Here is a 144179-nt window from a genome sequence, read left to right on the forward strand (position 1 = left end):
TGGGCTATTGATGAATGATGTTTTGACTCTGGTCCATCTGCAACTGAGACTAAAAATGTTTCAGGAGTTAGATCACTTTAGCAGTGACATCACAGCAACACTGTCACCTAGGTAATGGATCTAATTGCCATAGCAACAAGGCTTTATCATTTAGCAGCACTAAAAAAATTGACAGATGGGAGAGACTGATTGAAAATTTGAAGCAGGACATAAAGTTAAACACATCTCATTGGTCAAAGTCATATTAATAGTCCATAAATAACCATCTTTCATACAGCGTAAATCATATAAAAATAAGTGGTATCTTGTAAGGTTCTGTTCACTTCAAATTAAATTCTGTTTTCTACAGTCAAAATTTTTCCTTTAAAAGGAAATAAAAGAGGCATCTAATTAAACCAGTAAATTCGTTAACCTAATTCTTTAAACAGTATTGTATGGCACATAGTAACTCCTGTCTTAGGCACAGTAAATAAATTAAGTACTTGTAAAACCTTAGATGTGCAGGAAGTAGCTACAGAGTTAATAATTTATTTGCCTTCGAAGTTTTAATGATTGACATTGGTCATCTAAGAGCTCTGGGCCAAATCCTTCTGTGCTGGAACTCCACTGAGTCAATTGACTTATAGCAGACATCTTTCCCTGTCTTTGTCAAGATATTTAATCACACATATTATATGTAGTGCAGTCAGTAATCCACACAGTGACTATTTAATCAGGCCAAAATTTATTAAGACCCTGGATGAAATCATGGTCCTATTGACAGGGCCACCCAGAGGATTCAGGGGGTCTGGGGCACAGCAATGTCGGGGGCCCCTTCCATAAAAAAATTGTAATACTATAGAATACTATATTCCTGTGGGGCCCAGGGCCTGGGGCAAATTTCCCCACTTGCCCTCCCCTCTCTGGGTGGCCCTGCCTATTGATGAAGATAGGAGTATTGCCATTCACTTCAGTGGAGTCAGGATTTCACACTCTATTTATAACACTAGGCCACCCAAGTGAGGTTCAGTTAGTCCAGGAGTTGGTGAGTCAGAGAGAACTACAAGGTCTTTCCTGGGCCTAGTGGTCCCAATAAAATTAAACTTCAATTTATATTCATTAAAACTTGTCTCTACAGTAGGGCCTATTTCAATATTTGGATTTCTTCTCATCCTCCTCTTATCTACCTACTCAATCTTATTTCTCACAGGCCCGTCCCCATGGTATCTTGTGAATTTATCTGATAAAAACTTTAGACCATAGCTCTCCTGTTAATGACCCTGTATTATAACAACATGCATGGTATTAGAATAAATGAGATAGTTAATACATCATAACAGAATGTAGTATTTAAGCACAAGGTACATGCTATGATTTCGCCTTACTGAAAGAACAAAACTAGTGTTTCTCAACCAAGTACTTTATAGATTAAGGAAAGCAACAGAGAACAGAAATGCCTCAGAAAGAAAACTAAGTGACTCAGTGTATGTCTTTTCATTGAAATGGCAAAGTTAAAATGGCAGCTGCCTCACAGCTGCCCGTGCAATAGATGAGGACTCCTCTACATTCTAAATGCAGTGTCCAGAGGACAGAATGATAGTCCTTCCAGTTACGTAGTTGCACACCCCACAATATACTGGATATATGCTATATGAATTCTTTACTACATCTGGAAGAAGAACTAGTTAACACAACTATTTCAGAACAAATTGCCAGACTTTCTTCCCTTAGCACTTACGCTAATTGGTATATCAGTAGTTCATGTTGGCCTTTATTATTAGACTTTTTTAACTGACAGTGTGTTTGGGCAATTTCGCTGGAAGGTCAATATAATCTTAGCAATTACTTCTCATTCTAATTGACGTTATAGGTCTCATATAAAAGATATTCAGTGTTATGAATTTCTCTAAGACAACTTGTAAGGGTTTCCTCCCCCCAGGCATACATAGTAAAAGCCAATTTGCAATTTATGGTCTGTAACCACAATGGCTTTTGGGTCTTGAAAGTCACTTTTAAAAGATCAGAAAAATCACTGCTAAACAGCTGCTTGGTTTAATGAAATATAAATGGTGTGGTTAAAAATGCACAGATGGCTTCTTGGTGATGCATTTCATAAAATGTGCTTAGATGTTGTTCAAAATATGAATTTGAATACATCTATGATTGAGTAATAATTCTTTAGCCAATAGCAGCAGCCCATGGTGGAACAGGCTGCATAGTACGACATTGCTCTCTATTTTTCCAAACTTACACATAGCTTTCTCCATTTTATATATATATTCAGCTTCAGAAATGCTTTTGTAATATTTGGGAGGGGAGGGAGTAGTTTAGGTTGGTGGATAGATTCTCACAGGAAATGAAGTCCAAGCATATTATAATAGGAAACTGACACATTCTCCCTCTCTTTGTCTTACAACACTCTAGTGGATTCATGTGAATGCGGGTGGGGAGTGAAATTCCAAACGTTATTGTGCCCTTCACAACTTATGTGGAATAATTTGATACATTGATATATGAGCACAAATATTTATTACAGCACAATATGCTTAGATAATGATCACTCTAAGAAAAAAAACCCTTAATTTTAATACTGATATGGATTTCTGCTGTAATTTAGTAACTGACTGGAAGAAATTGATGTTCATGCTGTTTGAACTTTACCAAACCTTTAAAAGAAAAACAAATTAGTTTTTTTCTTCAGAAACTCATAATTCATTAAATAACTATCCATAGCCTTCTAATAAGATCAATCCAAAATAAGCCATTTTTAAATTTCAGTTCACCTGACTGCTCTACTAAAATTTAAATAACACATCAATGTGAGTATTAGTATTACAGACACAGTACTTTGTTAAAAGCTAATGAATTTGGCAGCCAGGAACTGGAAACAAAGTCAGCACTTACAATTCAGAAACATGTGATTTTAATATTGCACATAAGCGACTAAATAAAAGGAGGCATTATGCAATCTATGGTACACGTAATGGTTTTTGGATAACAGTATGCATTCAATTGAAAAATGATGGATGTGTCAAAATGAAGTACCCCTTAGTCAAAAATACAAGCCTGTAAAATAGATGATGCTAGGTTCAAGACCTGATTTTAGGGTTTTTCAGAACCAAGTAAAAATTATTGGTTCCTTTAAAAAATGTTGATCAGCAATCACATTTTATATAATTAATATGTAGAGTTACAGTGAACTGATCACAGGAATTTCCAACACATGCCTGAGGTTTGTGAATGAACTGACAGGGTTAGAGCAATGTAAGGTATGCATTACAGCTGGGAAGTGCTCCCAAGGAAACATGTTGGCTATTTTTTTAAAGCCCTCTAATTTGGGATACCTCATTTATAGTATCTAACTTCTCATCTAGGGCCTGATTTTCAGAGGTGTTGAACATCAGTTCTAATTAAAGTCAGGGTGCTCGGCACCTCTGCTAATTCTGGCTTGGGTGTGTGGCATTAGGCACCCAAAAATCAGTGGATGAAATGTTAGCCATGGGATCCAATTCTGCAGTTCTTACTTAAGCAAAACTTCACTGGAATTTTAACTTTTGTAAATCCTTCCCTGTGTTACACAAATTTGCTAGTCAAAGAAAGTGAAAGGAGAATCTCATGCATCTGCATAGTAACAGGAACAGGATACTTTCCTTTTCCTCCTTGAGTTCTGGAAGTGGATTTGGTTGACACCCCCTTGGGTTTTTTATCGAGGCCTGAAGTCCGCTAGAATGATGCTGTGACCCACACTGTATGTTAGAATTTGCCATAACCACACAATATGCTGATGTTGGGAGGGTGAGGGCATGCACTGTTTCAGGAGAACGCTTACCAGAGCATCCCCCTTGCCAGCCTGGATGTGCTATCCTACCTACACCAGCTATAAAACTCATAAATCTATTGCATGGCCACCACCCCTGCTACCTTCCATAGTCAAAATCAGGTAGAGTAGAATTTTGCCCTTGGTAAAGCCTGCAGGAGTGGGCCTTGGAGATGAAGAGCTCAATGAAATCTGTCTGCTGACAGGTCAAACACTTCAAAAGCACTAAATCCAGTAGTTAATAGAACTGCTGCTAATAAGGCCTCATCTAAGTCTTATATTTTTTTATTTAGGATGTGGCAACACAAGGCTAACAAGAGAGGCAGAGAGGTTAAGCAAAGCTGGTCATACAGGATCCCGAGACTCCATGGAACTTACAAGGCTGGTCAATGGAAGGAGGGCCAGCTTAGAAGGCTCTGTCCATATTTTGTACTGGTGCAATGGGATTCACTGTGATATTTGCAGGGGATTTTCCATTACTTTAGGCCAATCCAGAAACGAAGAGAAACAAGGGAACGCTGAGATTCAGATAAGTGAGGCATTTTTATGGTTCAGAATAAACCAATATTTACTAGCAATGGGGAAGATTAACATCTGTCCACCAGTGGTATGGGTAATGCCAATTGAGCCCTGAGCCTAGAAGCTTTAGCTGTAGTGGCTCCAAAGGACATGTTAGTCCACTTTAAACAAGAACTTTATCCTTTACTCATGCCTGCATGTGAAGGTGTCACAATAACTTCCACTGGATTGCATGGCATCCTCTGTTATAGGACAATATTAGCTGCAATGAAAAGACCCAGAGAGTATGAGTCATAGATGGGAGTATGATACTAATATAAAAGAATAACCTGTAAATCCTACATGTTTCGGAAAAAGAAATGTCAATATCTTCAAACTCTATTAGAGTTTACAAGGTAGGTATTATACAGTTGCAGGGTCTTGTAGCAAGGCACCTTGTTCATCTCACCAGGCTTAGCAGTTCCACCCTGGCAATGGCAGGCCTGGGGTAAATCAGCCATACCCTTGGCAGTGTCTACCTTCCCCCTTGTGTTCTCCTTTGGCTGTGTTTTCAGGGTAGGCCCCAGGGTCAGCCTAAAGCAGTGATGGGCAACCTGCAGCCCATCAGGGTAATTTGCTGGTGGGCCGCGAGACAGTTTGTTTACATTTGCACGGCTTCCCGCAGCTCCCAGTGGCTGGGAGGACCTGGGCATGTGGGTGGTTTTGACCTCCATCCCACCCTTCCTTCCCAACACCACCCTTCTTCCCTTCCTCTCCACTCTGGGGATCAGCCCTCTCCCACTATGCTGTAAGGACCCCTCCCTCCATCATGTACTGTCCTTCCACTGGCAGGTCCAGATCCAACTGCCGCCTGTAGCGCATGGATGACGGTAATTAGAGGGGCCCTTTCTGGTGCCCCACCAGGAGCCCTGTTACAGGCTATTTTATTCTTAGGGGAGGCCAGGTATTATCCCCGCTGAGCAACAGGGCATGTCTGGAGAGCCCTCGGGAGGCGGTTTTCATGTTACCCTCTACTGGCCCTTTAGGGGCTGCTGTTTTCCCTCTGCCGCCTCCTCCTGTGCTAGAGACTGAGATGGGCTGTACATCATCGACAGAACGGGTGCTACATGGAGGGTCTGCTCCCTGCCTGCCCATCTCAATAGGCCATGGGGCTGTTGTGGGAGGATGCCCAGGGCTCTGTGACCCCAGCCTTTGATGTGCTGCGAGACGAGCTGCATACCTTTTTCCTGGTCACTTATGATTCCCAGAATAAGATGCAGCTCACTCTCCAGCACTGGGGGGATTTCCACTATGTTCTCCAGGCCTTAAGAGCCATTTTGGTGGAAGGTAAAGGCTCGTTGCTTCTGTGATTCCCTGATGGTTTTCAGGGTAAGTCACAGATTGCTGCAAGGTCCAATGGGGGATGTTAACTGCCCTGCCCGTAAGGATTCTCCCCAGCCCTCTCTGTGGCACTGATCATCTTCACCACACTGAACACCCAAGGCTGTAAGGTGGGTCTCCACAGGTGTCAGGTGCTCTCCTTCCTTCGGGACAGGGGATACTCTGTGGTTTTCCTACAGGAGACCCATACGGATTCAGCTGCCAAGGCTGGAGTGGCCACTCTGTTCTCTCATGATCTGCAGCCTGAGGTGCTGGGTGTTGACGAGGTTTTGTCAGGTTGCCTGCTGCACCTCCGGGCTCGTGTGGCAGGGCTGATGTTAAACATTGTCAATGTTTATGCCCCAACCTTGGGCCTGGAGTGAGTGTGTTTTTTCAGCAGGCGTCTGCCTTCCTTGACTCCTTGGATCCTTGCAAGTGCCTGGTCCTGGGTGCAGACTTCAACACCACCTTCAAAGAGCAGGACCACTCACGAACCGAGCTGTGCCCGGCCACCGCGGCCATCTTCTATGAGATCATAGACAATCACTTCCTTCTACATTGCCCTTTTCTCCTCAGATCCAACTGACACTGATACCTGTGGAGTGCTCTGGGATGAACTCCCAGTGGTCACTGCAGATGACCAGGACTGGCTGGAGCCTCTCATTCTAGCTGAGTTCTCGGAAGCCCCCCATCTCATGCCCATTAATAAATCTCCAGTCATGGACGGGCTGACCGTGGAGTTCTACTGCATATTCTGGGACATCATCAGCCTGGGCCATGACACTGTCTGGGCTGAGTCCTTGGGGAACGGTGTCCTCCCTATGTCATGCAAGTGGGCTCTGCTTCCAAACAAGGGGGTCCTCCACGACCTTCGGAATTTATGTCTCATCTTGCTCCTCAGCACGGACTACAAGGTCATAGCAAAGGCCATCTCATTGCGGCTGGGGTCTGTGCTGGCAGACGTGGTCCACCCCAACCACTGTCTACACTGTTCTGGGCCATACCGACTATACTGTCCCAGGCCGTACCATCTCTGACAATTTGTCATTGGTCCAGAACCTCTTAGAGATTGGTGTGACCGGTTCAGTCACAGAACCCCCCTTAAGACTCACTAGATGTGCTGGGATACCACTGACAACTATAAGTGCCAACTTCCCCGACGCTGGTCCCTGGCCCCGCCCCGCCCCCACCCTTTCCCCATTCCCATTCCAACCCCTTCCCCAAAGACCCTGTCCCAACTCCACCCCCTCCCTGCTCCTATTGGACCCCTTCCCCAAATCCCTGCTCCAGTCCTGCCTGTTCCCCGAGTGTGCCGTGTTCCCCCTCTTCCTCACTCCCAGCACTTGCCATGTGAATCAGCTGTTTTGCAGCACAAGCGCTGGGAGCCAGGGGGAAAAAGAAGGCATGTGGTGCACCCAGGGGAGGAGGCAGAGGCAGAACAGAGGTGGAGGTAAGCTTGGGCGGGGGGAGGGGCAGAGCGGGAAGCTGCCTGTGGGTGCTAAGCACCCACCCATTTTTCCCTGTGGGTGCTCCAGCCCCGGAACACCCATGGAGTCGGTGCCTATGCTGAGAACAACCCCCCTGCCAGAGAAGGCTTCCCTCCACTCCTGTTTTGCTTAGTAAGGCCATGGCTACACTGGCGCTTTACAGCGCTGCAACTTTCACGCTCAGGGGTGTGAAAAAAACACCCGCCTGAGCGCTGCAAGATACAGCGCTGTAAAGCCTCAGTGTAATCAGTGCCGCAGCGCTGGTGCTCCGACCACATTCACACTTCAAAGAGCTGCCGCGGCAGCGCTCCCGCAGTGCTGCCGCAGCAGCGCTTTGAAATGTCAAGTGTAGCCATACCCTAAGACACTCCAGTCAACTACAGCACAGACCAAGAGTTTAGGCGATGCCCCCCTGCAGTTCACTGAAACTGAGATCCACTCAACTCAGGGGCTTCTCAGTTAACAGAGACTTTCCCAGCATCCAGTATTCAGTCTTTCTGTGAGCCTAAACCCCAGATAAATCCGTTTTACTCTGTATAAAGTTTATATAGGGCAAACTCATAAATTGTCCACCCTCTATAACACTTATAGAGAGATTTGTGCAGCTGTTTGCTCCCCCAGGTATTACTTACATACTCTAGGTTCAATAATAAACAAAAGTGATTTTATTAAGTATAAAAAGTAGGATTTAAGTGGTTCCAAGTAATAACAAACAGAACAAAGTAAGTTACCAAGCAAAATAAAACAAAACATGCAAGTCTAAGCCTAATACATTAAGAAACTGATTACAGATGAAATCTCTCCCCCAGAGATGTTCCAATAAGCTTCTTTCACAGACTGGACTCCTTCCTAGTCTGGATCCAGCAATCACTCACACCCTTTGTTACTGTCCTTTGTTTCAGTTTCTTTCAGGCATCTCTTGTGGGTGGAGAGGCCATCTCTTGAGCCAGTTGAAGACAAAATGGAGGGGTTTCCAGTGCCTTTTATATTCTCTCTCTTGTGGGCAGAAACTCCTTTGTTCTGCTGTGCAAAAATCACAGGAACAAGATGGCATTTGTAGCCACCTGGGCAAGTCACATGTCCACGAATGATTCAGCTTTTTGCAGGCCGATACCATTGTTTACATGTTAGTTTGAACATTCCCAGGAAAGCTCAGATGTGGATTGGCATCTCCCAAAGTCCATTGTCAGTTAAGTGTTTCTTGATTGGGCACTTACTGAGAATAGTCCTTTCTCAAGAAGCAGACCAAATGCATAACTGAGGCTACTTAGAATCAAACACATTGGGATACAAGTACATAGCCAATATTCATAAATTCAAATACAAAAATGATACACACATGCAGACAGTATAATCATAAGCAGCAAACTACAACCTTTTCATAGACACCCCACTTGACCTCCTCTGTACAAGACCTGGTGCAACCATAGGACACTGGTTGCAACAATGATCTATACGGTCACAGTTCATGACAATAATGTTATAATCAGGTGTAGGGACAGTCTATCATTTTCCCTCCTGTCCCTGGACCAGGAGAAGGCATTTGTTAGGGTGGACCAAGGGTATTTCCTGGGTATTGTGAGAGCATTTGGCTTTGGCCCAATTTTGAGGTTTTTCTCCAGGTGCTGTATGTCTTCACCGAGTGTTTGGTCAAGCTCAACTTAATCCTGACTGAACTGATCAATTTTGGGTGAAAGATACATCAGGAGTGTCTGCTCTCAGGTCAGCTGCACACACTCTAGTCATCGAGCCCTTCCTCCATCTCCTCCGTAGGAGGCTGGTGCTCCGTGAGCCAGAGTTGTGGCTGGTCCTTTCAGAGTACACCAGTGACATGCTCCTCGTGGTCCAGGATCCAGGTGACCTAGTGTGGGTGGAGGCCTGCCAGGCCATCTACTTGGCTGCCGCCTCCACCCAGGTCAACTGGGTCAAGAGCTCTGGCCTGGTGGTTGGGGATGGGTGGCAGGCAAGCTCCCTCCCACCTGCGCTTCAGGTCAGACAGTGGAACATGGGTCCGCTGCTCTATCTTGGCATTTTCCTTTCAGCCACGCATCTTCCTCTGCCAGAGAACTGGCAAGGTTTGGAGGGCAGAGTGGCTGAGCACCTGCATAGGTGGACAGGACTGCTCCGGTGCCTTTTCCTGGGTGGGGAAGGCACTGGTGCTGAATCAGCTAGTCCTGTCCATGCTCTGGGACCAGCTCAACATCCTAAGCCTGGCCCCGGGTTTCCTGGGCCATCTCCAGACACTAGTTCTAGAGTTCTTTTGGCCAGGATTGCACTGACAGGAGGAGTGAGGACAGGGCCTGATCTGCCTTCACACTCAGGTCCTGCAGAGGCTTCTTTATAGTGCAGGTATCTGACATGGAGCATGTTGGTGCATGCCTTCCTGCACCAATTCAGAGAGCTCCGATACAACCAGCAGCTCTTTTATCTACATCTGAGATGTCTCTGTGAGACCTCTCTGAGTGGCTCATCTCCTACAAGGACCTCCTCCAGACTTGGAAGCTGGTTTCGGCAATCAGGTCCATGGGAGCCACTGAGGGGGTAGATCTCACAGAGCCCCTGCTACACAATCCCCAACTCAGTGTGCAGGTGGAAGAGTCCCCCTCAGGTGCCAGAGGTTAGTCCTTGCTGGAGTCACCAGGATCCGAGACCTCCTGAACTACAACCAGGGAGTCTGGGTGTACCCCGATGTTCACTAAGTGCATGGGGGCACTCCACCCTTTGTACTCCCCACTGTGTACTTCAGGAGGTGAGGGCATGCCTGATATAGTGGCTATCTATAACTCCAGGGAGAGGATGTTGGCTGAGGGGGTTCTCTGCGACTGTGGGGCCTATTTCCATTCCTCTCTCCGCCCACCTTTCCGGGCAGAGTTCCTTTGGTGGCATCCACTGGCTCCCTTGACATCTTTGAGAAGCAGTGGGTGCTGTCTGGGTTACTCTGCTCAGTATCCCCTTCAGATTTCCTACTTTTGACCCTTTGACCCTCACACCTGTCAGTATTATTTTTTATGTTGCCCACCGTAACTGTTTGAGTCCCGGGCTCAGTGGATCCTCCCCATAGCCTAGGGGAGGGTCCTTTAGCCATGGACAGGTGCAAGAACCCAATAGAAGGATCCCCTTGCAGTTGTCCAGTCTGACTTTGTCACAGTCTGTTCTAATGTGCTTCTGTAGCTAAAATTTGCACCTTTTCCATTTTTTCTAATATCCAAAACTATTGTCAACTGCACAATTCACAGGCAAGAATCCTACATGAAAGTTATGTCTAGTATTAACTGACAGAGCTGGAAAGGAGGGCTTAGTATCTCACTTGCATCTAAGACTCACTGTCATAAACAGATAGCTAAGGGTTAATGTCTCTTTCACCTGTAAAGGGTTAACAAACAGTGACCTGCAACACCTGACCAGAGGACCAATCAGGAGACAAGATACTTTCAAATCTTGTGTGGAGGGAAGCCTTTGTGTGTGTTTTTGGGTTTGGCTTTGTTCTCTCTGGGTCCTGGATGGGACTAGAGGTGCAACCAGGTTTCTGCCAATCTCCCTACTGCAGTCTCTTATCTATTCAGAATAATAAGTAAGTACAAAGGCAGTCATAGTCTTTTAACTTGTTTTTTTTTATTTGCAGGTGTGTACTTGCTGGAAGTAGCTTAAATTGTGTTTCTGCTGGAGAAAGCTTTTTTCTATTGTCTATAAGCTAAAAAACCCTGTATATTTACCATCTTGATTACAGAGACAGTTTTTATGTTTTTTCCTTCTTTATTAAAGTTTTCCTCTTTTTTTGGAATCTAATTGATTTTTTTGGTTATCTTTTGTAAGACTCCAGGGAAGGGAGTCTGCACTCACCAGGGAACTGGTGGGAGAAAGGAAAGGGAGGAGGGAAGAAAAACCTGCTCTCTGCGTTTATCTCTGTCTCTGTCTCTGGGAGAGAGGGAAGGGAAGAGAGAAGGGTGGAATCCCTTTGTTTAGATTCACGAAGCTGGAATCTGTCTATCTCTCCTAGAGTACCCAGGGTGGGGAGAATCTGGGAGGAGGAAAGGAGGGAGAAGGGAAATGGTTTTTTCCCCTCTGTTGTGAGACTCAAGGAATCTGGGTCTTGGGGGTCCCCAGGGAAGCTTTTGGGGGGACCAGAGGGTATCAGGCCCTGGAATTCCTGATTGGTGGCAGCGCTACAGAATCTAAGCTGGTAATTAAGCTTAGAGGACTTTATGTTAGTACCCATATCCTGGATGCTAAGGTCCAGATTTGGAAATTATACTATGACACTCACATTGTCTCTTTATTGCAGAGCATATGATCTTTGGTCAACAAATCTAATCGGAAATGTTATGAAATCCCATAGGAGCTGCATCAATACCTAACTAAAATGGCATGAAGTTCTAATCTGAACACTAATATTACTAGTAATTACCTCTATGGACTCTTAATGTGATTTTAACATAACTGATAAATTCCATCCTTGCACTGTTTGCCCATCAGCTCTCAGAAACGGAGACAGGTTAAGCTGAGTCAGCAATTGGACAGAAGAGCTCTAAGTGATAAGTAGGTGCTGGAGATGAGTCAGCAAGTGGCACTCTTCCTACTGAGTCAGTACTGAACCAGTGCCCCAAGATGGTTTCAGGAGGTGGTGTGCTCTGGAATTGCTGTCTCTTACACATGAGACATAAAACCAGGGCCCTGACCATTTGTGTCCATTGAAGATATGCTAAAATTTGTAGGAGCAGAGGTGTTAAAACTGGCACCTCCGACAAGCCTGTGTGCCTGAATAGCCACTAGTCTCAGTGGTATAGTATGGTGTTAAAAAGTGGGTGCATTTCATGGTGATATGATCTAGCTCCATAATTGGTATATCAGTTTGTAAAGTATTACATGAACCCTTTGGAATGAGAGGTGCTACATAAACCCCTATACAATTATATATTAATGTATACCGTAGCACTGGTCCAACACACAGGAGTAACACTAGTAAAGGTTGTATCATTGCTATAGAAGACTTGCATAGATTTCTTCAAGGAATGTAATCTGATTACAGTACTTGTAGAAAACATATGTGCTAAATAATTCAGCATTTCTGAATATGACGGAACAGAGATGGCTGTCATGTTAGCAGCCTGGAAAACTAAAAATAAACCACACAGTGTTCTCTGAGAAACAGAAAATAAAAAAGGCCACAAGTGTAATTTCTGATGTTAGTTTTCCAAATTTTACTGTTAGAAACTATGGATTAAATTCTTCTCACACTTTACACTTGGGTATATCTAGAGCAACTGCATTAAAATCAGAAGGAAGTTGTGGAGTTTTTCAAGACCTACTAGAGGAGGAAATCCCTTATGGAGGAAGAGGAACAAGGAGATGCCAGATATTAGATTATATCTCTGATAGCAGTGCAGCTCCATCTCTGATTCCTGTGGGCTACTCTAGTGCCAATCACTTGGTCTGGTTTGCCTGAAGTTGAGCATTTGTCCAAGAATAAAAAGACCACTGAAAGGACAATTTCCAGCACCAAATTCAGCCTATTCAGCAGTAATTAATAACTATGTTATCACCAGGCTCTCTCACCTCTTATGGAAACCAGCATAGCAAGTACCCTTCAAGACTAGTTTTGGTACACAGTTTGGTGGTTTGTTTTTGTTATGTTCATGGCATAAACACAGAGAAGTAGATAAAAACAAATACTTTTGCTGGGAGGTTGCAACATAGCATTGTTTTATTCCTTGAAATTTAGAAATAATATGCAAGAACCCCAAAACAGGGAGACACAGAAGGCTGCTCCCTAAAACTGAGGCACAGCTCACCCCACCTTACTATACACCAGTGTTTCTCAAACTAGGGTTGCAACTTGTGTAGGGAAAGCCCCTGGCGAGCCAGGCCGATTTGTTTACCTGCCCCGTCCGCAGGTCCGGCCGATCACAGCTCCCACTGGCCGCAGTTCGCTGCTCCAGGCCAATGCGAGCTGCTGGAAGTGGCGTGGGCTGAAGGACTTTGTCGTGGTACAATTCCCCACTCTGAACCTTAGCGTCCAAAAGATGGGGTACCAGCATGAATTCCTCTAAGCTCAATCACCAGCCTAGAACCCGTAGCGCTGCCACCAACCAGGAATTCCAGTGCCTGGTACACTCTGGTCCCCCCAAAACCTGGCCCAGGGACCCCCCAAGACCCAGACCCTCTGGATCTTAACATAAGGAAAGTAAACCCTTTCCCTCACCGTTGCCTTTCCCAGGCTTCCCCTCCCTGGGTTACCCTGGAAGATCACTGTGATTCAAAGTCCTTGAATCCTAAACAGAGGAAAATTTACCTTCCCCCCTCCTTCTCTCTTCCCCTCCCAGATTCTCCCTGAGAGAGACAGTAATCCTAACACAGAGAGAATTTAGCCTCTCTCTCCCCCTTCCCTCCTTTCTCCCCACCAATTCCCTGGTGAATCCAGACCCAGTCCCCTGGGGTCTCACCAGAATAAAAAAACAATCAGGTTCTTAAAGAAGAAACTTTTAATTAAAGAGAGAAAAACAGTAAAAATGATCTTGTAAATTTATGATGGAATAGGTACAGGGTCTTTCAGCTATAGACACTGGGAACACCCTCCCAGCCTAAGTATACAAGTACAAATTAAAATCTTTTCAGCAAAATACCAATTTGAACTCCTTTCAGCCAAATACACATTTGAACTTCTTCCAACCAAATACACATTTGCAAATAAAGAAAACAAACATAAGCCTAACTTGCTTTATCTACCTAGTACTCACTATTCTGGATCTATATGAAACTGTATCAGGGAGATTGGAGAGAAACCTGGTTGCATATCTGATCCCTCTGAGCCCCCAAAGTGAACAACAACCAAAACTAACAGCACAGCACAAAAACTTCCCTCCCTCAAGATTTGAAAGTATCCTGTCCTCTGATTGGTCCTCTGGTCAGGTGACAGCCAGGCTTACTGAACTTGTTAACCCTTTACAGTCAAAGAGATATAAAGTACTTCTGTGCTATTAACTTTTCTTATCTGTTTATGACAGACTTACTTCCAGCAGCCCCCACTGGCCTGCAGCGACGAACCACAGCCAGTGGGAGCTGCGATCGGCCGGACCTGCAAACGGGGCAGGTAAACAAACCGGCTTGGCCTGCCAGAGGCTTTCCCTACACAAGCAGCGACCACAATTTGAGACACACTGCTATACGCTGTCTGTTTGCTGATTGACTCTGATCGTCGCAGCGCAGGCTTCACTGCAGAGCCTCCTAGCCTACAAGCACAAACAGGAATAACCCTGATTTTAAAGTGATAGATCACAATTTTAACACAGTTTTCAATGCACCACAGTTTTCACTAAGCTTTTAGGAAGGATTCAGAACTATCCTAAGTCAATAAAACGCTTTTGTGTAAAACATGCAGGCAAAGCTTTTCTGATTAAAATAAGTGCATATAGCAAACATTGTTTTCTTGGCTGTACAGAGACTGCTGCCATATGCTCATAGCCAGAAATTCATAATGGCCCTTTATTCATCAAAATTTCCAAGTTTCAGGGTTCTAGTCATGAAGGCTCAGCAGGTTTCCACAGCTCAGCTGCCACCAAACCTAATTCTGATTCTTTTAATTTTTTTCTTGCATTTAAGTGCTTTATCAAATCTCAAAGTTGTGCTTGGTAAATTACAGCTAGTGCAATACAAAATCAGTATAATAAATAATTATAACGGCAGCAAACAAAAAACAGGAAAATTAATGAAAGTTCAAAAACAATAAAAAAATCCACAAAGATTACTTATAATCATACAGTGCTGGGATAGTTAATCACTAAGTCATGAGATCCTGGGATATTATGCAATGCCAGCAATACAACAAAAGACTATGGAAGAAATGCCATGATGAAAGAGATTGTTGTAATCATGCACACTGAGGGCTAGCTTTCAGTCAGGGGGCAGGGCAAGTCTATGGAAGTATCTGGAGCACCCTGTTCAGCTCTGTCCCCACTATGAACTGTGACCTCCCTTCATCTCTGGATAGCCCTGTGGAGATAAGATTGCAATTCTGGCTGAGTGCCCAAAAGTTTGTGGGGAGAGTGTTTCAGCTCCTTGGATGCAAAGAGGGGCAACCTGGAATCCTGAGTCAGTGTGGGCAGGGCTTCTGAGCCACTGAGGCTACACAAGTCCTAAGTCTAGCATTGCGTCCACTGGACAAAAACTCTGAACTGAAAGTACATCAGGAAAAGTAACAAACCATTCTTTGGCACGCTGACCATCCCTGTCATCAAGATCTTTACTAGAGAAGTGATGCACAGAGCAGAGCACCTGCCCAACAAATGTGCCAAGTCTAAGCTTTTAACTAATCTATTGGTATCCTTCCATGAAAATGACTGCTTAGCATGTGCTTATTTCAGTAGGGAGAGTACTGCATCCACCTGTGCTCACTATGGTTCTTCATCATTACTAGCTTCATTATTATCTCTGTGCTTGAAATGTAGAAAAGCATGCATTCCTGGTACAACTGCTTGAGTTGTTTACAACAACATCTCTCAAATGTAGCCCTTTTTTTCTCTTTGCAAATACACAACTGTTACCTATTTATTTGCTTTTCTCATTTGTTCAGTAAACAATTCATGCAAACAAACTTCTGTCTATGGATTCCTCAAGATCTGTTTGTGGCAAATATCTGCTTGGTGCTTTGGATTTGCTTGAGTTGGGACCTGACTTGATTAAGCAGGGCCCTGCAGTAGAGCCTGCCTCTGTTTGGTGGCATTTCCTGCACAGGAGAGACACGCCCTACCTCCCTCAGTGTAGGATATATAGGTGGGGAAGGAACAGGAGCCCTCTCCAAAGATAATGGTGTCCTCTATCTATTGGTGGAAGGACAGGAGGAGCATCCCCTCTAGAGAAGATGAAGGCAGGTCAGCTGGCAAACCAGAAGGCAATGGTGAGGGACTAAAAGGCAGTAGGCCCTGCTCAGAAGGCCGATAGGTGGAAGTCCTTGGGAGAACTGAGACCAGCAATGGGAGGCAGTGGCAGAAAGGGTAGGGGAAGGAGGTGGTTCAAGGAGTCAGCATGGAGCAGGAGCACTGGGGAGACTGGGGAGCTGGAGTAGTCTGAGTACCAGGGGACTGAGACAGCAGAAGAGTCACAACTGGAAATTCACAAAGTAAGCCCTGCCTGGGCTCTTGATCAGCTCTCCTCTGCCTCCTCTCTAAGGGAGCATGGACACACTGTGCAAAGACAGTGTTGGGAGGCGTAGCCATTCCTCTCCCCCCATCCTCTCACCACTTCCCCTTAAAGAAGCAGTATCATTTCCCTTTTGCCTCAGGCTCCCCCTCTGGCTGTGTGTGAGGTCACAGCTGTTACAGGGAGAATGATGCCAAAAGGAAATGCATGTTGCCTGCCAAACATTTTGTCAGATCTTCTGTCTGGTATTTAAAAAGCAGCTGTATAATTAGTATGTTTGAGCATGCCATTCCTGTCTGGCTAACTGATTTTACCTTGTAACTAAGTGTAGGGGATACATTCTTGCTTTTAACAAGAAATTGATAAATTAAGCTTTAGGCCAGGCCTGCACAACTCGTAAAGCGGCGAGGGCCACATTACTCCAAAGAAAACAGCTGAGGGCCAAAAACCCCCAGCCCTGCGGAAACACCCTCCTCCCCAGAGCCTCCTGGCCCACGGAAACACCCCACCCAGCACCGCCCAGCCCTGCAGAAACAAACCCTCCTTCCCTAGCGCTGCCCCTACCAAAACAGCTGTGGGCCAAAAAGGAAGAGGTGGCTACGAGCTGTCAGGGGCAAATTAAAGGGTCTGGGGCTCTGGCGGCTGCGGGAAACCGGAGCTTTGCGGGGCTGGGGCAAGGATTTAAATGGCCCAGAGCTCCTGCCACTGAGGGGAGCCCGACACCTTTAAATCTCAGCCCCAGCCCATCTGCTGGAGCCGCTGCTGTGATTCAAAGGGCTCTGGGCTGCCTGCAGCCGCCGGGGAGCTCTGAGCCCTTTAAATCTCAGACGCGGCTGGGAATCTCTGCGGGCAGCCCAGAGTCCTTTGATTCCTGGTCGCGGCTGGGATTTAAAGGGCTCTGGGCTCGCCGCTGCGGGCTTCTCAGAGCCCTATGAATCCTGGCCGCGGCTGAGATTTAAAGGGCTCAGGGCTCCTCTTGGTTGCGTGCAGCTCAGAGCCCTATGAATCCCGGCCGCGGCTGAGATTTAAAGGGCTCTGGTTTCCCCGCCGCTGCGGGCAGCCCAGAGCCCTATGAATCCCGGCTGCGACTGAGATTTAAAGAGCTCTGGTCTCCCCGCTGCTGCGGGCAGCTCAGAGCCCTTTGGATCCTGGCCACGGCTGCGGGCAGCCCAAAGCCCTTTGATTCCCCGTCGCGGGCCGCACAGTGAGCCTCCGAGGGCCGTATGTTGTGCAGGCCTGCTTTAGGCCATTGCAAACACTTAAACTATCAGTGTGGCAACAGCCTTAGAATTTGTGTGTGGGCCTGCAAAACATTATTTTGCCAGCCCCTTCACCAAAATGACTGATTCCTGTCCCCTAATTACACTTCAGTGCTAGTCTGAGGTCTTTGGAGCAAGTCAGTGGGAAAATTCTTTGGACCCCCTATAGTTACTTGACTCACTTCACAACAAAAAGCTTGGAGGGGGGGGTTCTTTAGGTACACTTAACCTGGACACTGCCCTGTCCTGCAGAAGTCAAGCCAAGCTGTGTGTTCCTCTCAAGCCTAGTGAGTGGATAACATTGGTTTCTGTTTTCAAGGCTATCTGAGCAACCAGCAGGGACCAGGAACCTTTTTTTTTCAGTGAAAACCGATATTTTCCTTTACATTTATGTCTCCCAAATTGGGCAAGGCATCATTGCAGGACCCAGTAGGCAGATCCATGCTATATCCTGAGTCAGAGCAGAGGTTGTAGGGTGATACAGTCTGGTACCCTGTTCCAGCAAGGTATTTATAGATGGTATGGTGTAGTAGGAAGAGGAGCAGCAGAAGGTGGGGCTGCTGAGCAGCCCCACACTGGCAGTTCCCCCAGCTTGTACCACCCTCAGACCTTGCACGCAGGGTCTCCTCCACCTGTAGAGCAGCCAGCCCTGCCAGAGGACAGGGCTCGGGGTGGTACAGCCATGCTGGAGGAGCTGCGGGCATGGGGCCACCTGGTGGCCCCATGTTCTACTCTTTTTCCGCTGCAGTTCCCAGGAGAGCACTGTGGTTCAGGGTCTGCCCTTTCATGGAGCTGTATCTCCTCCGGCTCCCAGCAGAAGCCCTGCCAGAGGACAGGGTTGGGGGTGATACAGCCACTGGAGGAGCTGTCGGTGTTCTACTCCTTTCCTTGCTGTGGTTCCAGGGCTCTCCCAGGAACTGAAGCGGCGAAAAGAGCAGAACATGGGGCCACTGGGCAGCCCCACGCCAGCAGCTCCGCCTACACAACTGCTGTACTGCTCCCAGCCCACCCCCCAGCCCTGTGCTCCAGTGGGGCTGGCTGCTGTGCAGATGGAGGAGACCCTGCGTGGAAGGGCGGGGGAGGGGGTAGATCCATGCCGGAGGAGCTGTGGGGGTCGGGCCGCCCCGCAGCCCCATGTTCTGCTTCTGTCGCTTCTGTGGTTCCAAAGGTGCAGCGGGAGAAGGACAGAGCCCACCCTCCCCAGGTAAGATGGGGTGGATCAAAAGAAGGGGACAGGGAGAGCATGGGGGCCCCGAGCTAGGGGTGGGGTGGGGAGGAGTCAAGTGCCCCTTGTGCCCCCCCCCCACTGGTAAAAAATTAATTCCACTTGCACCACTGATTTCCAGTAGCAGTGCAGAGGGGAGACAGCATCTACAGAGCCATTGCATCCCCTCCCATGCAGGTGGGTGGGCAGGGAAGGGAGTGGGCAGAGCTTTGTGTCTACCACTCACCCCAACACACTGGCTACTATAGCTGCACCAGGTTTGGTGAAGATTACTCACTTGGGAGCAAGAGAGTAACTGGGAATCAGATTGTTATTCCTCTGAGTCTCTGTTTTTGTTCTTGGTTGTGATGCTATGGGGGTTCACCCAGACAGTAAGGTGCTCTGTCACCTCCTGCCTTGTAACCCTGTGCTGCATAACTTTGGCTCAGACCCCTAACACCAGTAGCCAGCTCACAGCACAGTGGGCTTACCCTGGCATCCCCCAGCCTGGTCCCTCCTTGCAGGGAGACACCAACAGCTGTTCCAGTGCTGAGACGCCCAGGACTGGTGCTAGGAGTTTTAGCGCCCTAGGCGCACGGCATTTTTCCACCCCGTGCCCTGGTCCCGTGGCTCCGGTGGAGCTGCCACAGTCGTGCCTGCGGAGGGTCCGCTGATCTGTGGCTCCAGTGGAGCTGCCGCAGTGGTGCCTGTGGGAGGTCCACCGGAGCCGCGGGAGCAGCCGACCATCCGCAGGCACGACTGTGGCAGATCCACCAGAGTCACCTGCCGCCCCCTCCAGCAAAATGCCGCCCACCAATAATCCTGGCGCCCTAGGCGATTGCCTAGACCGCCTAAATGGAAGCGCCGGCCCTGGAGACGCCCCAAAACTGTCTCCTCAGCAGTGTCTGGTCCCTCTGACTGGATACTCCCAGAAGTTTTTAAGTTTGTTGCCTACAAAGAGACAGAGCACAAGCCAGCCTGTTAGTTTAGCGGCAGACTTCACCCTTCAGTTTAATACACAACACCGACATGGTTTGGAAATAAAACAAGAATACATTTACTAACAAAGAATATATATTTAAGGGATAATATGTAAGAATCAGAGACAGAAGTATGGTTACAGGGGAAACAAAACTAACCACACTTTCCAGTGACTAAAATAACTTCAGCAAGTTATGATCTTTGCCTAAGCAGGATTCTCCCCATGTCAGTTCCAGCTATTCTTGGTTTTCAGGCCAAGAGGATCCACGTTGCATGAACTCAAATGGTGCTGCTCTCTCTTTGTCCCTTACATGATATATGCCAAAATGGCTCTCTCTTTCTGCTTATATGTCCCCAAAATTTATTGGCTCTGTTTCAAGAGTATGGAAGGCTTCCTGAAGGTGCAGGATTGTTAAATGTTCTTCCCCACTCCCACTTGTTTAGCATGATGGCTTTGTTTACCTTATAGGCAGATGTACTTTTCATTGTCCTTTGAGGTATTTCCGGGCTCTGTTTACACTGGAGACACAGTAAAACAAGTGAAATAACAATCCTTTGTCTAGGACAGATTGGGCTTGTCCACTGATTGCAAAACATCTTTTAAGAACATATTTCCAGCTCCCATCTATAGTTCTTTAAACACCACCTGTACATACATCACACAATAATATTAATGACCAGGGTGTTGCCAGTTTGCATATGATATCTTGCATGACACCTTTTAGATACAGATTATAAGAACAGTATGTCCAGGCAATGAGTGTGTCAGGCCAGATGTGAGTTATGGTATGATGTGCTCTCTGCCACTTGATGTTGAGGGGGCTCCCTGGGTCACAATGGTCCATTTCTAGAGCAACACCACTCTGAATTGCCCCTTGTTCAGGGTTTGTGGCAAGCCCTAACTCTTTAAAGCTGAAACACTGCATTCCCTTTAGGAGAAACTTTAACACAGCTGAGCTCAACCTGAGGTGGCACTTCACTGCGATACAATCATAGCAGACAACCGTGACTTCATCATTTTTTGTCTGCAATGAAGAACGAGCTTTGAGGATGATAAATCACAAATCTCTGGTTTCATAAATTCATCACTGTGAGCATGTGAAAATCCTACAGTGATAGAAGCAACACAGCTAAATTTGACAGTGTTTAGGATTACTTGAAAGTCATTGTTCCAGCAGCAGTGCAATTCTCATTCCCACTTAGAAACCTAGTAGAGACACTTGCATGAAGATTGCTTTTGAAAACGTTTAGGCAAAATAGTACGGGATATCAGCGCATTGTTTTATTGCCCCAGTGAAAACCAAGGGTCAAACCTCATTGATTTCAAGGGCACATAATATTTAGCATATATACAGTGCTTTTATCTATATATCTCAAAGCACTTGACAAAGGAAAGTATCATTAGCTCCTATTTCATAGCTAGTAAAACGGAGATGTATCATTATAAAGCTTTAATTTACAAGAGTCAATTAATATGAGGTGCCCAATTTGAGCTGCCTAAATATTGGGAAATCCATGTTGTCCCTAATCCTTGTACGGAGGCTGTAAGAAATGTTCCCATCCTGCTTGTGTTCCTTTGTTATGATCGGATTCCTTGGAACTCAAGGGAATGCAAAAGTTGCACCCACTTAATACTCCTTGTGGTGCAAACCACCCCAAAGGGAAAAAGGAGAAGGTAGAAACATGGCCAAGCAGTTCCCCACCTTGCACCATCCCACAGAGATTGCACGCACCATTCCAAGGCAGGGGCAGCTCCAGGCACCAGCATGCCAAGCGCATGCCTGGGGTGGCACTCCACGGGGGGCGCTCTGCCGGTCTCCACAAGGGTGGCAGGCAGGCTGCCTTCAGCGACATACCTGCGGAGGGTCCTCTGGTCCCACGGCTTTGGTAGACCTCCCGCAGGCGTGCCGCCGAATCTGCGGGACCAGGGACCTCCCGCAGGCAAGCCGGTGAAGGCAGCCTGCCTGCAGTGCTTGAGGTGGCAAAATACCTAGAGCCGCCCCTGTTCCAAGGCAGTGTGGTATGCACCCCCTATGTATGCCTAGGGATGCCAGTGTATGTATCCTTAAAGCATAATCCCTGGGGCTATGATACATCCCCATTCCTCCACCTCCACCCCAATTGTTTCCCTGTGTGTAAATCACACACTATGGTCCTGTTTTTAGGGCTTAATGCTTCATCCTTGCACCCAACATTTCCACTGATACCCTAGTGAGGATTTTAAATTTTTCCAGGCATATGAGTATTCTTTCATGGGTAAGCATTTCCATGGCTACAGGTTCTTTGCATGCAGTGGAGGGATTTATACAGTGTTTAACAGAGATTGAAAATCTCAATACAGAAAAGATTAAGAGAGTACTCATAGGATGGGGAAATGACCAGATGAAATTATGGTTTGGGTGCCTGATATTGATTTCAGCTTCACAACCTGGGGTTCTTTTGGGGTCTCCAGATGCTTTTGGGTGTCCAGGGATTAGTGGTTGCCTACAGGTGCTTTCTAAGTTTGTTTTTCACATGAAGGTTGCATCCTTTCCTCTTTGATCTTGTAGGTTCCTGTGTTAGACTGCACCTTAAAACCATTCTGAAACAGCAGCTGGTGGTTTTAAGGATGCTTTCATTCACACAGTCTCACTTGTCCTTGGCTTTGTGGCTCTCTGTTTTCCTGGGCAGCAGTACAGCATGGATGCCCCTACTGGTAGTAACTCCTCCCCTCCCTTCCCTCCCCACCCCGAGTAGCTTGTTCAACTCCTTATCATTACAAACAGCTAGCTGCAAGTGCTTGGGGATAATCTATGTTTTCTTATTACCCTGAGCAATGGCACCAGTCAACTCTAGTATTTCAGCTGTCAGACATTCTATCACTGCAACCGAATAAACTGGGGCTCCAGCTCCTACTTGCTGTACATAGTTCTCTTTGTGTAGCATTGGGTGCACACAGCCCAAGAGGAACAGCAAACCAGCATGAGAAGAATGAGACTTGGCCTGCGCTGACCTTCCCTGCTTTCCACAGTCAGATATCACACTGATCTTCTAAAGCATTGCTTTCTCTTATAACAACAACAACAACAACAAAATAATCCCTTACGAAAAACAGCAGCGGGAGCAGAATGTTACTGGTTGCCTTCTCACATGTAGCTAATTACACATATGAACCTTGATTAGCACTGGCTATCTGCGGATGGCTGGGTGATGTTGAAGTGCTGGTATTGACCTGTAAAGCTATAAAAGGTTTGGTAGCAAGATATTCTCTCTCCATATGTCACACTGCAGGCATTGTGATTATCTGAGGTGCTCAAGTTTATAGCACCCTGCTGAGAATGGGAGAGGTATGTTGGCAAGAGGTTGTTGGTAAGTGATCTTTGTTTCTAGAACATAGCCCTTTTAGTCCACTAAATCCTGAATTGGGTGCTCTTCAAGACTTACTCTGTTTTATCAAAGATTTTCCCAGGGAAATGTTGTTATAGAAAGTCCCCAGAAAAGCCAACTAAAATGTAGATTGCTGACGATAGGCTTTAAGAGACCAATTAATATAAAGGCTGTGACTTAAAAATATTATTTTAATAAAAGACTTCAAATGTATACTGCAAGTGTACTCTGAATTTTTTAAAAGTATTATGCCAAATTCTTGTTCTTTTTAGTTTATCTTTGATCCATTACACAGACACATGGAGTATGTGAGTAGGAGAAGACAGCCAGCCTTTCTGATCATCCTTAAAATGTTGTCAAATATATTTTAAATATCCACTATAATTCATTTTATCTTTTAATTTTTAGATGTATTCTGTTTCTAATTACAGTTTTCATGCTGCCATTATAATGAACTATGGATGAATTTCCTTTTGAGTTTAATGATGGACTGCAGCTATATCCGAGTGGTATCTGCAAGAACAGAAACGGCCATGCGGTCAGCCTCCAAGGAGATATGGACAAACATGGCTAAGGATGGCCAGAGCAAGAGAAGACTGGAAGACTTGTTGTGATCGGCTCAGTCTCAACAGATGAAGGTCCGACAGTCTACACAACTGGTATGTAAGATTTTAAGGACCTAAACCAACACTCATGGTTTGCAAAGTCCTGTTTGTAGCTTTAAGTTAAATTGGGTTGTTTTTGTTTTTTAAATAAAAAGAACAATGCCACTAAAACTCTGTTTGAATCTCTCATTCAAAGTTGCAACACTGACAGACCCTTGTGCCAGACAAAGGCAGCTAGTGTGATGTGGCTTTGGTATTTAGCATGTACCCCTTTGGGTACTTCCATGTTTTTATGAAGTTTAATATCTTTTTAAATAAGGATCAAAGAATGTGGCCCTGACTGAGTCAACCAGAACTGGGAGAACTGGGAGAGATTCTGGATCCCTTTTTGGTAATAAATAGCAGGAGAGGAACAAAAATGTTAAAAGACAGTGTATCTCTGAAGCAAAGGCAGGGTTGGAATGCATAAAAGAAGCAATGTCAGAAACACTGAGCCTTGAGGTGGCTCTGAGTAATCAAACTATCACAGTATTAAACACTGGGATAAATGCTAGTGAGTAATCCCATAACAATGAATAATGTGTATGATTTTGGGAGGAAATTTAAAGCAAGCTAAAAACGGTAATTGAAAGCAAATCTCATGTCAAAGGTCTCACGGTAATGCTGCCTCTCAGCTGTTACTTGTAAATAATCTTAAATCTTGGCACAGCAGAAAAAATATTACAAACCCAATCTGTTGTACAAGAAAGGGAACTGAGGTACACCACCTCATGAATTTCATAAATGAACAGTGGGAGAATTCACCTTTCATTTAAGGGTAGAAACCTGGCCTGTTTATAGAACAAAACAAGGAAAGTATGGAGGTAATTCTTCTGTTTTTCCTGCAGTCAGCAAGGAGATTTGTAAAAGGAAGGGGTATTTTTAAGCAATAATCTGTTCCCACCAAGGGGCGGGGAAATGTTTATTTTGTTTTCCAGACACTCTATAGTGAAGCTGGCGCCAGTGGAAGAACAACCCAGAACACTATGAATCTACTGGTGCGACAAGGATTGTGTTGTGTGTTTTGTGTTGTTTGTCTTGTTATCACTGTTATTTTGGTGGATATTGTACAAGGAGGGTTAACACATATAGCAGGAAAGGTCAATGTATGGTATGGCCTCCTTGGAGAGCACAGCCTACCCAAGGGCGGGGAAATCAAATGATGTACTGCATTCCAGAAGAACACCATCTATTCCCATTCCCAGTTCCTAAATGGAGGGGCCCTTACTTTCTCTTTAAACGATTCGGGCCCAGCCTGCTGCTATTGGAATCGAAGAATAAAGGGTGGAAATGGGTTCACTGCATGCAAATAAAAGGGCACAGAATGGGGATTAAGGAGAAGGACGGATAAATTATGTTGCATGCATCTTACAGGTGAACCCACAAGGGGAAAACAAGGACCCCTTTGGCCCAGAAGAAAACAATCATTGCTGCTAATCACAATTCTTGCTACTGTAAGCCCTACCCAAATACAGTGATGTGAGATGGCAAAAGGAGGAAACACGTGGACTGCTACACCCCCAAGTTGTGGTAATAACGCAGATGAGGACTTTAAGGATCTACCTGTAGAAAATTGTACCTCTGATCCCCCCATGGGAATTTGGCAGTGTTGGTATGTGGTATGCTGATTGGAAGGGGGGATCCTAACCTGGTGGAGAATATCAAATTTATCAGTAAACATTTCATGGTATTCCCTAGGATATGCCATAATGAATGACAGTAGGAAACAGTCATCCAGACAGTGGTTTATCATGGAGGGCCCCAAAATATAACCCTCTGGCCTTCTGGAGTGTTTGAGTTAGGGGGTCCCACAATTGGGTAATCATAATGGTACCTCCATAGAAGACAATCTCTGGGCATGCACACACCACACTGGGCATAAAGTCTCCCCTGAGATGTTGATTATATCACAATTTAACCACTTTGCAGAATGTAACCCTACAGGTAATATGGATGCCAAACTGGGAAAATTCTGATTTAAGCTGGGTGCAGCCTGGAGCCAGAAATACTTCCTGATGGGTGAACATGTGGGAGCTACAGTGGGAGCGGGTGCAACCAATGCTTTTCAATATGTCTTTCCAGTCCATTACATGGGTAGTACACCTCAATTGCAGCACATACATAGAAGAGCTGAAACAACAATTTAATTGGTGGGTAAGGGGACACACATGGAATTATCGCAGGAAAAGGGATTTATCGGCAGCAGGAAACATAGGGCTGGGTGTATGGAATCTGGGGGACAGTTGGGTAAACAAACAGTTGATAAGCTGAAATGTGAAATTGTAGCAGCAAATCAATGAACTACTTGCAAGCAAACATCTGCAATTGCAATGGGATGGAAAAGGACCACAGAGGTAAACCTGAGCCTAGCTCAATGGACAGGAAACCGCATGACATGGCTGGGGGATGGCTTCAAAAGGCTAACTTGGGGGGGGGAGGTGTGTGTGGGAATGTAAGATGCTCAACTAGGGGGCTAGCACCTGTGTAATAGTTATGTGGTACCTTGGAATGGGACGGCAATTAAGGTGGCCCCCATGAGCCCTGTGGGAGTAATGAGAAAGGGAGGAACTTACTGGTACTCACTGGGGGATAGATGGGGAGGATGAAATGGTGTAAATCAGTTAAGTAATTGTCCAGAGAAAATATTTGGATGTGCCCCTCCCTGATGGCCATGGAGGAGCAGACCCAATGGCCTGTTGCCAGGGGTGGATGATTGGGTATAATGTATATGGGATATGGAATGATCTGCTGGGAGAGTACATAATTCTGTAATATAACACTTGGGAGTACAAGCGCACCAGCATCAGGCACAGTTACACAAATTTACACACTGCCATCTGGACTTTGATGCACAAATGAACCTGTGGAACTCATTGCTGTGAATAATGGAACCAGTGCATACTACCCAATTCCATACCAAGTGGTCAAGCTGGTTTGGACAATACCCCATCATTCTGTAAATATCCAGTGGCTTAGGATATGGACAAGTGTACATGAACACTGCAGAAGCAGCTCACTGCAACTGCCAACAACTGGACACATTTAAAATATACACTCCAGAATGGTGTTACAGGTCTTTAACCCTGTTAAAAGAGGAGAAGCAGTGTTTTTGGTAATGGCCCAAATGTTGGACTATATTACAATCAAAAGTCAGGGCTCCCGATGTTACTGTGGATTATTATGGCTGTTATGGCTATTAACCTATTACTAAATATACTAATCCTGTAGTGTACACTGCGGTGGCTAACATATGAGTAATGTAATAGGCCTTCCACCAAAGTGTAACAGATACCCAGACCCAACCTTTTCAGGCCTGTCACAGGGAGTTTGACACACTAACTGGAATATATGTGCAGTATGTCCTTATGAGGGAAGGTGCAGGGCACTATACTGCGTAGGGGGCAGTGAGGCAAATGGGATACCGACACATTCCATATTGATAGCTGACCCTATCAGGAAATGTGCCACCATATGTCTGATGCTTTTCCCGGGATACCTGGCCAGGCGGATCCCAGAAGAAAAGAAAAGTGAGGTGGAGTGTTAGCATATAGGCTTGTTTGTCAGTGTGAGATAGGATTTTGAGGTTGACTTATTGATACCCTTATATCTTATACTAATATGCGTGAAGAAAGAACAAAAGACACTGTGTGTTGCTTCTCCCTAGCCAGGTGGTTTTGTTAATACAATGGGAAGAGATAAGGGATAGAGCAGTTAAAGTGTTACAGGGTATACACTAGAAGGCTGCCTGGCTCTTCTCTCAAGTCAAGGTCAAGCAACCATTTAGGAGAGGCAAGGGCAGATGGAGGGATGCATAAGAAATACTAAAAGCCAAAGCAAAGCCTGCCCTTGGCCAGAGCACAACCTCACTCCTTACTATGAGATACAAAAAAGGTGGGAAGACCCTAGACTCATACCCTTCAGAATGGAACATGACCATAAGTTGTAAGGGGTGTGACTAGGGGCATGCACTGCAGGTATATTTGGGCCTGCTAAGGAGAAGGAGATGGGAATTGGGAAATGGGGTACATGGACAAGGCTCTGTGGTGTCAGAGCTGGGAAGGGACATATGGGATAACGGCTCTGTGCTGTCAGAGATGGGAACCAAACACTGGGAAACACACTCTGCTGGCGTGTAGAGCTATGGATATGTTTGCTTGGAACAAACCCCAACATCACATTGGCTGCACTTTGGACTTCTGTTCTTCTGCTTTCTGTCTGCATGACAAGAACGAGGGAGAGGGTAAAGGGAAAGCCCTCTAACAGTCAGAATCAGGAAGCCTGCCAAACAGTCAGTGGGGCCACTAGGTGATCAAGGTGCTAAAGGAGCACTCAAGGAAGTCGAGGCCATTGCAGAGAAGCTAAATGAATTCTTGATGTTGGGCTTCTCTACAGAGCATCTGAGGGAGATTCCCACATCTGAGGCATTCTTTTTTAGGTGACAGATCCGAAGAACTGTCCCAGATTGAGGTAGAGGAGTTCTGGAACAACTTGATAAATTAAACAGCAATGTCATCAGGACCAGAGGGTATTCACCCAAGAGTTTTGAAGGAACTCAAATATGAAATTGTAGAACTACTACCATCAGATCAGCCTCTGTGCCAGCTGAATGGAGGGTAGCTAATGTAATGCCTCTTTTTTAAAAAGGCTATCAAGGCAATCATGGCAATTATAAGATGGCAAACCTAACTTCGGTGCCAGGCAAATTGGTTGAAACTATAATAAAGAACAGAATTATCAGACATGTAGTTGAACACGATATGTTGGGGAAGAGTCAACATGGCTTTTGTAAAGGGAAATCATGCCTCACCAGTCTAGTGATATTCTTTGAGGGAGTCAACAAGCATGTGGATAAGGATGATCTAGTGGATATAGCATACCTGGACTTTCAGAAAGGCTTTTAAGCAAAGTAGGCAGTTTGGGGATAAAAAGGAGGGTCCTCCCATAGATCAGTAACCGGTTAAAAAATAAGAAACAAAGGGTAGGGATAAATGGTCAGTTTTCACAGTGGGAAGAGGTAAATACTGGGGTCCTCTAGGGATCTTTACTGGGACTGTAGAATCATAGACTATCAGGGTTGGAAGGGACCTCAGGAGATCATCTAATCCAACCCCCTGCTCAAAGCAGGACTAATCCCCAGACAGATTTTTACCCCAGATTCCTAAATGGCCCCCTTAAGGATTGAATTCACAACCCTGGGTTAATCAACCCAATGAGCTATCCCTCTCCCCCAGCACTGTTCAACATATTTATAAATGATCTTGAAAAGGGGATAAACAGTGAGGTGGCAAAGTCTGCAGGTGATACAAAATAACTCGTGATAGTTAAGTCCAAAGCTGACTAAAAGGAGTTACAAATAGATCTCATACGCTTGGGTTCTTGCTCTCTTTTGTGGCCAAATGACTCTGCAGGGATTTTGTTTCAATATGGTCCATTTTATCCTCTGCCTAACTTCTGGACTTTTACTTTTCTGGATAAAATGTACAAGGAAGATGTTTGACACAGCTCCAATAACACATTGAGTAGTCTTGTCTAATTTGCCAGGGAGGTGTTAAAAAACAGGAATATGTGTGAAGCAATTAACCAAAATGGATGATTACTTGCCCTCATATAGACCTTGAGTTGAAATACTGAACATTGTTTCACTTGAATATGTTTCACTGTTTAATTGTTAAGCATTTTATGAGGAAAATTTGATCCATTGCACTCTGTGTTGATGAGTTATGAAAATAGAAGTTTCATTGCTGTCCTGGTCCCAAAAGACAGTTTCTTTATTGCTTTTTAGCTCAGATTCTGGGCATAATATTATGTTCAAAATTTAGATCAAGCACAAAAGTAATGTTTTAAGTAAAGGGTGCTACTTTCAATAATTTAAGAAGCTAAATTGCCTTTCTTCATATGTGGACTCAAAGCTCATTAGAAAAATTGGTTTTATGCCCTATTCATTACACCCTTACTGCACCTTGTTATTCTTAGGCCTCGTCTACACTATGCTGTTAAACTGATTTGAACAGCGTTAAATCAATTTAACGCTGCACCCATCCACCCTACACTGCTCTTTATATCAATTTAAAGGGGTCTTTAAATCAATTTCTGTACTCCTACAAAACGAGAGGAGTGACGCTAAAATCGATATTACTATATCGGATTAGGGTTAGTGTGGATGCAAATCGACGTTATTGGCCTCATTATTTTACAGTAGCTACCCACAGTGCACCGCTCCAGGAATCGACGCTAGCCTCGGACCATGGACGCACACCACCGAATTAATGTGCCTAGTGTGGACGCGCACAATCGACTTTATAATATCTGTTCTATAAAATCGGTTTAAGCTAATTCGAATTTATCCTGTAGTGTAGACGTAGCCTTAACTACAAGGTTCACATTAATGTTACCTATATGTTTTCTAAACCACCTGCACTGGAGTAGTTATGCTAACAGACATAGCACATAGATTTTTATACCCTTGCCACAGAAAGGATCCACCGGGAAAAAAAAAAACATTAGCTAAGATGGACAAGAGTATGATGAATTCTTTCTTCCTTGAAATCACTCAGTAACTTCACAGTGGGGCCATTTAAAATAGCTTTGGATTTATACACTAAATCCATCTGTAACGTATGGAGGCACTGGTGAACACAGATCCAAACCTCTTGGATCTTAAAACAAGGAGAAATTAACCATCTCCCCTCCTTTCTCCCACCAACTCCTGGTGGATCCAGATCCACCCCTTTGGATCTAAAAAACAAGGAAAAATCAATCAGGTATTAAGAAAAAGGCTTTTAATTGAAGAAAAGAAAGGTAAAAGAAAACTCTGGGAGAGATTAGCATACCAGCTACTCTCACAGACAACAGATTCAAAACACAGAGGAGGTTCCCCTGGGCACAAATTTATACACAAAAAATACCCAAATACCCAATTTTGATAATTCCCTTAATGGTGTCAAGACAAGTTACAAAGAAAATAAACATAAACCTATTTATCCCTTTCTAAAACTTACTACTCTGATAAGAGGCTAGTTCCTTGATCTTTTTCACTCCAGCTGAAACCGAAACTCTAAACAAAGGAAAACTTCCCTCCTTTCTTTTGAAACATCTTGTTCCCCCATTGATTCCTCAGGTCAGGTGTCAGCTAGGCTAGGTGAACTTCTTAACCCTTTACAGATAAAAGAGGCCTTAACCCTTAACTATCTGTTTATGACACTGATCAATAAACTTGCCTGTCTCTATGGATTTTTGACAAAGAGCACTATAAAGTCTCATTTACCTCTCCTGTACTGCTTTCAAAAACACACCAGGGAAGCTGCTACTGTTGATGTAAACACATAGTGTAAACAATGCTCATGTGACTAACACAAGCATTGGCTGGAACATATATCAAGGAGGATAGTCAAATTAGCTAAAAATAGTCACAGGAAAAAATTTGTGTTTTTTGCTGAGGGAAAGTGTGGAGAAACTAGTCCTGGAACAGAAGACTGCAGATAGGGAAGTTCAGGTCTTACTCTTCTCATTTTTGAAAGACATTTTTCTCATTCAAAATGGCTTTGGTTTAGCTTTAGGGGAAATATCAAGGGTTATAATTGGATGACTTTTCTAGGTTTTCCTAGCTGGATTTCAGAAATACAGTATGTACTTAACAAAATCACATGTGCAAAAAAAAGGACAGAAGCATCTTCGAAAAAAGGTTTTCGTTCCAAGGTATGCCATATAGATTATGCTACAGCTGCACATCTTCACTGACTGGGAGGGCTATGAAGCAGAGGGTAAAAGGTACAGTGAAAAAGAAAAAAATAAACCAAAAAGGGAAAGCACATTGACATGGCTGGACTGTGCCTACTCCTGAATTTTACTCTTAAGACAATAGTCTTGAAAATATTTGTCATCATTTCCAGATAATGGGATACTACAGAGAGAGAGAGAGAGAACCTGCACTAGAGGAGTTCTTGTGTCCCACTGTTTGTGGAGCATACTTTATTGCGCAGATGCAGATAGACATCAGAGCCTCTGAAATAGCTGGCTTCAAGGACTCCAGTGATCTGCTTAACAGCTCTGGGGCCTGATCCTGTTTTCACTGAAGTCACTAGGGGACAAAGTCCTGGTCTAATTGAAGTTAATGGGAATTTTGCCATTAACTTCAATGGGAAAGAGATTTCATCCCTGGGAGTTTTGATTTTGACTTTGTTGGGGGCATAATCAAACACTTACTATATTTTTCCTAAGCAAAAAGCTTGTTCTCCTCTTACCTTCTCTTGGTAGAATCTTGTACTGTGGATATAGTGTCAAGTATCAGAGGGTAGCCGTGTTAGTCTGGATCTGTAAAAGCAGCAAAGAATCCTGTGGCACCTTATAGACTAACAGACGTTTTGGAGCATGAGCTTTCGTGGGTGAATACCCACTTCCTCAGATGCAAGATGTGGATATAGTGTTAAATACAATATTGTGCATATGCATGTGAACTCATATGTATTCAATTTTATTATGCAGTCTCTAGTTATGGCAGCATTCAAGTAATGAATAAACCTCTTTGTTCCGTATGAATAATGAAGTCTATCCTCTCTAAACCTACAGCTCTTGTTTTTGGCACAGTATAAATTTTCAGGTCAATTAATTTGAGTTACAGTCATAACACAACCTCTTTATGTTTGTTTTTTTTTGGGGGGGTGTTTTTTGCTTGTTTGTTGTTGTTGTTGTTTTTGCTGAATCTAACCTCTTTTTAGAACCCTCTACCAAGTAAATTCCTGATATATAAAATTTCTAATAAATAACCTAGAAACTTTGAAAAATTTCCTTCGTCTGATATTTGTAATGTTGAGAGATGAGGTGGGGTTGTTATTTCTTCCAAGGTCTTGGGGCAGGTTGCTCCATTTTATGATCAAAACAGGAATGGCTACCAATTTCCCAGTGACAGTTGCAAGGAACGAGTATCTCCTTGTAATTTAGCCCATGCTATCTTCTAGAATACAGCTTAGTTTCTCCATCCTCATAGCTTACAATTGTGAAGTTGTGATTCAGAGCACAGTAAATCCCCAGCCAAATGCTGCCAGATGGAAAATATTGCAATAATCACTGACAGAATTGGAACCTGACTATTGGATGATTGTATCAGAAGTTTCTGTGGGTGTGTGATGCTCTCCAAAACCTGCTGTAACACATGTCCCTCGGGATCAGGTGGCTGGCAAATACTGGGTAGCACAAACACCAGTTTTTGTACTGCTTTGGATTTTCTGAATTAAAATATTTCTTCCTGATTTTGTTCTCCAAGTTTCCAATGGAGTTTATATAAGACTATGGTCACTTGCTCCCAGGCTCATCCTCAGCATCTTAGAAATGCCTGAAGAACAGAAGATGATTGATGGATGCTCTGTAACTAATTTATAAGAGTGGTAATTGCTTTTGGTATGTGTTGTCTATAACCAAGGAAGTGGTTCATTAGGAAGTAACCCACCATGTCACCATCCATCCAGATTTTGCCACAGAGGATTCCATGTTATTAAATATTTTCAGATTTCTTTATAACAGCACATTTTACAAATGGTTGTAAAAAAAAACAAAATATCAACCACAAAATTGAATCCCTCTCACCATACTACAGTTACAGTAAATGCTGCTGAGTGTTATTTCTCCACTCCCCTACCCACAAATTTCTGGATTCTCATCAACTCAGTCCTTACATGGGTGGATTTTTCTAACAGTCAAGTGACATAACAGCTTTCTTTTTTCCAAGCAATAGCCTCATTAATACTCTACCAGGTGAGCCAGGTATTTCCAGGAAATAGAACTCACTTCTTTGGTGTAACCTCAACATATTTGAATAGATGCTTCATTTAAAACTATGGTAAAAATTGCTGATGCATATGTCCTATCAATCCAGCAGCAACACTAGCGGCATTCATTGGTGCACCTAAAATTGTCCTACATGGGAGGCTCTGTGGGAATTGTCTGGACAACTAATTCTTTGTTATGCTGAAAGTAGTGTCTACTCCCCCACCATAGTTCTGTGCTGTCTTTTCGTTTAGAGTCCCAGACTTGTCTCTACCTACTCTCCTCTGTGTTGCATTAGAATGTATCAGACTTCCAAAGAATTTCATTAATTCACAACTTGCATATTTGGTATAAGTGGCAGATCCCAGTTCATATTTGCTCTCTATGTAACATTCACCCTCAGCAGCACATGGTTAAACAGTTGCTAAGGGCTAGTTCTGCTGTCCTTGCTTAGACTGAGTAGTGCCTGACTCTACAGTGAGTCCCATTGAAATCAATGAGACTACATGCAGAGTAAGTCACTGCTTAATGTATGTAGAGCAGAGTCTGGACCTATTCTCTGTGGCTGTTCAGTGATTGTAAATGACCCTTTGATAAAGCCATGGAGTCTGCTTCTCATTTATAATAAGGACCCTTTACATGGCTCTGGCAGTGTTAAGAGGCCTTAAAGTTACTTTAAGTCCCCTTTATATTGTCACGTTGATCCTTATTGAGGTTGCAGGAACAAACCAACCCGATGTGTAGAAAGAATTGTAAATATGGCAGGCAACCAGCTTGGCTTAACAGTGAAATCCTTGCTGATCTTAAACACAAAAAAGAAGCTTACAAGAAGTGGAAGATTGAACAAATGACCAGGTAGGAGTACAAAAATATTGCTCGGGCATTCAGGAGTGAAATCAGGAAGGCCAAATCTCACTTGGAGTTGCAGCTAGCAAGAGACGTTAAGAGTAACAAGAAGAGTTTCTTCAGGTATGTTAGCAACTGTGGGCCCCTTACTGAATGAGGGAGGCAACCTAGTGACAGAGGATGTGGAAAAAACTAAAGTACTCAGTGGTTTTTTTGCCTCTGTCTTCACGAACAAGGTCAGCTCTCAGACAACAGCATTGGGCAGCACAGCATGGGGAGGAGGTGACCAGCCCTCTGTGGAGAAAGAAGTGGTTCAGAACTATTTAGAAAAGCTGGACAGGCACATGGCCATGGGGCTAGTTGCGCTGCATCTGAGGATGCTAAAGGAAATAGCGGATGTGATTGCAGAGCCATTGGCCATTATATTTGAAAACTCATGGTGATCAGGGAAGGTCCCAGATGACTGGAAAAGGTTAATGTAGTGCCCATCTTTAATAAAGGGAAGAAGAAGGATCCAGGGAACTACAGACCAGTCAGCCTCACCTCAGTTCCTGGAAAAATCATGGAGCAGGTCCTCAAGGAATCAATTCTGATGCACTTACAGGAGAGGAAAGTGATCAGGAACAGTCAGCATGAATTCACCAAGGGCAAATCATACCTGACTATCCTGACTGGTTCTATGATGAAATAATTGGCTCTGTGGATGAGGGGAAAGCTGTGGATGTATTATTCCTTGACTTTAGCAAAACTTTTGATACAGTTTCCCACAGTATGCTTGCCGGCAAGTTAAAGAAGTATGGGCTGGATGAATGGACTATAAGGCAGATAGAACGCTGGCTAGATCGTCGGGCTCAGCGGGTAGTGATCAATGGCTCCATGTCTAGTTGGCAGCAGGTATCAAGTGGAGTGCCCCAAGGGTCGGTACTGGGGCTGGTTTTGTTCAATATCTTCATTAATGGAGGATGGCGTGGACTGCACTCTCAGCAAGTTTGCACATGACACTAAACTGGGAGGATTGGTAGATACACTGGAGGGTAGGGATAGGCTACAGAGGGATCTAAACAAATTAGAGGATTGGGCCAAAAGAAATCTGATGAGGTTCAACAAGTACAAGTGTAGAGTTCTGCACTTAGGACAGAAGAATCCCATGCACTGCTACAGACTAGGGACCGAGTGGCTAGCCAATAGTTCTGCAGAAAAGGACCTAGGGGTTACCGTGGATGAGAAGCTGTATATGAGTCAACAGTGTGCCCTTGCTGCCAAGAAGGCTAATAGCATTTTGGGCTGTATAAGTAGGAGCATTGCCAGCAGATCGAGGGACGTGATCATTCCCCTCTATTCGGCACTGGTGAGGCCTCATCTGTAATACTGTATCCAGTTTTGGGCCCCACACTGCAAGAAGGATGTGGAAAAATTGGAAAGAGTCCAACAGAGGGGAACAGAAATGATTAGGGTGCTGGAGCACATGACTTATGAGGAGAGGCTGAGGGAACTGAGATTGTTTAGTCTGCAGAAGAGAAGACTGAGGAGGGATTTGATAGCTGCTTTCAATTACCTGTAAGAGGGTTCCAAAGAGGACGACTCTAGACTGTTCTCAGTGGTACCAGATGACAGAACAAGGAGCAATGGTCTCAAGTTGCAGTGGGAGAGGTCTAGGTTGGATATTAGGAAACACTATTTCACTAGGAGGGTGGTAAAGCACAGGAATGGATTACCTAGGGAGTTGGTGGAATCTCTAATTTTAGAGGTTTTTAAGGCCTGGCTTGACAAAGCCCTGGCTAGGATGATTTAGCTGGGGTTGGTCCTGCTTTGAACAGGTGGTTGGACTAGATGACCTCCTGGTGTATCCTCCAACCCTAATATTCTATGATTCTATAATTCTATGACTGTTTATGTTAAAAGTCATGACCCCCTACTGTTTCCCTTTTGAATTGAGCAGACTCAGTGCATAATACAGAGATACAAGCACACTAGGAATGGGTACTTAGCCAGATGAGTCACTCTAAGGGGCCAGTTTCTACTTTCCTAAGCAAAACTTGTAAAAGGAACCAATATATTTAGGTAAACAGCACATTGTACCTAACTGGTACCATTCCTGGTACCAATTGCACTTAATTGGTACCAATTTCAGGCTACTATTTTTTTTGGCTGAGCTTATCGAAAACAAAAATAATGCCAACGATGAAGTAGATTTTTTAAAGAAATGGCCTATCCCTTTCTAATAGTTACTTGTCTTGGCATTAGAATATATTTTATTGCAACTGTGTTTACAAAACATTTGATTGTAGGATCTCTCTTTTTTGCCCACAGCCTGTCATTGCTAATGAGCAAAGAACGTATGAAAGAAGTTACAGTTATTTTCTTTCTCATCATTCTTCAAGGTGAACTGTGTTTTTTTTTTTACAAGAGCTTCGCTTGCAGAAAAGTAAAGGTTTTGTGAAAGGCACAGAGGTAAAAATATTAATTGCTTTTCCCACTTTACTGACATTTCCAATAGAAGCAAATGTTATCACAAAGGGGGGGAAAATTTAACTGCAAAATGAAATCAGTCCTGAAACAGACTCAATCATTGTTGTCCACTCCACTTCCTCCCCTACCAATAATGCCCTGAGAGAAACAATATACATCTTCTCTTACAGGGCTATGAAAGAAAAAAGGTCAAGATTCCTAGCTAGATTAAATGAAGCCATGAATGTGATTCCTGCAGAAATGGAATGCTTAGGAATCTGAAAGATGGAACAATGGGAAGATCAGGAGGGACCCTTAAATTTCTTTCATAATACATCAACTTTCCTCCCACACTTTTGATTTCAAGAGCTTTTATGAACTGTTTGTTTCATGCCTGAGAAATAATGGAGGAAGAAAAACCAGCTAACATCTGCAGTCTATAATAAAACCTTAATGTTTATATCCAGACTTCTACTTGAATGAGATCCTCCAAACAAACCCTGAGTGAAGGCAGACTTAGCGGCAGATATAGGTCACCACAATCCTGTGTAGCAATTTTCCTTGTAAAAAGTTATGATATGAAAGTGACTTTTCTTTTCCTTAATTACATCAATTTTTATACCCCTTCCTGCCCCCCACAGTGTCCCCATGCATAGACAATTAATAACACAGACCTGGGCTAAGGCATCCACCATCATGGCCTGAACTTTCAGGCATACGAAGGTCCCTTTTAGAATCATAGAATTTCAGGGTTGGAAGGGACCTCAGGAGGTCATCTAGTCCAACCCCCTGCTCAAAGCAGGACCAATCCTCAACTAAATCATCCCAGGCAGGGCTTCGCAAGCCTGACCTTAAAAACTTCTAATGAAGGCGATTCCACTACCTCCCTAGATAACCCATTCCAGTGCTTCATCACCCTCCTAGTAAAGTTAGAACATGTAAGTCATGTGCCCCAGTCCCCTAATCATTTGTGTTGTCCGCCCCTGGACTCTTTCCAGTTTGTCCACATCCCTTCTGTAGTAGGGGGACCAAAACTGGAAACATTACTCCAGGTGTGGCCTCACCAGTGCCAGTGCCTTTTACTAGATACTGAGCTCCTTTTGAAGTTGGAAAGTCGGAAGCTCCCTTTTCTCAGGATTTTGAGTATCTGTGTAGTTGTATCACTCTCACATCCATCTGATTCATTGTATTAGTTCCTGGGTACAGGCAATTCTGTAGGTACCTACTTGTGTGAATGGCTGTCAATATGCCTGATACTCTGCTTTGTTGTATTTTATTATTCACTATTATTTCTATTATGGTAGTACATAGAAGTCCCAAATAACATCAGAGCTATTATTCTAGGTGCTGTAGATACATGCAATAAGAGTTCACGCTTTCCCCCAAACACTTACAATACATAAGAAAGACAAATGCTGTATAATTACTTCCATATTACAGACAGATCTGGGGCAGTAACAAGTTAAGTGACTTTTCTATAGTCACACAGGAAGTCAGTAGCAGAGCCAGTAATTGAATCCATATTTTGCAACCCATCTCAGTGCCCTGACTATGTGATCATCTTGTTGAGTCTTCAACCTTTTACTGTGTTGCCCATTACTTTGAAATGATTGACTATGCATTGCCTGTTGCTTCACTTGCTAATATCAGATAAGTAGTTTGCAAAGGCTGGTAATATCTCTCTTACAGTTAAAGCAGCAAAGAATGCTGTGGCACCTTATAGACTAACAGATGTTTTGGAGCATGAGCTTCCGTGGGTGAATACCCACTTCGTCAGATGCATGTAGTGGAAATTTCCAGGGGCAGGTATATATATGCAGGCAAGCTAGAGATAATGAGGTAGTTCAATCAGGGAGGATGAGGCCCTGTTCTAACAGTTGAGGTGTGAAAACCAAGGGAGGAGAAACTGGTTTTGTAATTGACAAGCCATTCACAGCCTTTATTTAATCCTGAGCTGATGGTGTCAAATTTGCAGATAAACTGAAGCTCAGCAATTTCACTTTGAAGTCTGGTCCTGAAGTTTTTTTGCTGCAGGATGGCCACCTTAAGGTCTGCTATAGCGTGGCCAGGGAGGTTGAGGTGTTCTCCTACAGATTTTTGTATATTGCCATTCCTAATATCTGATTTGTGTCCGTTTATCCTTTTCCGTAGCGACTGTCCAGTTTGGCCAATGTACATGGCATAGGGGCATTGCTGGCATATGATGGCGTATATTATGTTGGTGGATGTGGAGGTGAATGAACCGGTGATGGTGTGGCTGATCTGGTTAGGTCCTGTGATGGTGTCGCTGGTGTAGATGTGGGCAGCGATATGTCTACACCAGCGACACCATCATTATCTCTAGCTTGCCTGCATATATATACCTGCCCCTGGAAATTTCCACTACATGCATCTGACGAAGTGGGTATTCACCCACGGAAGCTCATGCTCCAAAACATCTGTTCGTCTATAAGGTGCCACATGATTCTTTGCTGCTTTTACAGATCCAGACTAACACGGCTACCCCTCTGATACTATCTCTTACAGTTGAACTTTGAGTGCAAACAAATGGCTGGAAATATATTGTCCAACAAATACAGTTTTATCCTGGTAAATCTAGCAAAATGGCTAAAATGTAGCCTAAAAACTTTACCCCTGCCCTCTCTCCCATGTCTTAAGTGGTCCTTGAAAAGGGCTTTAAAGGGAACATTTGAAATATTTTGCCATGTAAAGGAAAAGCTGCAAACTGCAGCAGTTGCTGGCTTCCAAACTGACCACCAGAGAGCAGCAAGCTGAGCTGATCAAACAATGGAAGGGACAGGTGCGAAGCCTCCTCTAGAAGGAAATAAATTGGGAGTTGTAGACGGGTTCTGCCGGAGCTCGACCCTCCCTGAGGGGGAGGGGAGCCACACTGCCTCACTGTCGTCCCCGGGGCTGCTCCTTGGGACCGCGGTCCTCCCTGGGGAGGTCTGTCCCTGCAGTTACAATCAGCTCTGGCCCTTTGGGGCGGGGCAGGGCAGAGCAGTGGCAAAGTCAAAAGGGGCCCTGCCCTTGGTTCGGGCGGGGCACCAAACACAGTTACAAGCAGCTCTGGCCCTTTGGGGCAGGGCAGAGCAGTGGCAAAGTCAAAAGGGGCCCAGCCCTTGGTTCAGGTGGAGCACCAAACACAGTTACAATCAGCTCTGGCCCTTTGGGGCAGGGCAGAGCAGTGGCAAAGTCAAAAGGGGCCCTGCCCTTGGTTCAGGCGGGGCACCAAACACAGTTACAAGCAGCTCTGGCCCTTTGGGGCAGGGCAGAGCAGTGGCAAAGTCAAAAGGGGCCCAGCCCTTGGTTCAGGTGGAGCACCAAACACAGTTACAATCAGCTCTGGCCCTTTGGGGCAGGGCAGAGCAGTGGCAAAGTCAAAAGGGGCCCAGCCCTTGGTTCAGGTGGAGCACCAAACACAGTTACAATCAGCTCTGGCCCTTTGGGGCAGGGCAGAGCAGTGGCAAAGTCAAAAGGGGCCCAGCCCTTGGTTCGGGCAGGGCACCGAACACAGTTACAATCAGCTCTTGACCTTAGGCCAGGGAGAGGGGGAGTCTGCCACCTGGATACGGGTGGCAGTGGGAACGCAGGCCCACCCACTCCTCTGTGTTCCAGCCCGGGGCCCTGGTAGCGGCTGTCACCGCTACTGGTGGTCAGTGGGCGTCCTGACTGAAATACACTGACATTGGCAAAGTTAGCTCTGCAGCCTGACTCGAGTCAGGTGCCCCCGGGCTACTTCCTAGCTCCCCCTCTACTCCTACCTGGTCCGGGGCCTCCGTTCCGGGGACGTCCAGAACCATCGGTTCCTCCCAGTCCGGGCTGGGCAGCAGGTCTGGTAATATTTCTGGGAATGCGGGCCAAGCCTGGTCTGGGGGCTCCTCGGAGCCGTAGCAGGGGTGAGGCAGCTCTGGCAGCTCCTCGTCATCGCGGCCTCGAGAACGCTCCGGCGGCTCCTTGTCGTATCGACCGCTGGGACGCTCTGGCAGCTCCTGGTCTCGGCCTCTGGCTTGGGGAGTCTCTCAGTTACTGGCGTCAGTGGACACGTCTGCTCCTGCCGGTGGCAGACCTGCAACTGAAGGCTGGGGCCCGTCTTTTATTCTTCCGGGTCGCTGCCTGACCCTCTGAGGGGCGGGACTTCCACCCAGCGGCCCCGCCCCCGTGGATGACTGACGGGGCTCGACCCTCCCTGAGGGGGAGGGGAGCCACACCGCCTCGCTGCAGGACCTGAGAATGATTGTATTCCTCAGTGCTAGGAAAAACAGATATGATTAACAACTGGTTTCTTGGGGAAAGTAGGAGTGAATAAGCTAGCAGCCACAGGAGCATTAGAAGCCTGTCTGTTGATGCTGCTTGCTTACATTTGGTACCAACTAGGAGCCCAGGTCGCAGACTAGGCTTTCATTTTGCTAGGCATTGTACAAATACATGTTAAAGACAGCCCTGATCCCATAGAGCTTACAGTGTAAGGGAGATTCATATGCACTATTTTCATCCCAAAAGATGTAAAATGATCACTTCATTTAGAAAAACGAGGTGTTATAGTTTTGTTTAACTCTCCTAGAAACAAGTGTGTGTTTCTAGAAGTTCTTCAGTCTTCAGAATGTTTTGTAATGACACAGAGGCCTTGAGGAACACAAATATTATTTAACTTCTTCTATTCTCAGTGAAAAAGCAACTGTACCTAGGAAGTTTTATATGTGGGATGGTGACATTCTGCAGTAAAGTATGAATAAAGGGAATGAATTTTCTGTGGTTAAGTATATTGTCTATATTATTTGCTATTATAGTCAACTATACCAAATATCTGCCTCAGTACATAGGTCTCCAGTCAGTTAAGGGGAGCATGGGTGGTTTTGTGGCTGAAGCAAAGGTCTGGGAGTTGGTATGTCTGGATTTTATTTCCAACTCCAGTACAAATTTAGGCCCTGATCCTGCAAGTGACTTCAGTGAGGCTATTCCCATGAGTATAGTTAGAACATGTGTAAGTGTTTGAAGGACAGGAGTCTTTTAGCTTGACTCTATTGAATAGTACCGTACCTTGGGTTCTTATAGAGTAAGGTATTAGTTGGTATGACTGAAAGAGGAAGAATCAGTTCCTTTATCTCTTAGGACTCAACCCTGCAAAGTGCTGAGCATTTTCAATGGGAACTAAAGTCTCTTAATCTCCCTGGGCTTCAGTTTCTTCCTTTGTGAAATGAGCCTATTACTATTTCTCTATTTTGTATGGATGTTGTCAAACTTAATTCATTAATGTCCAAGTGCAATGAAATCCTGGGTAGAACATGCTATAGAATTACATAGTATATTAGCTATAAATCTTGGAATAAGTTGCCTGTCCTATTCATACTACAGGAATAAACACGGTGAAAGAGGAGATTATTTCTAAGTTAGGTTTCTACATTTAGAGGTTTCCTTTGAGGCTCAAACCTGTGAGGTGTCAAACAGCATCCTCTGAGAGAGAAGCACTGAGTTTTTCCAGTAAATTATATGGGAGTTGAGGTCACTTAGCACCTCTGAAGAGAAAGGCTCATTCTTAAGGGTAAAATGACACTAGTTCTTCTTTCATCTCTGTAAAGTTTTACCTTAAAGCTAGTCAAAATAGTTTATTTGAAACATTTTTTTCAACAAAAAATGTTTTTGTGATATACATTGAAGAAAATTTTCATTGTACTAGAAATTTTCATGTTCTTCAATGGCAAAAAATAAAGGATAAAATGTTAACTAAAAACAGTTTTAGAAACCCCAAAATGTGTTGGTTTGTCAGCAAAGTGAGAAATTTGTGCAGGAAATTTTTAAATGTCCTAAGAGGGAAAACTGGCATTTTCAACTATTCACAGTCTCATAAAAACATAATTTGAGTTTTAAGGTTTGTTTGTTTTGTAGAACTGTCAAATTACAAAGAATAAAAGAAAGTAGCCTCAGAGCACTATCAAAGCATCGCTTTTTTCCCTAATTGTTCTCTTTTAATGTTTGCTGTCCAATTAGTATCAATTTGTTACCCACAACTCCTATCTTCTGTGTGTGCTAGACTGTGATTTAGATTACACACCTGAGTAAGAGAGCAATAATACTCCCCTCAGAACCTTTCTGCACAGACTACATGGGCCTTGGCTCCAGGCATATAGAAGTAAACAGCCCTCTTGGTACCCCCAAAAGCAGATGGGTAGAGAGGGTCAAGCCTTGACTCCATCCCCCTACTCATTGGTCAGTGCAGGTGAACTGCCATGGGGGAAAAGGCCAGCATATAATTATTGAGCCAGGAAGAAGCAGGGAAGGAATTATGCCTCAGAAGGCTGTCTATGAGGTAGGATGCCTCCTAGGAGGCATGCAACTTACACCTTACCCCTTGCACAGGGCTCTGCCTGAAGTCACAGGCTAGCCCTGTTTCATTTGAAAGCTTTTATTTATCATTCCTTTTCATGGAATCAAACTTTTGTTGCATAATATACTCTTTGTCATACAATGTGTGACAGCAGTGAAATCATGAATAAATATCAATGTATTCCTTTCTGTTCAGCTCTTTCTTGGTATATATGGAAAGACTTCAATTCTTTAGGCATAAATGGAAAGATTAAAAAAAGCTAATTCCTTCACTATAGGTGCCTTGTTTAAATAAGAATTCTGAAGATGACATTGTATGGATTATGTATTCAAAGTGGAAGTGTGCCATGGATGCATTCTCTGCTACTTCACCATCATGTCAGTTTGAACCTGGGATCTTTCATATGCAAGGTGAGAACTTGCCTTGTCACTACACTGCTCAGTTCTATCATTTTCAGCACTAATGGGATTTTGTGACTGAGTGACCTTGTTAATACAGCAATATATTTCCTGCCATATTGTCAGTAACAATCTTCCAAAAGGGGCAGAGGGGGGAGAAAGCTAGCATTAAAAAAAAAATCACACTCAGATTCATTCCATTATTTTTCCTGGAAAAGCAAACAGCCTCCATTACCTTAAAAATTGTATTACTTTAGAACACTATATAATGAGATGAAATAGTTAAAGTACTGCTTTCCACTAGCACAAAAAATGTTTTTTTAAAAGAGCTCTTTGGCAAAAAGAAGAAGACAACAACATAAATATGGACAGGGTGCTTTTAAACCTAGCAATGAACTCTTCATTAGACAAGGGAGATATCATGACACTTTTAGCATCAGTTACCAACAAAAAGTTTTGTAGGAGAAGGTTCTATGGTAAAATTGTCAAATAGAAAATGGAAAGAAAAAAAACAATGTTACTTCCAATTGTGCTGTATCATGTCAATGACTGGTGTTGGGCTTTGACAAAATTATTATGTAGTTTGTATTAAAACACTCAATCAAGGTTGGGCCCTATAGTTCTAGGCAGTGCACATACAAATAGTAAGAGTGCACTGAAGAGCTCACAAGCTAAATAGGCACAGAGGGGGGAAGTGACTTGCCAGTGTCTTGGCTAGCAGAGCTGGGGGCACAGCAAAGGTAATGAGTGAAAAGAGACAAGGATTTCAGGGAGTCAATAGATCTGGCCCAAGATATTACATGGATATCATTACAAAGGGGGAGGTGCAAGTGCCTCGAGGAATCCACACCCTCTGAAGGAGCCAAAAGTCTTTACAGAAACATGCTCAGAAATCAGTCAAATTAATTCAAAGGTTGAGTTTTCGGAAAAGTATGATGGGCAGGACAGTTCATGGCATTGGAGGCCTCTAGGGAAATCCCTAGAAGTTAGTTCAGGATAGGGTTGCTAACTTTCTACTCACACAAAACTGAACACCCTTGCTCCTCCTCTGAGATCCCACCCTTTCTCTGAGGCCCTGACCCTTCTCTGAGGCCCTGACCCTGCTCACTCCCTCCCTCCTTCCCCTGTCACTGTCAAAGTTTTTTCCCCCATTTTGAATTTTAGAGTACAAATGTGGGGACCTGCATGAACACTTCTAAGCTTAATTACTAGCTTAGATCTGGTAACACTGCCACCACCTAGAAATTTCAGTGTCTGGGGCACTACCTGTCCCCCCAAAACTTTCCCCTCCCTGGGCTGCCTTGAGGGACTTCACCAGTTCCCTGGGGAACACAGATCCAAACCACTTGGATCTTAAAACAAGGAGAAATTAACCATTCCCCCTCCTTTCTCCCCCACCAGTTCCTGGGGAGTCCAGACCCAATCCCCTTGGATCTTAAAAAAAGGAAAAATCAATTAGGTTCTTAAAAAGAAAGCTTTTAATTAAAGAAAGAAAGGTAAAAATTACCTCTGTAAAATCAGGATGGAGAATGCTTTACAGGATACTCAGATTCATATAGCCCAGAGGAAACCCCCTCTAGCCTTAGGTTCAAAGTTACAGCAAACAGAGGTAAAAATCCTTCCAGCAAAAAGACACATTTACAAGTTAAGAAAACAAACATAAGACTAACAGGCCTTGTCTGGCTGATTACTTACAAGTTTAAAACATGAGAGACTGATTTAGAAAGATTTAGAGAGCCTGGATGTACGTCTGGTCCCTCTTAGTCCCAAGAGCGAACAACCAAACAAAACAAAAGAGCACAAACAAAGACTGTCCTCCACCAAGATTTGAAAATATTTTATCCCCCTATTGGTCCTTTGGTCAGGTTTCAGCCAGGTTTACTGAGCTTCTTAACCCTTTACAGATAAAAGAGACATTAACCCTTAACCATCTGTTTATGACACACTCACTCTCCCCACCCTTACTCACATGCTCATTTTCACTGGGCTGGCTCAGGGGGCTAGGGTGCAGGAGGGGATGACAGCTGCAGCTAGGCATGCAGGCTCTGGTGTGGGGCTGGGAATGAGGAATTTGGGGTGCGGGAGGGGGCTCTGGGTTGGGGCCAAGGGGTTCAGAGAGCAGGAGGAGGATCTGGGCTGGGGCATGGGTTTAGGGGATGTGTGGGGGGGTGTTAGGGCTCTGGCTGGGGGTGCAGGCTCTAGGGTGGGGATGAGGATGAGGATTTGGGGGTGTAGGAGGGTGTTCTGGGCTGGGACTGAGGGGATTGGAGGGTGGGAGAGGGATTAGGGGTGGGCCATGATGTTGGGGCATGGGGTGGGTGAAGGGTACAGGCTTACCTCAGGCAGCTTCCAGAAGCAGTGGCATGTCTCTCCTCTGGCTCCTACGCAGATGCGCACCCAGATGGTCCTGTCTGCAGATGCCACCCATGCAGCTCCCATTGGCCAAGGTTCCTGGCCAATGGGAGCTGTAGATCTGGCAACTGGGGTGGGAGCAACATGCAGAGCCAGAGGGGGGACATCCCAGTCAAAAACCAGACACCTGGCAACCCTAGTGCAGGAAGGCAGCTTCATGATTCAAGAGGTGATACTTTCCATTTGATTCACTGTTAACTCAGTGTCCCAGGATGATGTGGGAATACACTGTGTCTGAAGGAGCTGTCTATCTGATGGACATGAAAGTGAGGTTATGATCACCTTGGACTTTTATAGATTCTGTGGCATTTTTCATGAGTAAAAGGATGTGAGCCCTTGTGTTCTAGCCAAATTACAGTTTTGTCATAACAATATCCAACCTTTTTAGTTCACCTGCAGTTTCAATTGAATACAATACTTCTCTTCACTTCTTACCTCAACATTGTATAATAATAATAATAATCATAGAATCATAAAACTGGAAGGGACCTCGAGAAGTCATCTAGTCTGGTCCCCTGCACTCATGGCAAGACTAATTATCTAGTTGACAGGTTTTTGTCTAACTTGCTCTTAAAAATCTCCAATGATGGAGATCCACAATCTCCCTAGGCAATTTATTCCAATGCTTAACCACCCTAACAGTTAGGAAGTTTTTCCTAATGTCCAGCTTAAACCTCCCTTCCTGCAATTTAAGCCCATTGCTTCTTGTCCTATCCTCAGAGTTTAAGAAAGACAAATTTTCTTCCTCCTCCTTGTAACAACCTTTTACAAACTTGCAAACTGTTATCATGTCCCCTCTCTGTCTTCTCTTTTCCAAAGTAAACAAATACAATTTTTTCAATCTTCCCTCATAGGTCATGTTTTCTAGAACTTTACACATTTTTGTTGCTCTTGTCTGGACTCTCTCCAGTTTGTACACCTCCTTCCTGAAATGTGGTGCCCAGAACTGGACACAATACTCCAGTTGAGACCTAATCAGGGTGGAGTAGAGCAGAAGAATTACTTTTTGTGTCTTGCTTACAATACTCCTGCTAATACATCTCAGAATGATGTTCACTTTTTTGCAACAATGTTATATTGTTGACTTATATTTAGCTGGTGGTCCACTATGACCTCCAGATCCTATTCCGCAGTACTCCTTCCTAGGCAGTCATTTCCCATTTTGTATGTGTGCAACTGATTGTTCCTTCCTAAATGGAGTAATATTGTGACCGGTTAAATAGGTGCTGAATCCTACATTAGAGGTGGCTGCATTTCAGTGATAATGTGAACGTATATTGTAATTTATTAAATGTATTTCTCAAGTTCTAGATATATTTACAATTATTATTTTTAAAAATCCATAGCAAACTCTAGTTTATCAATATTCACTAGAATCCCAAACTGCCATTAATACATTAGTTAAGCAAATAATGAGTAAATATGTGCATACCACAGTCAGTCAATCTCATTTGATACATCTTTCAGATAATATAAAGAAAGGTGTTGTTGTTGTATTATATTAATGAGCATTTCCTGGAAAGCAGGTAACATTCTGTAAGGGCAGAGTTTCCAAGATTCTAAGAAAGGAAGCAGAAGTTTTAAAGAAGAGCATCCATCCTCCAGAAAGAAAGAAAAATTCTTCACAGACACCTTTCTGGGATAGGCTGTGATTCAACAAAGCACTTAAGCTCATGCTTAACTTTAGGCATGTATATTCATCCCTAGTTTGAAAAACGGCTGAATTTATGTTTCCTGTTAAGCCCAATGAGTAGTCTCATTAGTAGCAAATAGGACTTAAGTGTTCTGAATGCTTCAGGAGGAATAATTCTCCAGAAAGAAATTCAGGATCTTTCAATGGATTCACACCTGGGAAAGAAGGTACAATTTCTCATATACTAAATATGTGTATTAAGCATTGCTTGAATATATACTTAAGAAGATACCCAAGTCAGATCACAGAGTAGCTACTGTAAATAGTATTCCTTTTTCCTAAAAAGAAAATATAAGTAGCTTTTGGCTTTTTATTTTTCATTGGTCTGGTTTGTCATAAACAAGATTTAAGAACCAGTACTTTCAGTCTCAATCTTAACTAAAGCCTGGGTTGTGTTTTTTTTATCTAAATGGTTCCATATATGCAATTCAGTTTGTCAACTATCATTTGGGCCAAGAATGGTTTCCAAATGAAGTTGTTTAATGCACAGAAGCTGCTATGTGTTCATCTGTCTTCACATACAACCATAATATTTCTTGGTCCACTGGCTTTACCTTTATGAGTTCTTTTGATTAGTAATTGAGAGAATAAATCTTTGAAGAACTTACATAAATGCAAAAAATTACATTAAGATTCCAGCCATAAAGTGCCAACTAGCGTATTTTATATGGTACTTTTTCAGTCCTCTGCCATTTAAATTCATTTAACCAGACAAAGATTCAGGATTGGTATTCAGTTATAGATTTTTCTTCTTACACATTGTCAACTGCACTCTCTATATTTTCACTTTTGGTATCAGCATAGTAAATTATCTGTTTTGAGAGTCAGTTTGATCTAAAGCAACTCACAGTGTTAAAGGTGCAGTGTAAAAGAACGAATTCAGTGTATCGTGAGAGTAAGTGCCCTTAGTGCTCATGTTTAAGCCATACAGATGAGGCACCCTTATTGGGTAAATTTCAGGTCTCTACACACTGGAAATATGATTAGTGGTGCATTATAGCTTTGTTACTGATGATGAAGTATATGAAGTGAGGCAATAAAAGGCCACTCTGTGTATTCTTGTGAAGCAAGAGAAAAGCTGAGAGCCCTGCATCTGTTGCCGTCAAAAGTTTAAAGGTATTATAAAAAATACTTCCTTGTATTTGTTCCCTCTTGAGTCAAATCAGCATTACATCCTCTGAGGGGAAGGGGTGGGGAATTGAGTTGGGTTGGGGGAAGTGCAGCACCCCCCAAAACCATAGTTCCTGCACCTATGGGCAGAGCTGTGGAGCCTGGCCTCCATATATTGCAGTACATATGTAGTACATGGGGCTAGGCTTCAGCTATGTATAATGAGAATCCTTTTCAACACAGCTTATTAGGTTAAACTTAAGAAAAAGCAGAGGATAATAAAGGTCTGATCTCATAAATTTGTAGAATTCTGTTTTATAATGCTCCACTTATGCATGCTCCAGTTTTTAACTTAATATTCCTTTTCTAAAGCATACTTGGTATACTAGTGCAATCAGACACAAAATGAAATGGCATGGTACCCATTAACATAGTATATGCTGTCTCACATTTATGTGTTAGCTAACACCAGGGACCGAATGACTGCACAAATAGTGTGAACTAGAGTTTCAGGTTAGATGTTCGGCTCCTGAAAACAGGCCAAAGAGCAGTTCTGCCATAGGTAGCATAAAAGCATTGCATTAACAACTGCAAGTCTCAAAGAAAATATACGGCCAATGTCCGACCTTCCTTATCAAAATAGATCTTGAATCTTTTGGTGTCTGAAAAAGTCTGAAAGTCTGCAGTTTATAAGTCTGGCCATGCTACAGGGTGACTCTTAGTTTTGAGGCCAACAAACCCCAAATGTGAATGTCAAAGGAGCAGAATAGTAAAAAATGCTCCAGTCTCCTCTGCTCCACAGCATGCTTCCTGAGGGAAGCCATTATCTAACTATGTGCTTCTTTCATAGATTACTTCTGACATACAATTTACCATTAAATAATCACCATGGTATATCCCTGCACCTAAAGAGAACTCTGTTATTTCAAAGATTCATCAATGTCCCACTGAGACAATTTTCTGGACAATTCAGTACTGCTAAATGGCTTTCTGAAAAAAATTCCTTAATTGCCCTCTGATATAGCACTGTCCTAAATTTTTTACCCCGCCGGGCTGGAATGCTGTTGCCTGAATTTGCCTGTAGGAGATACATCAAGTTATATCTAAGAGGGAGACTGCTGGCTATCGGGAGGGAGGAGGGGGACTTTTAACGACCGCAACTCCCTTTTCCCACCAGCTATCCCATTTCTAAGCTGATGACATTTCCCAGCGTAAATGGAAAATAAGTGCTCATTTCCTACCATCAGCACCACGAACCCTACAAAATTTGAAAACCAAAAACACCATGAAGAAAGGTTTAGGGGATACCATTCCCAACCCCTCTTCTTTAACTGGCAGATAAACCATACTTCTTTTTGCTAGGTTACATTTACTGCCTCAGAGCATCTGATCAACACTTTTCCCAGGGGAGCTGATCATATATAGATGGATAGATAGATAGATATAGATATAGATATATAAGTCATATAAATGCAAAGATGTAACAGGAATGTTTTAATTAACATCACCCTTTCTCCCAATGTCAGAGTCCCTCTCTTCCACCGCATCACCTTAACCTGGCAGGAAGCAAACCATTTCTCCCAGTTCAGCTCAGCTACCCAGTCAATGCTGAAGTTTAATCCCAAAATAGCTATAACACCAGGAAGGCTTGTCACAATCAGCATCTCTTCTGGAAGGAGGATGCTTTCCTGCAAAGTCAGAGATCTAAATTAAAATCCCTTCTCCACATCAGGTAGAGTGTGAAATTGAGACTACATCTTGTAAGTTGTAGGGGTGTGCGTTAACTGGAGAGCTAACTCTTATAAGGAAGAGATTGACAGCAGCAGCAGCTCCTCCTCCTTCTAATCTAGCCCTTTAAAAATACTCAGACTCTCAATGTTTTGGATCAAACAAAATGTTTTATTCATCCTGAAATGGACCTTTTTGATTCTCTAAAAATTTTTGTAATTCTAAAATTTGTTTCAACCCAAATTATTTTTTTTAAATGTTCAGAACTGCCAGTGAACCAAAAAATCTGTTATTTATCCAGTTCTACTTGTGAGATGTACTCTGAACTGTCTGAAAAATTATGAGGCTGCACAGCTTGTGAGGCTTTCTTGTGAAATTTCCGATATTTGCGGCTTAAAACTGTCAGCTCTTTCCCTGTGCCTCCAGACTCTTTGTTGTTTTTGTGGATACAGACTAACACGGCTACCCTCCAGCTCTTTCCCTGTAGATCCTTTGCTTCAGGTGCCCTTATTGGTTTAACAGTGTGAGGCATCAGTAAAACAGCAGAGAATGGGCCAATTTTGTCTTTAGTTCTACCCGTATATCCTCCTGCAATAAAATGGTGTTGGACAAGTGTATATCAGAAACATTGCTTCAGTTTAAAGAGCAATGCTCTTTGGATAGTAATTTCTGGGTTCAGTGGTGAAAAACCATATTGCTAAAGGTCTGTAGTAATAAATATTTCATAGATCAAGTGCTGTGAGAGAAAAACCCTGGTTAAGCTCTTTAAAATTAGGCATTTTGTCTACCATCAAAGCTACTGAGACCTTCCAGTCCAGGCATTGTCAGGTTGACTCATGTCCAGAATGATAGTCCTGATGGTCACATTTTATATAAAGAATATATTTATAAATAATTAATGTTATTAGCATGGTACAGACATAAATATTATGTGTTATAGATGGTTACAATACATTGGTTGAAAGTGTTATAGATGTTTTTAAGCAATGGTTGTAAGCAACCTAGTTAACTCCTGGACTCTTAAAAATCTATAACAATTTATTAATCACTTAATAAAGCATGTATTAATAATCCCTATTTACAAATGTTCCAGTAATAAAAAGTATGCCTACCTTCTGTTAGAAAATCAAAAGTCTTCCCCTTAAAACAAGACAGAGGAGAACGTTTTCCACAAAGATTGACAAATCAAACCTTATTAGAAAGTACAGTACTTTTCTGAGCCCATTCAACAAATTGTTCTTTAGAAACCTTTATACCCTGCTCTTGGTGTCCATGAACAAAAATACCTGTTAGCATGTTAGAAATACTTTCGGGGACTTGGCACCTCTACTGCACTTTGATAAAAAAAGATGCCTGTTAGCGTATACAGAAAGTTACGCTTTTCAAAATATGTGTTGGCTTCATTATTCCTGGCTATTGTCTCTCATTTATCCCAACTTTATGTCCTAAAAATTGAACATTATATTATAATAATCTACAACATACTAAGAAATTACATAAGAATGACCATGCTGGATCAGACCAATGATCCTGCCTTCCGACAGTGGCCAGTGCCAGGTGCTTCCAAAGGAATGAACAGAACAGGTAATCATCAAATGATTCACCCCCTGTCACCCATCTCCAGCTTCTGGCAACAGAATTCAGGGACAGTTCAAAGCATGATTTTGCATCCCTGGCCACCCTGGCTAATAGCCATTAATAGGCCTATCCTCCACGAACTTGTCTAGTTCTTTTTTGAACCCTGTTATAGTCTTGGACTTCACAGTGTCCTCTGGCAAAGAGTTCCAGATAGACTGTGTGTTGTGTGAAGAAATACTTCCTTTTGTTTGTTTTAAACCTGCTGCCCATTAATTTCATTTGGTGACCCCTAGTTCTTATGTTATGAGAAGAAGTAAATAACACTTCCTTATTTATTTTCTCCACACGAGTCATAATTTTATAGACCTCTACCATAGCCCCTTTAGTCAACTCTTTTCCAGGTTGAAATGTCCCAGTCTTATTAATCTCTCCTCATATGGAAGTTATTCTTTACCCCTAATCATTTTTGTTTCACTTTTATGTACCTTTTACAATTCCAAAATATATTTTTTTGAGATGGAGTGATCAGATCTGCACTCAGTATTCAAGATGTGGGCATACTATGGATTTATAGAGAGGCAATACGATATTTTCTGTCTTGTTAGCTATCCCTTTCCTAATGATTCCCAACATTCTGGTCACTTTTTTGACAGCTGCTTCACATTAAGTGGATTTTTCAGAGAACTATCCACAATGACACCAAGATCTCTTTCTTGAATGGTAACAGCTAATTTAGACCCCATCATTTTATATGTATAGTAGGGATTATATTTTCCAGTATGCATTACTTTGCATTTATCAACACTGTATTTCATCTGCCATTTTGTTGCCCAGTCACCCATTTTTGTGAGATCCCTTTGTAACTCTTCACACTCTGCTTTACACTTAACCTTTTTGAGTAACATCATTTGAAAATTTTGTCGCTTCACTCTTTACCCCTTTTCCCAGATCATTTATGAATATGTTGAACAGTAGTGGTCCCAGTACAGCTCCCTGGCAAACACCTCTCTGTTTAACTCTCTCCATTCTGAAAACTGGTCATTTATTCTGCCATTTGTTTCCTATCTTTTAACCAGTTACTGATCCATGAAAAGACCTTCCTTCTTGTCCCTTGACAGCTTACTTTGCTTAAGAGCATTTGGAGAAGGACCTTGCCAAAGGCTTTCTGAAAATCTAAGTACACTATATCTACTGGATTCCCCCTTGTCCACATGCTTATTGACACCCTCAAAGAATTCTAGTAGATTGGTGAGGCATGATTTTCCTTTACAAAACCATGTTAACTCTTCCGCAACAAATCGTGTTCATCTATGTGTCTGATAATTCTGTTCTTTACTATAGCTTCAACCAGTTTGCCTGGTACCAAAGTTAGATTTACTGGCCTGTGATTGCTGGGTTCGCCTCTGGAGCCTTTTTTTAAATATTGGTGTCATATTAGCTATCCTACAGTCATCTGGTACAGAAGATGATTAAAATGATAGGTTACATACCACAGTTAGTAGTTTTGAAATTTCACATTTGAGTTCCTTCAGAACTCTTGGGTGAATGCCATCTGCTCCTGGTGAATTATTTATCTATTTGTTCCAAAAACCCCTTTAATGACAACTCAGTTTGGGACAGTTCCTCAGATTTGTCACCTAAGAAGAATGGCTCAGTTTTGGGAATCTCCCTCACAGACTAATCCACATGGGTGGTGGGTGAAGCTTCCCCTGGGGGGAGGATAGCTCCCTGTCCCACCTCTTCTGCCTGCAGCCCTGCCAAGACTCCACCCCAGGTCCAGCCCTGCTCCAGGCCCCCCTCCCCACTCTGTCCCACCACCGCTGTGTCCCTTCTCGCCCCCCAGCCCCCGCACCTGTCATGAGACCCACACACACACACACACACACACCCTCGTCCCTCTGTCTGCCACGTCACTCCTCACTCCCCCCTCTTCCCTCCTGCATGACCCCCCACCTGCAGCATCCCTCTTCATCCCCTCCCTGCTGCAAGACACCCCTACCTGCCGCATTCCTCCTCACCCTCCTATCTGCCATGAGATCTACCCAACCTGATGCTCACCATGTCCTTCCCCACCCCTTCACCCACCACTCACCACATCCCTGCTTACTTCCCAGCCTGCTGTGAGACTCCTGCCTGCCACTCATCTTGTAACCCTCCCTTGCTGTTCTCCATCTCACTGCCCCACCCACTGCATCCTTCCTAAATCACCCACCACCACAACCCCCCCATCTGTTGCATCCCTCCTCATCCCCGCACTTGCCACAAGATCTCCCCACCTGTTGCTCGCCTCCTCCTCCCCCATTGCATCCCTCCTCACCTGCCCACCATGAGATCACCCCACCTGCCACTCACTGCATGCCTCCTCACCCCTGCTGATCACCGCATCCCTCCTCACTCCCCCGCCTGCTGCAATACCCCCTGCCCACTACAATACCCCCCGTTCACCACTCACCATGTCCTTCCTTACCTACCTGTCCACAGTGAGACACCCCTACCTGCAGCTCTCCACATCCCTCCTCACTTTCCCACCTGTTACATCCCTACTTATGTTCCCCTGCCTGCCGAAAGACACCCCCCTGCCCACCACTGGCTCAGCATAGACTTCCTCACTTCCCCACTCTCTGTGAGACCTCCATCCTGTTGCTCACCTCCTCAACCCCCTTCCACAATGTCGCTCCTCACTCTCCTGCCTAGTTCAACACCCCTCCCTCCCGCCACTGGCTTGCCACAGTGCTCCTCACCCACGCACCCACCGCAATCCCCCCGCCCACTGCTGACTCGCCATGACCCTCCTCAACCCCTCACACACCATGTGACTTCCCTGGCTGCTGCTTGCCTCCTCTCTCCTCCCCTCTACCATGTCCCTTCTCACCGTCCATCCACCGCAAGACCTCCATGGCCACTGGTCACCACGGCCCTCCTCATTACCCTTGTCAAGGTTCCTTTCCCACTCTGAACTTTAGGGTACAGATGTGGGGACCCACATGAAAGACCCCCAAGCTTATTTACCATCTTAGGTTAACAGTAAGCTGCCTCCATCAAGCGTGTTTAAAATCTTAGGGGAGAGCCACTTGGAACTCTGCCTTCCTCTAAATATTTCCCAAGTCCCTAACCCCACCTTTCTGGGCAGATTTGAAACTATTTCCTCCCCCCAAGTCCTTACTCCTCTTCTCCTGGGTAGGCTTGAGAGCATACCCTCACCAATTAGTCCTGGTGAACACGGATCCAAAACCCTTGGATCTTAAAACAATGAAAAATAAATCAGGTTCTTAAAAGAAGAATTTTAATTAAAGAAAAAGGTTAAAATAATCTCTGTAAAATCAGGATGGAAAATAACTTTACAGGGTAATCAGATCCAAAGAGTCCAGAGGAACCCCCTCTAGCCTTAGGTTCAAAGTTACAGCAAACAGAGGTAAACTCTTTAGCAAAAGGAACATTTACAAATTGAGAAAACAAAGGTAAAACTAACACGCCTTGCCTGGCTGTTACTTACAAGTTTGAAATATGAGAGACTTGTTCAGAAAATTTGGAGAGCATGGATTGATATCCGGTCCCTCTTAGTCCCAAGAGCAAACAAACCCCAAAACAAAGAGACACAAACAAAAGCCTTCCCCCCCACCAAAATTTGAAAGTATTTTGTCCCCTTATTGGTCCTTTGGGTCAGGTGTCAGCCAGGTTGCCTGAACTTCTTAACCCTTTACAGGTAAAAGGATTTTGGTGTCTCTGGCCAGGAGGGATTTTATAATATTGTACACAGGAGGGTTGTTACCCTTCCCTTTATAGTTATGATACCCCCCGCCACCCAAATCACAGATAGTGCTGGACAGCTGGTTCCACACTGGCTGTGATTTCTTCCTGGAGCTCGAGGAGAAAACAGAGTTAATAAGACACATGCACCTTTAGACATACTACTGATTACATAAAAACTAACGATATGTCCCACATTCCAAGAACAATTTTTAACCAGTTGATTCTGGGAAACTTTCATGAGAGAGTGCATCAGCCACTTTGTTAGAAGCTTCTGAAATGTGTTGTATTTCAAAATCAAAATCTTGGAGAGCTAAACTCCACCAAAGAAGTTTTTTGTTATTTCCCTTGGCGGTATGAAGTCACTTTAGCGCAGCATGATCGGTTTATAGTTGGAAACACTGTCCCCAAACGTATGGGCGTAGCTTTTCCAGCACGTATACAATGATGTAGCATTCCCGTTTGCTGTTGACCAGTGGCTTTCCCTCTCAGACAGTTTCTTGCTGAGAAACATGACAGGATGGAATTCTTGATCCAGTTCTTCCTGCATTAAAACTGCTCCCACACTACGCTTGGATGCATCTGTTGTGACTAGGAATGATTTGTCAAAGTCTGGAACCCTTAGCACAGGGTCAGACAAGAGTGTTGCCTTAAAGTGTTAAAGGCCTTCTGACACCCATCAGTCCACTGAACTGCATTTGGCTGTTTCTTTTTGGTTAGGTCTGTCAGTGGGGCGGCGATTTGGCTGTAGTGTGATACAAATCGCCTATAATATCCGGCCAAGCCTAAGAAGGATTGGACCTGTTTCTTTTACTTTGGGACAGGCCACTTTTGGATAGCATCCACGTTGGCCTGTAGGGGGTTTATATAGTTCCTTGACCCACCTATTGTCCAAGGTAAGTCATTCTGTTTTGGCCTATTTGACACTTTTTAGCCTTAACAGTTAGTCCTGCCTGCCTTATGCGCTTGAAGACTTTTTCCAGGTACTCCAGGTGTTCTGCCCATGAATCAGAAAAAATAGACACATCATCAAGGTAGGCAACTGCAGATTCTCCCAATCCCATTAGGAGACCATCTACAAGTCTCTGGAAGGTGGTGGGTGATTTGAAAGTATCTTGTCTCCTTATTGGTCCTTTGGGTCAGATGTCAGCCAGGTTACCTGAGCTTCTTAATCCTTTACAGGTAAAAGGATTTTGGTGTCTCTTCCAGGAGGGATTTTATAGTATTGTACACAGGAGGGTTGTTACCCTTCCCTTTATAGTTATGACATACCTCCTCACTTCCCCACCTGTTGCAATACCCCCCGCACCCACCACTAGCTCTCCACAGCCCTCCTCACCCCACCATACCCACTCTGAGACTCCCTCCCACCTGCCACTGGCTCACCATGACATTCCTCACCCCATCACCTGCTGCAGGACCCCCCTTGCCTGCCACTCACAGTGTTCCTTCTCACTCCCCCACTTGCTGCTCAGGCAGAGGGGTGGAGGAGAGGAGGGACACGGCGAGTAGCAGGGATTATGAGGGGTGGGGATGGAGGAGGGTGGGAAGACTCACCAGGCAGCAGCAGCAGGTGATGGGGGCCTCAGGGAAGGGATGGAGCAGGAAGGGGAAGAGGCGGGGCCACCTCCCAGGTGTCCTGGAGCAGGTCAGCAGCTGCTGCACCTGGGTCCCCTGGCTTATTATACCTGCCACTCATGCTCATAAGTGAAGACAAATGCAAAAAATTCATTTAGTTTCTCTACAATGCCTCATCTTCCTTGAGTGCTCCCTTAGTATCTTGATCATCTAGTAGGCCCACTGATTGTTCAAACAGCTTCCTGCTTCTGATGTACTTACAGAATTGAGATGTAGAAAAAACCTACCCCTTTATACAATTATCCATTTATATATTTTAAGTATATTTAATACTCATAAAACATGTCAAATTGGCAGCCATGGAGTCTAAAGTGCTTTGTTTATCCACAGTACAAATACAACATAGGTAGCAACAGTGCAAGTTTATGTTATCCTGCACCAAGATGGCCATTGCTAGGCCTGAGGGCAGTTTAGTCTAAGTATCCATTTAGTGCTTGCATTTCTGTTGAGTGTCGGCCTCTGGACATGTCCAGCATATGCAATATAGCAAAAAAAAACTGTGGTAGGATGAAATTGACCCAAGGCCAAAGGGCCCATAGCAGGCTCTATGGACCACACAAAGCCCATGTAGAGCCCGTGTCATAAGACCAGGGTCACCAGGAATCTGTTTTTTTACCTGAATGCCCGGTCAAAAAGGGAACCTAGCAGCTCCAGTCAGTGCTACCGAACGGGCCATTAAAAGACTAATAGGTGGTGCAGCAGAGGCCCAAGGCTAAGGCAGGCTCCCTGCCTGCCCTAGCTCTTTGCAGCTCCCGGAAGCATCTGCCAGGTCCCTGCAGTCCATACATGCATGGGCATACAGGGAGGTTCTGTGCGCTGTTCCTGCTCCAAGGGCTGGCTCTGGAGCTACTGTTGGCTGGGAACCATGACAAATGGGAGCTGCAGTGTCAGTGCCTGCTCTGGTGCTGAAACATTTTTAATAGCGGGGGTGCTAAAAGCCAGCTCCCTTACCCCTGTTGTCCCCACCCCAGGGCCAGGAGCAAAGCCTAGAGCATGGGGAGGCAGCAGCACTCCCTGCACATCTAGTTCCTGTGCCTATGGGCAATGCATGGAGCCTCTCTGGCTGCCCATGTATCTAGGGCTTGCAGGGATCTGATGGACTCTTCCCAGGAGCTGCAGTAAGCACCACTGGAATCCCACAACCTCTCCTGAACCTCAACCCAGAGTCCCCTCCCCCACCCAAACTTCCTCCTCAGGGCCCATACTCCCCCAACCCCCTCCTGCACCCTCTACCCAGCCCAGAGTCCATACCACACTCTGGAGTCTGCATGACTTCCAAGAAGCACACTAAGGGTATGTTGTCAAGGTATGATTCCCCACCCTGAACCTTAGTGTCCAAAAGATGGGGTACCTGCATGAACCCCTCTAAGCTTAATTACTAGCTTAGAAATGATAGAGCTGCCACCACCCAAAAATATAGTGTTTTGGGACACTTTCTGGCCCCCAAACCCTTCCCTGGGTACCCCAAGACCCAAAACCCCTTGGGTCTCACAACAAAGGGAAATAAACCATTCTCCCCTCCTTTCTTCCTCCCAGATTCTCCCCTCCCTGGGTAACACTGGGAGATCCCTGTGATTCAACTCCTTGAATCTTAAAACAGAAAGGAAATTCACCTTCCCCCCCTCTCTCCCCCTCCCAGACTCTCCCTGAGAGAGAGACAGTGATCCTAACACAGAGAGAAATCAGGCTTTTCCTCCCCCCTTCTCTCCTTTCTCCCACCAATTCCCTGGTGAGTGCAGACCCCCTCCCCTTGGGACTTACACAAGAAATTAAAAAAAAAACAATCAGGTTCTTAAAAAGAAAAGCTTTTAATAAAAGAAAGAAAAAAAGTAAAAATTGTCTCTGTAAAATCAAGATGGAAAATGTTACAGGGTCTTTCAGCTTATAGACACTAGAGTGAATCCTCCCCCCAGCACAAATACAAGTTGCAGCAAACAGAGATACAATCCTTCCAGCAAAATACACATTTGCAAATAAAGAAAACAATCAAAAGACTAAACTGCCTTTTTAACTGGTACTTACTAAATTGAACAGAAGAGGCTGTTTCAGAAAATTGGAGAGTCTGTATACATGTCTGGTCCCTCTCAGAACCCAGAGAGAACAGAGAAAAAACCCAAAAAGCACAAACAAAGGCTTCCCTCCAGGAGATTTGAAAGTATCTTGTCTCCTGATTGGTCCTCTGGTCAGGTGTTCCAGGTTTACTGAGCTAGTTAACCCTTTACAGGTAAAAGAGACATTAACCCTTAACCATCTGTTTATGAGTTATAAACAGATAAGAAAAGTTAATAGCACAGAAGTACTTTATATCTCTTTGACTATAAAGGGTTAACAAGTTCAGTAAGCCTGGCTGTCACCTGACCAGAGGACCAATCAGGAGACAGGATACTTTCAAATCTTGAGGGAGGGAAGTTTCTGTGTGTGCTGTTAGAATCTGGTTGTTGTTCACTCTAGGGGCTCAGAGGGATCAGACGTGCAACCAGGTTTCTCTCCAATCTCCCTGATACAGGTTCTTATAGATTCAAAATAGTGAGTACTAGGTAGATAAAGCGAGTTAGGCTTATGTTTGTTTTCTTTATTTGCAAATCTGTATTTGGCTGAAAGGAGTTCAAATGTGTATTTGGCTGGGAGGAGTTCAAATTGGTATTTTGCTGAAAAGATTTTAATTTGTACTTGTATACTTAGGCTGGGAGGGTGTTCCCAGTGTCTATAGCTGAAAAACCCTGTACCTATTCCATCTTAAATTTAGGGACGGGGTCTGGATTCACCAGGGAATTGGTGGGGAGAAAGGAGGGAAGGGGGAGAGAGAGGCTAATTTCTCTCTGTGTCAGGATTACTGTCCCTCTCAGGGAGAATCTGGGAGGGGGGAAGGTGCATTTTCCTCTCTGTTTCAGGATTCAAGGAGTTTGAAACACAGTGATCTTTCAGGGTAACCCGGGGGGGGGGGGAAGGCTGGGAGAGGCAACGGTGAAGGAAAGGCTTTACTTTCCTTGTGTTAAGATCCAGAGGGACTGGGTCTTGGGGGTCCCCGGGCAAGATTTTGGGGGGGACCAGAGTGTACCAGGTACTGGAATTCCTGGTTGGTGGCAGCGCTACAGGTTCTAAGCTGGTAATTGAGCTTAGAGGAATTCATGCTGGTACCCCATCTTTTGGACGCTAAGGTTCAGAGTGGGGAATTGTACCATGACAATGACATATGTCTACACAGCAACTACGTTGCTGCAATTCACCTGTGTCAGCTGACTCAAGTTCACAGGGCTCCAGCTGTGTAGAAGTCTGGGCTTGGGTGGCACCCATGCTTTAGTACCCTCCAAGATGGAATTTCCAGCCTGAGCCCAGAAGTCTACACTGCAGTCATAGACTATCAGGAACCTCAGAAGGTCATCTAGTTCTGCTCAAAGTAGGGCTAATCCCCAGACAGATTTTTGCCTCAGATCTCTAAATGGCCCCTTCAGGGATTGAACTCACAACCCTGGGTTCAGTAGGCCAATGCTCAAACCACTGAGCTCTCTCTTACTTCACCCCACTATCTAAAGCTACAAAGGTCAAACACCCAACATGGGGCTCAAACCCACAACCCTGAGATTAAGAGTCACATACTCTACCTACTGAGTTAGTGGGGTTATTCTTGAAACAGCCTGCTCAGCCTGAACCCTGTGAGCCTGAGTTGCATGGCACGAGCCAGCCACAGGGTTTTCTTTGCTGTGTAGACATACCTTCTGAAAGAGCTTTGAAGGTTGTGTTTAATAGTGTTACCTAGTGATACTTGCCATAACAATATCATAGCGTTCTCTAGTAGAGGAGTTTTCATAGTACGAGTCACATTTTAATGGACACATTGTCTTGTGGACCCCTCTAAGTGGCCTCACTTAACTTCCCAACAGTGGTCAGACAAGAACCCTATGGCATTTACAGTGATTATTTACATGGAGAAGAAATATTAAGAAAGAATGTATTGCATTTTAGCTGCACTTAATGTTGCATTTTAGGTTTGTTTAAGTTAATTGTTCTGTCTAGTTTTGCTTTTTATTCCACTGACTCTGTCTTAACTATCCTTTTCTTCTCCCCATTCTTCTCCCTGGTTTGATCTCATTTCTTTCTGCACATGCTACCCAGTCATTTAATTCCCGTCTCCCCTGGACGTGCTGTCTAGACACCTGGTTCTCTTCTTCTCCTGCTCCCTTGGACATTTTGCATGGTTACCTTGTTCCATGCTTGCCTGAACATTCCTGTGTACAGGTGCCTGGCATCTGTACTTTCATAGTGGCAGTGAACAGTGTGGATTATTCCAGTTTCTTCGCTTCCTCATTCTGTATAGCAGCATCTCCTAGCAAATGCAGTTAGGCTGCTGCTGCTCCTCCTTTCATTCAATTGTAACAGTCTTCTTCTCTGCATACCACAAGGAAATGCTTAGAGAACCACAGTTTAGGAATCACTGTTCTATGTCCATGGTGCAAAACACAACCTCTTATAATAGAGACACACTAGCATTTGGAACAATGACTCTAGAATACTGGGCTACATTTTAATAAAGGCAGTTAAAATGGCAGGTTTTGTGGTGATTGGGCATATGTGCACTATCAACTGGACACAGTTCTCCCCTCTTGGAGGTATTGTTTCAGGCTGTTTGCAGATTCAGGCAGATGCAGGTAACTGCATCAGTTACCCTCCAGTCATGTTTTCAAGCTTTTCTTTGAAACCATAGTCTAGAAATGTTTTTAATAAATACTGAGATTATGCCTCTCATCATATGACCTCCATATCTCCATATCTGAGATCCTAAGCACAAGTCTAGAGTGCCTATGCCTTCATCAGGCCCTGACAGGGGAGTGAGTCCAAAAGCTTAGTGTCCCTCATGAAGAGGGTCCAGTTGGCAAGTCTGAAGATCTCGAAGCATGTAGGAATATTAATGAAATGAGACTGGGGAGATACTGTAGGTAAGTAGGAGTAAACCTATTATATGGCTGGGTAAACCAAAGCACAGAGAGGTTCAGTGATTTTCCCAGCTTTATTCACTGAATCAGTGGTAACTGATCCAAAACAGAACCCAGAAGTTCTGGTTCCACAAAGCTCAGTCTTGCTTCAGGTCCCACTCCCACTCTTTCTTTAAACAGACCATTTGTATATCAATAGATTACATACTGACCTTTCATCCTGCCTGACATGGTTATGACTTTAGGTCTGTATTAGGCAACACTGGAGTCAAGCTAGTGACATATAGTTCCAGAGTTCTGTGCCAAGTCTCCAGATGAAACCACCATTAACATTATTACTTATAAATGTATATGAAACACCTCTTGAAGAAACAAAAATCATAGTTTAAAACTGTCACACTCTATAATGTCAGTTACAAATTTTGCCTATTCTTTAAGATCACCAATTTTGTTGTCTTGAAAGTCAGAATGGGTTTATTTGTTAAAACAGATACTAGAGTAAGATATATGCATTAACTTTTGTATGGAATTTTTCAATGTTTTTTCCTTGATGGTTGTTTTCAAAAATGAATCCATGGAAACCATCTCCCTAAAGTGCACTTAACAATGCTAACAGACACTGCCTGCTAGGTCTACTGACAACTTCTTCTGTTGCTTAATGATGATCTATTTTAATTTAACATTTTAATGAAAAATAAAGTAGGAGTTAAAAAAACTTTAAATGAGAGTAAGAATACTTTTGTACTATAATTGGCATAGAACTTACCAATTAAATGCAATATGAATGAAAATTGTATGTATTTTTAATTGTACCTTCAATAAGTAAAAATACAGGTTGTCTGTTAAATATACAATGAATTATTTAACTATTGGATTCAGTCCTGAATTTTATGGAGCTTAATTACCTGCGGAGGGGAGAAAAGATCATATCATTCCAAGAAAAGAAAATCAAGATTAAATTGTTTGTTATGCATTTTCCATTTTTGAATAAAAAATATCAACACTCTAATCTTAAAATTATATGTTAGGTGAATAATTAACCTTTTTTAGGTATATCAGTGTAAGGAAATATTCGGTAGCAAATACCTTACACTGAATAATTTCAGGATAGCTATTGACAATCTCACTGGCATTTAGCATATGAACCAAATGAAAATGGCTCTAATGTGGCTGTAATCATGAAATTATAATGCCTTATTTTGGATATTCCAGTTCTCTCCCTTGAATACACTCTGAAGTTGATGGTAATTCATATGAAAAATAAAGGATAAGATTACATTCATTCATTCCTATAGACATGATATATATTGTACATACAGCAAATGGCATTGTACCTGTAACATGAGGTATTGTTTTTTGGGGAGAAGAGTTTTGTGTGTACATTTAAAGGGAAAATTTCGAAGGGTGAATTTGTGGCACATAGCAGAAAGTAACGTAATCCCTTCTGGCTATTCTGGAAATTGTAGGTATTGTGACAGACCCAGACCAGTGGGGTACAAGACTCTGGTCCTATTGGCATCCAGGAGGTGGGCAGGAGAAGTCTGCCCACTTCTAAAGGACCTCCCCCCAGCCTAAGGGGAGGATCTACAGGTATGTGACACCAAATGATTTCGTGGGACAACTAATGAAAAAACAGGATCGGGAGTGAGGTCATAGGGCTAAATGAAGGGAATCTAATGAGGACACCAAGCAGAGAACCCCGGAAATTCCCACTGCTCCTCGAAGGTGTCAAGGGAGCCAGTGGACGCCACCCAGAGGAACTCTGCCCGGATGCATGAACGGACGGAGGAGCAAAAATAGGTCCCACAGTCGCAGGAAATCCCATCGGCTAACCTCCTCTCCCTGGTTTTAGGGAAGGCTAGTTTGGCCAGGGCCAAGAGAAGGTGATAAGGAGATACCGCGACTTTGTGGGGCCACGGATGGGGAGTGCATAGATAAAAAGGTGAGGGGAAAAGTGCAACCAAAAATGCAATAAGATATTCAAGAGGAGCCCGAAAAGGGGCTGCAATCTGGCGCACTCTAAATAAATGTGTGCCAGGATCTCCGTCATGCCGCAAAAGGGGCAGGTGTTGGGGACAGGGGTGAACCGCGCCAAGTACATGGCCGTACTCACGGCCCCATGAAGGAACCGCCAACTGACATCCTCGGCAGGCCTCGGGACCTGGGCAGAGTATAAGCTGGCCCACCAGGGCTTCTGATCCTCGAGAGGTAGCTGGAGATCCTGCCATTTGGTATCGGGGCGGGACACGAGGGTGAGGTAGTGAAGAGTGTGGAGCACGAACATGTACAGATGTTTCCTTGGCGTGGTCTGCAGCCGGTTCGCAGTGAAAGGGCGGGGGGACTGATTGGGTCCACGGGTTAGGGGCCTGATAAAAATGTCCACTGGGCCTGAGGTGGAGGGTGGGTGGGGCATGCCCTCTTGCCTGACCTGGTCGAGGTAGGCCCGAGCTGCGGGCTGTAAAGTGGCCTTCACCTCCTGAAGTACGCGCCGGGGAGTACGAGGGCTGGAGAGCCCCATGCGCTGAGTGAGCATCAGGGGATCCAGCCAGTCTCCCCAGTCGCAGTCCAGGAGGTCTCCTACCCTGGTGACTTCTGCTAAGACCAGACTCTGGCACACCGCGGGGGACTCCGCCACCTGCACACGAAGCTGGAGGTTGAGTAGCAGGGGGTCCGCGAGATCAACCCCCACAGTGGCAACCATGGACTTGGTGATTGAAAAGAGCTTCCAGGTCAGGAGGAGGTCTTGACAGAAGACCGGAAAACCTCTTGGATGGAGGTAAAAGAGCTGCCGGTCATATCGGAGCCCTTGGAAGCGACAGAGGAAGACGTGCGCCAATACACTCCACGCCGGACTACCTGCACCATACAGGAGACTCTGCAGGGCATGGAGGTGGAAGACATGGACCTGAGTGCGTAGGCCCTGCAGGCCCTGCCCCCCCTCCTTCAGGGGCAGGTGGAGGACCCCTGCAGAGACCCAGTGCATTCCTGGCCAAAAGAACTCCAGAATCGCCATCCGGAGGTTGGCCAGGAAATCCGGGGCCGGGACCAGGGTGTTGAGCCGGTACCAGAGCATGGACAGGACCAGTTGATTAAGCACCAGTGCCCTCCCTCAAAAGGAGAGGTACCGGAGCAGTTCTGTCCATTTCCGGAGCCGCTCCGTCACCCTGCCCTCCAAACCGTGCCAGTTCTCCGGCAGAGACGGATGCGTGGCAGAAAGTAAACGCCGAGACAAAGCTGTGGACCCGCACTCCACCGGATGGCCTGAAGCGTGGGTGGGAGGGAGCTCGCCTGCCACCTGCCCTCGACCACCAGGCCAGAGCTCTTGACCCAGTTGACCCAGGCGGAGCAAGCCGCCGAGTACACAGCCTGGCAAGCCTCCACCCTCGCCAAGTCGCCCGGGTCCTGGACCACGAGGAGTACATCGTCAGCGTACGCTGACAGGACCTGCCGCAGCTCCAGCTCCCGAAGCACCAACCCCGTTAACCTTCTGTGGAGGAGACAGAGGAAGGGCTCAATCGCCAGAGCATACAGCTGGCCCGAGAGGGGGCACCCCTGCTGTACTCCCGCCTGAAGCTGACCGGCTCGGTGAGGATCCAGTTGAGCCTGACCAGACACTCCGCAGAAGCGTACAGCACCTGGAGAAAACCCACAAACCGGGGTCCAAAGCAGAATGCTCGCAGAGTACTCAGGAGATACCCGTGATCCACCCTGTCGAATGCCTTCTCCTGATCCAGGGACAAGAGGGCGAACGACAGACCATCCCTACACCCTAATTCCAGAAGGTCCCGGACCAGATACAAGTTATCAAAGATGGTGAGGGCCGGGACGGTGTAGGTCTGGTCTGGATGGACCACGTCTGCCAGCACGGCCCCTAGCCGCAGCGAGATGGCCTTTGCAATGATTTCGTAGTCTGTGGTGAGGAGAGAGACGGGACGCCAATTCCATAAGTCGCGGAGGTCCCCCCTCTTCGGCAATAAGGCAAGCACGGCTCACCTGCACGAGAGAGGGAGGACCCCGCTCTGCAAAGACTCGGCCCAGACGGTGACCAGGTCTGGGCCGAGGACGTCCCAGAACATGCTGTAGAACTCCACGGTCAGCCCGTCCATGCCCGGAGATTTATTGGTGGGCATGCGATGGAGGGCTTCCGAGAACTCAGCCAGAGTGAGAGGCAGCTCTAGCCGGTCCCAGTTGCCCGTGCTGACCATCGAGAGAATGTCCTAGAGCACTATGCAAGTGTTAGGAATGGTCGGATCCGGGGAGAAAAAAGAGTGGCATAGAAGGCCCTGGCCCTCTCTCACATCTCCGCCGGATCCGTGAGGAGGGTGCTGTCCTCCACCAGGAGGCAGGTGACGTGCTTCTTGGCCCCCCTCCTTTCCTCCAGGGCTTAGAAGAAGCGGGAGCCGTGATCCATCTCCTGAAGGAAGCGGATACGGGATCGAACAAAAGCACCCCAGGCCCGATGGTCTTCAAGGGCCCAGAGCTTCTCCCGCTTCCCCCGGCATGCTCCACAGAGGGACAGATCCTTGGGGCTGGCGGCCAGACGCCTCTCCAGCTCTAAGACCTCCCGCTCCAACTGCCCTATCGCCGCATCCCTCCGTTGGCTGGCGCCCCGGGTCTAGTCACGGCAGAAGAGCCGGGTGCGCACCTTCCCCACATCCCACCACCGCCGCACCGAGGGAAAGGCATGCCTCTGCCCTCGCCAGGCCATCCAGAACTCCCAGAAGGATGCCACGAAGCCCACGTCCTCCAGCAAACTATTATTAAAGTGCCAATAGGCCGGCCCCGGCCTCTCCGCGCAAAGAGAGGCTGTCACAGTGGCAAGGTGGTGATCCGAAAAGGGGGCCAGCCAAACGCTGGAGGAGTGGGCTCGTGAAAGGTGGAAACGCAACAGGTAAATGCGGTCCAACCGGGAGAGGCGCTACCGACGGATCTCCACCTGGACGAAGGTGAACGTCGAGACGTCGTCCGGGTGGTGGTCGCGCTAGATGTCCTCCAGGGAGTAGCGTTTGACCATCTACCGGAGGACGTCTGTGGCGGCCAGGGGCTGGTCGGTCCCCGAGCGGTCTCGTTCCTCAAGGGTGGTGTAAAAGTCCCCTCCCAGGACCAGGAACTCACGAGGATAAAGGGAGCCGAGGAAGGCGGACGCCTGCTGATAAAAACGCAATCTCTCCGGGCCCGATGTTGGGGCGTAAACATTGACGAGATTAACCACAAGCCCCTCCATGCGGACCTGGAGGTGCAGCAGGTGACCCGGCACAGCCTAGGTGACCCCCAGCACCTCGGGCCGTAGGTCGGGGGAGAACAGGGCGGCCACTCCAGCTGTGCAAACTGAGAAGTAGCTAAAGTAGGCCTCATCCCCCCACTCCAGCCGCCAGCTAGCTTCAGCGGCTGGATCTGTATGGGTCTCCTGCAGGAAAACCAGTGTACCCCCCCTCCTGGAGGAAGAAGAGAACCTGGCTCCTGCGGAGACCCATCCTACAGCCCCGGGTGTTTTAAGTGGCAAAGATGATCAGCGCCATAAGGAGGGCTGGGGGGGGATCCTCGCCAGCAGACACGCCCACGGCCTCCGGCAGGCCGCACAGCAATCCGTGACCTACCCCGTAAGTGAGTAAAGAGTTATGGAAGAGGTGGACCCGCCGGTAGGCCACAGCGGCCTGCTTCCCGGTCCTCTTACCCTCCCCCTGAGGGCCCTCACGCCCTGGAGGACCTGATGGAAATCCCCCCACTGCCATAGCGCAAGCTGGATTTTGTTACGGGAGCCACGGACGTCCTCAAGGAACTCCTGCAGCTCCTCCGTCAGCGCACGGGGGGGCGGGGTCACCGATCGATGACTGTCCCCCAGTGGGGCCCCAGTCACAGCCCCATGGCCCACCAAGGCAGGCAGGGGGCAGACCCCCGACATGGCGTCCGATGGTCCAATGCCACGCGACCCGCCCCGCTCCCCAGTTCAACAAGGGGTGGCAGAAGGAGAACAGCAGCCCCTGTTGGGTCGGGACAAGGAAAAACTACTGAAGCCACTCCTGGGGGGTATTCCCAGGGGCGGCTCTGGCATCACAGGAGGTGGGGGGGGGGGACAAGGACAGGGCGGGGATCAGAGAGAGAATCTGGGAAGGGGGTAGAGGCAGAATCCTGAGCCTGTATAGTTGAGCCTCTGGACGGTGGCTCCTCCTGGCCAGGCTCAGGGATCTGAGAAGTAGGAAGGGGAGCCCTAACGATGCCGGGCTCAGCCACTGTGGTATATGCAGCAGTCCTGGCATCCAGAGATAGATGTTCGTCAATGGGGTCCCTGCCCGGGAAGAAGGAGGGCAGGTCCTCCACACTCAAGAATGATACCCACTGGGAACCGGGTCTCAGCAGCGGGGCACTGGCTGTTGCCCCAATGGGCTCAGCAGCTGTCAACAGGGTGCCACCTGCAGCCGGGTTGATGGAGGAATCCAGGGGACCCTCAGAGGTGGGAGCAGAAGCAGCGGTCAGGGGAAGGGAACTCGGGGACAGGGGGACCATGGTGAGGCCACCCAGATCGAGGCTCACTAACAGAGGGTCATCCTCCCCCTGTGTGACCGGGGTCAGACCCAGGGCCTTGATCTCCTCGTAGATGGATGGGAGATCACCGTCCACCACCCCAGGGCCCTCCTCGCCAGCACATGAGGCGATACCCACCTTAGTGCTTGCAGAGGTGTCAAGTGGGAAGGGGGCGAGACAGGCTACCTCGGGGGCTGCCACGGGAAGGGACCCCGGAGGAGGGGCGGCATTACCTTCCAGTGCTGCCACGATGTCCCCAGCTGGCAGCACAAAATGGGAGTCATCAGGGGGCAAGGCGGAAGGCTCGTCATTGGTGCCCCCCTTCCTGCTCTTCTGGGGGACCTCCGAATCTGAAGGATGTAACGAGGTTCGAGCCTTCCGCTTGCCCCGCTTCTCCTGCACTAAAGACCAGCCCTCCATGGCATCATCCGGGGGCTGGCTAACAGGGGTCGGGTCGGGGGGCAAGGGCAATGGCTCAGGGACTCAGGGAGGCAGTGGTGGGACAGCAAAAAATGGGGGAGGACTCCCCCTGAGACGAGCCCTCTCCCACATCCGGAGCTATCTCCACCACACCCTCCTCCACAGTGGTGGACGGAGAAGGAGGAGGAGGGGCAGCTTCGGGTGCTGGGCGGCCAGGGGTACCAGTGATGACAGGGCCGGCGCCTTGCTGGGGCTCAGGGGTCCAGGATGCTCCTCTGTGCTGGGCCAAGGGGCAGTCCCTCCAGACGTGCCCCACCGCCTGGCAGAGGTAGCACCGGGCCTCCCCCGTTGAATAATGCACCCGGGATTGGGTTCCCTGGTAGGGGACCAGAAAGGACCCCTCAAGCGCCTCTCCGCCACGCGCCGTCAGTGGCAGTTGAAGCTGCACTTGCCGGCGGAATGAGAGAACATGATGGAGGGCAGGGTCCTTGCAGCCCAAGAGGAGAGGGCTGATGATGGAGATGGGGCGTTCCAGGGCAGAAAGGGCGGGCAGCAGGGTGGCATTGGGCAGGAAGGGAGGGACGGAGGTCAGGATTAAGCAGACCTCTAGGTCTTCCAATGGCTCCAGGGGGACGAACATGCCCCCCACTGCCAGGCCCGTCTCTACTGCCTCCTGGGTGGCGGCCTCCAATGCTGGGAAGAAGACCACCTTCCCATACATTTTGGAGGCTGCCACGATGGCCGTGGGCCCCACCACCCTCGCTAACGCCTGCACATAGGTCTCCACGTGGGGCGAGGCAGGCACCAGGAGGAACCGGATGCCGTGCTTTCTGGTCAAAGTGGGGAAGGGGCCCTGGCCACTGTAGATGGTAGCGGAAGCGGTGGTCGGAGGAGCGGCGGCAGGCAGGGGGGCCGCCGCTATCTGGGCGTATGCCCTGGGGGCCAGGGAAGAGACACCTGCAGAGCTGGTGGAGGGAATAGTGGGGAGGGGTGCCGCAGCTGGTAGCGGGGCCACGGCAGCAGGGGCAGTCTCCGCCATGGAGGGCCTGGCCTTTCTAGCGGGGCCCTTACCCTTCTTCCCACCCGACCCTTCCCACCGGCTGGGGGGCTCCCCCCGAATCAGAAGAGGTGAGGGATGTGGCAGCTCCTGTACTACTACACCGACCCCCCTCAATAACAATAAATCCTTGTCATGCCCTGAAGGATACTTTTATTATTTAGACTGGGAGCTGTGCAATGATATCTGTAAGGTTTTAAGAGACAATTGGCAACTGAGGCCATAGACTAAATGTTATCTTGCAAGGTGGAAACAGGATGTGAGCAGTGTTTGAAACAAAGGGGAAAGAGGTAGCAATCTGAACTGAACATTTTCTTTCCACACAGATTTTAAATCTGTATTTTATGCATTCTAATGTACACTTGGCTCTAGAATGTAGCCGACAGTTCCATCATTTTATTTGTTGCACTTGTTGTGTAGGAATGGGTGGGGTAAGGATATCTGGGAAAATGGCAGATGTAGCAACATATAGATGGAGGGGGAAAGGGGAGAAGAATAATTTTCCTGTGATGAGAATTGTCCCTGGAGAATAAGAGGAGCAGTCCCAAAGAGTTTACAATCTAAGTAAAGTTACCTGCTGGTCTGTTTGGCCTTGCCTATTGTCCTCGACTCATTTCTGAGATATGCATTGCTCACTCCTACTGTTCTCTGCTCGATTAGCTCAAGACTGAAGTGAGGGCTGGTCCACACTACAGGGGAAATCGATCTTAGATACGCAACTTCAGCTACGTGAATAACGTAGCTGAAGTCGAATATCTAAGATCGGATTACTCACCCTTCCTCACCGCGCGGGATCGATGTTCGCGGCTCTCCCAGTCGATTCTGCAACTCCGTTGGGGTTGATGGAGTTCCGGAATCGATATAAGCGCACTCGGGGATCGATATATTGCATCTAGATGAGACGCGATATATCGATCCCCGAGCAATCGATTTTAACCCGCCGATATGGCCGGTAGTCTGGAGGTAGCCTGGGTTTTGCTTTACTATTCACATACAAAACTATGCAGGCACTGCAGGGCCAAGTGAGGGCAGTCAACCAGATGCCGATAGGGAAGCTGGGGATGCACTGCTGCTATGCAGAACCAAAAAAATAAGTCCCCCATATGTTTGCCACCACTCCCGGGAGTCTCCTTCTTGCTCTGCGGGGAGGTAGGGTAGCTCTCTCTCTCTCTCTCACACACACCCATACTGTCTGTCTCAATCTCTCACACACACAGTGTGTGTCTCTGTGTCACACACACATTCACTCCCCAGCACTTTGGAAAGTGGAGGGAGTGGTGCGCTCCAGTTCCCTCGCGTGGGTTCATCATCACATTCAATTTCCGCAGGGAATGTTTGCAGACACTACCATGCATCTATTGTGTCTCCTCCCTCCATTTGTGCTGCCTTGTAGAGTGTGAGGCTACGTTAACAACAATGTGTTAACCCTTGAGGGCTCAGACAAGTGCTAGTTCATCATTTAGCAGCAAGGCATTCCCTGGGAAATATCTCACCCTCTTCCACCACCTCCTCAAGCTTCCACTCCACCACCTCAACCAAGCTTCACAATCATCATTGCTGTGTATGGTATTACATTGTTTGTTTATATATATAGTAGTTATGTTCCTGAAAAATGCTACTTCAAGTGAAATTAAAGTAGCATTTTTCAGGAACATAACTACAATGTTAAGTGAGTAGTTACTGTATTGTATTCTGTGTTGTAACTGAAATCAAAATGTATATTATTTGATTACAAATATTTGCACTATAAAAATGAGAAACAAAAGAAATTGTATTTTCAGTTCACCTCATACAAATACTGTAGTTCAATCTCTTTGCCATGAAAGTGCAACTTACAAATATAGATTTTTTTTGTTACATAACTGCACTCAAAATGAAAATGATGTAAAAGTTCAGTGCCTACGAGTCTGCTCAGTACTACTTCTTGTTTGGCCAATTGCTAAGACAAACAAGTTTGTTTACATTTACAGGAATTAATGATGTCCTCTTATTTACAGTGTCACCAGAAAGTAAGAACAGGCATTTGCATAGCACTTTTATAGCTGGCATTGCAAGGTATTTATGTGCCAGATATGCCCAGATATGGGCATTTGTGTGCCCATTAGAATCATAGAATATCAGGGTTGGAAGGGACCTTAGGAGGTCATCTAGTCCAAACTCCTACTCAAAGGAGGACCAATCCCCAAACATATTTTTGTCCTAGAATCCTAAATGACCCGCTCAATTATTGAACTCACAACCCTAGGTTTAGAAGGCCAGTGTTCAAACCACTGAGATATCCCTGTCCCCTGTATGAACAAGGTCAGCTCCCAGACTACTGCACTGGGCAGCACAGCATGAGGCAGAGGTGACTAGCCCTCTGTGGAGAAAGAAGTGGTTCAGGACTATTATAAAAGCTGGATGAACACAAGGCCATGGAGCTGGATGCACTGAATCCGAGGGTGATAAAGGAATTGGCATATGTGACTGCAGAGCCATTGGCCATTATCTTTGAAAATTCATGGTGATCAGGGAGATCCCAGATGACTGGAAAAAGGCTAATGTTGTGCCTATCTTTAAAAAAGGGAAGGAGGAAGATCTGGGGAACCACAGTATGCAGTGGGAGAGGTTGGATATTGGAAAAAAAATTTGACTAGGAGGGTAGTGAAGCACTGGAATGGGTTACCTAGGGAGGTGGTCAAATCTCCTTCCTTAGAGATTTTTAAGGTCAGGTTTGGCAAAGTCCTGGCTTGCATGATTTAGTTGGGAATTGGTCCTGCTTTGAGGAGGGGGTTGGACTAGATGACCTCCTAAGGTCCCTTCCAATCCTGATACTGTATGAGTCTAAGACAGAGGCAAAAAAAGCATTGAGTACATTAGTTTTTTCCACATCCTTTGTCACTAGCTTGCCTTCCTCATTCAGTAAGGGTCCCACACTTTCCTTGACCTTCTTCTTGTTGCTAACATACCTGAAGAAACCCTTCTTGTTACTCTTAACATCTCTTGCTTCCTCCTGGTATCCCACTTCCCCACTTACCTCAAGGCTTTGGTCTCCTTCCCTGGTGAACCTAGTTTAAAGCCCTCCTCACTAGGTTAGCCAGCCTGCTTGCAAAGATGCTCTTCCCTCTCTTTGTTAGGTGGAGCCTGTCTCTACCTAGCACTCCTCCTTCTTGGAACACCATCCCATGGTCAAAGAATCCAAAGCCTTCTCTCTGACACCACCTATGTAGCAATTCATTGCCTTCCATGATTCAATGGTCTCTACTTGGGCTTTTCCTTCCAGGGGAAGGATGGACGAGAACACCTCTTGCGCCTCAAGCTCCTTTATCCATCTTCCTAGAGCCACATAGTCTACAGTGACCTACTTAAGGTCATTCTTGGCAGTATCATTGGTGCCCATGTGGAGAAGCAGAAAGGGGTAGAGATCCAAGGACTTGATGAGTCTTGGCAGTCTCTCTGTCACATCGTGAATCCTAGCTCCTGGCAAGCAGCACACTTCTCAGTTTTCCCAGTCGGGATGGCAGATAGATGACTCAGTCCCCCTGAGGAGGGAGTCCCTGACCACCATCACCCGCTTCCTTCTCCTGGGAGCAGTGGTTGTGGAACTCCCATCGCCAAGGACAGTGCATCTCGTGCCTTCCAATCAGTGGAGTCTCCTTCTGCTCCCTTCCCTCAGATATACCATCTAGTTCACTCTCCGCATTAGTACCTGTGGAGCAAACATGAAAACAATTGCTCACCTGTATCTGTATTGCTGGTACATAGACGCTCCTATTTCTTCTTCTGGAGGTCACATGCTGCCAATTTTCTTCACTGTCCTTCTCTCCCCACTGCCCTTTCATGCTTCGGCCACCATTCCAGAGGACATGCTTTCATGCTGATGATGCTTGTTAAAAAAAGTGTTATTGTGTTACTTAAATTAGTGACTGACCTCCTTGGGGAAGAATTGTATGTCTCCTGCTCTATTTACCTGCATTCTGCCATGTATTTCATTTTATAGCAGTCTTGAATGATGACCCAGTACATGTTGTTCATTTTAAGAACACTTTCACTGCAGATTTCAAAGAAAGCAAAGAAGTAGCAATGTGAGATTTCTAAAGATAGCTACATCACTTGATCCAAGGTTTAAGAATCTGAAGTGCCTTCCAAAAATATGAGAGGGACTAGGTGTGAAGCATGCTTTCAGAAGTCTTAAAAGCGCAATACTCCGATGCAGAACCTACCAAACCCGAACCATCTGACTAGATAATAAAAATGAACATGTGTCAATCTGCACTGCTTTGGATTGTTATCAAGCAGAACCCATCATCAGGATGGATGCATGCACCTAGAATGGTGGTTGAAGCATGAAGGAACATAAGAATCTTTAGTGCATCTAGCACATAAATATCTTGCAATGCTGGCTACAACAGTGCCATGAGAATGCCTGTTCTCACTTTCAGATGACATTGTAAACAAGAAGCAGGCAGCATGATCTCCTGAAAATGTAAACAAACCTGTCTGAGTGATTGGCTGAACAAGAAGTAGGACTGAGTGGACTTACAGGCTCTAAAATTTTACATTGTTTTAGTTTTGAATGGAGGTTTTTTGTAAGTAATTATACATTTGTAAGTTCAACTTTCATGATAAAGAGATTGGACTACAGAACTTGTATTAGGTCACTTTGAAAAATACAATTTCTTTTGTTTTTTTGGAGCACAAATACTTGTGATAAAAATAAATATAAAGTGAGCACTGTACACTTAGTATTTTATGTTGTAATTGAAATCAATATATTTGAAAAATGTAGAAAACTTCCAAAAATATTTAAATGAATAGTAATCTGTTATTGTTTAACAGCATAATTAATCACAATTAACTTTTTAATCATTTGACAGCCTTACAAATAACCAATGTCACCAAATTGTACTATATGAAAAACTGTTTTATTGGGTAGCCATTTGCTTATCCCATTTTATTTATAGTGATTATTTCATAGATTGATGACAGCTGGCATTAGGTACAAAAACAATTGATTATAAAAGTCTACTGACATTTTGACAATTGACAGGATGACAGGAATATGTTGCCTGTGTTTAAACTCTCTTGCTGGAATAAATCACTGTTGATGCCAAAATTCACCTTTGGCCCTTTTCAGCTGACTTCTAAACAGTGATTGGCAATGATGTTTGCTTGAGCAGGAAGCAACTTGATGTAGCAGACTTTCAGCCTTTTCCAAATCTTCTCTGGAAAGGTTATTTAAGCAATAAGTCCCAAGAAATTAAAGCTTTAATGAATTGGTTGTCCTCAGCTTTCGTAGCAACTGAATTCAAAGGAATTTCTCTCCTCTTTTAATATTCCATAAAAAGTAGTTTAAGTAATAAAAACATGCTGATTTTCTGGGGGAAGAGTACAATTCATGGACCATTTAGGATATTTTTTTTTAGCTTTCCTTCCCCCAGTCTCTCAAATGCTGCTAGCTGTCTCGCAAAGGACCAAATTTTATGCCTGCCAGGCCTTTCCACATATTTAGAATTTGCCATAAAAATGCTAAGGTGCACGCTTTGAAATAAAATCTACAATTTCTACTCCTTTAGGCCCAATCCTGCAGTTTTACACAAGTGACTTGTTATCGACATTTTGCATCATTACAGATTGCAGGACTGGTCCCTTCATTTCCTAGGTGTATCTCTTATTCCAAGTACATTCAGATGAAACATTTATATGGGAAGAAATTCCTGATACTTAACTACATACCTGCAAAATCTTTATTTCTAGAACATGGGCTGAATTCTCTAATCAGCACCTCCAGCCCCTTTGTGCCTCTCAGAAGCACAAAGCAGCAGGAAACTGGCTGCAGTTGGCCAATAGAAAATTCCTCTGTTGTTGCATGTGTGCCAGCTGTGGGCCTTCTGCCTGCCATTTCATTCCCTGGGCATAAAGCAGGCAAGGAGTGAATGTGGTGTACAATTTATTCTTAGCCTACGTGCAATGTACCTCAGGTGCCACATGACCAGGATTCATCACTGAATTTGGTCCACTGATTGAATCATTAACTTCCCCACCTTGGGCCAGGTACTGACGGGGAATGCAACGTGAACACTTATCCATGCCCCACTATGATTCATTGAGGATCCTGCATCACACAAGTTCGAGCTGCCAGTAGGCAGTAAGCTCTAGCGCTCCTTGTGGCTGGGGATGGTACTCAGAATCAGGGAACACCCTGACTTTCCCACCTGTCTCTGAGGCAGAATGGCACTCTGGTGCAAGAAAGAATCAAGCCCTTTGTTTGCCAATCTATACTAAAATAAGAACTGAAGAAAATTTCTGTCGAAGAAGCAGTGGTTCTGATTCACCATTGCCCTGCAATTTGTGCAGTCATCAATGCAAAGTGGGTGTAAAATCCTACCATCCCAAATCATTAATCTTTCTGCCCCACTTTGAACAGGGCAAACACCTACACACGGTGCAAGGCTAATGGTGAATGAGATCATAGATTGATAGATTACAAGGCCAGAAGTGACCATTATGATCATGCAGTCAGATCTGCTGTATAACACAGTCCATAGAATTCCGCCAAAGTAATTCCTAGAGCAGAACTTGTAGAAAAACATCCAGTCTTGATTTTAAAAGGTCAGTGATGGAGAATCCACAATAACCCTTGGTAAATTGTTCCAATGGCTAATTAATCTCACTGTTAAAAATACATGCCTTATTTCCATTCTGAATTTGTCTAACCTCAGCTTCTCCCCTTGAATCATATTATATCTTTTCCTGCTAAGTCCAGTGAACCCAACTCTTTTTCAGGTTGACAGATGTTAATGTACATGCCTCTCTTTGTGTATCTTTCCACTCTCTGGTTCTAGGTAAGGCTGGCAGTGTAGTCACACAATAAGATGGGTAGCCATCAGAAATTTAAGTGCAGACGTACGCAAAACAGACTGTCAGTATGAGATTTCCAGACTGCATTTTCTGAGAAACCCACATGGACAGGTTTGGTTGAGAGATCACATCACATGAATACAATGTATACTTCTGTTTCTCTAGATCTGCTCCATAATAGCATGTCTGTCTCTCTGGAACAGAGTTCTCCATGGCTGTTTGGTATTTTTGTAAAGCTGTAGGATAAATCTCCATCTGTTTTTTGTTATATACCAGTGCACAGGGCATATTTATGAAAATGGCTTGGCATTTAGGCTTTTCCATTGGCACTAATATGTCCCATGTCAGATTACATTAGACTATGTCACGTGACATGATGTAACTTGACATGACCAGATATAGCACAATTCATGTGTCTCCTTACATCAGCGATTTACAGAAATATCACTTAATAAGGCGTAATTACGCACAAAACATGAGTCCTTTCCTGCTGTCTCTGATTAGAGGCAGGTAGCATGTGTTCAGCTTCTGGCACATATTTAATTTTGATTTGTTCTCAGTAAACCTCTGCCTGCTTGTTCTTAAGGGCTTACATAACTACAGATCTTCTGCCAGGTTAAACAGCATATTTTTATCATTCTTCCTTGTACATACAATGAAAATGTAATAATGAAACAGTTCAGCCATTTTGCCCTCATAAGTGATTCAGTTTCTCATTCTGACCCATAATATTCTAATTTTCTCCTTCCCTCATCTTTTGATTTGTAGTACTGAAAAAAAAAAGTTGTATTTAGCATGGTTTTCAATATCTATTTTCAAAGTTTCTCTTTGCATTCCTAATACCCTCCTTTATCTCTTCTGGCATTTTCTTGTAATCTACCTCGTGTTCAATACTTAATTTAAAAAGTTACTGTAGTATGGTTGAATGGCTGCTTTTGAAACTCAATCAGTAGAATTCTTCTCAGATTTCTGTACTTATGCTGATGAATGCTTACTTAACTGATGATTTAAGTGAAGAGGTTAAAGAGCTGATGTGATGATGTCTTATGCAGAAACTCTTAAAACCATTTTTTTTAAAGAAACTACTGCTAGGAGATCCTATTACCTGAAGGGATTGTTCCTGTTTTTATTTTACAAAGGATGTTTTCATGAAAATAGGATTTTGTTCCTGGGGTGTGCCACTGTTCCAGCTGCATATTCGTCAGCAGAAGTCATATTCTTGTCTTTCTGACATCATACATTTCCACAAGAACTATGTATGACATCACAAATGGAAACTTATGTATGGGGAGCAAATGGATATTAAAGAAATTGCTTGTAAAATGAAGAAGCTAGATTTCCAGCAGGTATGCATTGACATAGCCCCATTGAAATCAATGGAGCTGTGCTGATTTACTTTAGCTATGAATCTGACCCAAGTTCTGGCTAGCTTAATCAGAAGGGCTCTTAGCTTAGCTTTTTCTGGAAGGATGCAATATTTAACATGAACTAAGATTGTGTTGGTGGTTTTTATTTATATTTTTACTGACTCAGCACCTCACGAAATTAAAGAGTTTGGGTGCCAATTTCAAATAAGAGCATATTAAGTGCCTAAGTAGCTTTCAGTGGGACTTATGTATCTAATTAATTTAGGTGCTTTAGAAAATCTAACCCGTTATTGCAATGTGTTTATTTAGGACATTCCTTTCTTCAAACCCACATTCATATCAATGTTTCCTTTGTGTAAGAGTCCCAATCTAGTAGTGTACTGTTTCACTTCATTTCCTGGCTAATTTGATAGAGATTTTAGCTGGCTTCTTACAGGAAATGTGTAGATTAACCTATCTAATTTCTCTAATCTGTGTATTTTAAACGTGTCTTTCTTGTTATTTTACTGATATTTTCCTGAGTGACTTCAGTATCAGCACTGATTACTGAGGGGGGAAAGGGTTGGGGGTTGGGGGTTGACTCAGGACCTCATGGCTGCCCTGTAACCTTTGGGCTTGAATTAGGTGGATGCAGATTCAACAGATCGAGGAGGGCATGTTCTGGATCTTGTTTCAGAATTAAAATTTGATCCCAGTGGGATGAGGATTATACTTTTGCCTTGACCTAAACATCACTTCTCCCAACTGGAATTTATGGTTTAACTGCTCTAGCCAGTGAGAAGGGCTGGTGTAATTGGTTTGCCTGTTGAGACTGACAGAATGTAGTGGAGACGAATGCTATGGAATCTTTCTGAATAAAGACATATCTTTCAAAGTATGCCACTTTGCTTGAACATGAAGACATGAACAAACATGGCTGTTCCTTGCCATAAATGAGCAGTTGCTGTAGTAACCAAAGAATAGGAACATGGGAATTACTAGGCTAGATCTGAACTGTGATTTATCTAGTTCAATGTCCCATTATCAGTAATGGCCACCACCAGAGTCTTCAGAAGAAGGTGCAAACAACTCCATAGTAGACAGACGAGGGATAGTGTGTCCCCCATGCAGGTCTCTTCCTAATTCTTAATAGTTAATTAGTTTAACCGCTGAAAAAAGAGGTATTATATTAAATCTTTTTTTTTCAGCTTTAATTGTTATAACTTGATATCGCTATCTATATAAACATCCACTCCCCTTTACATCTTGCTAAAATCAGTTCAGTTGAAACACATATGTGAGAGAGAGCTAATATACGTTTGTCAGAGTCACACAGAGGTTTTTTTGCAGGGAGCAAGGCAAAATCTGAAAACTGATCCCTTCTTTCAAAAAAATTACCATGGTTGTGAGACCCATTGCCAGGGGAGAGGAAATGTTGGAATGCAATATCAGTCTTACAATGCTGATAAATTTGCTTGGGCAGCCAAACTTTGACATGATTTTCCACAGAACCTCATGGTTGACAGAGTCAAAGGCTTTGGTTAGCTTGATAAAGGCTATACAGCTCCTGGTGTTGTTCTTGACATTTTTCCTGTCTCTCCCTGGCTGCGAAAATCATAGAATCATAGAAGATTAGTGTTGGAAGAGACCTCAGGAGGTCATCTAGTAAAACCCCCTGCTCAAAGCAGGACCAATCCCCAACTAAATCATCCCAGCCAGAGCTTTGTCAAGCCTGACCTTAAAAACCTCTAAGGATGGGGAGTCTAACACCTACCTAGGCAACTCATTCCAGTGCTTCACCACCTTCCTAGAGAAATAGTGTTTCCTAATATCCAACCTAAACCTCCCTCACTGCAACTTGAGACCATTGCTCCTTGTTCTGTCATCTGCCACCACTGAGAACAGTCTAGATCCATTCTCTTTGGAACCCCTTTTCAGGTACTTGAAAGCTGCTATCAAATCCCTTCACTCTTCTCTTCTGCAGACTAAACAATCCCAGTTCCCTCAGCCTCTCCTCGTAAGACATGTGCTGCAACCTCCTACTCATTTTTGTTGCCCTCCACTGCACTCTCTCCAATTTGTCCACATCCCTTCTGTAGTGGGGGGACCAAAACTGGATGCAGTACTCCAGGTGTGGCCTCCCCAGTGCCGAATAGAGTGGAATAATCACTTACCTTGATCTGCTGGCAGTGCTCCTACTAATGCAGCCCAATATGCCATTAGCCTTCTTGCCAACAAGGGTACACTGTCAACTCATATCCAACTTCTTGTCCACTGTAATCCCCAGGTCCTTTTCTGCAGAACTGCTGCCTAGCCAGTCGGTCTCCTGCCTGTAGTGGTGCATGGGATTCTTCCATCCTAAGTGCAAGGCTCTGCACTTGCCCTTGTTGAACCTCATCAAATTTCTTTTGGCCCAATCCTCCAATTTGTCTAGGTCACTCTGGACCGTATCCCTACCTTCCAGCATATCTACCCCCCGACCCCAGTTTACTGTGCAATCTATCTCATTGTCCAGATCATTAGTGAAGATGTTGAACAAAACCAGACCCAGGACCAACCCCTGGGGCACTCCGCTTGTTACCGGCTGCCAACTAGAGATCAAGTCGTTGATCACTCCCAGTTGAGCCATACAATCTAGCCAGCTTTCTAGCCACCTTATAGTCCATTCACCCAATCCATATATTTTTAACTTGTTGGCAAGAATATTGTGGGCGACGGTATCAAAAACTTTGCTAAAGTTAAGATATATCACTTCCACTGCTTTCCCCATGTCCACAGAGCCAGTTATCTCTATATAGAAGGCAATCAGTTTGGTCAGACATGACTTGCCCTTGGCGAATCCATGTTAACTATTCTGATCAGCTTCCTCTCTTCATGTCTGTTGTGACTTGTGATGGTCTGAAGCCACCCTGGGACTCTGGAAATACTTCCTCTGCAAGAGGGAGCAGGTGATTCAGGAAGATTTTAGCAGGAATCTTCCCAGTGATGGAGAGGAGGGAAATGCCTCAAAAGTTCGCACTTTTGGCCCTGTTTCCCTTTTTGAAAATGGTGTTGATGTTAGCATTAAGTAAATCAGCAGGGATTTCTTCAGTGCACCAGATTATGAGGAACAGCAAGTGAAGTTTGTTTGTCAGTGTTTCTGCCCCCACTTTCGGTGCTTCAGCTGGTATGCCATCAGGACCAGATGCTTTATTGTTCTTCATTTGTTTAATAGCTTTTCAGACCTCTTAAGGCGTTGATGGGTTGGCAAGTTTCCCAGATTGGGTGCCGAGGGATGGAGTCTATGATTTCATCAGTCACAGTTGATTCTTGATGTAGAAGGCTTTGGTACTGTTCCTTCCAGCACTCTTTGATGGATTTGTTATCTTTAAGAAGGGCACTACCATCTTCGGATCTTAGAGGTGTGAGGCCACATGAGCTTGGTTGTACAGGGTCTTTGTCTCACAAAAAAAGCTCCACATATTATGTCTGTCAGCGAATGTTTGGATTTATTTTGCTTTGTGCTCCCATCATTTGTTTTTGAACTTCTGCTGATGGAAAGAACTCTGCTTCTGAATGGAAACTGGTTGGTTTTGCCAGTCGCAGAAAGCTTTTATCTTCTTTTCTGTATACCACTGGGATTAACAGGAGTTTGGCCACTGACTTCAGTGGAGGTTGTATCAGCCAGATTATGTAGTGTATAGGAATGGTCAGTATCACTTGAAATAGGTTGTGAGCCCTCTGGAGACACTCTCTGTGTTTTAGAAGCCATCTAGGACATCAGTGTGTTTATGTAGCTAGGACACACAGTGTGTTGTGTATTTAATCAACATGGATATCTGCATCATGCCTGTATAGTTACATCATATTATGTATGTATAAAAGGCAAAACACAACACAAGATAAACCATCTGTCTTGATGATATTTTTCAGTTTTCTCACTGGAAAATCCTATATGAAACATTTTGTCTCAAAATAACATTTTGCAGCAAAATGAACATTTTCATCTCATTTTGCCTTAAAATCTCTTTGGGTCAGTTTTTGGAACTTGAAAAAAATCAGTTTTCCAGTTTAAGTTTGGGGATTTTTTGTTCTCCCTCCCACCCTTCTATCTGTTTTGTATTCCTCCCTTACCCTAATATATTTTTAATTGAAAAATGGGGTGAAGAACGAAAAAGTGCTTGGGGAGAAGCCACATTTCACACCTTTTATTGTTTTCCAACTGGAAAAAGTTGAAACAACCTAAAAAAGTTTGAATCAACTCTGGGATGAGAGAGAGAGAGGAGAGGTCGTGGAGGACAGAGAAGTCATAGATGTGGGGGTTGGGGGAGGTACAAGTGGAGGAGTGAGAGGCAGGGGCTAGTAAGTGCTGATGAATGAGATTAGGTTGTGGCCAGAAAGGGAATTCAAGAGAAAAGCAGTGTGAAAATAATATCAAATGGCCATCTGAGTGAGTGGGAGAGTCAGGCTATGGACGGAGATAATAAAAAGATATGAGATGAGGATAAGCAACAGATGGGGACTACTCCTCCTCTTCCCTCACCATTGTTTACACCACCACCATTTCCCCCATAACTCAGGCCTACAATTTGGAGGTTATTTTTGACTCTTTACCCTGGCCAGCACATCCTGGACATATCCAAATGGGTTTTTCCGCATCCTCTGTCATAGGGTTGCCTCCCTTATTCAATAAGGGGCTCACACTTTCCCTGACCTTCTTGTTGCTAACATACCTGAAGGAACCATTCTTACTACTCTTAACATCTCTTGCTAGCTGCAACTCCAAGTGTGATTTGGCCTTCCTGATTTCACCGCTTCATGCCTAACCACTATTTTTAGACTCCTCCCTGGTCATTTATCCAATTTTCCACTTCTTGTAAACTTCTTTTTTGTGTTTTAAGATCAGCAAGGATTTCACTGTTAAGCCAAAGTGGTCGCCTGGCATATTTACTATTCTTTCTTCACATTGGGATGGTTCGTTCCTGCAACCTCAATAAGGATTCTTTAAAATACAGCCAGCTCTCCTGGACTCCTTTCCCCCTCATATTATTCTCCCAGGGGATCCTGCCCATCAGTTCTCTGAGGGAGTCAAAGTCTGCCTTTCTGAAGTCCAGGGTCCATATTTTGCTGCTCTCCTTTCTTCCTTGTGTAACCCTTCTGCCCATCCGAGTTGGCAGCAACAAGGGCCGGGTTCAGTATCTAGGGGTTCCGTTTCAATAATGCAATGCAAACCCAGCTCAAGTCCCCAACCAGTGACCTGAGACAATTATATACCACCACCCCCCACCCCCACGGGCACCTCTAGGAGGCAATACTTCCTCTCTCATAAGCACGAAGTCTGAGTATAGCAAAATCCTTTTAATAAAGGAGGGAAACAATATGGCATTATATTGGGGAAACACCACAAACAGGATTCATAACAGAAACTATGAGCAAAAGACCCACCTCCAAGCTAGTTTGGCAGTGTCCTTTTCCCCTCACTCAGGGTCTTAAGTCCAGCCACCCAAAAGATCACCCCAAAGTCCCAAAAGTCCAACATCCCAAGAGTCTCTGTCCCTGGTCACTGCAGTCCCAGAGTTCAAAAGTTTATCTGCAGAGTTCCACACACACACACCAACTGGGAGGAAATGGGGGTGGGGGAAAAAAGGGGCACCTTACATGGTTCAAGGCCAACTGCTTCACTTCTCCATGGAGTTCTGCTGCAACCTTCACTAAGAGCCACTCCACTCCACAAGCCATCCCATGAGCCACTCCCGCCATCCCACGAACTGCTCCACTCTGCACCGTTTGACTCCACTCACCATCCCACGGACTGCACCAAGCGTTCCACAAACTGGCCTGCTCTGCCAGCCACTTAGCAATATATCTTCATGCTCCTGCCCTAGTTAACACAGCACTCAGTGATCTCAGCTCTTAGGCCTGGTCCACACTATGCTATTAAACCAATTTTAACAGCGTTAAATCGATTTAATGCTGCACCCATCCACACTACACTGCTCTTTATATCGATTTAAAGGGCTCTTTAAATTGATTTCTGTACTCTTACAAAACGAGAGGAGTAACGCTAAAATCGATATTACTATATCGATTTAGGTTTAGTGTGGACGCAAATCGACATTATTGGCCTCATTCTTTTACAGTAGCTACCCACAGTACACCGCTCCAGAAATCGATGCTAGCCTCGGACCACAGATGCACACCACCGAATTAATGTGCCTAGTGTGGACGCACATAATTGACTTTATAATATTTGTTTTATAAAATCAGTTTAAGCTAATTTGAATTTATCCTGCAGTGTAGATGTACTCTTAGTGATCTCAGCTCTTAATGATTTCTGCTTGTAGTAAGGGAGCCCCGGTACTGGTGCACCATTGGCCCAAAGTGAATTCAGCACAGCAGCCTGTAACTAGACCCTTAAAGGAATCAAAATTAGCTCTGCTATTCAACAGTGGAGCGAGAAAGAGGTGCAGTTGGTGTTTCAGGCCCTCAAAAGGGGGGCTCCTACCCTCAGATCCCAGTCTGTCTCTCAATTCACTGGGTCTCAATATCCCTTGTCTAGCGAGTGCTACTTAGTTGATGGTGAGTCCCTCTGACATAAAACAGTGCCACTGGCCTTGATTCACATAATCAGGGTAACAACACTGTTCTTTCTGCCCCAATAACAGAGAAACTGCAGAACCCACAGCAGACAAAGTGACCATTTGGGCAGCTGTGGGCTCATGCTGTGTGGGGTGGGTATGCCTATGCAAACAAGATCAGCCCCTGAAGTTCTTTTCCACAACTCACCACAATGCACCATCAAATGTCAGGGTAGATCTCATCCTGACTCTGCTTACACTTGCGTCAGGATCCTGAACTCGACCATCTCATGGTCACTGCCTCCCAGGTTCCCATCCACATTTGCTTCCCTACTAATTCTTCTCTGTTTGTGAGCAGCAGCTCAAGAAGAACTCTGCCCCTAGTTGGTTCCTCTAGCACTTGCACCAGGAAATTGTCCCCTACACTTCCAAAAACTTCCTGGATTGTCTGTGCACTGCTCTGTTGCTCTCTCAGCAGATATCAGGGTGATTGAAGTCTCCCATGAGAACCAGGGCCTGTGATCTAGTAACTTCTGTTAGTTGCCAGGAGTCTCATCCACCTCATCCCCTTGGTCTAGTGGCCTATAGCAGATTCCACCACGATTTCACCCTTATTGCTCACACATAAACTTAATCTAAAACTCTCCTCAAGAGACTGATTTCACATAGGGCCCCCAAGAGAAATGGGAAGTTTTCATTACAAGTGCTTGAACCACAAGCAATAGAGCATGTGAGGGCTGGTCCGCACTATGGGGGGAAATCGATCTTAGATACGCAACTTCAGCTACGTGAATAACGTAGCTGAAGTCGAATATCTAAGATCGGATTACTCACCCATCCTCACCGCGTGGGATCGATGTTCGCGGCTCTCCCTGTCGATTCCGCAACTCCGTTGGGGTTGATGGAGTTCCGGAATCGATATAAGCGCGCTCGGGGATCGATATATCGTATCTAGATGAGACGCGATATATTGATCCCCGAGCAATCGATTTTAACCCGCTGATATGGCAGGTAGTCTGGACGTAGCCTGATCCACCACTCATAGGGGATCCAGGTCCCTCAACCACGCATTCCCTAACATGCTGGTGGCTTGGATGGCAAGGATTGGCATTGACATCAAATTCTGCAAGTCCGGGGTGACTACTACCAGCAGTGTTAAGGGAAGATAGTGTGGGTTTTCTGTGTTTTCTCAGGGCCGCAACCCTCACCCCCATCCCTGGAGCTGTCAGGCACAAAGACAGCACTTTGGGAGGCTTAAAAATGGTCCCCTTTCTCAAAGCAATATCCACGTTGCTAGGAGGAGGGGTCATTGTCCATCTGTGCTCCCGACAAGGGTTTCCCACAATTTTCAGCACAAGGCCTGTCACCCCATGCCACACGGCCAAAGTCACCATGGCTGGAACAGCAAACTGGTTCATTGAACATCTAGGGATTCTGATTCTGTTCTGGTTTGCACTTGAGTGTAATAAGGGGAATTTTTTTAAATAGCAATCTTGCACTAGATCCACGGTATGTGCTGACAATGTTTGCCTTGTGTTTTGCATGCCTTACAGTGGAAAGCTTGTCTTCAGCACATCCTCCACACTGTCAGAGACGTGTACCCAGAAGCCTCCTACTGCAAGACAAACCCAAGAAAGAAACCAACAGGACTCCACTGGCCATCACATACAGCCCCCAGCTAAAACCCCTCCAATGCATCATCAAGGATCTACAACCCATCCTGGACAATGATCCCACACTTTCACAGGCCTTGGGTGGCAGGCCAGTCCTCGCTCACAGGCAACCTGCCAACCTGAAACATATTCTCACCAGTAACTGCACACTGCACCATAATAACTCTAGCTCAGGAACCAATCCATGCAACAAACCTCGATGCCAACTCTGCCCACATATCTACACCAGCGACACCATGACGGGACCTAACCAGATCAGCCACACCATCACCGGTTAATTCACCTGCACGTCCACCAATGTAAAATACGCCATCATATGCCAGCAATGCCCCTCTGCTATGTACATTGGCCAAACTGGACAGTCGCTATGGAAAAGGATAAATGGACACAAATCAGACATTAGGAATGGCAATATACAAAAGAAGTGTAGGAGAACACTTCAACCTCCCTGGCCACACTATAGCAGACCTTAAGGTGGCCATCCTGCAGCAAGAAAACTTCAGGACCAGACTTCAAAGAGAAACTGCTGAGCTTCAGTTCATCTGCAAATTTGACACTATCAGCTCAGGATTGAACAAAGACTGTGAATGGCTTCCCAACTACAGAACCAGTTTCTCCTCTCTTGGTTTTCACACCTTAAATGCTAGAACAGGGCCTCATCCTCCCTGATTGAACTGACCTCGTTATCTCTAGCTTACTTGCTAGCATATATATATATACCTGCCCCTGGAAATTTCCGCTACATGCATCTGAGGAAGTGGGTATTCACCCATGAAAGCTCATGCTCCAAAACATCCGTTAGTCTATAAGGTGCCACAGGATTCTTTGCTGCTTGCACTGTCAGAGAGGCTTTCGTAAATTAGAAGTTGGAAAAAGAGGACTTGTGATGAGATGTTCAGCAAGATAATGAATGCCTCCAAGACAGCTGAGACAGAGGTCAGAACCTAATCATGGACCTGAGAGCAGGAGAGCATCCCAGGAGCAGGAGCATGCCATGCAGGATGAGATGCTACAGATTTTGAAGGACTAATCAGCTGTGATGAGGCTTGAGTTTCAAGAAAAAGCAGCTGGAGGGTAGATTCCCATTGCAACCCCTGCAGAACTTCCTGCAAGCATTAACATCTTCCCAATCCCCCTCTGCTAAACATTCCAGGAGGTGGGGTGGGGAAGGTGCAGTATCCCTTCCACTCAACAGTGGGAGAGGGTACCAAGAACAAAAAGTGGCCATTCAGAGACTTTTAATGGTCAAGGCTACTGTGCTTTCCTAGACAAGATGACTTGGTTTCATCCCTCCCAATTCTTTCACAGTTTGCCCAACGTTCAATTATTTTCCTGCTCTTTCATTTTCTGTTTATATGTGCAATAAAAGTAAATGTTTTGAGAATGAGAGGCTTTTTATTCATTCCAAGCATGGGAGTGGAGGATTCACAGGGAAGTTGATTCACCAGAGGCAATGGTTTGGGAACGGACCACGCTTCCCCCACCCCAAGTGCCTCCGCCGCAGCTCTCATTCATTGGCTGTGAACCACAGTTAATGGGAGCTGCAGAGGCGCTGCTTGTGGGGCATGCCAGAGAAGGGACATATTGCTGCTTCCGGGAGCCACTTGAGGTAAGCACTGCCTGGAGCCTGCACTCCTGAGCCTCTCCCTGCACCCCAACCCCCTGATTCAGCCCTTATCCCCCTCCCACCCTCCAAACCCATCAATCCCAGCCTGAAATACCTTCCTGCATCCCAAACTCCTCATCCCCAGCCCCACCCCAGAACCTGCACCTCCAACCAGAGCCTGGACCCCTTCCCACACCCCAATCCCCTGCCCAAGCCTCATCCCCCTCCTGCCCTCCAAACCCCTCAGTCCTAGCCCAGAATACCCTCCTACACCCCAAATTCCTCATCCTCAGTCCCACTCCAGAGCCTGCACTCCCAGCTGGAGCCCTCACTCCCCCTGCACTCCACTCCCCAGCCCCCTCCTGTATCCCGAACTCCTCATTTCTGGCCCCACCTGGAGCCCACACCCGCAGCCAGAGTCCTCACCCCCTCCCACACCGCAACACCAATTTTATGAGCATTCATGGCCTGTCATACAATTTCTATTCCCAGATGTGGCCCTTGGGCCAAAAATTTCGCCCACCCCTACTACAAGTCATTACTGACTTGTGTTTTCAAAGCCTCCCAGAGATGCAGAGCTCCTTGCTGGGCTCTTCTTATTGCCCTTGTATCTGGCTGCTCAAAATTAGCTTCCAATCTATCTGTCTCCACACCCCACCCCTATGGAGACTTCTCTCCCTTTGCCTCACATACATTTTGGATCACACAACATACAACAACAATGGGGATTTGCTTTCACTGAGGTCTAACCTAACAAGTAAACTGTGCCAGCGACCCTTTACATGTTCAAAGACACATTCCACCAAAATTCTTTGCTTGCTGAGCCTATTTTTTAACTGCTCTTTATTGCTCTCTATGTGGCTAGTATACAGCTTCACAAGCCACGGGATGAAGGGTTTAGGCTAGTCTCCCAGAATCACGATTGGCATTCCAACATCAACAGGTATTTTGTCGTCTGGAAAGCAAGTCCCTGCTCGCAGCTTTCTGAAGAGACCTGTATTCCTAATGATGCACGCGTCATGCGCCTTTCCTGACCCTCCCACATTGATGTTGGTGAAATGCCCACTGTAATCCACCAGAATTTGCAACAACTTTGAAAAGTATCCCTTATGGTTTATGTACTCTTTGGCAAGGCGATCTGGTGCCAAGATAGGGATACGTGTTCCATCTATTGCCCTACTAAAGTTCAGAAACCGCATCATGACAAAACAACCCACTATGTCCTGCACATCGCCCAGAGTCACTACCCTTCATAGCAGAAGTTGATTAATGGCCCTGCACACTTGAATCACAGGAGCTCCAACAGTAGACTGGGACAAAATGCAACATGGTTTCACAAAAGGTAGATTGTGCCAAACCAATCTGATCTCCTTCTTTGAGAAGGTAGATTTCTTTAGACAAAGGAAATGCAGTGGTTCTAATTTACCTTGATTTCAGTAAAATATTTGATTCTGTTCCACATGGTGAATTATTAGCTAAATTGGAAAAGATGTGGATCAATATGAGAACTGAAAGGTGGATAAGGAACTGGTTAAAGGAGAGATTACAACAGGTTGTACTGAAAGATGAACTGGCAGGCTGGAGGGAGGTTACTAGTGGAGTTCCTCAGGGACTGGTTTTGGGACCAATATTATTTAATCTTTTTATTACTGACCTTGGCACAAAGCCAAGCAATGTGCTAATAAAGTCTGCAGATGACATGAAGCTGGGAGGTATTGCCAATACAGAAAAGGACTGGGATATCATACAGGAAAATCTAGATGACCTTGTAAATTGGAGTAATAGTAATAGGATGAAATTTAATAGTGAAAAGTGCAAGGTCATGCATTTAGGGATTAATAACAAGAATTACTGTTATAAGCAGGGAATGCATCAGTTGGAAGTAACAGAGGAGAAGAAGGACTTTGTAGTATTGGTTGATCACAGGATGACTATGAGCCGCCAATGTGATAACGGCTGTGAAAAAAGCTAATGAGGTCTTGGGATGCCTCAGGCAAGGTATTTCCAGCAAAGATAAGGAGGTGTTAGTATCCTTATACAAGACACTAGTGAGACCTCATCTGGAATACTGTGCACAGTTTTGGTCTTCCATATTTAAGAAGGATGAATTCAAACTGGAACAGGTACAGAGAAGGGCTACTAGGATGATCCCAGGAATGGAAAACCTGTCTTATGAAAGGAGACTCAAAGAGCTTGGCTTGTTTAGCCTAACCAAAAGAACGCTGAGGGGAGATATGATTGCTCTCTAGAATTATATCAGAGGAATAAATACCAGGGAGGAAGAGGAATTATTTAAGCTCAGTATCAATGTGGGTACAAGAACAAATGAATATGAATTGCCCATCAGGAAGTTCAGACTTGAAATTAGATGCAGGTTTCTAACCATCAGAGGAGTGACGTTCTGGAACACTCTTCCAAGGGGAGTAATGGGAACAAAAGACTTATCTGGCTTCAAGACTAAGCTTGATACATTTACAGAGGGGATGGTCTAATGGAGTAGCATAATTTTGGCAATTTGGTCTTCGACTATTAGTGGTAAATATTCCCAATGGCTTGTGATGGGATGTTAGATGGGGTGGGATCTGAGTTATTACAGAGAATTCTTTCCTGGGTGTCTGGCTGGTGAGTCCTGTCCACATGCTCAGGGTTTAGCTGATCGCCATATTTGGGGTTGGGAAAGAATTTTCCTCCAGGGCAGATTGACAGAGTCCATAGGGGGTTTTCACCTTCCTCTGCAGCATGGGGCATGGGTCATTTGTTGGAAGATTCTCTGCATCTTGAAGTCTTTAAAACATGATTTGAGGACTTCAGAGGCTCAGACACATTGATACAGGAATGGGTGGGTGAGAGTCTGTGGCCTGCATTGTGTAGGTCCCTTCTGACCTTAAAGTCAATGATTCAATGGATTTACTAACTCCAAATTGATTCCCCACTGACCAGTAGCAGTCTGGGACTGCAAACTTCCATATAGCAATTGCCACTCATTTCTCCACTGTTAGAGAAGGTCTCATATTGGTGTTGCTGTGCTTCAGGACTGGACTCCACACAAAGTTCCTGGAAAGCGGCCTTCTGCATTTGAAAGTTCTGCAGCCACTTATCATCCCACAATGTCATCCCACCAGTCATTTCTTGTTTCCTGGCACCAGAAACTGCGCTCCATCATGTTCAGCTGCTGTGCTTAGCAGCAACTGGGGATTTTTTCGTTCTATGGCTTGCAGCAGGGCTGCTTGCATGACATTGTAATGTTCCATGCAGCAGCTCCTGTTTCAGCTCTGAAAATACTGCAGGGTAAGTCCAGAGGTATCTGTAATTGTCACAAGAGTACACAGCTGAGCTGGGCCCGTGCTTCTCGGGCTATGGCGTATGTGCAACTAAACCAGGATTTCAAAAAAAGGTATGGGTTGTTTGCCTTTGATATCAGGGGAAGGAGGGAAGAAACTGCATCATGGTAGGTTGAAGTCATGTTTCCATTCCCCTCTAGGACAACGTTTTGCTCCTATTAGGCATTGCAAGCCCTTCCCAAAACGCCTTAAGGCTAGTTGGACTGTGGGATAGCTACCCAAAGTGCATTGCTCTGTGCATCAATGCAAGCACTGCTAGTGAGGACACACTCCACTGATACAAGGAGTTGCACAACCGACTTAATGACTGCAGATGTTACATTAAGTCGATGTAAGTCTGCAGTGTAGACATGCCCAAAAAGCCATGCTTTAAGCAGCAAGTAGAGAACCCCTTAATCAGGACACGCTACTATTCTGTTTGCCTGTGGAGTTCACTCAAAGAAAGGCATGAAGCAAAGCCCACTGAGGTCAACAGGAATCGTTCCCTGGGTTTCATCAGTACGCTTTGGATCAGATCCTCAAATTCTGTTTTTTTCTGGAGTTTTTTTTTTTCCCCCTAAAGAAATGTCATGAGTAGAAAACACTTTGGCTTTTCACTGGCAATGTGCACTTTAATATTAGAATTAAGCAATCTGAATAGTTGGTGCTTAACTGTGTATACTCAGTTGGCTGCATTATGCATATGTAAGCGGGTGCAGACTCACCTGGCAGCGCCTCCTGCTGGTTGGCTTGGGGACAGGCTGGTGTCCCACTGCCGCTGGCCCCCATGTCCCTTCCAGGACCCCAGTGCCCCTTTACTGGGTGCTGAACCCTAGCAGTATCCTTACAGTCTAGGTCTCCCCCTCCCAGGGGAACCCTCACCAACTAGCCCCACTTCACCTCAGTCTTGGCTACTGCCCAGTCTCCATCTAGCCCCCATTCACTGGGGTAGACTGCAGTATAAGCCACTCATCACAGGCAAAGGGGTTTGGACTTTCTGCCTCTGGCTAGCCATGGGCTGCCCTTGCAACCCAGTACATAATAGGCCTTACCAGGCCTTTAGCCAGGGGCTTTCCTAGGCCGGAGCTCCCCAGCTCCCTTGGCCTTTCTCCAGCCCTGCTCCATTCCAGATACTTGGTTAACCTCCCTGCAGCCAGGTCCTTCTCTCTCTGAACACCGAGAGAGCCTGTCTGCTTGAGTTCCTGGCTCAACCTTTATAGGGCCAGCTGGGCCCTGATTGGGGCATGGCCCCAGCTGAGCCTGCTTCCTCCTAATCAGCCCAGGCATCTTGCCCTTTCACAGCCCTACTCCAAGGATGTTTTAAACCCCTCAGGGCACGAGCTGGTAACCACTCCGCTACAACATATTAAAATAATATGAAATACTATGATCATAAATACTCTGTCCTTTGAGACTAATCCATATAATGCACTTTTCAGGACTGATAAAATAAAACTTACCTTTTTAACATCTGTTTCCTCCCTTAAGTGACCTAGGAATTACAACATTGTGTTCACCATGGGGCCATCTTCTGGTCAGCATGTTGTCATAAACACACACATACATTATTTATAATTGTACAAAATGTGGATTAGATATGTTTATTGTATGTGCCGTAAGTGCCAACTGAAATATACGGTGAGTGCGCGCATCATTGATTTAAATAAGTTGAACACTTTGCAACATTGTTATAAATAAATGCACATATGCTCCTATCTCCTTTATGCCACTTTATCTCATTATCCTAGTCCATCTCATAGAGCTCTCTGAATTTTGGCTAGTGCTTTTCTTGTACAGAAGTCACTGATCCAACGATCCAGCCAGGATCTGCAAAGTACTAGCAATAAATGTTCTCTTCTTTAGTTGTTCCTTTTCCTGATATATTTGACCAGTTACGAAGGGTCAACGTTTGAGACCAGACAACCAGTAATAGTCCATGTGGATAACAATTCAAATGAAACCTTGCAGCCAAATTATTTAAAGTATTTTTCTAATCTACCTGGTCTTCACTAGTCTTACCTATTGTAAGAGCTTAAATTGTAGTTAACTAAATGAAATGAATAGACTGCAGTGTTATGAAAAAAAAATGTTGTAAAATCTTGTTGGAAGCTTTTAGAAGTAGTTGTGTTTCCTGTTTGCATAAGCAGCGGTGGATGATCTTGCAAGATTCCAAAGCCAGGCTACATAATGCGTGATTCATATTACTTGAATTACATTATCTACTTGACATCACAACACAGCCTGGTCTAAAAAATATGCACAATACAAGGGCGTTTTTTCCAGGCACATAAGGTTCTTAGTGTTCCTCTGAGTGTTTTCATTTGTGTGATTCCAATAGTTTCTACGGACGCTGTGTAGGACAATCCGCATATGTTTGTTCTAAGAGGACTAGCCATGCCTCATGCTTCAGCGTACCTAATGTAGTGATAGTGGTGGGTGCCAGCAGTTGATTCAGCCATTTTTGCTGGGGGTTTATGTAGGTATTCTGAAGACAGTAGCAAGTTAGATCTTAGATGGGAGGTTAGTTTCAGGATAATATAGTCATTTTTAACTCAGTAACAACAATTTTCTAGGCTAATAAACTCTTTGCCCTTAGCCCAGGAAATGCTACTAATATGGAAAAAGGAAAACCTCATTACTATATAAATAAAAGTAGGGCTCTGGATTAATCACAGTTAATTCACGCGATGAACTCAAACAAATTAATCGTGATTAATTGCAGTTTTAATCATGCTATTAAACAATAGAATACCCATTGAAATTTACTGAATGTTTTTGGATGTTTTTCTACATTTTCAAGTATATTGATTTCAATTACAACATAGTATATAAAGTTGACACTTCTCACTTTGTATTATTATTTTTATTACAAATTTTTGCACTGTAAAAATGGCCAACAAAAGAAATAGTACTCTTTAATTCACCTCATACAAGTAGTCTTTATGGCGTGAGTGCAACTTACAAATGTAGATTTTTATCTTACATAACTGCACTAAAAAACAAAACAACGTAAAAATTTAGAGCCTAAAAGCCCATTCAGTCCTACTTCTTATTCAGCCAACTGCGAAGAAAAACAAGTTTGTTTACATTTATTGGAGTTAATGCTACTATCTTCTTATTTACAATGTCACCTGAAAATGGCATTTTTTGTAGCTGATATTGCAAGGTATTTACATACTAGTTATATTAAACATTCATATGTCCCTTCCTGCCTCGGCCATCATTCCAGAGGACATCTTTCCATGCCGATGATGCTCATTAAAAAAATAATGCATTAATCAAATTTGTGACTGAACTCGTGGGGGGAGAATTGTATGTCTCCTGGTCTATTTTACTAGCATTCTCTGATATATTTCATGTTATAGCTGTATCCGATGATGACCCAGCCCATGTTCATTTTAAAAAAACTCTTACCACAGATTTGACAAAACACAAAGAAGGTACCACTATGAGATTCCTAAAGATAGCTACAGCACACAACCCAAGGTTTAAGAATCTGAAGTGCCTTCCAAAATCTGAGAGGGACTAGATCTAGGAGCATGGCTACACTGGCACTTTACAGCGCTGCAACTTTCGTGCTTAGGGGTGTGAAAAAAACACTCCCAGAGCGCTGCAAGATACAGCCCTATAAAGCCTCAGTGTAATCAGTGCCGCAGCGCTGGGAGTGCAGCTCCCAGCTCTGCAAGCTACTCCCGTAAGGGATGTGGTTTAAGTGCAGCGCTGGGAGAACTCTATCCCAGCGCTGGCGCTCCGACTATACTCACACTTTAAAGCGCTGCCGCAGCAGCGCTCCCGCAGCCTTTCCGCGGCAGTGCTTTGAAATTTCAAGTGTAGCCATTCTTAAAAGCACAACCCTCTGATGCGGAAACTACAGAACCTGAAGTATCCAAATAAATAGAATATCAATCTTCTGCTTGTGGTGTGACTGAGGCCACGTCCAGACTACCCGCTGTATCGGCGGGTTAAAATCGATTGCTCGGGGATCGATATATCGCGTCTAATCTAGACTCGATATATCGATCCCCGAGTGTGCTTATATCGATTCCGGAACTCCATCAACCCCAACGGAGTTGCGGAATCGACAGGGAGAGCTGCGAACATCGATCCCGTGCAGTGTGGACGGGTGAGTAATCCGATCTTAGATATTCGACTTCAGCTACGTTATTCACGTAGCTGAAGTTGCGTATCTAAGATCAATTTCCCCCCCGTAGTGTGGACCAGCCCTGAGATGACGAAAATGACCTTGCTTCGGTCCACACTGCTTTGGATGGTTATTGAGGAGAACTCATCAGAATGGATGCATGTTCTCTGGAACGGTGGTTGAAGCATGAAGGGATATATGACTCTTTACTTCATCTGGCACATAAATATCTTGCAATGCGGGCTAAAACAATGCCATGAGAATGCTTGTTTGCACTTTCAGGTGATATTGTAAACAAGAAGCAGACAGAATTATCTTCTGTAAATGTAAACAAACTTTTTTGTTTGAGCAACTGGCTGAACAAGAGGTAGGATTCAGTGGACTTGTAGGCTCTAAACTTTTACATTGTTTTATTTTTGAATGCAGATATATTTTCTACATACTTCTACATTTGTGAGCTCAACTTTCATGATAAAGAGATTGCATTACAGTACTTAAATATGGTGAATTGAAAAAATACTATTTCTTTTGTGTTTCTTTGGAGTGCAAATGTTTATTTTTTACAGTGCAAATATTTGTAATAAAAATAATAATATAAAGTGAGCACTATACACTTTGTATTCTGTGTTGTAATTGAAATCAATATATTTGAAAATGTAGAAAACATCCGAAATATTTAAATAGATGACATTCTATTACTAACAGTTCAATTAATCATGATTCATTTTTAATTGCTTGATGGCACTAAACAAATGCCAAGAAATAAAGTTAGTTGTAACTACCATGTTATTGATAAGCATAGACTAACATTGTTTTAGCTCCATTCATGGTCACACTGCTCCATCAGGATGGTTCTACTTTCTTATCTCTTGCTCTTGTGTTTTCTCTATTCCACATCGCTACATCTGCTTTCAAGATCAGACGCTATGATTTATGCTGAGGTGTTGGGAGTGGTATACAGTAGCAGCATCCCGTCATGTAGATTCATGGAGGAGGGAAGCAGGAGAGTGTTAAGGTAGAAGAGATGCAGTATACCTTCATCAGCTTCTCTAGGAAGCAGGGAATCCTGCCTCTTCTGGATTGGTTAGAACTTGGGTTATGTGTGTTCGGGGGGAGCTATTTGGAAGTGGTCACTGAGCTTCTTCAAGTGTCTCTACTGCAATTATCACAGACCCTTAGGCTCAGGTCAGCAACGTGGAAACTCCCCGGCACTCAAACATGATAGAATCATACAATCATAGAAGACTAGGGTTGGAAGAGACCTCAAGAGGCCTTCTAGTCCAATCCCCTACTCAAAGCAGGACGGACGCCAACTAAAGCTTTCCAGCCAGGGCTTTGTCAAACCATGCCTTAAAAACCTCTAAGGATGGAGATTCCACCATCTCCCTAGGTAACCCATTCCAGTGCTTCAGCACCCTCCTAGTGAAATAGTTTTTCCTAATATCCAACCTAGACCTCCCACACTGCATCTTCAGACATTGCTCCTTGTTTTCTGATCTGCCACCACTGAGAAGAGTCTAAATCCATTCTCTTTGGAACCCCCTTTCAGGTAGTTGAATGCTGCTATCAAATCCCGCCTCACTCTTCTCTTTTGCAGACTTAGTAAGCCCAGTTCCCTCAGCCTCTCCTCATGAATCACATGGCCCAGACCCCTAATCCTTTTCGTTGCCCTCTACTGGACTTTCTTCAATTCATCCACAACCTTTCTGTAGTAGGGGGCCCAAAACTGGATGCAATACACCAGAGCTGAATAGAGGGGAATAATCACTTCCCTCAATCTGCTGGCAATGCTCCTACTATGCAGTCCAATATGCCGTTAGCATTCTTGGCTACAAGGGCACACTGTTGAGTCACATCCAGCTTCTTGTCCACTGTAATCCCCAGGTCCTTTTCTGTAGAATTGCCAGTCTGTCCCCAGCCTGTAGCAATGCATGGGATTCTTCTGTCCTAAATGCAGGACTCTGCACTTGTCCTTGTTGAATCTCATCAGATTTCTTTTGGCCCAATCCTCCAATTTGTCTAGGTCACCCTGGACCCTATCCCTACCTTCCAGCATATCTACCTCTCCCCGCTGCTCAGTGTCATCCACAAACTTGCTGAGGGTGCAATCCATCCCATCATCCAGATCATTAATGAAGTTGTTGAACAAAACCAAACAGGACCGAACCTTGGGGTACTCTGCTTGATACTGGCTGCCAACTACACATCAAGTTGTTGATCAGTACCTGTTGAGCCCTACGATCTAGCCAGTTTTCTATTCACCTTATAATCCATTCATCCAATCCATATTTTTTTACTTGCTGGCAAGAATACTGTGTAAGACCATATCAAAAGTTTGGCTAAAGTCATCATATATCACATGCACCACTTTCCCCATATTCACAGAGCCAGTTATCTCATCATAGAAGGCAATTAGGTTGGTCAGGCATGACTTGCCTTTGGTGAATCCATGTTGACCATTCCTGTCACCTTCCTGGCCTCCAAGTGTTTCAAAATGGATTCCTTGAGGATGTGCTCTATGATTTTTTCAGATCATTTAGTTCTCAGTCTTTGCCACTTTTTTCTCCCCCTGGGCCCTCCTGTGTTACTCTTCCCCACCTCATCCTTTCCTCACAAATCCCTATCTGCCAAAAAAGACAATTCCCCTGGGAGTGCTTTGTGATCGTGCAGAATTGTTTTTTAGCTAGAAGTAGACTTCATAACTTGATAACAGGAAAACCTTTTCACCTACCTAACAAAATAGCCAGGACTATAGCTCAAGCATTTTAGAAAGGAAAAAAAAATGTATACAGTCTAAGCGATCAGTCATTCATTCCCCCCTGCTTTATTGACCCCCAGCTAAAGCAAGCAACCATGATCACATTATCTGTTAAGCTTAATTAAAAACAACAGCTGTGTTCCAAAATAAAAAAGGAGGCTATTTTACAATGGAATGCATTAGTGGAAGAATACAGATGGTTATAATCAAGGTCATTGAAAAAATTATGGCTCTTTCAGCTTTTACCTATGTCTGTGATTTTCAGTTCACATCACCCCTAGTCTTGCTCTCTATCACTAATTATGTTTCTTTCTTTAAACAATGTCTATGCTTTTTCATGTCCAGGCCCTCGTTCTTATTTATCCTCTGCCTTTCCAGCGCTGTCTTCAGACATGCCTTAGTGGTGTCTGAACTCAATAGTTTAAATTACTATCTGAGATCTCTCTAACACAATTTAGGAAGGCAGCAAACCAGTCCCTGATATCAAAAAGGTTGAGAAACACTGGTTTAGATGTTCCAGAAACCAAGATTCCCAGAGAACCAACTGGCATAATGAGGGGAAAAAATGAGCATTTGATCATTTAATGATGAAAACAGGGAGCTCATCTGTCCCCAAAGTGAGAAAGAAGCAAAACGCCATGCTCCTTTGCATGCAAGGAGGTAAAAAGTATCAGGATATCCCTAGAAAGTGCTTTGAGACACTGGACATAAGCATAGTAAAGGTGTGCAAAGACTACAGTAACTCAGAAAGAAAGAAGGCTTCAGGTGTTGTCACTCAAGGCACCCACACACAGCTGAAAGCAATAACCAAGGGAGAATCAGCCAGTGCTATCCAGCAATAATAAAAGAGAAAACCATATGGCCACACACCAGGTATGTAACAGCAGTTCTGTGTTGCCATTTAAAGTGTCAATTTCAATATTTTTTTTTAAAAAATCAATATCTTATCCAAAAAAACAGAAAATTAAGTTGTTGATAATTATTTGTGACAAGTTTGGTATGGGGAAGGGAGTGGGCCAGTTTTCATCAGAGAAATAAAAAATGTTGACTGACTTTCCTGTAGCCCTGTCACTGCTAAATAGAGCCCTCCAACAACTTTTAATATGTTCATCTCCTTACTAATGTATAGAGGATGGGTAGGTAACCTATGGCACACGTGCAAAAGATGGCACGTAAGCTGATTTTTCATGTCATTCAGTGGCGAGCTGAGCGGCTCAGCCTGTCACTGCTTTGGGATTCCGGCTGCTGCCCCATTGGAATCCAGGGTCCCGGCCCCCGGTGCCACTCAGCACCCACTGCTGGCCTGGGTACCCTCACTGGCAGTGGCTGAGCAGGCCGGCGGCTGAGACCCCGACTGAGCAACTCAACCCACTGTTGGCCTGAAGTTCCATTCACTCAGCTGGCAGCGGGCTTTGCAGGACTAAATTCAAAGAAATAGGACAACAAGTGCAACTAATGACAAAGTACAAGAACCTAGAGCAGTTGTCCCCAACCTTTTTCGTCTGGCAGGGGCAGATGAAGGATCGTGATGTAGGACAAGCATCCGCCGAAATGGTGACGAATTTCGGTGGCATTTCGGCAGATGCCCGTCCTCCGGCTAGTACGTGGGTGCAGTGAGAGGCCCATGCGGGCGCCGGGGCACCTGTGGGCATCGTGTTGGGGACCCCTGACCTAGAGAGCCTCCTGAAGCACGGTTATCGTTTTGATTTAAATGGACTTGAACTGTACGAAGAGTTGAGTTGTCAAAATCAATGTACGAAGAATTGAGTTGTCAAAATCAATGATGGACATTGTACAGTTTATTCATACCAGAAAACTTGTTGACATATATCATAAAGTGTACATTGCCACTCCTATTCTACTGACAAGTCCTGTAACAGTAGCACCAGGAGAATGGAGTTTTTCAAAACTAAAGCTCATTAACAACGATCTCCGCTCTACAATGAGTCAGGAACACTTGACTGGTCTTGCTATTCTTGCAATCGAACAAGACATCACTTTGTCTTTGTCATACGATGACATTATTCTTGATTTTGCAGCCAAAAAAGACAGAACGAGTGCTTTTAATTAAAAACTAATCCTTGTTTCAATACCTCTTCATATAAATTTCCAATAAAATGTTGACAAATTTAAAAAAAAAGATATTTGCATCATTCTGTCAAATAAGAATTTTTTCTATAGTGCTACTTTTTAGTGCTAGGTCATCAGCATTAGCGTGCTTAATTAAGTTAAACTGGTTTTAATAACATGCATGTGGCAAGTTTTCCAATACTGAACGCTTCTGTTTGTGTTGCTAAGAGCAAGACAGGTACAGGGGCACCAGTTTAATAATCTCGCCTAGGGCGCCATAAATCCTAAGAACTGTGCTGGGGACTTTGCTTGGCACAATGAAACTCCCTCTACATGGAAGAAGCTATAAAAGGGGGAAGTGGTATTATCACTTGGCACCACTCCCCCAATAACTTAATACCTCAGCAACAATACTGCACTGGGGAGCTGGTTCTAGGCTGAGGGGATTTCTTGCCTGTGCATGGAAGATTGGCAGACTATTTGTACCATCACAGTGAGACACTGCTTGATTCAAATCCTGTCTAGTGTATAAGAACATAAGAAAGGCCATACTGGGTCAGATCAAAGGTCCATCTAGCCAGTATGTTGTCTTCCAGCAGTGGCCAATGCCAGGTTCGTCAGAGGGAATGAACAGAACAGGTATTCATCAACTGATGCATCCTCTGTCACTACTCCCTGTTTCTGGCAAATACTGCCTAGAGATACCATCTCTGTTCATCCTGACTAATCATCCTCCTCTAGTTCTTTTCTGAACCTTGTTATAATCTTAGCCTTCTCAACACCCTCTGGCAAAGAGTTCCACAGGTTGACTGTGCATTGTGTGAAGAAGTACTTCCTTTTGTTTATTTTAAACCTGCTGCCTATTAATTTCATTTGGTGACCCCCTAGTTCTAATGTTATGAGAAGAAGCAAATAACACTTCCTTATTTACTTTCTCCACACTAGTCATGATTTTATAGATCTCTATCATATCCCCACTTAGTCATCTCTTTTCCAAGCTGAAAAGGCCTAGTCTTAATAATCTCTGCTCATATGGCAACTGTTCCATACCACTAATAATTTTTGTTGCCCATTTCTGAACATTTTCCAATTCCAATATATCTTTTTTGAGCTGGGGCGAACACAGCTGCAAAATGTGAGCATACGGTGGATTTATACAGAGGCAATATGATATGTTCTGTTTTATCATCTATCCTTTTATTAATGCTTCTGAACATTCTGTTAGCTTTTTTGATTGCCTCTGCACATTGGGCAGATGTTTTTCAGAGAACTATCCACAGTGACTCCAAGAGCTTTTTCTTGATTGCTAACAAGTAATTTAGATCCCATCATTTTATATGTGTAGTTGGGATTCCTTTTGCAATGTGCATTACTTTGCATTTACCAACATTGGATTTCATCATATAGAACATAGACTGTGATTTTGTTTTATTCTTAGCTAACCAACTTTGATCTGTACACTATTGCTTACAATCACTTAAAATGTATCTTTCTGTTGTTAAATCTGTTTTATATTTTTTACCTAAAGCAGTGTGCTGTTTGAAGTGCAAAGAGAAATCTGCTCAGGAACAGGGACTGGTGCATTTTCCTCTCCATATTGAGGGAGGGGCAAACGGTAATAAACTTACACTGGTCAGACTTTTGACCAGTGCAAGATGGTACAGCTCTGGGGTCCTAGGCTGGGGGGAACGGGCTGAAAGCTCTCTATTGTTGGTTCATGAGTGGCTAGCAAAAGCATTCATGTAACTGTAGCTAGATTTGCTTGCGTATTGCTGTGTAAGCGCAAGACCTGGAGAAGATTGCACCTTGTCACAGCCTCACAGTGTGAGAGGGGGCCAAATTGGTATACCAGAGGGCCAGCAGGACCTCAGTTCCAGGTTGCACTGCTAGGAAGTACATCAGCTGCAAAAGGCACAAATCCTTTTCGTTCTGCAAGGGGCAGAGTAAATACTACAGACAGCAGCAGCAGTCCCACCCCTTCCTGGTATATCCATCAGTGAAGAGGTGTATTCCCCTCATTGGCCCCTGAAAGAATAAATTAGGTCAGGTGAGCCTAAGTGACTAATTAAGCAGACAGTAGTGGAGCGATAGAGACCACAAGGAGGCCATTAATTAGAGGAGTCAGGCACGCACACTGGGCAGGAACAAGAGGGGCCTGTAAAAAGTCCAGGAGCTGCAAGTCGCAAAGGGGACTTGCAGGAAAGGCAGGCTTCAGTTATTCCCTGAGAAGAGGGAGTTGGGAGGCTGATGTATCCGGAGAGGGTAAGAGAAAGTGATGTAGGAAGAAGCCCAGGGAAACAGCAGTGAGGGTTAAGGCATGTTGGCTGCATGTTATAGGGTTCCTAGGCTGTAACCCAGTGTAGATGGCAGGCCTGGGTTCCCCTACCTGCTACGAGGGAGTGGCATACGGTCCTGGAGATGTCAGCTGGACAGCTGGTCTGAGGACTGTGATTTCCCTGGAAGGAAAGGAACTTAGTGGCCAAACCACAAACCAAGAAAAGATGGGTAGAGAGCCCCTTGAGAAAGGCAAAGCAGCTGGCCGACCTGATCCCCACGAGGAGGTGCTGTGAGGGGACTCCATCACACGATCCCGTTGTAAGCATATGGGACCAAGAACACTCAGGGAAGGGCTCAGAGTTGGAGAGAGAGAGAGGTAGGGTGGGATTTTCACATGAACCAATGTGACTAAAGTACAGGTTCCACTTGCTCTCAGTGAAACTTGTGCTTCTAAGTAGGGCTGACCATTTCATAGAAAATCTCAAGATTCTAATGTGGAATGAAACTGAAGCCATTTGGAAATTTTCATTAAAGCTGAGAATGCAGCCCCAATAGCGTGATGATGAGGTCATTGAGCTGGGTAGTGGAAACCCAGGTTCAAGTGTCTGCTCTGCCCACAACACAGGTGAGTGTTCTAACCACTGGGCTATAGAGTCTGCAGCTGGTTCTTGATCTGTTGTGGTCATTCTCATGTGTCTGTCTGCATGCTCTCCTCTTTCTTATTGCTATGTGATGTATTTAAAGCAGCCTCGGGACTACTGTAGTTTGCATAGTGCTGGAGTGTTGCCTATGTGGACATTCCTAGGGGGAACAGATCCATGGTCACATGGACATGTCCCTCTCTTCGTAAGGTTTGATCAATCACTCTTCTCTATCCACCCCCACCATCTAGGTAAGCATGTTACAGGTATCCAAGGTGGCTGTACCTTCACCCTGTTGATGTTTGCATATGTGCAGTCTTCGAACATCCAGCAATGTGTGCAATGTACGTGCTACCACTGTCCTGTCTTATCCATTTCACACATCTCTATTCTGTGCAGAATATATTGTTGCGAGGATCTGTGAATGGGAAAGATGCAAGGTCAACCTTTCTAAATTAGATACATTCCAGCCTAGCTCTTCTTCATTCCTGCCCCATTGCAGTCTTCTGTAAGGATAAGCAAACTAGTGGGGATCATAAAAGATCCAACCCCAAAGTTGAACCAAAACACTGGAAGTCTGAAAACAAATGACTTTACTGTTTTGCTACATCCTGCTGTACTTCCTGGTTTTAGCCAGCACCAGGTTTTTATACTATTTCTGACCTGCCTGACAATAAGAAGGATTGGAAAGCTCACAAGAACCCTCCTACTGTGGTGTTTCCAGACTGAAGAGATGCAGATGAATTTTGCTAGAGTCTGACACTGTTGGAAGAAATAAATTAAGTTGTCCATTTCATGAGGCATGGAGTGCTCAGATCCAGTGAGCCTCCTCATCTCTCACTGACTTAAATTCCATTCAGGTTCCTATAGTATGCCCATCACCAGGGTATCTAAGTGCCTTCCGGTAGTGCAATAAGACGTATGACTAACAGCCATCAGAAGTTCTGCACTTAGGACGGAAGAATCCCATGCATTACTATAAACTAGGGACCAAATGGCTAGGCAGCAGATAAGAACCTAAGGGTTACAATGGACAAGAAGCTGGATATGAGTCAACAGTGTGCCCTTGTTGCCAAGAAGCTTAATGGCATTTTGGGCTGTATAAGCAGGGGCATTGCCAGCAGATTGACGGATGTTATCATTCCCCTCTATTTGACACTGATGAGGCCTCATCGGGAGTACTGTGTCCAGTTTTGGGCCCCACACTACAAGAAGGATGTTGAAAAATTGGAAAGAGTCCAGTGGAGGACAACAAGAATTATTAGGGGCTGGAGCATGTGACTTATGAGGTAGAGGCTGAGGGAACTGGAGTTGTTTAGTCTGCAGAAGAAAAGAATGCAGGGGATTTATTAGCTGCTTTTGACTGCCTGAAAGGGGGTTCCAAAGAATCATAGAATGGTAGGGTTTGAAAGGACCTCAGAAGAGCATCTAATCCAACACCCCTGCTGAAAACTGGACCAATGCCCAGACAGATTTTTTCCCCTAGATTCCTAAATGACAATCTGAAGGATTGAACTCACAGTCCTAAGTATAACAGGCTAATACGCAAACCACTGAGCTATCCCTCCCCTTAGAGAGAGCTAGACTGTTGTCACTGATATGAGATGACAGAAGAAGGAGTAATGGTCTCAAGTTGCAGTGGGGGAGGTTTAGGTTGGATCTTAGGAAAAACTTTTTCACTACGAGGGTGGTGAAGCACTGAAATGTCTTACCTTGGGAGGTGGTGGAATCTCCTTTCTAGAGGTTTTTAAGATCAGGCTTGACAAAGCCCTGGTTGGGATGAGTTAGTTGGGAATTGGTCCTGCTCTGAGCAGGGGGTTGGACTAGATGACCTGGTATTCTAGGATTCATTCATTTGTTTCAAATGCCATAGGTCTTCTACACTGAGAGCAATGAGTCCTAACATCCAGTATTGACATATTTTCTTCATAATGCCCATCAAATGTGATCTTTTTACAAATGTATGCAAACAGCAACAAGAGGAAATGCAGAATTACAGACCTTTTCTGGTTTCCGCAACGTGATAAAGAATATTTAATAGCATTTTAGTGGCCCTCAGTTGAATAATCCCCCTTCCTAGAGTAAAATTTTTTACTAAAAGCTTTACATTATTGTTTTAAAATGTGTATCTGATTCTGAAGAGAAACATTTTCTTCAGCACTTTTTCACAGATTACCTTAATTTAACCCTAACTAAATTCAACTTGTGCTTCTAAGGGCTGACCATTTCATCTTTAACTTGCAGAAGAATGCTCCTTCTCAATGCAGGACACATCTCAGAAGAAATCTGATTTAAACAGGCTCCCATGGAGCTATTGTCCCTGGAGGTTCCGTTGACTTTTTAATTACTCTTATGTAGAGCTCAGAGCAGCTGTAAACAACTTAATTTTAAAAATGATTGTAGTAACCTGTTGTCTTGTCTATGCTACTGTGAATGTAGACAAGTCATAAGGAGTGGGTGGGGAAAGGAGCCTTGCATTTCACCTTCCTTTGTACTTTGTCAAAGTTAGAATCAGGACTCAAAATTTGTCAGACCACTCTGTTTTATTAGCGCAGCGCTCCGTCAATAACACCCAGATAATGTGAGTGGGCAAGCAAGACCCAAACAGTCTTATTTATACACATAAAAGAGCTGAAATTAGACAAAGGGACAAGGAAAGCAAAACAGTAAAATTCACCTGGGGCACAGAATGCATATCCTACTTCCTTAGTAACTCATTAATTTAAGGCTAATACTTCACCAATTGCCCTTAAAGGGTGCAATTGTTCTATGTTAATATCTGTATTCCTGACATGTGGATTGCTGCATTCCAACAATTTTGCTTAAAGGTATAGACAGCATTTCTTTAATCCTTTCTATTTTTATAACTTCCATGCAGTGACCTGGCACTCCCTGCTGGCCCTTGGCATTCACAGATGCATGTTTTCTGCCTTAGTCACCTGTTTACCTATGTGTGTACATTTATTTTGCCTGCAGCTTAAAGGGAGAACCTCAGCTGATGTAAATGGGCATAGCCCTATCAGCTTCAATGGATTTACTCTGACTTACACAAGTTGAGGATCTGGCCCAGAATTATTTTTAAATGTAACCCTTACTGTTTTACAGCCAGTTTAGACCTAGAGAAATTAAGGAAGCACCTAATATTGAGGCGTTAGAAGCCACTCCAAAACTGAGAAAACTGAGGTTTTTGATCCATAGGATCAGCTGCTTCCTAGAGCCCAAAGTTTAATCTCTGAAACAATTTTTAAATCCACCGAAATCTTACCAAACTTAAATGGCCAACAACAACTCTGTCAAGTAAAAGAGCTCCTTTGATTTCTCACCATTTTGTAGCAGCATATTCTGATGTTATAAGAAGTGGACTGTACAGAATAGCTGAGCTACTGCTTAATCTGAACCCCTTGTGTGTGGAAAACAAAAGGATCAATATGCCTAATATAACTTTTCAAAATCTATAACATATATAGGGTCATTAAATAGCAATAGGTACCAAAGAAAATCTAGTATCAGTGGTAATAAAAAATAAATTCTGTCGTTCCACTTTCCAAGCAATATGAAACATACGTGATATGTATGTATTAAAAGATAGTGAGGTTAAGAGTGCATCTTTAATTGTATATTGCAATTTTTTTGACTATGTGGTATGACAAAGTTCCTCCTCTAACTTGGTGGCTCCTACGCTTATTAGAAGATTTGCTCACCTCAGTGATCTTCCTCACAGTCTGGGTCAACTTCTCCTGTGTCTGATCAGGAGCTAGGAGGTTTGGGGGGAACCCAGGACTGCCTTCTACTCCAGGTTCCAGCCCAGGGCCCTGTGGATTGCAGCTGTCTATAGTGCCTCTTGTAACAGCTGCATGACAGCTACAACTGCCTGGACTACTTCCCCATGGCCTCCTCCAAACACCTTCTTTATCCTCACCACAGGATCTTCCTCCTGCTGTCTGATAACACTTGTACTCCTTAGTCCTCCAGCAGCACACCCTCTCACTCTCACTCTCAGCTCCTTGTGCCTCTTGCTCCCAGCTCCTCACACACTTCCTCTCCTCTTGCTCCCCCCTCCCTGATTGGAGTGAGCTCCTTTTAAACCCAGGTGCCCTGATTAGCCTGCCTTGATTGGCTGCAGGTGTTCTAATCAGCCTGTCTGCCTTAATTGGTTCTAGCAGGTTCCTAGTTAGTCTAGTGCAGCCCCTGCTCTGATCATTCTGGGACCAGAAAACTACTCATCCAGGGACCAGTATATTTGCCCTCTACCAGATTCCTGTACCCCACTGGCGTGAGTCTCTCACAGTGGGTAATGTCTACCATAAACTGCCTTTACTCTCTTGCAGTGTATTATATTGATTTCTTGTTGCTAATTTTAAAAAAAAAGTTCTGATACAGTCTTGGAGTCTTAATTTCATCTACTTTATAGTCCATAGTCTATAAAAAGACTTCCATTGTGTCCTGTAAAGAAAACACTCCTTTCCAGCAGGTCAGATGTTATTTTAAGGCAGTAGGACTATAGTTGCAAAACCTATTCCAGTAGGTTGTACTTGTGTGAGTTTTTACATGGCTCTATGGTGTCACCATTACTGTTTGATGTGTCTGTAAGGCTTTCAGTGACTGGGAATAAGCTGGTCACAGTTGTTACACAATTCCGGGAATATCTTATTTTGTTGATTCACCAGGTTTGTTGATATTAAAGATATAATGTAGGGTTCATGTATTAATTCAGACTTGACTGAGTGTGAAGGCTGACTTCTTTACTGCAGTATTCAAAATGGACATAATGCACACATTTTTAATAGGTAGGGTAATCTGCCTAGAGGTGTGGTAATATTTAAATCAAAACTGGATGTCTTTCTGAAGAGTTGCTCTAACTCAACCACAGTTTTTGGACATGTTGCAGGAAACATTGAGTGAAATTCTATGGCTCATGTTATGCAGGACATCAGACTAAATGATGACAAGGGTCTGTTTTGGTCTTAAAATTTATGAATAGATCTAGAGCAGATTTAAGGTTGTGGTGTATAGTGGGTGTATATATGGTGATTGTCCTAATGGTGAAACTGCCTCTCTTGGTAGAGTTGTACTGGGTATGTACTGTTAGGTTCTTTCACTATTAACTTTCTTGGTTTTGTGATACTGTGGTAGGTAAGTGTTAAGTTTAGACCAACCTGAATTCACACACAGTAATAGAGTATTTTTGTGTCAATAGAAGTTCTGCAGAAAAATTGAAGGTAAATGATGGCCTGGAAATTTAGAGCCAATCTACCATGGTTAATATGAGAACCTGATATTTTAGCAGGATTAGTGGAGACTTGCTGATTAGGAGACTTTGTAGTTTATCTGTCGTTGATGCATAGATGCCCCGCCTCCATTAACATTAATTCTCTGCACACTGAGCCTCAGGTCCCCTCTTCTGCTTCACTAGCAAAATCTGATTTAGCTTTCATTCTTAGTTCAGGTAACTAGACCTGCCCTGATGAAATGAGCTTTTCTTTCCTTCGCACCTTTCCAGGAAGTTGTGTTTTATGTATAAATTTTTACACCAGTTTGTGCATAAAGTGTAGATCACTTGTCACTACTTTCTCAACACTTGTTTGCGATTTACTGCACAATTCTGTGTGGCTACCACACAATTCCATATGAATACATCATTGACAACGCTGAGTATTAAAGTGTATGCTGGCTTTCAGCTATGGCTGCCAATGGCATATTTTCTTAGCTATACTGCATTGGTTAACGCTGTCACCTTAGTTTTAACATAATTAATCACTCTGAGATGTGACAATATTACATTTGAACCAGCTGCATGTTAAAACAAATTGATACAAATTCCTCCTGGAGAGACAGACTACTGGAGGCAGTGCCACAATCTAGATAGTACCATACTTCAAGTCAAGGTAGGTTGAAACAAATCTGGGACCCTGTGCAAATTCTAGTGATACGCCCCAGCCAGGGCAGCAATAGGTGGGGAAACCCTTATTTATTTTATGAGGCTCAATTTACTAACTTTACAGACTTCTGTCAGCATGAACTAGCTTGTTATCCACCCCATGCAGCAACATGAGCAGTAAACACCATACTATCCCTGACGGAGAACCCTCTAGCCTGGGAATGGAGCTGGGCAGGAACTGCTTTTATTTTCGAGATTTCCTGCAACACTAAATTCTGAAAAAAATATTTCTGGTCAACTGGAAAGTTTTATTTTCAGATTTTGACTCTTTTTAGCAATTTCATATTTTATAACATGGAATTTAAAAAACTGATACAAAGTCATTCCAAAATGGAAAATCAAAATGTTCCATTCCATTCAAATGATTCAACCAAAAAGCCTGAAACACTGCTATCTAAATGATTTTTTCAATTCTTTCTCAATAAATTGTTGTAAAAATCAACACATTTTTGCAAATTGTTTTTTTTTTTCAACAAATTGATATTTTCCTATTAAAAAAAAAATCCATCAGAAAATTCCTACCAGCTCTAGGGGAAGCTCTGTGACTGCAGTTCTGAATTAGCACTGTTCCTTCTCTGATATCTGAAGAAAAAGTCCACAGTATGACATTGTGCGTGGGGGAGGTGGTATGAATGTGCTTTTTTCAAGGAAATTTCCCATCTGGGAAAATGCTGGACAAAAAAAGAATCACTGAAACAGATACATACAGTACTTGGGACTAACCACAGAAAGAAAAGAAAGTAAGAAACTGTCAGATGACAACTTTCATTCAAACATCCCATTTTACTTAATGAGTAGTACTAATGGATTACAACTCACGGGTTAAGCTGTGGCATGTAAGGGCAATCTGTTGCATGGTACACAGGTGCACTACACCAGCCATGAATGCTCTGGGGGCACTTTGCAGCTCTTAAATCTTTTTGCAGGTGCACAAGTGGTCCTACCAGGTCTGGCTTTGGTCCCATCTATGCCCATCCCTTTAAGGAAACTGATGTTTCCTGCACCTTGTGCACCATGCATGCAAACATTGGGATTCTGGCTGTCTCCTGTGGAGGTAGGAAAGCACATTCCATCCACACCTTACCACCAGTGCTCTTATCCTTTCCATTCATGGTGGAGACATGCAGGGCCATCCAAAGTCAAAGTCTGGCCTTGTATACACAAGGATCATGGGATACATCACTGAAATGGGTCCATTACCAGAGTGGAAAGCGGCAAACTTTAAGCAGCAAACTTTTAGCAGGGTAGGCTGGAAGTAAGACTTACATCTAGTTGAAAATATGGGGTTGCACTGTAACTGGAATTTATCCACTACTAACACTCTCTCTCTCACTTTCAAAAAGTGCTGTGGGATATTTAGCACTACAAGTGATCAGAATCACAGGTTTATTATTCTTCTAGTGACAGAGCGCCCCCTAGCACCACACCCGGGTATTGATTTATCTTGTTACTTAGCACTTTTTCAGCTAAACTTTTTAACATTCCAGGATCCTCATGCATACAAAATGTCATTTTCTAATTTGCTCTACTCAGTGACTTACAGTGACACAGTCAAGTTAAAGAACTAAAGCACCATACATAAAATGCTGCAGCTAGCTATAGCTATCCTTTGACTTCCAGATGCATCACCATTTTTGACATGCAGCACATTTTATGGCTTCAGGAAATAAATGTTATGGTTTCACTATGAAAATTACTGTAGTTGATGGTATAATGGCTGCAACTGCCTAGTATGAAAAACTGATTTTTGCATTGATTGGTAGAACAGCACAGAGAGAGAGAGAGAGAGAGAGAGAGAGAAAAAACAGAACAAATAAGCAAATCCCACTCCTTTCAATTGCTAAATGTTCTGTGGTTCTTCAGTGGTGATAATCACACTGATGTAACTAGCGTACCATAGCACTGCTATGGCTTTAAAGGCAACACCTTAATGCTGAAGTCTGTTAGTTTTGGGAAATGCAAACTGTGCCCCCTTGCACTCATCTGGAAGCTGTTGATTTAACCTTCTCTTGAGGCTCAAGAAGAGCTCCTTCTGCTGACACTGCCCATACAGAGTGCTGAGATGGTAGTCCTTCCGGGCAACTTGCTCCATATTCTCCTAGGTTGATCTTGCCAGCTTTTGGAGATATGCCAACCATTTCAGGCCCTCCAGCAGAGCAGTGGTTGTGCGCAATCTGAATCACTGTTACCCCTCTTCTAATAGCTATTCAGTCACCAAAGACCCTGAGCCCGGGCTCCACTGAGTTGCACCAGTGGAATCCATAGAGTGAATTGGACCAAGAATCTGAATCAACTATCCATGTGGAAAAATTAGACCCTTCTGGCTGCCCTATGATCTACATGGTAGCAGCAGTGGCTTTGAGACCCACAGGCGGTAAGAGGAAACCTTCATTTTAGAGAAAGGAAAAGTTTACCTGTGAGACATGGTTAGCTGTCCATCTGCACAGTGTAAATGGGACTCAGCAGATCAAAGCTGACATACTTGTCAGCCAAAGACACTGGCAATTCACAGGATCTTAATTTTACTGTATAAAACATTATCTCTGAATGAAATAATGAAGAACCTAAAGGTAAACTGCACTAATAAAAGCAAGCTACAATACACATACATACAAAACATCTAAACAAATTACAATACACTTGTGATCCAGTTTGTCTCATCACTGACTTTAACCCATTGTTTAGGATTGCATTTATTTTGTCCATTGTAAAAGCAGAATAATTTTTACAGGACCTTCCAATGGCAAATCAGGGATTTTCCAGAACTGTTGCACTTCCAGTGATCCCTTTATGAACAAATCCTTTACTAGACTAGATAGTTACTGCCTGTATGTATATGCAGCAGTGCAAGTAGTAATCATTTCTTGCCGGTACTGCACTCACATAAGGCTAGATTTTCAGAGTTCAGAGCCTGATTTTTTCAAGTGGTCAGCACTGACAAGGGTAGAGTTTCAAGAGATCTCAACTCTCATTTAGACACCTAGATAAGGGCCAGATTTTAAAAAGAAAATCTGGAAAATGTGGTCTCTTGTCTTTGATGTGTATCTTCTGCCGTTGTTAAATAACACTGACCGGGATGCTCTGTTGTGGGTGGAGGCCACTACTGACCAACTGCTTTGCCTCCTGACCAACGTAAAACAGCAATAAATACACTATCAAACATGAACAAAGCGTTTGTTTAAGTTTGTTAGCACATGTATTACACTGTTAAGTATGAATGCCCTAGCTGCAGCGGGGAAAGGAGCAGAGCACAACCCCGCCCCCTCCAAGCCATGTCCTCGAGTGGGGCTATGCAGCTCCTTGGGGGTGGGGAGGAGTGGAGCTGCCAGCGTGGGGCTGTCTGCTGGCCCCATGTCTTTCCGGTACCCCAAACCAGCTAGAAATCTCTTGAAGGTAAAGGGTACCAGAGGGTCCTGCTGTCCTTGCACACTTGTGTATATGACTATTTGCACTCCGTTAATAAGAAACTGTGGGCACAACTTCACTACAGAGTTTACAGCAATGCAGCTGCATCGATGTAACTGTGCCACTTAAGATCTTGAATGTAGCCTCTCTAACCCAATGGGACGGAGCTTTTGCAACAATCATGGGCGGTGGGTGAAGTTTCCCCTGGCGAGGCTAGCTTCCTCTCCCACCTCTTCTGCCCACAGCTCCGCCCACACTCCATGCCCGCTCCACCCCGGTTCCCCTCAGCACTTGCCTCCAATGCCGCTTGCTGCATCTCTTCTCTCCTCCACCACCTACTTCAATGAGACTCTCACTACCTCCAGGGACAAGCTGACTGATGGGGACCTCTGAAACCAGTATTGCCAAGTCTCAAACAAAAAAAGTAGAACTGCCTTTTAAAACAAGCTCAATCCATTCCAGAGGGTGGGCAGTGGGGGTGTTTATAGAAATTTCATTATTACTTTTAGCAATAATGTAAATATACACAAATGTATTATTTTAATAATTTAAATATGTAACAGTGCTGTATGCAGCAAAATGAGAACTATAACTAGAAGGGGTCAGGGAGTGGGACCGCCCGCCCACCCTTCAAGGATCTCAGGGTAGAGAAGTGGGGCTTGCAATGCAGCATCTCCCCCAACCGCCCAACTCACCTTGCTAGACCTCAGTGAACTTTCACGCATCATTTCCCTGCTGTGGCTCCCCTTTGCCAGCTGCTTTTCACTGTCTCTCCCTACATACCTGGGGTTGGACTGCACCCTGTTCACACCTGTTTGTAATTGTGACTAGGCTTGCAGACAAAATTGGGTTTAAACAAAGCAGGTGTGTCGTTCTGCCATAGCTTTGAGCCACTGAAACAAATGGAACCAAATCTGTTCCTTGGACATAGTCCCAGTTTAAGGTGACGTAGAAAGAGAGTGAAAAAACTGGATTACTTCTTTCTTTCTTTCTTTCTTTCTTTCTTTCTTTCTTTCTTTCTTTCTTTCTTTCTTTCTTTCTTTCTTTCTTTCTTTCTTTCTGATATATTAAGAAGGCATGAAAGGGTTTCCTTTTTATTTTTAAGTTTGGGATATTCTCCTGCTTTTGTTATATTACCACTTATGGTATCACCTACCCTGTTTGTCCCAAAAGAGACTCTGGATGTGTAGTGAACTGATAGGATTATTACACGAGATTATTATACCCAAGAAACACTTGGGAGAAACCTTTCTTTGTTAAAGATCACTTCAACCTTCTATTAAGAGCTAAGAACATTCACCGTCCACAGTGGAGACTTTGAAGTCCTCAAGTGAAATCTGGAGTACACCACAATTGGCATACTTAATCTTTCCAAAAGGAGAGAAAATAAAGCACTTCCCTCTCCCTCCCCAAAACAAAACTTAATTGTTTTCTTAATTGCTTCCAACCCTATCTTTCCGCCCCTCCATTTGGTGGTCATTTTTAAGCCTATTTTTAATTTATCAGGTTTCCAATTAAAGGGATCCTGCTACATATAATCATGAAATTGTCACCAGACAGTGTAATTGCCCTTCAGTAAATTTATTTACTATTGCCCCATTGATAAACCAGCATTATCTGTACCTAAGCACATGTGTATTTATTTTCATGTTCCTGAGGTGTACCCTGCCTTCCTATTTATGGTTCCCTAGGTAAATCCATTTCAACATCATTGAATTCTAAACATCTAGCTGGCCATTTACAAGGAGGAAAAGTAATCTGTATTTTGGACAGTGAAGAATGTTAATCTGTCTCAAAGCAAAGCCTTGAATGCTTTCTGCCTGTAGCTTTCATACTGCTAATGTCCAGCTCCTTCTTCTCTTTTCATTTCACATTAAAATGTAATTTATTTTCACTTTTATTGTTGAGAAGAAGCTATGGAAAAGATACTTATTAGAATAGCAGTGTAGAAACAATGCTACACATTACATTTTATTTCTTCATAGCTGGGGGCAATTAATGTATTTGCCTTCAGCTCATGCATTAGTATTCCCAGCTACGTAAAAACAAAACATCATGGTTCTTTTTTTTTCGAGCAGCCTGTCAAGTTTTAGGTGATATACGTACTAAGAATAAAAAAGCTATTAATTTTTACCTAGTAATTTATTTCTACCTCTGCAGTGTATTTCCTTACACCAAATAATAACAATCTTAAAAGTGGCTTTTAGTTGGCTCTATTACTTTTTAAAGTTCTCAAAATCTGTAGAAGTTGCAGAAACAAGTCACAAAGCTTGACGGTACCCAGATGACCCATTCAGCAACACAAATTTAGCTGGAATTCAAAAGCCTTTTTTCTCCTATTTATTGTGCACATCAGTTGGCCACAAAGCAAACCAGGAGTGAAAACCTGAAGTACAACCCTCTATCTCAATGAACCCATCTGATCCAAGAAGAGAAGAAAAATCTGGTCTCTCTTGAGCAGTTTTTGTCTTTTACAATTGTAGCATCAACTCTCTAAACTGGCTGAATTGCTGTGGATGCCTCTGATCACCAATGTGATGCTGCTACCCAATGGCAAAATATGAATAGCTAAAAATGCATGACCTTGGCGATATGTATTAATTACGCACATGTCTGCCCGATTGTGTGTATGTATACAAGATTTTCCAGCATCACTAGTGATTTGGGTAGCACAATTTTTGGGTACCTAACAGAAGACCATTAAACGGGTCTGTTTTTATAGGATGCCCACACATTAAATATTATGCTGAGCACACATCCTCTAAAATCAGGCTCTTTAATTTGTATTGTGTTAGGCACCCAAAATTTGTGATGAACTGTTATTAAAATGTTATACATCGTGTAAGATTTTTGTAATCTCGGTTTCTGGCTCTCTTATTACTTTGGCTAGCAAAATAGCTTTGCTCCAAAAATTGCCAGGTTTAGTTACTCTGAAGGCCAAGGAGAATTTTTCTTCAAAATTTGAAAACAAAAATGAAACCATTTTTGTACTGCAGGTTTTTACACGATTATCCTGAATAAACCAAAAACACACGTTTCTAATAAATTATTCAACTAATATTACCACTATACTTTATCTAGTTTATATGAGAGTGGTCAACTAACTACATAGCTTGTAAATGCCACAAAAAATTATTCATGAGGTACAATTTTTATGCAAAATGGCAAAATCATATTTTTCAAAACCAATTCAAATAGTTCTATCTGAGTAAATGTTGCAGAGGTGAAAGAGGTCCTGATGCTGAGGTGCTAGGTCCATCAATTTCAGTGCAAGTTAAAAGCACTCACCTTAACTTACAAGACGGTAAGGCAGTTTTCTGTGGGGTTGGGCTTGCATCACTCTTCTACACTAGGGTGAATTTTTCCCAGTATGTTCAGGGTGTTACACTCATTAGTCATCATTAGTTTTAACTGAGCTTAAGAAGATCATTGTGGTACTCAATAATCACTGGGCCAAGGAGTCTGATAAAGGGCTGATTCATTCAGTGACTGAGTTCTAACTGATCACCATTGCATAATATGAGCCGCTGCATAACATTAAAAACCAGTTCCATCTAGTTCTTTACAGAGCCTTTTAAAGGTACAGTTTCTCACAGTCATGTATGGACTAATGAGATGTCTTGCACATAAGACAGAGAGTCTAATTTAAAGAGAAATGGACCACAGAAATAAGAAACAATGGACACACATTCAAGGAAGTCTTAGAAGAAGCTATTATGAGTAACATTAAAAACCAAACATTCAGTGACCCAGGTAGTTCAAGAACATCTATGCCTTTGTATTCATAGAGTAAAGGCTACCTGATCCCATAATTACAGTTAGGTAGTCATATTGTGTTTTTAATGGCATGCACTGCACACATTAATCTGCTAAGAAAAAGGAAGGTGGAGCCATGTCCTAAGTTCCTTATAAGCTGTGCACAGTGCCGCGCAGGTGCTCAGGGAACCTGCCCAGGGACCTGCCATGGCCGGGGAAGGTGCACCCCTTCCCCGGCCCCAACCTAGCCCAGCCCTCAACCTGTTGCGGCCTCTTAGCCCCTACCTCAGCCCAAACCCAGCTGCGGCTGAGCCCCAGCCTCAGCCCAAACCTAGCCTTAGCCTAGACCTGCCACAGCAGGGAGAGGGGTCTCTCTCCCTCAGCTCAGGTGCTGCTGTGAGGAGAGATAGCTGGAGGAAGTCCTCTCTCCCTGCCGAACTCGTGGAGCATCCTCCTGCACCCCAAACCTCTCATGCCCAGCCCCATCCCAGAGCCCCCAGCCAGAGCCTTCACACGCCTGCACGCTAACCCTCTGCCCCAGCCCTGTGCCCTCCTCGCCCCACCCCAGAGCCTGCAGCCCCAGCCCTGAACCCCCTCTCATACTCTGAACCCCTCAGCCCCAGCCCCACCACATTAATTTTGCTATGTGCACCAATATGAAAGTGTTGTATCACATATCACCGCCCCCCATATTGGTGCACATAACAAAATTCATTCCACTCATGGGCGGGAAAAATTAGAGGGAACACTGGCCATGTCCCAAAATTATGTTTAGCTGAAAAAACTCTCCCTCACTGTGGTTGGCAGTATAAGCACAGCAATTTATTGATGTGTCGTGAATGACCTATATACGGAAAACAGATATGTGTCATGTTTCATTTACTGAAGGAGAATTGGGAGATGGAGCAAATAAACTCACAGTATATATTCACTGTCATATTTTTGTTTGTTTTTTCTTCATTTTAAGTTTCTGTTGCTTTTAATTAATATCTCATCCCACAGACACAGACACAGGGTAATGTTTGAGAAATTTTTAATCTCCCAACCTTGCTCATCAGTCATATCCTTTTTCACAAGTTCTATTCAGCTTTTACACCTAATCTTATCTATGCCAAAAGTCCTCAAAAAGAAAACTTTAGCCATGTTCTGAGCTCCCTCTCCCTGTGTACTATTATTTTCAGCCAGCAGTTGTATGAAGTAACTGGCATATATCATAGAATAAAACAAGCCTTCACTGCAAGCATTTGCAATCAGGGTCAGAAAGACCATCACTGGATATTACTAAGCACCAAGTAATGAAAGGGGTACAACTGGTGTTGGTGTATCTCATCTATTATACTTAACCAGTTCAATCACTCTGCTAAATCAAAACAAAATAATTCCCTCCACTTTCATATAGAAAAAAACAGCATAAGTGAACACACTACGCTAAACAAAATTCATTTAAATTATAGTTGTGAAAGTGCACTCTAAATGTTCTCAGAAGTCTCTGCTAATGAATGAGGGAGGTTGTTTAGGTGATTGCTTGGGACGAGTTTGGTCAGAGGGCACTCTTGTTTGACTGTGTTGAGCATTGTTCTAATCTGATGAAAACCCTTTTTATAGCAATTCCATTTCCCTAGTAAATGATTAAGTATGTACTACTTCTAATTTTCACAGCCTGCAGGTGGTAGTGAGCAAAACTGTCGATAACCATGTTCTGTAAACAATACAGGTATGATCCCTCATTAAAAATCACAGTATAACTTTCAAAAGCACAAACTTGCTCTAGGCACTTACCTTTGAATTGTGAAATAACTTCATAATTTAAACGTGGGTTCACATAACAAGGTGAAGTATCATGGTGAGAATGGCTGTTAGTGAAAAAATAAATTCATTTTGGCCTAAAAGGAGTGCAAACAGAAGTCATTACATTGTATATGTATGACAAATCTGAAATGTAAACCTGAGTAACTGAAAACGTATTTAAATTAGCTAGCCTGACTTTGTGCATGTCTCCTATGAACCAGTCCCATTGACATATAGAGAGACCTAAATAGCTACATTGGTTCACCTAGTCTTTCTTAAGCCTGAAACAAATTATTTCACCTTAAGGCCAGCACATAGACATCAGCTTCAAATTCCTCAACTGCACCATGTAGAAAACCTTGGTGAGAGCAAAAGAAGAAAATGCATTTCAATCTCTTTATAAAATTTAAAAGTTTAGTGGACCTGTGCAGAGATTTGGCTACAGCTTTGAAACTAACTTGACTTTTCTTAATTAGAGGTAGTCAAAAGATTTTTTTTTAAATTACCTTTGAAAATGGTTTTGAAATATTAGTACTTCAGTGGCAGTCATAGCGTCAACTATTTATTAGTTACATCCAAATATAAAGCTTAGCCAGTATCTTTAAGAAAGTAATTGAATATGGTTAATTTATTGCCCTGTTCTGTAAGCAGAAGACGAGAGAACAAATTAGCTTCCTTGTTCCTTCCCATGATTGAATGTTTGGTCTTGCAAATGTACGCGTGTATTTTGTGACTAAGATCTGTATACGTTAAAGGAGCTTAAAGGTTAGACTTAGTTTTGATTAAATAGACTGAAATCATTGGTTATGCTTTAGGTAAAATTCTAATGCTAGGAAATGAAACAAAGGAACTGTGGTGCTCTGTGCATCAATTTGCTAGTGTTAATATCTATGAATATTTGAGTTTTGTTTCTCCTTTTACTGACAGGAATTACAATGAAGTTAATGGAGTTACATCAGTGTATAACATACAAGAATCAGGCCCTTCATCTGAACTGTGCTATATAGAGTCTATGGTGAAACGAATTTGAGATATGAACTTGCCTAACGCTTAACTATGTACTTGGGAGGCCAGCATGAAGGGGGCTTGTATTGCTCCTGCTTTGTTTTGTGGATTGATGGACTTCATGGTTGTCAATCAGGGAACTTTATTGAACACTGCATTCATTTTAGTGGGAGGAAGAAAACCTCTGTACTGTAGCTGCATGTAAAATACAATACTCACTTTAGTGGTGAAAGCCTTTGGATACCACCATAATGACACCATCAATATCAGGGGTTTTAGTGTTGCAAAATTTAAGGCACTGCTAGGAAAACTCTACTTCTGTAAGGCACTAGCAGTATGGATCTCTTCTTTACATGTCAACGGTCTGGAAAGGAAAAAACCTTTACAATAGCTGTTCCAGCATTTTATTAATAGGACAGAAGCCAGTCCTCGTGTGGTGTGGTAACTTCAGAAGTTTTGGTTACGTTAGTGTTCATTAATACGTACATGAATTACTTAAGCAGCCTCACAGTGTTGCAACGTGAGTACTGAATACAAAGACACAAACAGATCAAAATGAGTCAACAGTGACAAATTTTCAGGAGATTGCTGAGTAGTTCTAGCTTCTCAGGAGGTGACGGAATGGAGCCAAAGTAACTAATATCAGACGATTTTAATAGGAGAAAATTGCTAATATATAGCAAATTTTTATTTTCATGAGGAGTTTACCATAAAGTTAAAGGGACAAAACCTAATGGACTTTAGAAAGAAGAAATTGAGAGAGGAGGCCGAAAAGAAGGAAAGTCTGAAGAAGGCAGAAAGAGATGGTAGGCTAAAACAGATTATCCCAGCAGTGCTGAAAATCAAAATGGTGAAAAGACATCAGAAAGGAGCAAGATGAATGAAATAAGTACAAAATTCTACAATGACCTCTATTCCTCGCATGTCAATGTACAGCAAACACCGTCGAGGTAGCAGGTTACTGAAGAAGTTCCCGACGTTATGTGGGAAGAAATTGAATATGCAGTTCATAACATAAAGAGAAGGAAGAATCCAGGAGTTGATGATATTTGGCAGCAATAACTCAAAATAGGGGAAAACACTCTCTTCAAAGCATTGGTGCAATGATTCACCAACTACATCAATAGCAAGCATGTTCTAGATGCATGGAAAAAATCAAGAACAATACTACTGATGTAGAAAGGCCATCCAGAAGAACTGAGCAACTACTGTCTGATCACACTCTTCTCATGTATAAAGTCTTCAACCACATCATACAAAATTGGATTTAGAAGGATCTTGAAATGCATGAAAGCCGAAAACAAGTTGGTTTTCACTAACAGTATTCAACTGATCACATCCACTCAGTTCAGCAGTTACCAAAATATACAAGGAATACAAAGTTCCACTGTGTATTGCATTTATCGATTATAAAAAGGCATTCGACTCTGTAGAGATTAACGCTGTACTAAACATGCTCAATGAAATCGGAATCAACCCTAGGTACATCAACCTGCTGGAAAAAATTAACCACAATCGCTCAACAGAGATAACACTAAATGTCCCCTGCATTATTACTATATGCAGAGGAGTCAGCCCAGGCAACACAAGCTCATTGAAACTGTTTGCAGCAACACAGGAGTTGCTGTTCAAGAAATTGAACTGGACAGATGGAATCAGAACTGACAGAGAACAGTTAACACATTTTTGCTTCAGTGATGAGCTTGTAATACTGGCAAAGGACACAGCAAAATTGGAAAACAAATTACAGCAACTTCAAACACTTTCGCATGATATTGGGTTGGAAATGAACACATTGAAGATGAAGTGGATGTGGAATGAGCATTGTGCAGAAGGAATCATCACTGTAAATGGGAAAGAAATTGAGGAGGTCGACAAATATATTTACCTGAGTGAGCAGTTGATCAGAGACAATTCATTCGAAGGGGAATGCAGTAGGAGGTGAAAGGCCAGGTGGGCACGTTTCAACAAAATAAAGATGTCTCTAATGGATGATGAACTGCCCATCAAGAAAAGGAAAGAACTGGTTAACTCCACTGTTGTGCCAGCAATGATATAGGGAGCAGAAAGCTGGTCAACAACGAAAGTGGAGGAAGAAAAATTTGCTGTCACCCAGATAGCGATGGAAAGGCGAATGTGTAAGATATTGCTCCATGATCATATACTGAATAAGGAGATCAGAAGGCGTACAGAGGTTACTGATGTAGTTCAGGTGATGTATGATGCAAAGCAAAGATGAGTGGGTCATGTGGTCTACAGGCAAGGCAACAGGTGGATAACCCACATGAGTGACTGGATCCCCAGATACCACAAGTGATCACTGGACAGATCAAAAACAAGCTAGGCTGATCCCAAGATACAACTTTTTGGCCAGAAATGGAAAGAACATACTCTCAAAAAAATGCAATGATGTGTCATGGACTTGCATTCGTGGAGGAATGAATGAGGACAAGCTGGACGAAGATGACAAAGGTGACAATGTTAATGATGTTCCTTACACCAAGAAAAACAAAGGAAACACAGAACCTAGCTCTCTTCTATCACGGTGCAGAATATATGGTATGTTAACTACAGACAAGAGCAAATTACTGCAGTGACTTGGATAGCTTGGAAACCCTTGGAATATGTACTTACAGTATAGTAGGTTTAAGACAGTGGGTCTGATCATCCCATCTTGTAGATGAAATGTGTATAAAACTTCACATGGCTATCTGCCACTTGATGAGACCATGTTGGGGATGGAGTAGAATGGCCTCACTGTGGCAAAAGTCAAAGGAACTTGCAGAGAATCCTGTCCCCCAGATCCAGGGAAGTTCTCTGAAGATACAGTCCTTCTATGTTACCCCGGCCCCCTTGTCCATGGTAGCACAGTTACTAAAGAGTCCTGCTGCCAATGGCTTGCAGTTACACAAAATGCCTCCCTAGGAAGAATGAATGCTGCAGAACTTTTAGCTGTAACCAGTAGCATTAATTCTAGCTGTGAAATTGACAGAGAACAGCAGCCCCATATCTCCAATCCTTCCAGTCTGATCTAACTAATAAAGTGTCTTTCCAGAGCTCTTCTTAAATACAATACTGGAGTACTGGTACTTCCCAGCTACAAAGCTAGTAGCCACTTCTTCATTTGAGTTGCTCCAGTTGATTTAAGTCAGAAGTACGGGAGTTAGGGAGCAAGCAGTGTAAGTATTGCATCAGATGATGTCCAATAATCCTTTTATGCAGCACTATTACGTTAAGGAACAATATCCTTCGCATATTACATTTGCATGGAGGACTTCCATACTTTTCAGGTGGAGGGGATGACTATGTGGCATTGATTCTGCTTTCTTCCATCTTTTGGCTTTTTGGAGTCATTCTTGTAGAGTTTCCATTCCTCTCATCCCAAGGGTGTGTCACACTAAGATCATATAGCTCAGTCCCAGCATTAATTGTTTTTATCATTTGTTTGTTTTACGATGCAAGATTTAAAGTCCCTGCTTTGTTCCAAAGACAAAACTTCAGGCCATTATTTTATGTTGTGGCTATGTATGGATTATTTGACATAGTAAGACAAAGGGTTACTGTACACTCCCACACTACTGGCAGTGGTTTGCCTTTAACAGGCCAAATTCTCTACTGCTGTAAATCAGTGTATTTCTGTTGACTTCAGCAAAACTGCATCTATTCAGACTAGCAGAGAATTTGGCTCAGCATCCTTCTTGCAAGGTTCAGAGGAAACTAAAAAATGTCCTTTAGGCATTTTCTCATTAGGGAGAACTTTAATAATCTCTATGAGAATGTGACTATAGTAACGATAATTTCAGCAACATATCTCATTTCAGCATAGGTGCTGGAACTAGGGGTGCTGATGTGCTGTCACGCTCCCTACCTTGAAGTGGTTTCCATCATATACAGGGCGTACAGCTTTGTTCAATGGCTCTCAGTACCTCCACTATAAAAAATATTCCTGCATTACAGTATATATGAGCTCAAATAACACCAAAAAAACCCTAAAATGAAGCATCCTTAGTAGGCTACGGCCTCAGCTGGTGTAAATTGGTGTAACTGCAATATAATGGTCATCAAGAGGTTAACTGGGCTACTCAGACTATTCTGGGTTGGCGTCATGTTTCACCCTTTCTGTACTTCCTTGTTAGTTAGTGTATATTTCCCCCATGCACTCTTCATATATTATTGAATGAAGCAGCATGTTCAGTGCTGTAAGTAAATAGTGTTTCTTGTGCATTAAGCAGTCCCTTTACAAAATCATCAATGATGCTGTGCTGACATACACTAGCTGAGGATCCGAACATGTATGATAAGAACATTTAAGAGTGAGGAGTAGTTCAGCATTCAAGCCAGGAACCGCCACAGAGTTAAAGTTGAAATGCAACCTTCACTCTAACTCCTTATGAGTGAACAATTAAATTAGTCTGTGATGGGTTCCCCCTGGAGTACCGACTGGAACTGGGGTACCATTGATACTGCCTGACCCACCAGCCTAGGCTCCCTTTATGCTGTACTGCTGCGGCAGGCCCTCAATCCCCCTCTAGCACGCATTCCGCTGCAGCTACATACAAAAACTGAGATCATATCTGCATGGGAAAACTTCAGCTAAGGAACTGGCCAGGTACTCAAGTGGACACCCTCTTCTGGAGGGAAAACCCAAAATTTTAACATCTTGCGCTGCACAGAGAACTATAAAGCATAAGCTCATGAAATTCGCCCCCTCCCTCAATGTGGAGAGGAGTATACAAAGTTTTCTGCTGCAAGTTATACTCCCACAAACTCTGGTTTTATACAAACCAAAAAAATGTATTAACTACAAAAGATAGATTTTAGGTGCTCGCAAACAGATCAAAGCATATTACCTAGCAAATAAACGAAAATGCAATCTAAGTATAATACACTGCAGAGATTGGATATGAGTAGCAATTTCTCATCCTAAATTATGATTTAAGCTTGTTGCAGAGATTCTTACGGACCAGCTGCCCTTGCTTGCAGCTTAAAACCCCCAGGCATTCCTTTCATAGGTTAGAAACCCCTCTAGCCTGGGTCCAACATCTCTCCCCATTTCAGTCCTTGTTCCTCAAGTGTTTCCAGCAGTCTCCTTTTGTGCAGGGAGCAAGTGAAGAACCACGATGATGTCACTCCCCTGCTATAAATAGCTTTTACTTATGGCAGGAACCCGTTGTCTCCAATCTTGATCCCCATGCCTTTCAATGGAAAAACACTGGTATTCAAAGATGGAGTACAGTACCAGGTCACATGCACCTCTAGTATCATAGCAACTATGACTCGGAGGCTATTTGTAGAATCCTCAGGAAGGCCCCCCCTGGTGGTAGATAAACTACTTCTAAGGCCTACTGTTTTCTCCGTGTGTCCCTTCCCTGCCAGCCACCTAGACTGATTGCATTCTACCTATTGGACATTCCCCAGGTGTAAACAGATTTGTAATACAGACATATAGTCAATATTCCTGACTTCAGATACCAAATTGATAAATCCATACAAATAGGATAATCATATTCAGTAAATCATAACCTTTTCAATGATATGTCACATGGCTTGTCATATGAAATATACCATAGTTATGCATTAATCATATCATAATATCTCTATGAAGAATATGGGAGACAGCGTCACAGAGTCCTTAATTACATATAAGATCCCACAAGCCTAAGTAGCCCTATCCTATTCATGCCTTAGCTTAGAAGATCACATGTAGTCAAGGACTAAATGGAACACTGCTTCATCCAGGATCTGATCCAATCCCCATGACATCACTAAGGGGGAGGAGGTGTTAAAGGGGGATTTCCATTGATTTCAGTGTGTGTTAGATTGTACTCTCATATACAGTCTACCAGATGCACATTTAAATGAAGCAAGGCTCAGCATTCAGTGTGAGCTTTAGAATTTGCATGGTTAGATTACTTATATTTGGAAACATGGGTGCAACTCCGTGGTGTGAATAAGCCTGAGTGGGAACTTGAAAATGGATTTTTCACATGTGAGTGTCCTAACCACCAGGTTATTGGCTATTCTGGGGTGGGTTTCTCAGTCTTGTTTTGACCAGAAATCCAATCCTGGACCTAAGATACCATTCCCAATGCAAATTTTGTCAAAACAATACGTTACTGTGAAAAATTTAGGTTTCAAGCATTTTCCAACAACAAAAAAGTTTTGTCAAAAATTCCTGAGAAGCTCTCACCCTCATTCATCAGTGCTCTTAGCTTGGCATACTCTGATTCATAAAATGTTATCCATTAAAAAGGTGTTTTGTGCATTCATGAAATGTGATTTTCAACACCTCATAACTTAGCCTATTCCAAAACAGCTTCTGCGAAAGCACATAATAAAGGCAGTTTTCCTCAGCTTTTAGCTTTCCATCCATGACAGTTATGGCTTTCAAACTTTAAAAAAAGTGTCAAGATTTAGTTTAAACACACACATTCAATATTAGTTCAACTAATATTGCTCACATTTACAAAAAAATCACATCACATTTGGGGCAGACACACAACTTGACAGCTGAAAATTTCAGAAAGTTATGAGCAAAACAGAATGATGTTAGAATGGAAACTCATAGGTAGCCTTAATGATATATGTTGCTTGCACTCCATCCTAAATAGTTCACACATCTGAGGCAAAGGCAGGATTTTTCCCAACATGTGTTAACATGTCTTTATGGCCTCAGTAATGTATAGTGACATTAATTGATAACAATCCAGGGCTCACCATATAACAGCTATAATGTGTTTTTGTACAATGCGTGTCGCAATTATTCTTTTAAGAAGGGAAATAATCTAAGCACCGCAGAATAAAGATAATGGTTATCACTGGATTTGCGGGTTTTTTTGATAGACACCTGGCCAATTTGAAATATGCTTATGTTCTGAGGCAACAGGTTCTGATGCTGGTAAATCAGCTGCCAGCTCTTGCCAAGGCTGTAGGCATTAGCTGAGTATCTGGCCAATTTGAAATATGCTTATGTTCTGAGGCAACAGGTTCTGATGCTGGTAAATCAGCTGCCAGCTCTTGCCAAGGCTGTAGGCATTAGCTGAGTATTGACAAATTCACAGCTGGAAACCATGGGTTCAGGATGGGTGTTAATATCTGTAAGGATGTGTTTAGACTATAAATGCATGTAAATTGCTGCATGCATTAATCGTAGTTATTATGTCTTATGCAATAATATATTATTAAAGTTTTTCTTTATAATTGTGAAAACGCCTGCTCTGAACTTGTGAACTAAGCAAGCGTGGTTTCCCCATTCATCAAGAAGGACTATCAAGACTAATTCGGCCATTATAGGACAAAAAATTTGTTGATTACCCAATCCACCCATGAAGAAGTTACCTGCCAGAAGGCTCGTCCCATTGGTTTAAATTTTGTGGGAAAGGCATATAAAAATGCTCACAAGAAGAAATTATTATTTCTTTGCTGTTCGGGCTCTTTGAAGAGCTGGAGATAAGAAACAAAAGCAGTGATCCCCAGTGTCAACCAGGGTTAGCCCTAAAAATTTATTCAGTGGGCAAATTACAACATCTATGTCATCTTTTGTAACCATTTATTGTAATTAGCTTGTGACTGTATTTTGCCTGTTTAACTTGTAAATCCCTTTCATTTCTTTTGCCATTTAACAAATCCTTGGTTACTTTACTGTAGGATTGGCTAACAATGTTGTCTTTGGTGTAAGATTTAAGGCACAAATTGACCTGGTGTAAGTGATTGGTTTCACGGGACTGGGAGAAACCTAAATATTTTGTGATTTTGGGAGTAAGTTACCATTTATCACGAAATCCAAGGGGACTGTCTATGACTCCATGGTAAAACTGTTACAGAAATTCAGGAGTTCACATTTGTTACTGGGTTCGTGGGATCTAGTTATAGAACATATCACCAGATTGAGGGGGTCTGCTCTGTTTTTGACAGTCTGCCCTGAAGTCTGGAGTCATGAACGACTCCAGACAGGGTGACACAGGTTTCCAGCGGTCAGCAAGGCTTATCTATTTTGACTTGAGAAAGACAAGCTGGATCAGGTAATATCTTTTATTGGACCAATTTAAGCTGGTGACAGAGACAACTTTCAAGCTCCAGAGAGCTCTTCTTCAGGTCATGTGTCCTTCACCAACTGAAATTGGTCCAATAAAAGATGATAGCTCACCCACCTTACCTCTCATATCCTGGGACCAGCATGGCTACAACAACACTGCAAACTATCTTGACTTGAAGTATTTTTAATATACTTCCACACAAAAAGCATGATTCATGTCTATCTGATATGTGAATAAGGATTAAAAAGTGAAGAAGGATTAGCCCATAGAGAGAAAAGGTGCAAGTCAATTTTTGGATCATGGGACCAAATTAATGACTTTTTAAAGTGTAATGCTGCTGAGAGTCCATGGGAGTTTGGTTCCTAAAAGTAATGGCATTCCAGCAAAGATATTACAGTGTTCAACCTGGGCTCTGCATTAATAATAATTTTTTCCCTTTCCTTTTATTCCCATGAGGCTATGACAGTGCTACTGCTATCTTTCTCTTCTTCAGACAGTCAGCAGATCAATGAATATTGATGAAGAGATCCATTGTGCAAGTTCACAGCGGTGAATCGCCTCCAACTCCTGTACCTCTGCCCATACGCAGCCTGACATACTATAGTAGCTGGCATTACGCATTGCACTTACCCATGCGGCATCAAAACATATTGAAAAAACAAAAGAACGAACAAAAGATGCTGTGAAGTTGCAAATTGCTGTGAGCCTGAAGCAAATAAAAGGAAGTAGTGGTAACAGTACCAGTTATACATACACTTACGTAAATTCATTACTCTACCTTATCCATTAAACATGAATCCTTGAATTTAAATGCCGAATATTGAAGACTGTGTGACATGAACAAAATCTCCTTCTCTTCCATTTGTAAATTTGGAATTTATGGATGAATTTCTGATAGACTCCAGTGCTATTCACTTGATATAAAGCTGCATTAAAAATGGGGGAAAGCAGAGGGGTGGCATGACACTTGTACTAACACAGAACTGGTAAATTAACAATAAAAGCTCAAACTCTTGTCCATATATATATAATGATATTATTTATGAACAAATATCTCTACAAACCCTTCCTTAGCCTGACAACTTACATTGGTTCTTAAGCGCATAATACTTTTTCACTTGTAAGAGCAGCAGAGAAAATAAAAGGAAAATCTTTAGACGAAAGCAATGTGCACTCCACATAATAAGGTATACACAGTGAAATGGCTGTCTTTATCGAAATCTTTTGAGAACTTCAGCCATTATTGTAGCCTCCAATGTGTATTTTTAGTATAACTGGGAGCATTTTAAAAAGGGCTGCTTTCTATAAAACCACTTTTCCTGAGTTCCAGAGACATTTTTTCTGGATGTCAGTCTTATTCCCTGTAGTGCAAATTCCTTAATCTAGAAATGTATACCCTAACTCAAATCTTCTGTTCTCTTAAATTCCCATTGGTGAAATAAATATCGTGGCCTGTGTGTGGCATTTTTCTTATCTGGAAAACTCCACATGGGTTTCAATGGGAATTTTACTTGAATAAGAATTGCATAAATTGGTCCTTTGTGAGTTCAAACTAAACTGCAATCTATAAATAAGAGGTTTAAATGTATGGCCAACTTTTGCCCTCAGTTACAACCTCCATACTCTGTGAAACCAAACACAGTGAAGCTCCAAGGTTTTGATATGACCGATTTCTACTTTCCTAAAAGGGGAAAGAGAGCAAAATGTGGGGGGAAAGAGATAAGTTTATGAGAACCACTAGTAAAATGGACTTACAAAAAAATACACAAATCAAAGCTGGATATTATTACTAGTAGATCCACTGTTCAGAGGAAGTTATTTTTTTCAGATTATAGTTACATCTTGCTTTTTTTTAGGGATTTCTGCGTAGTGTTTTTATGAAATTTACTTCTTCCTTGCTGGTTTCTATTTTTAAAAGTGAAATAATAGCTGAAACTAAGCCCCTGAGCTGTAGACAAATTGTCTATAGTGTTTTGGAAGAATACATGGAGAGCAAGAAGACAGACTTCTGTAAGGAAAGACAGAGGATGCTATTCAAGCAATGAACAAGAACAGAAGGGCAATATGCAACAAAAGAGTTAAAATGATCTGTCTCAGTCCTTGCATAGAGTCCAGCAGAATTAGATCATGACTCATTATTCTTACACAGATGTCAAGATGAGAGACCATTTATAAATACTATAGATTAGATCCCACTAGCTATACAACATGTGACTGAACAACAGATTTCCCAAATTGGAAGCAGTTAGTCTCGTAGCGTATATCGTGGGTCGGCAACCTTCGGCACGTCCACTGGCAGGACACGAGACATTTTGTTGACATTAACGGTCCTCAGGCATGGCCCCCCGGAGCTCCCATTGGCCAGGAACAGCAAACCACAGCCACTGGGATCTGTGGGGGGCTGTGTCTGTGAACGGTCAATGGAAACAAAATCTGTCATGGCCCACCAGTAGCCTACCCTGATGGGCCTCTTGCTAAAGGTTGCCAACCCCTGAGGTACTTCTCTGCTACAGGATTAGCTCAGGATATAGCTTCATTGTTCCTCCTAATGACCCCTTCCACCCATGCAAAAAAAAACGTCCAACTTGAGCTGGAGAGTGCTTTACGCTCCAGCTAACAGGCCTAGCTTAGTGTATAGGCTTTGAGCTTGGATTTCCCTTCAGCCTGAGGTGGCAACCCACCTATTTTTCAATGAAAACACAGGCTAATTAAACATGAAAGCTGTTAGTCCACCAATCTTAACCCACTATTCTACTTGGGCTGTACTGTTTTGTCTACTTCCTCCCTTTTCTGGCACTGCATTTTTAACCATGTTTGCTTGCTCCATTTCTACTGAGCTTCCACAGCATTTGAACAGAGATGCTGTCAAAGACATCCTCCTCCCGTGCTGCCAGTTTGGCAGAAACTGAAACCAGCCTTTTGATAAAGCTCTGATATAAGCCCATTAACACCCATACTTTGTGGAAATGGACCCAACAAATTTCATGTTTAATGGCCAGGAAAGGAACGGAGAGGCAGAGAGGTCAGTTGGGTGTGCTACACATCAGTTTTTGGTTGGCAAACTGAATTCCTTAAAGACATGGTCATTCCAAGTCCTTGCTGCCAAGTGCTGTTTGCTTTTGCCTTCAGAACTGTATAAATGGTACATCTTGTGATCAGTTAACTCTGGTGATTAGCCTACCCCTGGTGTGAGCAGCCGCACCACAAAGTCACATCCGAGTCCCTGTGTCCTTACTGGTGACATACTCCCTTGTCTGTGTGTCACAGAACTTCTGGGGCCAGACCTTGTGGCTCTTAACACTGATGTATGCTGAGCCACTTGTCTGTCATTCTGGGCACACAGGGCAAATAGTGAGAAGGCACTGGAGGTCTATCAGCACTTGAGTGATTCAACCTGTGTCATCACTGCAAAGAGGTTGGAATATCAGCCTGAATGAAAGTGGAACCTGGACTCTAATAGATGCTATCAGCTATGCCACATAGAATCATAGAATATCAGGGTTGGAAGGGACCTCAGGAGGTCATCTAGTCCAACCCCCTGCTCAAAGCAGGACCAATCCCCAGATTTTTACCCCAGGTCCCCAAATGGCCCCCTCAAGGATTGAACTCACAACCCTGGGTTTATCAGGCCAATGCTCAAACCACCAAGCTATCCCTCCCCCGGTTTGAAAGCACCACTTAACTTAGGTGAGAGGGTTTTATGTACAGACTGGTGGTGAAGAGAGGTAGAGATGCAGCACACATGTAAGAGCTTGGGCTAACTCTGTAATGAAAACATACCTAAAGAGACATATAAGGGAACAAGGAGTCTGGGCCACTGATCATTCCACTTACTACTGCATGCAATTTTAGGAGACAGCCTCAGAGCATCACTTGAGTTTACCAGATCTTGATGGCTCTAGCATTAAAAAAGTGTCTGTTTCAGGCATGTGCCTCTGAAAAAGTAACCACAGAATGCATCTAATTTATAATAAATTGATACATGTGTCAATGGTATTAAAAACCTAAAGAACATTTACTGAGCCACTTGCATTGCTTGACATAGCTACCACAGATCTGACTTGCAAAATGAAGAAAACAACTGCAGAAATTAAGTGAAGAAGTGGCTATCAGTCTTTTTGGGGACAAGTATCAATAGGTTCTCACTAGTATCCAAGAATGAAAGAACTCCGTGACCGTATGCCCCATAATCTTCATAAAGATATGCTTATGATATGAATATGACATGTAAGATATGTTTTATGCAAGATGGGTCATGTGAGGTATCATTGGAAAGGTTACGATTTACTGATTATGATTATCCTATTTATATGCATGTATCATTTATGTCTCTGAAGTTAGGAATATTGACTATGTATCAATTACAACTGTTTTTAAACATGGGGAAAGCCCACCAGACAGTGTGTCTGGATCGGATATTAGGAAGGGCAACAAGACTTTAAAGATACTAATCTCCCTCCTTCCTGAGAAGTTTCCTGGGAAGCTGCTTTGACATGACACAGTCAAGTAATCATGTCACCTGGTACTGGACACCCTCCTGGACTTCTAGTGTTTTTCCACTAAGAGGGGATGGGAGTGAAACTGGGAAACAAAGGATTCCCATCATATGCAAATCATATTTAAGGCTGCGGAGTGAGTTAATCTTGGTTCTTCTCCACTGCCTCCCCGCCCAAGAAGGAAGACAACTGAAAACATCTGAAGAAACAAACAAACTAAACTAGGGAGGGCAAGGGCTGAGCCCAGGCTAGAAAAGGCTAGTCTGTGATTTAAGCTGCTGGAAGTGCAGTTTACCTTCAAGAAACTCTGCAACCAGCACAAAACAACATTCAGGGTGAGAATTTGCTAGTTGAAATTAATAGCTTTTAAAGTGTACGTATCTTGACAATTAGCCACCAATGCCATTAGGCAGTGTGCTTTAGTTTCCCCTTCCAAACACCAGTCTAGATTGGCTTTCTCTGCTGTGCCAAACTCTAAGCCTATTTATAGGCACAAGCTGAGAAGCAGTATTCTTATAGAACTTCCTTGTTACCACTCCTTGCCTGTACAAAAGTTTCTTCCAAAAATCATGCATGTTAAACATTTTTAAAGGGTTTATCATCAGTACCAAATTCTTTGTTACAAGCCACAGATTATGTATAAAGAGACATAACATCACCAGTAAATTCGTGATACAGAGGTGCTTCGAAGTATGATTATCATACTACACTTGTGTATGGCATGAAATTAGGAAGGCCAAATCACACTTGGAGTTGCAACTAGCAAGGGAAGTTAAGAGTAACAAGAAGGGTTTCTTCATGTATGTTAGCAACAAGAAGGTAAAGGAAAGTGTGGTCCCCTTACTGAACAGAGGAGGAAACCGAGTGACAGAGGATGTGGAAAAACCTAATGTACTCAATGCTTTTTCTGTCTCTGTCTTTAAGAACAAGGTCAGCTCCCAGACTACTACACTCGGCAGCACAATATGGGGAGGAGGTGACCAGCCCTCTGTGGAGAAAGAAGTGGTTCGGGACTATTTAGAAAATCTAGACAAACACAAATCATGGGGCTGGATGCTGCATCCGAGGGTGGTAAAGGAGTTGAGGATGCGATTGCAGAGCCATTGGCCATTATCTTTGAAAACTCATGGTGATTGGGGGAGGTGTCGGATGACTGGGAACAGGCGAATGTAGTTTCCATCTTTAAAAAAAAGGAAGAAGGAGGATCCGGGGAACTACTGGCCAGTCAACCTGACCTCATTACTTGGAAAGATCATGGAGCAGGTCCTCAAGGAATCAATTCTGCAGCACTTAGAGGAGAGGAAAGTGCTCAGGAACAGTCAGCATGGATTCACCAAGGGCAAGTCATGCCTGACTAACCTAAGTACCTTCTATGATGAGATAACTGGCTCTGTGGATATGGGGAAAGCAGTGGGTGTTTTATTCCTTGACTTTAGCAAAGCTTTTGATACAGTCTCCCACAGTATTCTTGCCAGCAAGTAAAAGAAGTATGGTCCGGATGAATGGACTATAAGGTGGATTGAAAGCTCGTTAGATTGTCGAGCTCAACGGGTAGTGATCAACGGCTCCATGTGTAGTTGGCAGCCGGTATCAAACCAAGTGCTGCAAGGGTCAGTCCTTGGGCTGTTTTTGTTCAATATCTTCATTAATGATCTGGAGGATGGCGTGGACGCACCTTCAGAAAGTTTGCAGATGATACTAAACTGGGAGTAGTGGTAGGTATGCTGGAATGTAGGGATAGGATACAGAGGGTCCTAGATAAATTGGAGGACTGGGCCAAAAGAAATCTGATGAGCTTCAGCAAAGACAAGTGCAGAGTCCTGCACTTAAGATGGAAGTATCCCATTCACTGCTACAGACTAGGGACCGAATGGCCGGAAGCAGTTCTGCAGAAAAGGACCTAGGGGTTAGTGGACGAGAAGCTGGATATGAGTCAAGAGTGTGCCCTTGTTACCAAGAAGGCTATTGGCATTTTGGGCTCTATAAATAGGGGCATTGCCAGCAGATCTAGGGACGTGATAATTTCCGTCTTGTCGGCATTGCTGAAGCCTCATCTGGAGTACTGTGTCCAGTTTTGGGCCCCACACTACAAGAAGGATGTGGACAAATTGGAAAAAGTCCAGGGAAGGGCAACAAAAACGATTAGGCGGCTGGAGCACATGACTTATTAGGCTAGGCTGAGGGGGGAGGTCTAGCTCAGTGGTTTGAGCATTGGCCTGCTAAACCCAGAATTGTGAGCTTTATCCTTGAGGGGGCCATTTCGGGATCTGGGGCAAAAATCTATCTGGGGATTGGCTTTGCTTTGAGCAGGGAGTTGGACTACATGACCTCCTGAGGTCCCTTCCAACCCTGATATTCTATTATTCTAGAGACAGTTCAGTTTGTTCCACAGTTATTGGGTTTTCCAACCCCTTTCTGTACCATAGTATCTGTTCAAATACAAGATTTCCCTTTCCTTTGGTAAAGGTTTTTGGTTATGTATATCTTTGGGATGTTGGGGAGGAAAGAGTGTAAGGAGACCTTGCATGTTACTGGCCATCCCCCTGTGGAGTTGCATTTCATTTCCAGAGTTAAGCCTGTGCAATGAATCCACCCTCCCTTCTGGGATTTCTTTGTGGATCTCACTTCCATCACTCAGCTACCTACGCCTAGCTATTGAGAGGTGCTTACTTGCTAGAGAAATGGCTGCCTCCTCCCCTTTGTCAAGTGAATCAATAGCTTTTTCAGTGACACACCATTTCTTAGAAAGACCCTCATCCTGCCATAAAGAGACAGAGTTAGTTTTCACAAATATATCAGGAATAACCATTTGCAAAAGTGAGAACTGGATTGGGGTGACCTCTGTCACCACTCTCTCTATTCTCAAGAGGCCACTTGTGTGACTACTTCCCTCAGTTACACCTTTCTCTCTGGCAAAGGTCAGTTACACCTTTCTCTCTGGCAAATCTCTCCTGAGCAAACTCCCTTCCTAACTTCTTTCTCTGAATCCCCTTCTAAGGCACACAGCTCTGTGCTCTCTAGAGTGGGATCTATCCCCTCTTCAGCTATGGGCTCACAGCTAACAGCCAGAACAGACCTTTCACTGGTAAGCTCTGTACCCTCTTCCCTCTTCATATTGGGTTTGCCTCCAGTTACATAGCTCATGGAAACCTCACCCACTGCAGTGGTCTCTAGCATTCCACCACCCTCCTCTGGGCTTACGTATAGGACACATCTCTCTGTGCATTCCAGAGTGAGGTCTGTCCCTTTCTTGGCTTCAGTTAGATGGCAGCCAGCAACTTGGATAGTCTTCACACAGACAGGCAAAAACTTCCCTTCTTGCCTGGAGAAAAGACTGTTTTTGCCACCGGGTAAGAGGTGGTCTCAACCACACCCACCTTTGGCAGCAGACTGTTTTTCACTGCTGCAGAGAGATTAAAGAGACACTCTACCATTTCCCCAGAAGTTTCTGTGAGTTTACTCTTCCCCTCTGTCTCTTTAGCACAAGATTCCTCCTTGCTGCTGTAAGACCCCCTGGGCAGCCCGTTATTCCCCAATAACATTTGGGTTGGATTATGGGAAACAGCAGCAACTGTTAATTCAACTTGAAAATTCCCAGTTTCCATGTGCACGTTAGCCAAAGGCACAAGGATTTTTTGACCTACCAGCAAAAGCTCTGGCATCTGTCCTGGCCTTTCTCCTGAACAAGGTCTCTCCTGACCACAGAAATGTCTGCACCAGTATCTGTCCATCCAGGGAGCTCTTTGCCATTAATTTATGTGCTTCTTGCCAGGCCTTGCAGTGGTTATTTTTACAAATCCTGTATGATAAATAGCAATTGCCTGAGGTGCCTCTGTGCTCTGGGTAGCAGCATTTCTGTGAGTTGCCTGCTGCCTTTTCCCACTCAGTAGATGGTATTTATTCCTCAGGTGATCAGTGGATTTACAATAATAGTGGAAGACTGGAGGAATGAACTTGGGCAAGTGCGCATCCAGCCTCCCATCCATTCTCCTTCTTCTGTGGGCTAAAATGAGAATCCTGCTTCCCATCAAACTCAAACTCCTCTGCTATTTATTCCTAAGAGATGCTTGGTATTCAAATTCATATGCAAAAGCTCCAACTTATGGACACCTTCCTTATGGCTCTAGTGACGCTACATTTTGTTGGGTACTTCAGATAGTAGCAATGAAAATAAAGGAAATACTTTTTCATTTGCTTGTACTGTTAGGTAGTGTTGTTGGCACAGAATGGAAATAACTGATGTTACCACTCACGTCTTTATCGGAACTGATTCCCTACTCTCAGTGTTTAATTTGTAATGAAAGAGGAGCCAGGGCTCAAGAAATTTTTTTTCACATTCATAGCAGCAACCCCAGATATGCTGGGGCTTGAACTGCCAAGCCCACAGGTGCTAGGGCTGAGCTCAAGCAAGCCCTGGTACAAATTAAGCACCACATATTCTATCTGCTTCACTAAGGTACCTAAACTGAGAATCCAACCCACAATGTGGCTCTCTGATCTCTCTCTCTTAAAAGAATTGGATAACATTTGAAAACAACATTCTTCTAATAAATTTGTATATAGAATGTTACTTTATGTTAAATTCCCAGAATAAAAAAGGAAAAACGTCATCAAAAATAGATTAACTCAGGATGTGGTAATTTATACAAGTTACAGAACTGAGATTACATTTGCAAAGCTTAACTATCCAGTGAGATCCAACAGAGTGCCTCTGTGATCCCGGAGCCGGTGTGGCTTGGTGACACCTAAGAAGCCACAGGCAATCGACCTGGACTGGAATCTCTGAAAGAGACGCAGCAGGAGATTCCACGGTGTAAGAGAGCAGCCCTCCCAAGAGCGACAGTATGTTGGAAATTCTGTACAAGCTGTATACAGGATAATCTCCCATCCATCTCTCCTCCTTCGCTGAACGTTATACACAGACGTAGCCAGTCTGGACATGTGTGAGTATGAAAATTGCTTAGGGCTTGGGGCATTAATGTTTTTCCTGAGTGATGTGGGAGCGTTCCCAACACTCTCTATTGTTGTTTTATTATTTTATTAATGGAGATTTAAAATTTAGTCATATGGTGTGTTTTCCTTATCTTCCCCAACATCCTACAGTGTCAGCCTGATCATCTGACATGAGGGTTGGTTGGTAACAGAAATTTGTCACAGTTTGGTGAGCAATTAAGATGGGCAGAGCTCTGCAGATTTTACACCATCTATTTGTTTTACCCTTGTTATTTTTATGTTTGCTTTGCTTGATATTGTTGATGTTATATGTTGAGGATTGCATGATTAAAGGAGTGCCCACTCTTAGCCGCAGTTAATCTGAGAACTGAAGAGGGGTTTAGCATTCCTCTCTCCACCCTGGTTAACCAGGAAGGGTGGCAGGTGGATCTACCCCAATTGTAGCAGGACTGGGCAATGGAGAAGTTGGAGAAAAGGGAAGAGATGTGTACTTGAAAACTAGAATTGAGCAATTAAGAGCATAGATCATCAACTAGGCAGCAACTCAAACCTACGCCCAGGGCAAGTTGCAGGCCTTGAGACAGGACTTCCAGGTAGAAAAGGAAGCCCTGGCTAAGCAAGTACCGGTCCTTCAGGGACTTGTTAAAATGTAACCATTTGTGCTCAGCATAAGCCATAAAAGCAGTGTGTTTGCCACAAGAGGAAATTGAATACTTAAATGCCAATGGGCCGTGCGTTTTTGCCCAGGTGGCAAGCCTCAAGAGAGAGAGGACGCGGGTAGTCTTGTGAGTAGGAATATTTAAGGGAAGAGACCAGGAAGGGTGGGAGCTAGTTGAGAAGCCCACCCTCCTAGCTAAACCGGTAGTGGAACAAGTTAGACAGTTCCGTCGCATCATAAATTATTCACTGGAGCAACCCACCCCCTTTTTTTTAACAACTAGACACTAGATACCTTTAGTATACATGCATGCCTAAAGTTAGAAATGTAGGGGAGTTAAAAACAAACAAAGAACAAAACCAGGGAGTGAAAACAAGGAGGCTGGGAAACTAGGGCTCTTATCAGTTCTTCGAACGAGCTGCCCTAACACAGCACATCTGGTACTATGCCAGGAATGCAGCTTCTCTCTTATCTCACTTTTTCCCAGTGCTTGTGAGACACGCTGCTGCTTCTCAGTGTTTTCCACTCAGGAATTACCCAAAAACCTCTGTTAGCCTGACTTTGGTCAGGTTGACATACCTGGTTTTGTCTGCAATATCTTCATTCAGGCCTAACAAGAACAATAACTAGGAGTCTGGACTCAAACATCCAGAGGGCAGCTTAAAAATCATGAGATATTCAAAAATACTCCCTTTGGGGGCAAGGTTATTACTTTCTTGGTTTTTCTGAGACTCTTGGGTCATGTTTTCTGCCTGAACTTGAAGGCTAAAAATGGACTTTTTAAAATAAACATATTAAAGGGGAGATTTTTCTATCCTCATTGGGATCCTAGATTGGGGCCTCATGGTGTTGGGCACTGCAGATACTCCATCCAAGAATGGATGTCCCAATTGTGCCAAGCACTGCAGGGATCCTGACCGAGGGTGGGGGCCCTGATTCTGCCAGATGTTATACGACTCAGAGTGTGACAGAGAGACTCCTTGCTGCCAACAGCTCACAGGTGAAATAGACAAAGTGTGGGAGGGCGGTTCCCGTTTTACAGATAGGGAAACTGAGGCCCAAAAATGTGATGTAATTTGTCCATGTTTGCACAAAAAACACTGGAACCAAACTGGGAACTGAATCCAAATTTTCTGAATCACAGCCTGGCCTTTAGCCATGAGCCAAGCGTTGTTGATTACATGGCAGAGGCCTCCATGGAAATTTTCAGAATCTCCATCATTGGAGGATTTTAAGAAGGGGTTATACAAACACCTGTCAGGGATGGCCTAGGAATACTTGGTCCTGACTCTTGGAATCCATCCCTGCCCCACCTTTCTATAATGATTCAATGGATCATCTTATTTATAATTACCAAAGTTCTCTCTCTGGAATTATCCGCTAAATGGTTATTATCTCCACTCTGTTGCCTGGGGTAGAATGGAAGAGGAGAAAAAACCTGTCTCAACAGAGGATGCAAAGGTCAGTTTGTTCTCTCTTCATGTTTTACTGAAGCTTACAGGGAGGAAGACACATGACCTGCCTAAGAAGATAGAGAGGACCTAGAGTTTATTTCATTTTGGGCTGTGAATATACGCGGAAGAGTGGCTGTTACTACCACCCAATGTGGGGCTTTAATGCACAACCATGGGATTTAAAGTGTTATGTGCTACCAGCTGAGCTAGCCAGGTTTGAGTCTGTTCAGCTGCCCAGTCTCTATGTAGAAGGAGCCCTGAGGGTATTTGTGAGCTGAGGGTCCCTTTCTGGCATTCACCTTCTTTCCTGGTTATGTCTCCAGTGAGAGAAAACGGAGCTGTTACAAGGCTGGTTAAATGCTGCTTTCTAGACCAGAGAGCTGGGGTTGATTTAGCATGCTGTCGCCATCAGCTGGTCAGAGAAACCGGGGGGAGGGTGGAATTTAGGATTGTCCCACCAGGGGAAGGTGCTGTTGGACTCATCTAGTGGAGGAGAGTCTGAAAAAGTTTCTCAGCTCCCAGAGAGGAGGAAGGCAAGCTGGTGCCCCACACATATTTTCACAGGGAATCGGGTCATGGTATAATTCCCCACTCTGAACCTTAGCGTCCAAAGGATGGGGTAACAGCATGAACTCCTCTAAGCTTAATTACCAGCTTAGAATCTGTAGCGCTGCCACCAGCCAGGCATTCCAGTGCCTGGTACACTGTGGTCCCCCCAAAACCTTGCCCGGGGACCCCCAAGACCCAGACCCTCTGGATCTTAACACAAGGTAAGTAAACCCTTTCCCTCACCGTTGCCTCTCCCAGGTTTCCCCTCCCTGGGTTGCCCTGGAAGACCAGTGTGATTCAAACTCTTTGAATCTTAACACAGAGATGAAAATGCACCTTCCCCCATCCTTCTCTCTTCCCCTCCCAGATTAACCCTGAGAGAGAGACACTAATCCTAACACAGAGAGAAATTAGCCTCTCTCTCTCCCTACCCTACGTTTATCCCACCAATTCCCTGGTGAATACAGACCCAGTCCCCTGGGGTCTCACACCAGAATAAAAAAACCAATCAAAAGAAATCAAAAAATCATTTTGGGCTAAGCAAAATATTTCAGCAAATAAAATATTCAGCCAATCACTTTCATCCCACTCTTTGGAAGGAACTATCCCGGAAAAACTGATCATTAGCCTCTTCCATTCCTGAGGTCAAGCTGTTGAAGTGTTCTAAGCATGGACAATGGGCCTTTCACCTGTTTCCCACTGGTTACTACCTTGTTCAGGAATCTAGTGATGAAAGGTAATGTGATTTAGTGGTAGACCTACTTCTATCCCTCTGCCTAACTAGATACCTTGGTTCAGATTCCATGTAAAAATACAACAAATGCATTTTGTTGGTATCTAAAAATGAGATCAAGATAAAATATTGTGATTGTAAGTCAGTGAGAAAATCTCTGCTGAGTTCTACAGAAGGAAGGTTTTCTCATCAGGCTCTCACACAAGATAAAAGTTCTGAAGGTTCTTTGATCTTCCAGACATAGAGGCCAGACTTTTCAGAAGGTCTCACACTCACCCCTCGAGCCAGAATTTCAGAAGAACTCAGCTGCCATTTGGGCAACAGAAATGTTGGCCAGGTTTTCAGACAGGCTGAACAAACTGAGGGCTGAGCTATTTTGCAAACAAAAGGTGGTGGCAGTTTTTAACTCATTTATTAGAAATGCTGCAAGAGCTCCTCCAATTTGCCCATCTCACAAAGAGAAAAAACAGTCAAATCTCCCAACCAACACAGCTCACATCTACTCCCCTTTCCACGGATATTTGTCTGACAGCTCCCAGGGACCCATTCGACAAGACAGGAAATCCAAATTCAGTAAAGTCCTGGGAAAGTTTTTCACTGCAGGTTTGACTGACTGTGAAGCTCAGACAGAAAAGTTTGGTCTAAAGAGGGTGGTCCAGAGTGTACCAGGCACTGGAATTCCTGGTTGGTGGCAGCGCTACAGGTTCTAAGCTGGAAATTGAGCTTAGAGGAATTCATGCTGGTACCCCATCTTTTGGACACGAAGGTACAGAGTGGGGAATTATACCATAGCAAGCAGTCTCTGTGCGACTGCACATGGCTAAGCAAAGAGAAGAAACCCAAATCCCCCCTGTGCTTTGAGAGTTAGGTTTGCGATGAGAATTCTGTAGTTCGGATGACCAAGCCTGGACATTGTGTTTCTTTATCAGTTTCTCTGGCATTGGGGCATTTTTGTGCTCGTAGCTGTGATGGCCGAGTGGTTAAGGCATTGGAGATGAAATCCAATAGGGTTTCCCTGTGCAGGTTTGAATCTTGTCCCAGCAAGGCCTTTGATTTAGCCAGTCTCTCACCCAGGCAATACCACCCTGTACAACACCCTGAGACACTCTCAATTCTATCCCCACAAAAAGATGCCTCCGATGTCACCTCACACTGTGTCCCTGAGGTGTCAGACAAACTCTAGCATCTGATACCTCTGCCATTAGCCCTGGTTCTCCTCCTCTCTGTAGAGTGTGAAAGAAGCCAAGTCAGCAACTCCATGGGAGCTCTGGGGCTGGAGAACCAAGAGAGAAAAAATAGGTGCTCAGCACCCACTGGCAGCCAACTCCCCCCCACCACTACAGGCATTGCTGACAAGCTCCTCCTCTTCCCCTTCAGCACATCCGACTTGCCACTGATCAGCTGTTCTGTGGGGTTCAGAAGGCGCTGGGAGGGGTCTGGGAGGAACAGGGAGGGGAAGAGTTGGGTGAGGGAGAGGAATGGTGCAATCTGGGAAGAGATGGGACAAGGGTGGAGGCTTGGGGAAGGGGTGGAATGGAGGCAGGGCGTGGGGAAGAAAGGGGGGATTTGTCCCAGACCCTGGATCCCTCTAGGACCAGCCCTAAAGGGAAACGCTGACTATCACAGTGACAATAAAACTGACAAGCATTGTAGGGGAGACAGAGGGAGATCCACACTCATCAGGTCCCTTTTCACCCCCAAGGTGAGCCAGACACTGCTCTCTCCTGGCTCTCACTCTAGCAGCTGGACGCCAAGGAGCCATTTCCCCACAGGAAGTACATTGAGTGCCCCTGTGGTGCTGGGGGGCTGGCGCTGCTGCGGCTTGTGGGGCTGGCAGGGGGAACTGATGTCTGCACAGACTCTCAGCTGCCAAGCCGAAGGGGGAACTTGGGACCTTACCAGACTGGCTCAGTGAAGACGGGAGGTTGACAGAGCAATACAGATGCTCTCCCGAGCACGGAGCAGCATCCGCCCATGCAGCTAGGCAATGAGCATTTCCCACAGCCTGGAACCAAGAGGGAGGTGGCAGCTGCTGTTCCAGCTCCTCGGGGACAACCCTGTCAGACAACAGCCACTTCTTACTCACTACAGCTAAGGGTGTCGGGGTGTGGAACAGCCGTTCGTTTTCCTGTTCGCACTCCTCTGCCGTGTGAAAATCGGGGAGGGACTGCAGAAGCACCACTTCCCTCTCGAAATGACGTCCAGTGAGGGAAGCCAGGACAACAGGGTAGGGCGGCAAGTAGTGGCCAGACTCTCACCGCCAGGGTCTAGTCTTGCTCAGAGTCCAGTTCAGCTTCATCCCCATAGCAGTGGCCCCCAGTCCCTTTCAACCACCAGGTCAACCCGGGCACTAAGGCAGGAACAGGGTGAGGAAGCAAGTCAAGCCGAGCAAGGAAGGGAAAAGGGAGTCTTCTCTTCATGGGCCACTCACAATGATGTCCTTTTTGTGTGCAACTGCTGCAGAAACATCCTGGACAGAAAAGCAACAGGCCAAAATAAACCTATATGGGTGCCAAAATAGCTCAGTTAGGTGAGCATTACACTGAAGTGCTAAAGGTCCATGGATCAAGCCCAGGCTTTAGCAGGTTCTTTCATCCTTCTTGTGCACAGACATCTTTTTTTCTGGCAGCACAGCGATGCCTGTACCCAAAGTGAGGAGGTCTGGCCTGGAGCAAAACAATTTTGGGGACTCCTTCCACTAAAAAAAAGTTCCAATACTGTATTCTCATGGGGCACCTGCTTGGTTGCCCCACTTGGTTACCCTCTGGGTGGCACTGATCGTGAGTCTCAGACCTTGGGCTCTGCAGTAGGACAACATAGAATGGGCTTCTGCCCCTAGTTGGCCCACCTGATCTTTAACGATGAGAATTCTCCTTCCCACCATGACAGGAAGAGAGCAAGGCAGACTAGCCCTCAGGAATGGTGCCAGAGGGCTGCTGGGCAGTGACAGGCAGGGATTAAGGATGAAAACTCCTCTGCGCAGCTGAGCAAGGGCAGTACCAGGGAAGGGGCAACTGTGAAAATGGCTGTGTGGAAGGTGGAAGGGATTTGGGGGCCCAGGAGGAGGTGCTTGATGCTCAGTGCCTTGGAGCAGCTGGACTTGGACATAGTGAGTGTTCAGGAAATGCACATTAACAATTCTTGGGTAGCTCAATAGGCAGAGGGTGATTGGAGGAAGGGCCTTCTGTCCAGGGAAGAATGATGTGGCCGGAGTCTTGTTTTTCACATTCGCGATGTGACTACGGAAGGTGGTGGAGCTCCAACCAGGGAGGGCATTACTGGTAGACTTTGTGCTCTGTGGCACTGGTTATAGCTATATTAGTGTGTATGGTCCCCAGTTAAGGCATGAGAGGGAAGATCAAAGGCTCCCTTCCTCTGGACTGTATGATGTTTGTTGTTGAGGGGAGGATTTTAATTGTGTCAGCCGGCCTGAAGACCGCTTGTCCCATTTTTCGGACCATCAGAGGAAACATTTTTACAATGAGCACTACCTGGCACAGGTCTGTAGTGAGGTCAGCTTAGAGAAGCTCACTCCAGCCACAGAGGGGGTTCACCTTTCTGCGGGGACAGAGCAGGACTCGCATTGACCGGATTTATGCTTAGCTTTTGTGTCTTTATGTTTCTCAGATTCTTTCTTGGACTGGCTTGATACACTTTGACACTTAACAGGCCAGAGTTTGTGCACTTTCCTATTATCCTCACTCGGATTTGATTTCCAAATTTTGAGGGATAACTTTTTGCCTCTAACAGCCTCCATTCCTCGGCCTTTTACCTAGAATGGCTTTCTGCTTGTCCTATTGTCGTTTCTGATTTAGGGCAA

At 44.1% G+C, this 144179-nt stretch overlaps 1 pseudogene; it reads right to left on the reverse strand.

Moving 5' to 3' along the window:
- Window positions 1–22365: 22365 nt before the first annotated feature.
- On the reverse strand, window positions 22366–84284 carry LOC115649435 (annotated as a pseudogene).
- Between the last annotated feature and the right edge of the window lie 59895 nt (window positions 84285–144179).

Source organism: Gopherus evgoodei, chromosome 3 (assembly GCF_007399415.2).
Source record: "Gopherus evgoodei ecotype Sinaloan lineage chromosome 3, rGopEvg1_v1.p, whole genome shotgun sequence".
Taxonomy (NCBI): Eukaryota; Metazoa; Chordata; order Testudines; family Testudinidae; genus Gopherus; species Gopherus evgoodei.